Here is a 122,728-nt window from a genome sequence, read left to right as displayed (position 1 = left end):
ATAGCGATATTGCGATAAGGCCAGAAAACGATATAGCGAAAACCCGACACGATATAGCGATATCACGACACGAAATGGCGATACGGCGACACGAAATGGCGATAGCTAGACACGAAATGGCGATAACTAGACACGAAATGGCGACATCCCGACACGAAATGGCGATATCACGACACAAAATGGCGATAAAACTGGGCGACATTGCGATATTGCGATAAAGCGAAAAGGCGACATTGCGATATAGAGACACGATATGGCATTACAGCGACATTGCGATAACGCGAAAAGGCGACATTGCGATATAGAGACACGATATGGCGATACAGTGATATTGCGATAAAGCGATACACCGACATTGCGATATAGCGACACAGCGATATAGCGATACAGCGACATTGCGATATGACGATATTGCTCCCTTTCCATTTGTGAAATGTGGAAAAGTGGATAAGTTTATTCACTTTTGGAATCTAATATGTGAAGTATGGGATTAAACATCTGGCTAATATAAGATAATTTACATGATTAATGTTCATGGGTTTCAGTCTATCTCTACAGATATTTTTAGATTAAGAAAGTCTGGGTTTTGTAGTTGTTATTGCATGATGCCTGTGGAAGACGATTTGGAAACAAACAGTTAAAATCATGTGTGGCCATGGTAATGTGCACAAAAGGATTAATGATTTCCCGTTTTCCGAAAGTCTACGTCTTGCCGTGTCAAGTTAATGTTTAGTACTAATGTCATGATTTTTATCAGTTCATAATGCACAAAGTGCAATTTTGAAATATACTAGTATACCTCAATGTGCTAGGCTCGTTCAGAGCACATTATCCTGCCGCCGACTGGTATATACTGGATGAAGAACGTGCTTTACGTGCGCCTTCTAGTAGCATCTCATGTTTATTTATTTATTTATTTATTTATTTATTTATTTATTTATTTATTTATTTATTTATTTATTTATTTATTTATTTATTTATTTAAAATTAGAACCTTATCTTTTACTTGTTAAAGTTAACACTTTCTCGATTTGGTTGTAGCTTAGAAGTTCGTTTTAAAGTACGACAATGATAAATTTGTGGACGTGGCCGATAATACCGCTTAACCGTTATATTGCCATACGAGCTTCACAGTACTATATTTCACAAACCGGTTCACCCGATACGATCTGCCATTTTTGTGATGTAGCCAAACTACTAATAATATTCGTATTTCCTCTATATCATTATATATTAATACACTCCGTATTGGGTCCTCTTGTGTTCCTTGTTTAGATAAATGGATCACTTATTGGTATCAAGCAACATACTTTTATTTGCTGATGATACCTCCCTTTACATAATCATACGTAACCCCACCGATGCACCAAGAATGTTGAACAGTGATCTTGCTAATCTGTCTGAATGAAGAAATGAATTGCAGGTGTCGTTTAGTCCCCCCAAACCAGTGACAACGTTATTCACTGAAAGGCAATACCTAGAGCGAAAACAGATTTAATGATGGATGACTATCATAAACATTTAGGGCTACGATTTCAAAGCAATGGTATTTAGAATATGCAAATCGAATATCAAGTAAAGAAACTAGTCCTATAATATATTGCTTTTGGAATCTTAAATGTGAACTAATAAACTAAACAGAAAGACTGTATATATCATTCCTCCTTCCTGTCTTTGAATACTGTGACTTCATTTGGGACAACTGATCCCAAGACCAAGGATCAGTACTAGAAAGATTACACCTTGATGCTCATCGTACCTTAAGCGAGGCCACCATGGGTATCAGTCATTAAACAAATGACGAAGAAACATGTATGCCATCTCTCTTTCAAAGGAGAAAGAATCATAAATGGTTTATTTTTTATAAGATGGTACATGTTTAACGCCAGAGCACTTAACAAGATAAGCTCCACAAGAAGTGGGCAAAAATACTCACTATTTCCTTCATAATGCCAAACTGAGACTGGGTGTAGTGTTTTGAACTTACACCATTTCGAAAGACACAAAAAGAAAACAGTTCATACCAATGTGGCTTTTTAACAGAAGATACCCCGTACTTCACTTTGTGCCCTGTATTTCGTCATATCGGACATAATATAACCAGTACTTCTACCGCAATAGATTCTCTGTTGAAGAAATAATCTGTGGCAAAGATAACGTATCCAATATTCATGCAGAAGTACTTCTTACATCCATTTATCATTTCATAATTCAACTCCAAACGTATGGCTAAATAACACATAAACTCGTTTTCTTGGTTTTGAAAATTGCCTCATTGAATTATACATCCTTTTACAATCTCTTAATCGTGTTTAATTCGTTTAAGCTGTTTTCTCTTGGGAGAGGCATCAATACAGGCCTTGTTCGATCTGTTTGCCATTCCTTTTTGTGGGTTCTCTGTTGTCTTTCTGATGTCTTTTCTTTTCTCTTTTTTTGAACAAATACTGTTTAAACCGCATATTTTTAGTTCCGAAAATGCTTATTGGTCATGTGATTGTACTAGCATGAATTTTAAACCATGTGAACTAAAGAAAATAGATTGGTAGAGCACTTGTTGTGGGGATAAACAAACCGAAATGGTGGACCCTGTTGCAGACGCTTTTTCTCGAGTTCCAAACATTAGAGCAAAGCATTCAGAAACATGTTCATTTGATCTCTCCTACAATCACACCTGATTCCTAACTGGCTAGTGGCATTGCTTCAAAAGAAATGAAACAGTAATTTCATGACCTTAAACCATGTGTTCCACTTTCATAATGTATTGCAATACATATTGCAGTACGCTGACGTATATCACAAAACATCGCAATACGAACATTTTGGTAACACCCAACCCTGCTAATGACTATTTAGAAAAAAATCGGTAAATATCTCAAACATTTCTACATTTAGTGTAATATTTTTTGTCCTTATGTATGGAACAATGTGTCGACGTTGTAATAGTATTAACCACCCCCCCCCATTCAAATACAACATTGACATGGTCAGAAAGCAAACAAACAAACAAACAAACATACATGTTTTTATCTGTTTTCAAATCGTTTACCAGAGGGATCATGCTATAACAACTACAAGACCTACACTTTCTTAATCTATAAATATCTGTAGAGATAGATTGAAACCCATGTGCATTAATCATATACATTGTATTTTATTAACTAGATGTTTCACCCCAAAAACATTTACATCCCCGCACATGTACCTTTCCTGTAAAATTCTATTGCTCTAGCCTCAACAAACCTAAAATAAAGTCAATTCCACCCAATTTTGTATCAAATTGTTTAATCTAATCATGTGTAATATTGTATCTCGGACTGTTTAACTGGGCTGTCTCCTCAAACGCTGAAGGTCATCAGTGGGTCCACAATACTGTATTCGGCGTCAAATATATTTTGCTTTAAATTCTTTAAATTCTGAGAGTGACTTACTATACTTACTGAAATTAATTCAGTGTACAATGTAATATTTTCTGATATATAGATACAAGAATAAAAAGTCTTCTACAACTTTTCTTTATGATCATATTATCATTTCGTAAAGAAGAAAAAAAAGGCACAGTATGATGGCAAATCCGTTCTGGTGAAATCCTATAGCCTACAAAGTTAGCATGACCATGGCCTGCACAACTATCACAGTTTGAAATATGTCATCACTCATCGTGCTTTTGGATGAGCTATAGCTATTTCTGTAAACTGGATGGTTTTACAAATGCGTTTATCTCACATACTCCACCTATCAGATTCTAAAACTGAATCAGCTTACCTGCTTTTCCATATTTCATAAATGGAAAGGAAGCAATATCGCAATATCGCAATGTCGCTGTATCGCTATGTCGCAATATCACTGTATCGCCATATCGTGTCTCTATATCGCAATGTCGCCTTTTCGCGTTATCGCCATAACGCAATGTCGCCCAGTTTTATCGCCATTTCGTGTCGGGATATCGCCATTTCGTGTCGTGATATCGCCATTTCGTGTCTAGTTATCGCCATTTCGTGTCTTGTTATCGCCATTTCGTGTCGTGATATCGCTATTTCGTGTCGTGTTATCGCTATTTCGTGTCGTGTTATCGCTATATCGTGTCGGGTTTTCGCTATTTCGTTTTCTGGTCGTATCGCAATATCGCTATATCGTGTCGGCGTATCGCAATGTCGTGTCGTGCTATCGCTTTGTCGCAATGTCGCCTTGATTTTACAGGGCGATAAAGCGATGGCCCGAATCAGCCACCATAATAAATGGAAAGGAAGCAATATCGCAATATCGCAATGTCGCTGTATCGCTATGTCGCAATATCGCTATGTCGCCATATCGTGTCTCTATATCGCAATGTCGCCTTTTCGCGTTATCGCCATATCGCAATGTCGCCCAGTTTTATCGCCATTTCGTGTCGGGATATCGCCATTTCGTGTCGTGATATCGCCATTTCGTGTCTAGTTATCGCCATTTCGTGTCTTGTTATCGCCATTTCGTGTCGTGATATCGCTATTTCGTGTCGTGTTATCGCTATATCGTGTCGGGTTTTCGCTATTTCGTTTTCTGGCCGTATCGCAATATCGCTATATCGTGTCGGCGTATCGCAATGTCGTGTCGTGCTATCGCTTTGTCGCAATGTCGCCTTGATTTTACAGGGCGATAAAGCGATGGCCCGAATCAGCCACCATAGTGTTGTGATATCGTTATTTCGCTTTTGGCCATATCGCCATATCGTTATATCGTGTCGTGTCGTTCCATCGCTTTGTCGCTATGTCGCCAAGATTTTACAGGGCGATAAAGCGATGGCCCGAATCAGCCACCATAGCCCTCCTCTTGCTCGAAAGATTCCCGTACTGATATTCGCTATATCAGAAACTACAACAGATGCTGTTCCTTTTCCTCCAATGGTGCAATACACAGCTCTTTTTCTATAGACACAGTCTTTTCGCAGATGATAGTCAAATACGTATATATCATCCACAAATGTAGGTAGGCCTTCCATTGGTTTGAGGTTTGTTTTGCGGAGATTGCCATCGAGATAGTCTACTTGGGCAATGTCTGGTAGAAGATTGCTTCCAACAGTATTTTCCACTATTAGGTTGTATGCCACTGCTTTTTCAACTCGTAAGCCCATATTTTCGAAAGTTGTTTCGGTTGCCATATTTCTGGAAATATAGATAGGTTGCTGTATACCTACTTGGACACCAAATTTCTAATAAAAAAATCTTGAAACTGTTGGGCTCTTTTTTCCATTGCGTTCGGGTTGCCGAAACTCATACTACCCTACAGATTTTAAGGCTCCATTAAATGGAGACGGGTTGTGTCATTTTTTTCCGTTTGGTGTTTTTGAAAGGGGGTCTAGATCTGTGTAAATTATTTAAGCATGTTTTCTGCATTTGCACATAATCGATATCAAATTTTTTCAGGTTTTGATGTTTAAAAATGTTTGGTTTTTCTTATCTGAATGCTTAAATTAGTGATGACATGAGATGTTTTGCTGTTGTTTCGGTCGAGCAGTCATTAGCATCGTTAGTATGCACATATTTAATCATTCTAGCTGTTTTCAGTTTTGAAACCCTTCTTTTTACTGTTTCATAAAAAAGTCTACTGGAGAGATGGAATGTTCGGGCTTGATGATTTAGTTGATGCATGACATCATGCTGTTTAACTGATTAAGTCCGAGAGCCACTTCACTGCTCAACACCTGGAACCCCGTGCTGCTTGCGTGGCTGGCTGTGGCGAGACTAATTAGGGATATTCACGACGGATATCCCTGGCAGATTTAGGAGATTAAGGGAAACTGTCTCGTCATACGAGCTAGTCCTGATTGTTTAATTGCGTTGTAAAAATATATATGTTGAAAGAAACCAGGTGTGAATACATGTCATATATGTAACGTTTTGTGTAATTTTATTGTATTTTCTCTTGTAGACTTCTAGTGGCGTGTACATATGTATTTTCTCAACACGTGTTTGTATTCTTTGCGTATAAGACATGCCTAAACAAACTGTCCCTCTCATATCATTGTGTGAGGTTAAATTGTTCAAAACATCTATGTCAATGGCAGTAATGAAGAATTTACGCACATGCTTATAATCTCGTATGAAAGAAGCGTTTTCGCTGATACACTGCTAGTGTATACTGAATATTTTAAAGAAAGTACTAATGAACTAAATTTAGTCTGTGTCTTACATGGAGCAGACTCACAGTTTGTCACTTTGATTTAACGCAGAAAATATACGTTATCATACGAACATACGTGCATGCATGTTGAACAATACTATCCCTTGCACATAATAATACACAGGGTCATGGGATGGGGCGTCATCAAAGGTCCCGAATAGGACGCTTTGTGTCTCAACTGTTCAATACAGTAGCTTATTTGTTACCTATGACCAATCGTATCATGAGATACCTGTCACATAGGAAATAACAGGTGATGGGGCGTGGGCTAAATTTCTGAAAGAGCACGTTTGATCACTTGACAGCTTGGATACATATGGATTATTGGCTAGATCGTTGATCAATCGATATGATGGATTTCGGGTTTAGCAACTCTAGCTATCATGAAAAAGTTTGTGTATCGTGAACATTCATAATCGTAAGGATGCACGAAATGTACACACAGGACAAACAAGCGCTTTGGCGAGTTTATGTTTCCTTAAAGCGCTAAAAGCGATACAATCCGATTATTATTACCCCGGTTAACCGATTCCAACTATTGAGTAGAGATAGCATTTATTTGCATGTACATTTTGCGCACACTACTTGTACATCAAACATAATGGGTTGCTGAACATTTCAATATAATCTGCACACTGTTACGAATGAATATCATAATTCAAGTACGTGTATTATAGAATTCAAAAAAGTGACAAGATACTGATTTATTATAATGTATACACTTGCAGTTGAATCCCCCCAAATATTTGCGAAGATCGATGGGCTATATTTGTTTTGAATGCAAAGGTTCAGAAGATTGACATGGGACGTGACTCCATAAAACAGGTTGTCCAATCACATCAGCACATTTGTTTATTTTGCACTTGTCACGAGACAAAACTTTACCTGGACATGCATTAGGTGGACATAGCGGACACCAGGTGGACACAGCGGACACCAGGTGGACATAGCGGACACCAGCGGGACTTTGCGACCAAGCACTATCCGTTACATGTATGTGGATGGTAGTCTCTCAGCTCAGACCGCCATATGGCTGCAATATTGCTGAATGCGGTGTAAAACTAAACTCACACAGCTCAGAAGAACTGCGTGCTGGCATGGTGATACCCCTTCCTTGAAACTGTGAAACTGTTTCACACAGAACGTTTCACACAGTACTTGCACTCATCTGACGTCGTGATATGAAGAATCGAATAAAGTCAGAACACGACGATACGAACACAGATTAACTTATTGTATTATTCTTGTCTCCTTGATTTGTTATACTTTAGCAATGATTTAACCTTTTCTTTCGAGATGACAATACCTAACATTCTTAGCTCTTTATTCAATGTACCTGTTTAAAATCGCGTGAAATAAAAATTTAAACGTTTCTGGCAATTACATTCCGTAGAAAGTATTCAATGAATACAGGCATTTTTAAAATGAAGGTCCTTTAAAGACACCTGTGTTTTTTCCCGTCACAAACAAGCATGCAGAGTGAAGTATCTTCACCTGCCCATAAACGTCCATCTGCATTGGCTCGTCGTCTCATGATGATGTTGAAAGAGGGAACGTGGTTTGATGAAATAAGAGTCTCAGCTACGCTAGGCCAAATCACACACGGTTATTATTGATATATTATTATAAAGGTATTTATATAGCGCTAAAGTCCATCCCATATCCATGCATGATCAAAGTGCTTTCTTTTTGATCGATCATCTGATGTCAGTCTCAACGGAACATAGTATTTTCTCAACTCACTAAGATTAAGTTAACCTTGCTTTCCAAACGTTAACAGGTACTCACTCACGGCTGGGTGGACTCAGACACATAGTCACAGTACGTTGTCCAGGTTTACTGCACGGTGCTGTACCCACAGCTAAGTGCCTAGAGTCCACGCTCGTCTGGTAACGAGTGCATATGGAAATATACTCGTCGTCATAGGTCCTCACTCAGGAGTTATTGTTGAACAGAGTGACCACTGAGGGGGAGACAACTAGTATAACCAACTATTGTGCCACATTACCACTGCAGCAGTGCTTGCTTTTCTCCTTTAATTTTCTCCTTTGAAGTCATTTCCCAAATGAATGTATAGTTGATATGAAATAGAATCAAGCCAGGCCAGTGATACAGCGAAATTGAAATGGCGAGATCGAGCCCACCTGCAGCCGGTGTAAAAACCCTTGAGTCAGCTTTGTGTGCAGACTCTTTCAGTGTTATCACAATCTCTTGTGTACAGTACACAACCCTGTGCATTTAAAAGAACTCACGAATCCGCTGGTACCTGTCACATGGATACCTGTTTACAGCTAGTTACGGGTACAGCAAGTGCAGTAAACTTTGACAAAGGTCTGTGACTATGTATACCCGTCCACCCAGGTGTTGATTGGGTACCTAGTTAGGATGAGCTACAAAAAAGTCTGTGCGCTTGTGCCAGCAAGAATTGTATACTCCCCAAGGAATTGAGGTTGATAATACGATGTGACGTTGCGACGTTGAGGCTGACATCCACTTATGAGTGAAGCAAATACCAGCGCCTTGAGCAAGCACTAGATGCATTGTATATGTGCGCTATATAAACATCCTGTAATAATATACTCAATATAAGCAATGAGCAGAACTACGACATATCTGTTGACCAGCAGTAGTACATATCTTTTTTGACCAGCACTACCAAATACCTGTTGACCAGCACTACCACATACCTGTTGACCAGCACTACCACATATCTGTTGACCACCACTACCACATAGCTGTTGACCAGCACTGCCACATCTCTGTTGACCACCACTACCACATATCTGTTGACCACCACTACCACATATCTGTTGACCAGCAATGCCACATCTCTGTTGACCACCACTACCACATATCTGTTGACCAGCAATGCCACATCTCTGTTGACCAGCACTACCACATATCTGTTGACCACCACTACCACATAGCTGTTGACCAGCACTACCACATATCTGTTGACCACCACTACCACATACCTGTTGACCACCACTGCCACATACCTGTTGACCAGCACTACCACATATCTGTTGACCACCACTACCACATAGCTGTTGACCAGCAATGCCACATCTCTGTTGACCAGCACTACCACATATCTGTTGACCACCACTACCACATAGCTGTTGACCAGCACTACCACATAGCTGTTGACCAGCACTACCACATATCTGTTGACCACCACTACCACATATCTGTTGACCACCACTACCACATATCTGTTGACCAGCACTGCCACATAGCTGTTGACCAGCACTACCACATAGCTGTTGACCACCACTGCCACATATCTGTTGACCACCACTACCACATATATGTGTCCTAATATTTATTCAGTCATCTAATTTGCCACTTCCAACTTGACGTAGATTCACCGTATTTTTATACGGATCCGATAAATTTGATTTCTTAGAAAATGGGTTACAACCTGGATACAACCTGGATACAACCTGGATACATACAACCTGGATACGTGTACCAATTTTTTTGCGGGCACCATGGCTCTGTGGATGGAGTCGTCCCAGTTGTGACGTCACTATATATTGTGAACCGCACAAATTTCCCCGTTGCACGTCTGTAGTATGGGCTTCGTGTAGAAATAAATATCAAGGACATGTTTATGAATTATCATTGATACACATATAAGGGCGAAGAAAATATTTAGGTCAGACGTAGGCTATATATAAAAATGTTCCTTCTCATAACTTAAAGGTTCTAAGTCTTATGTTGACCACTTGAAGGATGGTGCTAATTTATTTACTAATAAAGCTGACATTGCCAATAAACTTGGTGAAACTCGCGCCAAGCATTCATCTTCATCGAATTATACCGCTGAGTTTCAGAAACAACAGAAGAAGAAGAAAATATTAACTTTTAACTCAGTCAACGATGAAAATTATAATGAATTATTTTCACTACATGAGCTCCATATCGCTCATGATACAGCAACAGGGGCTGACGATATCCACTATCAGCACCAAACGCATTTGCTCGAATCATGTCTGGAAACGTTGCTAAATATTTTTGATTCAATGTGGACTTGAGGGAATGTCCCAGATCCCCGGGATAGTGCCACTATAGTCCCCATTCCAAATATGGCCGGGATGATACGGATCCATCAAATTATAGACCAATCTCTTAAACGAGTTGTGTCTGTAAAACCATGGAACGGATGGTCAACGGTAGATTAACACGGTATCTTGAAGTCAGTTGCCTTATAGCAAATATTCAGTGTGGTTTCAGGAAAAAATCGTAGTGCTTTCGATCATCTGGTACGTTTAGAATCCTTTGTCAAAAATGCTTTAGTAAATAAATAGCATGCGTTATCGATCTGTTCCAGTACCTGGAAGCATGGCATTTTAAGGATTTACATGATTTTTTTAAGGGGTCTTTTATAATCTCTTTTATATCACAGTTTTCAACATACAGGCAATAACAAGTCCAAGTGGGCCCCTCAAGGCAGCATTTTGCCTGTCACTTTATTTATTATCACGATCAACAATTTATTCAAGGATCACTTTTTGTGATTTTAATATTTCCGTAGACAATACAAAGAGCATAAAGACCCAGAAGTGTTAAATGACACTCCCATCAAAGTTGTTAAGCTGACCAAGTACTTGGGTCTAATTTCCACTCCCATTTAACTTTTCTTTCCCATATCAAATCCCTGAAAACGCACATGCTTGCAGACACTTGATTTATTAAAAGTCGTTTCTAACTCGAAGTTGGGAGGGGATCAAACAACCGTCCTACACCTATCTATATCAATGGTCCGCTTTTAGCTTAATAATGGCTCCATGGTGGACCCTGCCAAAGCAACCCAAGCTTTCAACAAATCTGTGACACCACTTCTTAGTCCATACACTGATTATACAGCTCTGATTAGATCATTTCCTGTTTGACTGTGTTGAATTCTCCACCATTAGGGATAAATATTTCAATATTAAAACAATAAAGGACCTTTTAAATAATGTTAATCATTATTTAAGCATTGCTTTTTAACAGAAATGATTTGTTAAATGAATTGAAAGGGGGTTGAATTATTGTAAAATTATTGTCCTGAGAGAGTACGTGAGTCCCAATGCGTTTAAAGTATATTTAAACGTGCCCCGTTTATAATCGTAGAATGTGTTTACTTTTAATTTCAGGCCAGAGTTGTCTCCTGTCGCCAATAGCTCAAGGGATGGTGCAAATCCAGCTAGGGTGGCAAATTAAAAGTACTGTAAGTCACCATGGTCCCTAGTATGGTGATCTACCTTCAGTTGTTTTGTGATTTATATTCCGTATTTATTTTGTACTGTTTATAGTGATTTCATTTTACGACAGCGTACTAATTCTAAATTCACATAGCTGTGATACTCTACTATTTTCACTGTCCATTGATGGCAGATTTTTACCTTCTACCTTTAATCATTTTCATATTGATATGCACTGGATTGTCACACAGGCTCGTCATGATATATCAATGGTGGATGGGACGATAATAATGACTCACTCACTCACTTTCTCACTACACCCGTATCCATTTCTTTTCATTCTCTATCGGAGAAAATGTGTAAATTTCTACCTCGAGGGATTTTGGATTTAGAACGAAACATTAAAATGAAATCCGCTCATCGGACCCACAGATTTTGAAGCGATGGGTAACAAGAAATATTTTTACGTTGCCTGACCAGGTTGTGAATATGAGTGTTTCTAGGTTTATCAACACCATATAGCGTTAGTGCTGGTGGCGTGTCGATCCTTTAAACCATAATCAATGAGCCTTGAATCTGACAACAATGACCCTAAATGACATGCCAGATGCATGTAAACCCACTATCTGCCAGCTCAGTCAAAAGGAATTCTTCTCCTCTCCATGTTAACATGTACGAATCAAACGTAAGGCATCCTTGACATATCATCAATAGCTACACCACTACGATGGAATATGTTCCATGTACAACATGTTCCATGGGTATACATTATCAGCAGAATTTCAGATTCAGATTTCACACAGATTTCAGTCTATTATTCACACCAGTGAAAGAATCATTCTCATCCTATATTTGGCAATATTCAATTTCCCTCGGTCACACTGTGCATGAACAAACGGTGACTGTTGTAAGCCTGATTAATGCAGATATGTAATGAAATATTGCTGGAAGCAAATACCAAACAATTTCTGTTGGCAACATTAAGCCGGAACAGTTACAACTCATAAGTTTACTAGTGTAAATGAATAATTGATGATGATATTGTTACGGGCAAAAGACGTGTATTTATTTATTACAGATGATATTCATTATTTTGGTCGAACGCCAAGTAGTTGAGGAGCAGTAGTATATTCTCTATCTACAATGATATACCTGTTGCTTGAGGACCAGGAGGTGGACTACAGAAGTAAGATTATATGATTTTTCCACAGACACTCAACGAATACCATACTAATCAGAATGTGCATTTCAATACTAATATGTGTTTTATACAGGTGCAGCGTAGACGCATTGACTGGGGAAGATGTCTGTAACGGTCGTGCTTTCCGCCCAATACCTTCAACCTTCTGACCACTAGCTGTCCACTAGCTGACCACAAGTAATAAAAATATACAATTCCATCCACGCTGGGGGCTGACAACTGATCGTCAGCTGCCGTGTGTGAGAAAACACAATGAAGCTTACAAAAATTAAAAAACACAGTACTTGAAAACACAGCTGGTATGACGTGAAACTTGTTTCTCCATATATATAAACGTGGGCTGGCAAATGTACAATAACGTTTGAACCGTTGATGGTTGGTTATATTCTATAAACCTGCAGATCAGATATAGTACTCTCGCAAAAGGGTAAGTGCTTTAACTTGACTGTTCTTTTCCAACAGGTCCCATCCATATATCAAAAGATCTAATGTGTATTGTTTGTTACCATAAAATCGTGACGGGTGTAAAATGACATGATACAGTTAAGCTCAGGAAAGTTATAGTGAGCGAATGAGTTCAGTTTTACGCCGCTTTCAGCAATATTCCAGCAAAATCACGGCGAGGACACCCTAAATGGCTTTCACACAATAAACCCATGTGTGGCATCTACCCGGGTTAAACCACCACCCCAGAGAAATTATAACACAACCAACCTTTAATTAACACGTCTACCGGAACTATTGCTGTGCTGTAGTCTTATACTCTGCATATAACTATAAAAATGTATCCAAAACACGTCACATTGGCAAAAGAATTGTTGTCCATCAGCCGGCTAGTTTGGCCAGTTTCCGACGAAGGATTCGTCAAAATTGAACTTGCTGTTATAATGTGAAACTAAACTTATCTAAACCACATGTGATCGGCCAGTTTCTGAAAAAAAGGGGATTTAACACAATTCATGAACTTATTGTCATGGATAATACGACTGTCCCATCTGTAACATATTTACACTTGCTCTATACTCGTGTCTTCTAGGTTACGAATGCATGAAAGTAGGGCTACAGATACCAGGACACGAAGTCTGACTCGCTTCGTCATCGTTCAGTTGCTCTGAATTGTACAAAAGTATATTTGTATTTGTTTTGCATAAGTCTCACTAAACTGCAAAGGCAACGGCTCAAGGTAATGCAATTCATGTACCGCATTTGAGGCGAGACCATAATCAAATACTTGTCTTCTTGTCTTTCTGTCTGCGTAACCAGTTGTACTGTCCCAAACATTCTGGTTTGTGGTCAGTTGTATTGTCCCAAACATTCTGGTTTGTAGCCAGTTGTACTGTCCCAAACATTCAGGTTTGTAGTCAGTTGTACTGTCCCAAACATTCTGGTTTGTAGCCAGTTGTACTGTCCCAAACATTCTGGTTTAAGTCCTGAGTATGAAGCCTATTGCAGGTCTGGCTTTGGGGCAGATTACACTGACTCCTTCTTGAGTTTCCCCGCGAGATGTCACTAGAGTTCACCCAGAGTCTGGCAACCGTGGCCAGCAGCTGGGAGTATTCCTCAGTAAATCTCAGACTTTCACTTACAATAGAAGAGTTCACAATTTTCATGTGGAAAAATCGAAAACTTTGACATATCTCTCAAACCTATCCCCGGGATTAATATTTTTCTCTCACAAGGTTCAATATGGCAGCCTCCACAATCCTCAAACGTATGATCAGAGAAGTAATCATCCCCTCCATAAAAGTGAACCTGTTGAGAATCGAACTTGCGTTAGGCATAGTAAACTTTTCAATCCCTTTGTGTCCCAAGTCACAGGTAGTGAATCTGTCACTATGCGTTTTGTTAAACCTAACGAAGGCGTAAACAAACTGTTAAACATTTACAGTCCTTTCTTTCACTGAAGCTATATTTTGCCTGTGTTTTGTAATCTCTCATTTTGGTCAGTTGATCGGAGTAGTTCCATTTTTGTTGACCTTAATCTTAATTCTTAGAACTTTCATTAAATCCACGCACATTCTGTTTATTCCGGGTCGTGCAAACGACACGAGACCGAGAAGGAATGGCTTCTGAAAAACATGTCCTCATTTCACTCAAGGCACGCTCCCCTGGGTAGAAATTGAAACAGATATACCCAACTGTCCACAAGCTAAAAGACAACCAGGACTTAGTTCTCCTGGTCTCTTCGTTTGATATAGGTGAACCTATACCCATATCACCTTTTCATCACGCCACAACCCGTTAAGATTTAGGTTAGATTTGGCTTTTCAGTAACCCATGCTTGTCGTAAGAGACGACTGTCAGGATCGGATGGTCAGACTTGGTTAACACACGTCACATAACGACAAAGTGTTGGAATTTGTATAAATCTCGCCATTTTTGACTCTTTTATTAATCTAACATTTTGGGTTGGCTGAAATCGATACCATGTTGGTCCTTTTTGCTTTTCGAAATTATTTTTTAAAATTGTTTTGTTATTTGAGGGCCTTTGATGTAAGCATTTATGAAACACAATGTGCAAACGCGGAATCATATCGTTTGTGCATGGCTTCTTTTCAATTAAACGAATACTATAGTCATTTCTTAAAGTAGGCATTTAGTAATTTGAATACGGGTATTGGCCATGTTCTGGATGTAGACCTTGTGGGCATGGCTACCAACACAGCTCAGGGGATATTGTGTGAGACTGTTTGTCCTGGATATAGATCTTGTAAGCATGGCTACCAACACAGCTCAGGGGATATTGTGTGAGACTGTTTGTATTGGATATAGATCTTGTAAGCATGGCTACCAACACAGCTCAGGGGATATTGTGTGAGACTGTTTGTCCTGGATATAGATCTTGTAAGCATGGCTACCAACACAGCTCAGGGGATATTGTGTGAGACTGTTTGTATTGGATATAGATCTTGTAAGCATGGCTACCAACACAGCTCAGGGGATATTGTGTGAGACTGTTTGTATTGGATATAGATCTTGTAAGCATGGCTACCAACACAGCTCAGGGGATATTGTGTGAGACTGTTTGTCCCGGATATAGATCTTGTAAGCATGGCTACCAACACAGCTCAGGGGATATTGTGTGAGACTGTTTGTCCTGGATATAGATCTTGTAAGCATGGCTACCAGCACAGCCCAGGGGATATTGTGTGAGACTGTTTGTCCCGGATATAGATCTTGTAAGCATGGCTATCAACACAGCTCAGGGGATATTGTGTGAGACTGTTTGTCCTGGATATAGATCTTGTAAGCATGGCTATCAACACAACTCAGGGGATATTGTGAGAGACTGTTTGTCCTGGATATAGATCTTGTAAGCATGGCTATCAACACAGCTCAGGGGATATTGTGTGAGACTGTTTGTCCTGGATATAGATCTTGTAAGCATGGCTACCAACACAACCCAGGGGATATTGTCTGAGGCTGTTTGTCCTGGATATAGATAGATAGGATATTTATGTAGCGCACATATCCACACACTAGTGCATGCTCAAGGTGCTGGTATTTTCCCCTCGATCACTGGATGTCAATCTCAACAGCACATCGTATTTCAATCTGAACTCCCTGGGGAGTATACAACTCTTCCTGCCACTAGGCGCACCGAGTTTATTGTGACTCTCTCATCCTAACGAGGTACCCAATTGACAGCTGGGTGGACTGGGACACATAGTCACAGTCCAAGTTTACTGCACGTTGCTGTACCCGCAACTAGGTGTATGCAAGTGTTCATGTGTGCATCTGATCATATACCAACGGATTCGTGGGGTCTTTTAAGTGCACAGGGTTGTGTACTGTATATTAGGGGTTGTGACAACATTGAAAGAGTCTGCACACAAAGGTGACTCCAAGATTTTTACACCGACAAAAACCTCAACCTCACTGGATCACTAGCCTGGCGCCTTAGCCAGCTCGCCTACCACGCCCACCACGCCCCCGTGATATAGATTTTGTAAGCATGGCTACCAACATAGCTCAGGAGATATCCGTGCGAAGCTAGATGTCCTTTGTAGGCATGACTCGTGTGAAGCTAGTTGTTATAACAAGTACACGAGTAATTCTTGAAAAATACACAGTGATGACGAGGATTAACAAGTGAGTTTAGCGAACTACACATGATGGCACAGTGACAGATAAAAAATAACATACTGATCCTCTGAAACCTAAACGTTCTTTCGGACAAAGACTGTATGATTACCACAGGAGTTGTCTGTTTCTGAACAATATTATCGCGGTATTTAAATACGAAAGAGACACGAGTATCCCGGACACCTGATGCCATCACTGTTTTCATTGATTTACTGGTACACCTTATGCAGCTGTTCTTCCTTTATGAATAGTCGAATTGTGGTTGGGGCATTAAATTACGAGAGTTGGCTGAAAAGTTGGCTGGTTGGGTTATTAAATTACGAGAGTTGGCTGAAAAGTTCTCAGCCTGAGTGGTTTTTCCCCAATCATTTAGTGAATCATAGACACAAGAACTACAAACGTACTAATAGTTTTATCTCAACTACAGCTCTTTTGGTAAACTTACCCTCTGAAATCATCGGAAATGGACAAAACTGAATACAGGGCAGTCATCAAGTACTTGCAAAAGAAAGGGATGTCCCCAACACAGATACATGCTGACATGCTCCTTCATTTTCCACAGTAAAGAAGTGGGCTGCAGAAGTTAAGCGTTGCAGACAAAGCCTTGATGATGATCCACGCTCAGGAAGGCCTTCAACAGCAACTACTCCAGAAAACATCACGCGAGTGCTCGACATGTTGATGGATGATCGACGATTGACTACTCGACATATTGCTAGTGTAGTGGGCATCTCTCATGAGAGGGTTGAGCATATTATCACCAACGAATTAGGAATGACGAAAGTTTCTGCAAGATGGGTGCCAAAGCTCTTGACAACAGAACAGAAACGTGTCAGGATCCAGACGTCCCTTGACAATTTGAAGCAGATCCCGTAGATTTTGTGGCACGATTTGTAACCATGGATGAAACCTTGATACATCACTTTCAACCAGAAACAAAACTACAGTCAAAACAGTGGAAGCATCCTGATTCACCAGCTCCGAAGAAAGCCAAGTCTGTTCCTTCAGCTGGAAAGGTGATGGCATCAGGCTTTTGGGATTTCAGGGGTATTCTGCTCATTGATTATCTTGAAAAGGTCAAACTATCAACGGCAGATACTATGCTGATCTACTGAACCAGTTGCGAGAAGCAATCACAGCCAAACGACGAGGGATGATCGCTAAAGGTGTCCTCTTCCACCAAGACAATGCGCCTGTTCACAAATCGGTGGTGGTCATGTCAACATTCCGCGATTGTGGCTTTGAACTCATTGACCATCCTGATGACGTCATTTCCGCTGTGACTGATTTTTTTAGGGTAGCTGAAGAAGATTTCTTCCTGACCGGGATTCGGGCCTTGCAGCATCGCTGACAAACGTGTGTGAACTTGGAAGGGGACTACGTAGAAAAATAAATTACAAACGTGGACTTTGTAACTTTTTTTCACAGTGAGGCTTAGAACTTTTCAAACAACCCTCGTACCTCGGATTTTGCATTTCAGATTGGTTCAGATTAATTTCCTCAGCGAATGTGCGCCGACTGGCGTTTCGTTGTTGATAGGTTAAATCAAAGTGAACTGAGTGTTAAGGTGATAAAACTGCCAAATATGTATTACCTTTCATGTTGTTTGTCGGATGTGTTCAGAAATATATCCAGAATGTATGCACAGTACCAAAGTGTACATGCATGTGTTAAACGTGTTTCAGTTTTATTCAAAGCTGCTGCATCAACTGTCACTTCCCAGGAGATTATTCATTTATTCACCCAAGAGAACTGACACAGCCGCCCACATAGGGCTATCCCATAGGGCTATCCCATAGGGCTATCCCATAGGGCTATCCCATAGGGCTATCACATAGGGCTAACACATAGGGCTAACACATAGGACTATCACATAGGGCTATCACATAGGGCTAACACATAGGGCTATCACATAGGGCTATCACATAGGGCTAACACATAGGCTAACACATAGGACTATCACTAGGGCTATCACATAGGGCTAACACATAGGGCTATCACATAGGGCTATCACATAGGGCTAACACATAGGGCTATCACATAGGGCTATCACATAGGGCTAACACATAGGGCTATCACATAGGGCTATCACATAGGACTATCACATAGGGCTATCACATAGGGCTATCACATAGGGCTATCACATAGGGCTATCACATAGGGCTATCACATAGGGCTATCAATGGTGGGTACATAGTAGCATGATAGTGTCATAGTGTTCTTTTGCTATGTTACACATTTAAATTTTAACTAAAACATTCAAGCACCAGATACACAATACAGTGGTAGATATTAAGTACTGTATTTATCAAAACTATTACACTGTAGGAGGTAATGAAATTCGTCACCTACACCAATTTTATAATACTGTGAACATCTTTTCTGCATCAATTTTACATAGAACCATAGACCAGTTTCCAAGGAAGTTTGCTACAAGATAATATCATGTTTAACACATAATAATATTCTGGGTTTTATTCTATGTGTTATAAAGGCTATTCAAATTTAAAATCACTTTTTACTTTTACTTTTTAATTCTCTGCATATTCGTTTCCAATGAAATGCTTTATTGTAGTTTAAACCACATAGTTGATGTAGAAAGTTATGTGAATACAGTCGATATACAGGGTTCATTATGAACGATAAAGTTTTGTCTAGCAAAACATATAGCCAAGAAACGAAAGTTTAGATTATTTACTAGTGGCGTAAAGCTGAAATCATTTTACATATTTGTGATGTATGAAAGCTTACTTGGTGTTTCTCCTGAAAAAATAAATGGTGATTTGATTTTTTGTCACTGGATTTAGTTTCCTGATAAGATGTGTTTCTTCAAGAGATACACTTTCAAAGACCCATATTTCAACCCCATAAGTTAAAATTTGGACAAGTAGAATATCGAACATAGCCTTGACTTGTAACAGATGGATTAAGAAGTCTTGCTTATAATAATATATAATATAGTTTGTTAGAAGGTTGTTCGCAAAGAGCTTTATTGAGCAACCAAAACTTTTTAATCAAGGATACACGCAGGTGTTATACAAAGGAACAATTTCTAGGCTTATATTCGAGACGAAAATCTTCTCTGCACTCAAATATCTTTACCATTAGCAATACTGAGTTTGTGTTTCCAGTTATTACAACATTCACAAAAAACTGAAGATAAGTGATGCATGTCTGATTGGCTAGCTGTCAAAATCATGGTGTTTATATATTTTCAATCAATTTATAACAATAACAACACTAAACACATTCAAATGTTGATGAACGCCTTTTGTACAACAAAAGCAGATAATTTGATGTATTTATCAATGATAGATGTTATTCTTAGTAATTTGTACAAATTAGTTGACTCCATAATACCGATCTCCAAAGATTGTAAGATTGTGAAAGCCTTTTTCAAATTCAATAAAAGGTTGAACTTTTCTGATTCGTGCTTGGACGTCTATCAGCAGACGAAGGAACGGTAAATGTCCTGTGACCATGATACAACGTATAATCCGAGGACCACACGACCAACTATTGAAATTATTTGATCGCCAAATTTACATAATGTTGCAGGTGCTAAAATGATCCGACATGTGGTAGAATATGGCAATGGTGTGTAAATGGCATCATGTTCATACATACGCATGAAATAATTGTAAATGTTGCGCATCAACGACACAGCTTTAGCGATTCATAAACACAAGTTTTTGTCATCCTGCTGCATGATGTTAATCACGTAGCTGATCCCGACTCGATCGCTTACACACCACAGTTATACAGCTCAGAATTGTTCATAATATGGTACGCCTAAGTGATTTGGAGAATACGGCAAAAGAACAACATTTAAGTCGCTGCCACATGTTGTTCAGGTGGATGAACGACAGACCTTGAGGCTGGTGCATATGTTTGATGTCTTGGAACCTGATTTGTTGAGACATTGCAACTTGCATTTTGTGTTAATGACATGTCTAGATATGGATACTCACCGAAGGTAGTGGTATATCCCAATAGTTAAACGCTTGATGTATTCAGGCAGCAATGGTCCAAGTGTTCTTTGTGTGGGTCAAGGACCAGGGGCCGGCAAACGGCTGGCTTATAACAATGCTGAAGTACACCAAGCATTTGACTACAGTTGTGAGAACTGACTGTCTCAAATAAGCTTTTCTTTATGTACACTATACGCTGATAGAAACATTACCCTCCTTCCTTAATGATGGAAGTACACACCTTGACCTATCGTTGTGATGCATGGACATCCACTTCTCGGTCTGTATCAGGTGACTCTAGTCTCTGTGTAGCCCTGATGTAGTCTCTCTGTAGCTCTGATCTAGTCTCTCTGTAGCCCTGATGTAGTCTGATCTAGTCTCTCTGTAGCCCTGATGTAGTCTCTCTGTAGCTCTGATCTAGTCTCTCTGTAGCCCTGATGTAGTCTCTCTGTAGTCCTGACGTAGTCTCTCTGTAGCCCTGACGTAGTCTCTCTGTAGCCTTGATGTAGTCTCTCTGTAGCCCTGATGTAGTCTCTGTGTAGCCCTGATGTAGTCTCTGTGTAGCCCTGATCTAATCTCTCTGTAGCCCTGATGTAGTCTCTCTGTAGCCCTGATCTAGTCTCTCTGTAGCCCTGACGTAGTCTCTCTGTAGCCCTGACGTAGTCTCTCTGTAGCCCTGACGTAGTCTCTCTGTAGCCCTGACGTAGTCTCTCTGTAGCCCTGATGTAGTCTCTCTGTAGCCCTGATGTAGTCTCTGTGTAGCCCTGATCTAATCTCTCTGTAGCCCTGATGTAGTCTCTGTGTAGCCCTGATGTAGTCTCTGTGTAGCCCTGATCTAGTCTCTCTGTAGCCCTGACGTAGTCTCTCTGTAGCCCTGACGTAGTCTCTCTGTAGTCCTGACGTAGTCTCAATGTATCCCTGATGTAGCCTGATCTAATCTCTCTGTAGCCCTGATGTAGTCTGATCTAGTCTCTCTTTAGCCCTGATGTAGTCTCTCTGTAGCTCTGATCTAGTCTCTCTGTAGCCCTGATGTAATCTCTCTGTAGCCCTGATGTAGTCTCTCTGTAGCCCTAACGTAGTCTCTCTGTAGCTCTCATCTAGTCTCTCTGTAGCCCTGATGTAGTCTCTCTGTAGCCCTAACGTAGTCTCTCTGTAGCTCTGATCTAGTCTATCTGTAACCCTGACGTAGTCTCTCTGTAGCCCTGACGTAGTCTCTCTGTAGCCCTGACGTAGTCTCTCTGTAGCTCTGATCTAGTCTCTCTGTAGCCCTGATGTAATCTCTCTGTAGCCCTGATGTAGTCTCTGTGTAGCCCTCACGTAGTCTCTCTGTAGCCCTCACGTAGTCTCTCTGTAGCCCTGACGTAGTCTCTCTGTAGCCCTGACGTAGTCTCTCTGTAGCCTTGATGTAGTCTCTCTGTAGCCCTGATGTAGTCTCTCTGTAGCCCTGATCTAGTCTCTCTGTAGCCCTGACGTAGTCTCTCTGTAGCCCTGACGTAGTCTCTCTGTAGCCTTGATGTAGTCTCTCTGTAGCCCTGATGTAGTCTCTGTGTAGCCCTGATGTAATCTCTCTGTAGCCCTGACGTAGTCTCTCTGTAGCCCTGATGTAGTCTCTCTGTAGCCCTGATGTAGTCTCTCTGTAGCCCTGATGTAGTCTCTCTGTAGCCCTGACGTAGTCTCAATGTATCCCTGATGTAGCCTGATCTAATCTCTCTGTAGCCCTGATGTAGTCTGATCTAGTCTCTCTGTAGCCCTGATGTAGTCTCTCTCTTACCCTGACGTAGTCTCTCTGTAGCCCTGATGTAGTCTCTCTGTAGCCCTGATGTAGTCTCTCTGTAGCCCTGATGTCGTCTCTCTGTAGCCCTGATGTAGTCTCTCTGTAGCCGTGATCTATTCTCTGTGTAGCCCTGATGTAGTCTCTGTGTAGCCCTGATGTAGTCTCTGTGTAGCCCTGATCTAGTCTCTCTCTCTCTCACTAACCCTGATCTAGTCTCTCTGTAGCCCTGATCTAGTCTCTCTGTAGCCCTGATGTAGTCTCTGTGTAGCCCTGATGTAGTCTCTCTGTAGCCCTGATGTAGTCTCTCTGTAGCCCTGATCTAGTCTCTCTCTCTCACTAACCCTGATCTAGTCTCTCTGTAGCCCTGATCTAGTCTCTCTGTAGCCCTGACGTAGTCTCTGTGTAGCCCTGATGTAGTCTCTCTGTAGCCCTAATGTAGTCTCTCTGTAGCTCTGATGTAGTCTCTCTGAAGCCCTGATGTAGTCTCTCTGTAGCCCTGATGTCGTCTCTCTGTAGCCCTGATGTAGTCTCTCTGTAGCCGTGATCTATTCTCTGTGTAGCCCTGATGTAGTCTCTCTGTAGCCCTGATCTAGTCTCTCTGTAGCCCTGATGTAGTCTCTGTGTAGCCCTGATGTAGTCTCTGTGTAGCCCTGATGTAGTCTCTGTGTAGCCCTGATGTAGTCTCTCTCTCTCACTAACCCTGATCTAGTCTCTCTGTAGCCCTGATCTAGTCTCTGTGTAGCCCTGATCTAGTCTCTCTGTAGCCCTGTGTAAGTCTTGTAGTAGTGTTACGTTGGATGTCGGAGGGCATCCCTGTGTCTCCTTGTAGTTCCTCTCTCTCTATAAAATCAGTCTGCATGTAAAATGGATTCAAATACTGCTTGAATATTGCTTCGTTTTGGTGATTGATATTGTTGTCTGAACACAAACTGAAAAATATTATTTAACTTAATTTTTGATGTTCCTAAACACCCTTTCACATCAAAGGCACGTTGGACTTGTTTTCACTGATGCAAATCAGCAAAAATTTAAGTGCTCACTTTAAATGGTGCATCTTTGTTTTAACACGGAATTGTATTCCAGCCTTCCCTTTGGACATCTAAATCACTCGTATTGGTTTATTCGTAATTCAAATGTATTGCTGCCATTTGGACATATGGGGGATATGTTTGTCATGTTTCATGGGTGTGTAGTGTTTGGAATCTTATTTATTGTTCGTTTAGTAATTCTTTTGTCTCCTGTTAATGTTTTGGAATATTGCTGAGTGCGGCGTTACCAACCAACAACATGTTTGGGTTACGTAGGAACGACATTTCCAACAGCATCCCCTGTCACAGGTTCACCTGTAAGAATGCAAATGTTGGTCACACAAAGGCGTTGCGCTCTGGATCTGTCTCCTCCCTCGTACCAGGTATGGATTTGTCAGTAGCTGGTGACACGTCATGTGTTATGCTGGAACATTCATCATAAATATGACCAAATGTCAGGTCGTTAGATTCAGCAGCCTAAGTTGTACACCCCATTCTACAATAACGACGTGAAATACTCGAATTTGATTGAACCGCTTTACTTTGCACTGAAAACCCTGCCGCAGTAATTCCGTTTGTCCACCAGCATGGTTCATATTAACACTCGTTGCTCGGCAGATTGGGTACATTCACCCACATCAGCACAGACAGGCTGTACGTCAACTAACTTCAGAATGACATGCTTCCTTGGAACACTCATCGTGATATGGGGGATATATCAACAACACTTTCAATTGCATATCGAGCGTGAGAGATTATATTCTGGCAAACTGTCACATGTAAGATAGGTCCTTCCTCGTACCACTCTTCTCCTTTGACAATAATGCCCAGCACAGGTAATCAACGTCTAACTTTGTAACTCCCGCTTACTAATGTCTGGAGACGCTGAAGCAAATCCTACACCAGCTACACTAGATAGTCTAGGACCAATATTTTCAAAGAGTTCAAGGATATGAAAACAAATTCAGTCGGGATATGACAGAGGTGAAAATACCAATAACCCGAACGCATCTGTTGTCGCCATAGGAACAGAACTGCACAGATTGCAGGAAAATCAACATGTACTGCAATGAGAGATTGATACTGTTCATTCTGAAGGTGACGACCACACTGGTGGGGAACTTGGTTACAGGGAGGGAGGAGTATTTGTATGCTTTTTTGCGATGGAACCTTTTGCGATATGTCAGAGTCTTTGATAAATTATTGTAACAAATGATCCCATGAAGAAGTGTAAACATAATACAGTGTTCCAGTGAGGGTTTATCGTTATTCATCGTAAAACACGTGCTGCTCTAACTGCGAAAAGAACCGTCTTAATTTCCATCAATTGTTCAAATGTCACCGAAAGTTTGTGATTACGAAATTGATACAACGGAAAATTTGTCACAGATAATTCCAAATCCCAAAATATAGCTGACGAGGTATGATTCGTCCAGTCTGGTAAGTGAATCGGATTTGGACCTAATAATAGTATATTTTAATTGAACACTCTAGTAATATTGATTGTATGGGTATACAAGCGAATTGTTACTTTACCCCTTTCCTGCTGAAATTACATACAAACATATTGCAAGGTGTCTGTAGGGAACAAAATTACACAGAATCTAACATATTGCAAGGTTTCTGTAGGGAACAAAATTACACAGACTCTAACATATTGCAAGGTTTCTGTAGGGAACAAAATCACACAGACTCTAACATATTGCAAGGTTTCTGTAGGGAACACAATCACACAGACTCTAACATATTGCAAGGTTTCTGTAGGGAACAAAATTACACAGACTCTAACATATTGCAAGGTTTCTGTAGGGAACAAAATCACACAGACTCTAACATATTGCAAGGTTTCTGTAGGGAACAAAATTACACGGACTCTGTAACAAGTCCTCTTATTGCAAGTTCCCTACAAGTGGATCTGGAGTGGCACCTTACTAACACAATAGAAAATACGATGACACAAATCGAAATGGACACTTCACACGAAAAGAATAACACCATATTTATGGAGTTTTTGAAAATGACGTCGAGTGTGTATTTTCCGTATATTTTGTTATTAATTAAGTAATAATTATTATTGGGACACACAGAGTTAAAATGGAGTATACACCATCTGCATCCGCCAACGCCTGATCATTAACCGCTGCTAGACCTCTCGCTGTGTTACATTCCGCACGACTGTTTCTCTCTCGCACTAAGACTTTGGTGAGTTTGCTGTATATGTTGTGACCCATTGCCTTAGATTTTGCCTCATTTGTATTGTATTTAAAACCGGTATTGTGAAATTGACTTGCGATTTTGTATAACTTGCTCTCTTTGCTGAATAATATTCTTTGAATGTTTTAGACTTGTCTTTGTTTTGTTTTACTGTAACAGAGCGTAGGAAGAAGATTGTGGATAATTTAAATTATATCCAGGGAGATCAGGAATGGCTTTTCTTGGATTTGGAGAGAACATTGAGACTAGGCCAATGTTCAGGAGATCGATTTTGACCTCTTCTAGTACGATTAGCCCACAATGACTACAAGCTGAACGACACGAGACAGACTTTGTAATCGCCAATCACCGAGAGAGACCATGCCCACCAGCGACATGTCAAACATCATGTCAAACATCATGTCAAACGTACTTTGACGTATCAAAGTGCTATGAAGGAGACTGGTGATTACGAACATGTTTGCGAAAAGGTTATTTGAAGTGTCTGGAACATTTCCGGTATCGTGCAAAATCTTACAGACGCTTTTAAAAAACGAACAACAATAGAAAATAGCATATCTAACTCCAAACATTACTGTTGAAATGTTTAAGTTAAACGTTTAAGTACAAACAGTTGTTCAGTTTATTCAGTAGTTAAGGCCTAATGTCCCAGAGTACAATCTGACTTACTCATTAACAACTGTCAGTCACGTGACATGGAATTATAGTTTTAATTGTAACATACGGATGGGCATCAAATGTTTTATGAAAATGGCAAGAGATTTTAAATTATCAGCATTATTAGAATTGAGTACATTAATACCATTTTGGGGGCATCACTAGGGCATTTTAGATTCTTCTTACAGGCAGAAAAAGCATCACAGACTAATAGTAAGTGAAGTTCATCTTCGGTTTTACGAGAACAGTAAGAACGTGATAAATCTGCCTGTGTATTATTATATCTTCTAAAACGTTGTATTCTTAAGGCACGCAGAACGATTCTAAATTTAAAAATAATTCTAAAAGATGACATATCATTAAGAACACTGATATATTATTAAGGCCCGAACATCGATTTACATTGTGAATAATGACCAAGAAAACTGGATGAATTTACTGATGCGTACCGAGTCTGAATATATAGTATATATCTTTATGTATATCTTTTATTCGTGTCAAGATCACAGATGATTTCGTTTATATAATTAGTTTATGGTACTGTAAATAGATGTAGTATGGTATTGTTAGAGTGTGTTATATATTGTTGGGAGTTGTTGTTAGATTATGTTCGGTAATACTATGGGAACAGGGTTATGTTCAGGGAAGCGTGACCAGGTATGGCCAGAGAGCTGGGGTGTTAATTTGTAAACAATAGAGAGGTGTTGAGTAGCTTGGGTATGGGAGGTCAATATAAATAGTGAGGAAGGGTAGTAATCTGCACAGTCAGCCAGAATCACCACTGTGTTCACCTGTATGGGTTCAACTTTTGTATGGGATTGCATCTCACGCTGGCTGGCGTAAGTTTTTGTTATCATTATTACTTTTGTATTTATTGATTGAGTAGATGTAGCAAGAAATTGTTTTAATGATGTAGTATTTCTAGATATATGTGCATATTGTAACACTATTTGTTTGAATGTTGACAGTGACAACCATCAGGTAAGTAAGTATTTAGACACTGGATTAATGGTTTAGGCGACTCATTTGTCATGTTCATACTGTAGATCATCACAATGACGTCAGCTGTCATGACAATACAGAGTAGACCAGCCTTCAAAATTCAGAACCTACTGAAACTATACATGATTCACCAATCCCTAGAGAAGAGATTTTTGAAAGTACTGAGAATCTTAAATGAAACAAATCACCAGGATTTTATGGCATGATATAAGATTTGCTTAAACACTCGTCCGACATTATCACTCCATACGAGAACTACTGTATTAATCATATTAAAAAATGTCACTTTCCGACACCGTTGGACGATTGGTATCATTGTTCCAATTCATAAACATGGTGATGCAATTAACCCACGTAACTACAGAGGAGTAACACTACTATATTCAGTACAATATTCACGTTAATAAGAGACTTGTAAGCTGGGGAGAAACAATACATAAGATGAATGAATCGCAAGCTGGATCTATATATCACTGCTGACAACACGTTTATTTTGCAAAATATAATGCAAAGATATTTGAACTAAAAGGGAGGAAAGTTCTATTTTTGCTAAAACGTTTGATTCTGACCACAAACCGTGGTCTCTGTTTCAGTGCCATAGTCTCAGTCTCCGTCTTCTGATGAGATTTCTTGCAAGGATTAAAAAGGCATCGGAACAGAAATCAAATTCCAGTTGTAACTATGCAGCAAAGAGGGTGCACTGTCTCGCAATAAAAATTCAGATAGCTTTCAGAAATTGGTATTCGTTTTGAAGGAGTTTCAAGGTCAGATCACTACGTCACCTCTTGACTCGCGACACGGAATATCGCCATTGAAAGAATACATACTGCAGCTTACCAATCTTCTGTTACTAGTCTGAGCAAGATATCATGGCTTGCAGCTCATTACAACCAAACAGGTATAACAAATGACCTCGAGGTACCGCTGCAGTCCAGGATCAGTACATCCGGGTACTACAGTTGCGTGATTGCACAGCCACAGGTGAGAGCACAGCGGCCAGGGTGCCTGAACTTCAGAGGATATCCGATCAAACTGTACGGAACAGGTTGAAAGAAATTGGTCTGAGAGCCGAAAACCAGACGTCGGGGTCGTGCTGCATCGTCACCATCGCGCTCTCCGTTATCTAAAAGTATCCAGTTGGATGTATAGACATTACCTTCATCTAAACTGGGGTAAAATTTCACGCACTAAAGTTTATTTGTCTACTCAAACTAAGCCTGAACATGAAGTGTTACGTATTTACAGACTTTGCCTCAGTAGTACAGCACAGTCAAGTACAGCACAGTCCAGTACAGCACAGTCCAGTACAGCAAACCAAGTACAGCACGGCCCAGTACAGCACAGCTCAGTACAGCACCGCCAAGTACAGCACAGCCCAGTACTGCACGGGTAGTTCCGTAGTACACATGTACAGTGTTCCTGTAATCAAATTGTCAAATATCGTGCTGTTCACAAATATATAAATGGTCAAACTAATCCTGAGTATGAAATATTACATGTTTAAGACTTTACTTCAGTAGTACAGAAGAGACAGATAGCTCCCTTGAACACAAGAACAGTATTTCCTTGATCGCATTATCAAATATCATGCTGTTCACAAATATGTAAAATGGTCAAATCAGCATGTATATGTAGTGTTACATGTTTACAGACTTTACCTCAGTAGTGCAGTACAGACAGGCAGATTCACACAAGTACGACATTTCCTTGATTACATGGTCGAATATCATGCTATTCACAAATATGTAAAACGGTCAAACTAAGCAGTGGTACATGTTCTACAAATCTCTTGATAAAGTTAATCATTGGCAAATAATGTATGGAAGGAGGACCAGAAGCTGACACATTTCGAATAATTACAATTAAAAAATGCTACCACTTTTGCTGCTACATAATGTTTGATGATTTCAGCTTTGTTATACCTACTATTCAGTTTGCCTTCTTCTGCTGATTCTGTAATTACCTTTTGTAAGTACCAAACTTACAACATTCAATGGATTATTGTGTTTGCCATTAAATCACAAAATAATATTCTCTACTGAAAAATTAACCTCACCCTCTGAATCAGTTTTGATCCATTCTTCAAGTTCCTGCCATATCTTCTTCACACACAATCAGTTGGCGATCTATAGCCTATTGTTTATATTGTGTTGACCATTATAACTAAAATATTTTAGATTTAATTACTAGTTATACAAGTATATCTGTGATATTCGAGTTATTTTACTGTCCTTCGTCGACAGATTTAGAAAACATGCATATATTCCATTTAAATATTAAATGGTCTCGTCACGATACGGCTGAGATATTACCGATGTGACGTTTAATATTAACTCACTCACTCACACACAATCCGTTTCTGATTCTTGTCCATAGAAAGTACATAAGTGTGATTCAGATATTCCTCTCTTGTAAAAAAAGGTATACGTTGCCGACATATTACTCACTATTATTAATTGGAACCATCTCATATTCACACTCTCAGTACATCTACAAGGCATCGGATTAATATTTTCATGTTCTGATCTATCAGTTAATCTATTCAAACTCTTTAGACATTTCTCTTGTGCATCTTTACTTCATTCTGGAGCGAATAAAATCTGATAGTAGTCATTGGTAGTGTACAGAAAGATGATCTGTTTGATGGGCATTTTAGAAGTTTCACAAGAAAGTAAGATTCTTTATGGATAGCAACTTCTTTTGTTGTACTTGATGCGTTGTTTCACTATGGATTCATATACAGTTGTCAAACAAAATCATATACACTAGAAGAAGTTGTTATCCGTAAAAAATGTATATAGAGATGTTAGTTTTTGCAAATACATATTTTTTGAATTTGCGTTCGATCAAATCAAAAATCATCTCAGCAGAGATGGTGATCTACCATCATTCGTCCAAGTAAGAAGCAGGACTTCTTGATACTGACAAGAGTTTGCACCAGTTTCTATCAGATCCAGTCAACCGAGAAAAATGCATGTAGTGTGTTTGCAACCCAGAGGCATAGAAAGATGTCATGTGTACAAGTATCACGCCTGCCTAATTACATAATGTGGCAGCGACAGGACTCGGGTGCAAAAATCATGAATCAATTTATTTTGTTTAGCCTGATAGGTGTTAAGTCAAAATTGCATGTGGTCAATGATGGAAGCTGTGTATTGCATATTGTCTTTAGCAGACAGGCAGACAGACATATAGGTGTCAATAAACCAGACATTGAGCTTTCTCTGCTTCAAGCACACTGTTTCAAGCTCCGTGAACCTATTCACTGAGCATGCGTTATGGGCGCAACGCAGCACAGCACAGCTGTTGAAACCACTTTTTCCCCCAGCGCTGGGGGAAATTTAGTGAATCGTTTGAACTCCGAGTTCGCGGACTTTTTTTTCACCGCGTTGTTTTCAATTTTATATGTTGAATTGGCATTTGTTTCGGTAAGTGCATACCGAAAGGTAATAAATTTCACCATTTTCATCAAACATATACCTAACAAATCATATACCCTTTCCTGTCCAGTACCTATATTCTATATTCATTTGCCCCTATTAGAGATATTACTGTTGTACTGTTGTACTTTAATGACAGAGTCTTTATGCCAGCAATCGTATCAGAACATTTGGATAGATTCAAGGCCCATGCCGATACAACATCCCTCCAAAACTATTTGTAATGTATGGCACTAAAGCAGTGTTTATATTGAAGTCATCCTCCAACCACAGGGTATCTATTCCTGGGAGGAATGTTCCAGCATGTTTGACCTAATATGATTTACTGTACGGTCTTTTTATCCATGAAAGTGTTTGTGATAAGACAGTTAATCTAACATCAGCTAGCTCAATTCCTAAATACTTAGGTGGTTGTGTCATCACACTTCTCTTGGCCCTATCTTTCTTCCCCGCCATATGAAGTTAAAACTTTTCTTCCGAAAACTATTTAGCTGTTCATCTGTAGGGTTAGGTAGAGAGGCAAACAAGTGATTCATTTAAGGTAGAAATAAAGATTTCAAAATAATATTTCTACCAACTGGCGTTAAATGTCTAACTGAACATTGTTTCATTTCCTTTTCAATACTATTAAAGTTCCCTTTATAGTTAAAGTTTATCATTGCTTTTAAATTTGTACTGAAGTTAATCCCCAATAATTTCAAATGTGCCTGTCCCCAGTATGCTAGAAAAGACCTACCCAATGAAATATACTTATCATATGTTACTATAAAGAAATATAGGCTATCACTATTCTGATGCGCATCTCACGATTTATTAATTGAACGCGACAGATATAAATATGTTAGAAAACAAGATTGAATATGTACACTTTGCAATTTAAATGAAACTGAAGATGAATATCACTTTCTCCTCATCTGTCCATCATTTAATTCACTGTGTTGTAAACACATTAAAAGGTATTACTACGTCCATCAAAGTCCATCCAAGTCCATCTAAGTCCATAAGCAGTAAAACTAAAAATATATACTCGTTGAAAAAAGAAAAAGATTGACAAGTTGTTTTGTTGTTTTCTAGTACTTACAGAGGGCATATAATACATTCAAACATGACTTCAAAGCTCAATTTCAGGAAAAGTATCACTTTACAACTTTCCTAAACATGAACATCCAGGAAGAGTTTGGTAAAAGCACAGAGGGCTGTCAAAGCCACATGGTCAGAGTAAAGTGTCAGTATCTGGTGTCGCACCATGAGCATCGATAACAGCTTGACAGCGGTGACCCAAAGAAGATGTCGAAGTCTGCCTCAAGGACTGTTGCATACTCTTGCTGAAGCGCTGTCTGCAGTTCTCGAAGTTTCTGAAGTTTCGACCTGTTATGTCGAATATTATAATTATTCAGTCTATGTATTCGTCTGTCACAGCATGCGTACTGTGTAACGGTTGTTTTACTGAGTGTTTAGTTTGTCCTATCGAACTAGAACAGGTCCGTGCATTGAGCCCAACTGTATTTAGTCTTTTCCCAATGAGCTGGCTGGTTATAATCTTGATACCTGTCGTAGGGGAGCACAATTATACCCTAATTGACGTGAACTGTTTACATTGATGTTTCCAGATGATATCATGTTATTCTCATGTCTGATCGAGTAGGTGGGCTAGAAGAGCAACTGACTTCCACATGATATCATGTTATTCTCATGTCTGATCGAGTAGGTGGGCTAGAAGAGCAACTGACTTCCACATGATATCATGTTATTCTCATGTCTGATCGAGTAGGTGGGCTAGAAGAGCAACTGACTTCCACATGATATCATGTTATTCTCATGTCTGATCGAGTAGGTGGGCTAGAAGAGCAACTGACTTCCACATGAATGCTTTTCAACATGGAAGTTAAATGTCAAGTTTTCAATCACAAAAAATAATATTTCGTAAGGGTGGAAATCCTAAACAATGTGAAACATGGTATTATCGCAATGAAATTGTAGAAGTTGTCTCAGAATATATGTACCTACTGGTGATTCCATCATTAAATTCAACAAGGGAAGTATCCTATTTGGAGTTGAACGGGAAAAAGGCACAAATAATTTTACAATTAGTTTGGATATATGGTAAAGTCCCACTTGGAACACTTTTCAAAACAGAAAACCCATCCTTCTTTACGGGTGCGAAATGTGAGGACATCAAAGAGTAGAGGTGGCAGGGAGGGGCCTGTTTCTCGCAAGTAAAGACTAGTTTGGTACAGGCATTAATGTGATGGCTCTTGTGAATGTGGTCCTTACCCATTGTTTATAAACAGTTCGGTGAGCTGCATCAAATATTGGCCAAAGCTACTACACATGCCAAGTAATCGACTTGGACGCGAGGCGTGCAGAATGGTGGTTAGTATTGATTCAGTCGACCCAATTGGGCAAGAAATGTGAGACATATCATATTTGACTCAGGTGTCGGTTATGCTTAGCTCTATCAAGATGTTGGATGTGTTCCCACATAAAATGTCATAATGAATAGGTCCGTAATTGTAAAATCCATGATAAAGGGTATGGTTACTACATTGAAGAAGCAAAACGTACATCGTCAATAAAAGAAACGTGAGGATGATCTTACATTCAAAAGAATTTATGAGGCTTCTGAACTAGGTATACAAGTATCAGTTTGGATTCCGTAAAGGTGCCTGTGCTGAAACAGCTGCATTAACACTGTTAGAAAGCATAGCTTACTACAAGTAAAGAAATTCACCAGTGTATTGCGTTTTTCTGGACAAAGAAAAAGCTTTTGGTAGAATATGGCTCAATGGATTATTTCATAAACAGCATCGCTTTGGTATAAATGGTAAACTGTGGCGTATCTTACGCATTAAATATACTTCAATGCAGTCTTGTGTTAACACAGGGGGAGTTACATCTTCTCCATTCCCTGTAAAACTAGGTGTTGGCCAGGGTTGTGTTCTGTCCGCATGGTTATTTTCACTGTAATATAAATGACCTGTTATACGCACTGGAAACATTACAACACGGTCTTCCATGGGGCAATGTTATTAGCAGATGACACAACTATTGTAAGTGGATCCATATGTGCCCTACAGTGTGCATTAAATGTGTGCTTTGAGTACTCTTGTAAATGGCATCTTGAATATAATGTCGTCAAAAGTGTATTCTTATTGGTTGGTAATACCCCAAAACATACATGTCCACAATTTTACATTGGGGAGAAAACTGTAACACAAAAAGATCTTGTGGTGTATGCTGGCTTGTACATAAAGACTGAATCTTCAATTTTTGTGCGTACTCAAAAACCGTGTGATAAACTCAGAATGTTAGTGAACACAAACCGTTGCAACGGTTTGCTCTTTGGTGGTCTAAAACCCATATCTGCCTGTGGAGTCTGGAACAGAGTTACGTTGTCATGTGCACTGTTTGCTTGTGAACTGTGGTGTGAACTGACATTTAACGAGTATGAAATACTCGAAAGAGAACAATCGTTCTTCTGTAAAAACATCCAGGGACTCTCTAAATACTCTTCGACAGTTGTGGCACGAGACATACATTGAAAAACGTTGTGTTATGTTCCTTGAAAAACTATGCTGAAGTAATTTAAACTTTGCATTCAAGAATGTATTAAACTATAAACTTAGTCGATTCCTACTTGACTCAAGCTATGAAAGAGAAGCTAAAAGTACAAAATCACCTATCTACCATATGCTGCTATTAACATATAAATACGACCTGAGAGATTATGTAAATGCATACATTGTGTCCACCAGCATTTGTTACAAAAACAATTCATGATGGTGAAAATATCTACCTATGTAAAGAGTTATCGTCAAGAGAGTTTCAACATAGATACTATTCAGTGAGAGGGCCAGAACGTATATAAGCTATGGCAAGTGTCCATCCAACGACCTGATCTATTTCACTGTATTGCAAAGTTAGTTCAAATTAGTACTCCGCGTATCCAATCAGAAGAGTGTATATGTGGCACATTTGGCTACGATATTGTCAAACGTGTTTTTAGCTACTGCGAACTGCCAAAACGCCAGAGAGATCTTCTTATCGAGTCGATTATTCACATGGATAGTAAACAAGTTTTCCGGCCTTTCTGCCTTTGGAGCAATGATGAAGAACTGATTCTATGTTTCTTACTCGGAGGACTGCCAACGGAATATTGTATATCCATAGATAACAATGTATGGCTCGAATGTATGACCAATACATGTGCAACCGTCAGTCACTGGAAACATTTCTGTAAACTGTTTATAACTATCTGTATTTCCATGTTCCTCATCTGAATGTAAATATATCATACCGCATTGTATTTTCATTCGCTGGAGGAAATAAATCTATCTATTATAATATCTAGCACCAGATATGAATGATAACCTCAAATAACATTCGAAGAAGTGCATACGAGGTAAATATTTAAATTGCCCCTCTGTACAACAGTCGGTTCACCTTATGGCAACCACAAACTATCAAGGTATAAAATATGTAGTGTTATATTTCGAATATACATTCAAGAGTAGATACTAAATGTGAATCGTTTTTTTAATTGATTCTTTATTGCGCCATGTACTCGTCATGCATGTGGGCATATTTTCTTCTTCACAATAACATTTGATGAATTGTTAACACAAGGGACGTGATTTAAATATTCCAAATAAACCATTTATTAAAATTCTTTGCCTCGAGAATACACTTATATATGTAAAATGCGCAATGGCATTTAGAAAATGGTCCAATGTAACATACTTTCTCAATAAAGCCAGTGCCTAATATTCATCACACTAACACGAAGTCCGTGGCATATATGGTAGTCAAGACTATCACTTATCTGACTTCCGTTTTCCTGATGAACACCTTCGACGCTTTTATGCGGAATAATGGTCAGGCGAAACCCCAGATTTATGCCACACATATTCCTCGTGCCAAAAGGTACAAGGGCGGAGGGATGGAGGTGGTTAACGTGTTCGCTCGTCACGCTAAGACCCGACCCGATCGATTTCCCACCTTTTTATTGCTAAAGGTACATGTTAACTATAACCACCTCGACCCTGTCTTCTACCAGCTTCCGCACCACACTGTCACTGCTGGTGGTCAAAGTTGGTACATTTGAAAAACGCTTGTCCACGTTCATCTGCCCCAAATCACAATCTAATTTCATCTGCAGAAATCGTTTCGTTAGAGTCATCACTGTTAGCTTAGGCCGGTCAATTCAAGACGAGGTTCATGCTGGACACACAGTACCTTCTGCGGAACGAAGAATTGGTTATGATAGAACTGAGACAAACACCCTGTAAGGTTTGAAATGGTTTATTTAGAGACAATTCGGTCTAACACTAACCTGATTTTCAAGAACATTACGTCTTCTAATTATGTCCAGCACAGTTGCATTTCCGTAAGCATGTACTGACATATATGACATACTGACATATATGGCATACTGACATATATCACATACTGACATATATGATATATTATTTTAAGACATTCGCATGCTTCCGTCCCTATCCAGAAATCTGACATTGAAAATGCAATAATATGTTTCTGTAATAAATAAATACTTGGCCAGTTGATGAATTAAGTGATTTATTTTGTCAATAAGTTTCTTTTTATATTGTCAAATAGAACTGGGAATGGACCCTGTTCAGATTGAGGAAACAACGTCATTCACTGATGAGATCCCCAGTGAACAAGTCAAGCCAGAATCAGAAGTAGACAGGGACTGTAAACCCGACCGAGGCCACTGGGACCGGAAGTTAGACTTTATATTGTCCCTTATTGGCTATTCAGTGGGCGCGTCTAATCTATGGAGGTTTCCCTATCTTTGCCTGCGCAATGGAGGAGGTAAACATCTTGCTGATTTACCTGATTGTCCCTCTTCTTGATTTGTAATTCGCTGTCTGATATTGGTAACTCTTTTCTTCACAAACTTGATAACAACTACTATTTGAAATAACCATGTTTTGCGTGTTGACTCACGCCATGTACTAAATGAAGGAAATGGGGTTCATACGATATTCCTATCTAAGAAAGATGATTACATGACGTCTGACGAACGCAAATTTGCATTTATTGCAGGGGCTTTCCTCGTTCCATTTTTCTTTTTCCTGCTTGTCACTGGAATCCCGATGTTTTACTTGGAGATATGTTTGGGTCAGTTCTCGGGAACCAGTTCGCTGTTTGTGTGGAAACTGTGCCCTCTCTTCAAAGGTTAGTCACCTTTGATGTCTCTGGTGTTCATACGTTTTACAAATAATATCCAAGTCTACATTTATTCCATATAAAATCAAGATTGAGAACAAAGTCATTGTATCTGTCTTTATCATTACACAATACCTGTGCCAGTGAGATTACATTTTTCGAGTAAAGTACAGAGGCTAGCAATTGAGTTGAGTCCCAGGATTAGAACGCACACTCACACAGTGTACACAAAATCCGTGGTCTGCGCAACCAGTTGCCCGACTTCCATTTTTTCTGTGACATATGTCATGTTTGGGACTAGACATTTTCCATTTTTGAGGCTGAGTGGGCGAGACGGCTGACTTTGTGCGCTGGTTATTAGGTGCTTGACTCGGCGAGTGTGGATCCATCAAAAGTACTAGAATGTCTAGTTTACTTAGAAAGTGTAACCCCAAATTTAGCATTTGTTATTTTCGTTATTTGATGTGTGTACAGTACCCAGTCTGTTCCTGACACGTGAAACGTTCACTTGAGAACAGAGTCAGGAATAGTCGTCTGCAGCGAACCTCCTTTCAATAATTGATATATGTTTACATGTGGAATGTCCACAGGCGACTGGTTTGCGCATCAGTGAACTGCGTGGTTATACCCTATTCTACCCTACAATACACAAATGTAGAGAGTTACTATCACTCTTATACTGTGAAACGGATGATACGATTTCTCTGGTCCCACTTTTCTAAGTCAGGTGGCCAAATCATTGGCATGAAGAAGACAACAAATTTACAAAATGTTTCTCATTGACCTTTACAGGATATTTTAAGAAATCTGAACAGTCTTGAATTCAAAGTGAAGCCCTATTTTGCTGAATTCCACTGTCCGTGTGAATTTGTTATTTACTTTTATTAGTTCATGATCACTACCAAGGAACACACCGCCAAGTTTAAATATCTAACAGCAAGCAAGAAAACAAGCCATCCATTGTCAGCCACGCCTCATTACAAAGTATTGCTGATGCTTTATTTGCTAAACTTTCAGGGCTAGGATGGGGATCGTGTATTGTCTCTGGTATCACCAGTATTTACTACGTGGCCGTACTAGCTTGGGTCATGTTTTACTTACTCAACTCCTTCTATCCAACACTTCCCTGGGTCACGTGTGACAACTGGTGGAATACTGACACATGTATCAACCCTGTTCTTCGTAATGACACTGCTTTGAACTCGACACTTCACGTCCCATCCTCGGACATTCGTTATCAATCATTTAATGATACTGTCTCTCTGAAACCTTCCACCGCCAGTCTGTCTTCGAGAAATTTATCCAGGAATGGATTTGATGACAAAACAGCAGCTGAGGAATTTTGGCAGTAAGTACCTCATTCGTTAACTTTCTTGTGATGAGGATACACGCCACGGTGTCCTCCTGAGAATCTTGTTCAAGATATATATGTAATGCTCTCTGTTTGTTGCGATAGCAACTGTGACTCAACTAGAGGTTATAGGTGAAGACTGAAATACTATTAAATTTTATCAGACAGTTCTGTTTATACATTGTTATATATTAGGCATATTGTGTAAATAGGTTATCAGTAGGTAGGCAAGATGGAAAAATATAAACGTTTAAAACTGTCTAAACTATATGAAATGTATGGTACACATGTATATATTTTGAAAAATACCCCCTTACAGAAATAAACTCATTCATTCGGTAAGGAACAAAGAAGGTGAACATCAGAACATACATTCGGTAAGGAACAAAGAAGGTGAACATCAGAACATTCATTCGGTAAGGAACAAAGAAGGTGAACATCAGAACATTCATTCGGTAAGGAACAAAGAAGGTGAACATCAGAACATACATTCGGTAAGGAACAAAGAAGGTGAACATCAGAACATTCATTCGGTAAGGAACAAAGAAGGTGAACATCAGAACATACATTCGGTAAGGAACAAAGAAGGTGAACATCAGAACATTCATTCGGTAAGGAACAAAGAAGGTGAACATCAGAACATACATTCGGTAAGGAACAAAGAAGGTGAACATCAGAACATACATTCGGTAAGGAACAAAGAAGGTGAACATCAGAACATTCATTCGGTAAGGAACAAAGAAGGTGAACATCAGAACATACATTCGGTAAGGAACAAAGAAGGTGAACATCAGAACATACATTCGGTAAGGAACAAAGAAGGTGAACATCAGAACATTCATTCGGTAAGGAACAAAGAAGGTGAACATCAGAACATACATTCGGTAAGGAACAAAGAAGGTGAACATCAGAACATACATTCGGTAAGGAACAAAGAAGGTGAACATCAGAACATTCATTCGGTAAGGAACAAAGAAGGTGAACATCAGAACATTCATTCGGTAAGGAACAAAGAAGGTGAACATCAGAACATACATTCGGTAAGGAACAAAGAAGGTGAACATCAGAACATTCATTCGGTAAGGAACAAAGAAGGTGAACATCAGAACATACATTCAAGCAGAAGCACCCTATGATAAAGAATATTGGTTTCCATCCATTACCTTGACCTTGACTGCAGCCGTTGTATTGTCAGGCCCACTGCGTAACAGGATATTCAGATTATCCAGACATGGTATGCTTTGTCTTATGTACAGTTGAGGTAAATAAACTACTCAGCACACTGCCAGTCATGGCGGTACACATAAGCAGATCTGATCCTCATGTACATGTTATAGATACTACGTGCTTCGCAAGTCCAGTGGTTTGGATGACATGGGAACATTTCAGCCTCATCTTGTAGGATGTCTCTTTGTGTGTTGGCTTATTATCTTCCTGTGTCTCATCAAGGGCGTCAAATCTCTTGGCAAGGTATTGTCATTTTATACGGTAAGGTAAGACAATCATATGCAATACTTCAGAAAGTACCTAAATGAAACGTAAACGCTAAAATTCAACATCCGCCACAATCTGATGGTCCAATACTTGTTGCAGGTTGTGTATGTCACAGCAGTTCTCCCATACATCTTACTGACGGTTCTATTGATTCGAGGTCTGCTTCTACCAGGTGCTTCTGATGGAATCAAGTTTTACATATACCCAGACTTTTCAAAGCTTGCCAATTATTCTGTGAGTAGTTACATAGTTTGTAAAACAATTTTAACACTTAAATTGGAACCCCGGATGGGACTCAGTTCGTACTTTCCTGAGAAACTTGAAACTCATGTATAACATGCATTCGAGATGAAATGGATTTCGATAGATTTCTTAATACGAATTGTTCGGCATGAAGCTCAGTTTGAATGCCAGCCAAGAGAGAGACTTAAAAGGTGTCACTCTTGCTGTTTAATCATGTGTGTTAATTCATACTGACAGTTACAGACAGTCCTTAATCTGACAGTTACAGAAGAGAGGTTCAGTAGAGGGAAAATACCTTATGGGAATAATCGAAAGAATGTGCTCAAATGGCAGTTAGAAGTTAAACACATACAGATGAAAGATTGTCCATTACCTATCAGAGTTTTAACTCCTCGATCAAGTCCTTGCCTCCATTTTGGCCTTTGACAAACAGTCGTATTGACTGTCACAATTGTTGTCTCTTTCGTTGCTTACCATGTACTTTCATAGCTAGCAGCTTTTCAGTTTTCAGGTGATGTTGCCTTGTGGTTAACACGCCGAAAAGCCTGGTTCGATTCCTTACATGGGTACAATGTGTGAAGCCCATCTCTGGTGTCCCGTGCCGCGATGTTGCTGGAATCTTGCTAAAAGCAACGTAAAACCAAACTCACTTATTTTTCATTCACCCGAAACTGCTTGTTCCTATGTCAGGAAAGCTGACATTCATAGAGTTTCACACATCAGCGAGAGACCAGTCGAAACGTAATCAAAATGTCAAATACCGAAACACGGAAATGCCGGTCTCGTTTTACCAGAAATCTCCATTGGTCCATTGATACCAACTGCACCAAATTAAATTGTGTGAAATGTGTGTTTTGTTTATCACAGTTGTAATCCATAAGTACTCTGATGAGCAATCAAGCATTCATGCTGACTTTCCAACACGTTGTTATCCATCACAGTAACAAAGGTATGGTGTGTATACTCACGCTATGTATCATAACTCCATGGATAGCAAACATAAACATCACACGTTTCACACAGGTGGGTGCGCCCTGTGTTGTCTTTCCCGGACTCCATCATCATGACGTCGCCATGTCGCTGGAACGTAGTTGGGTGCCGTGTTTATCAGTAAACGATAAGAACACATGCATCTTGAACGCAACAGAATGTCATATGAGCTATTATCAAACCATAGCGCATACCACGTGCATCATATTTGACATCTGCCACAGGTGTGGATCGAAGCAGCTCTGCAAGTATTATTCTCCCTTGGTGCAACCTGGGGATCAGCCATCACCATGGCCAGTTACAACAAATTCCACAACAACTGCCTCAGGTGACTCACACGTTAACAGTGTCACATGATGTCGCTGCACATACCTCATTGCAACGTCAAGGTTCCAATTTTAAAATGCTGTCGACGGATTTACTTGAAGCGTGTTACACGGATATTATTCATCAAATTCAACATAGGATCTTATGTTTAAATATCAAATATGTCAACAATAAATTAAATCACATCACGTACCTTTCCATAAACATATATCGGGTGGTGTAAATGTGTAAATATGAAATTATCAAACACTGAGAGAGACAGAGAGAGAGGGGGGGAGACGGTAAATGAGCATAACAGATGACAAATAACGTTGTCTAATATAAATCTTCGTAGGGACTGCATCATAGTGAGTCTTGCTGATGGTCTGACCAGCTTCTACAGTGGCTTCGTCATCTTCTCCGTGGTTGGATTCATGGCCAAGAAAACTAACGTTAGCGTCACCGAAGTGGCAACAGAAGGTCTGTAAATGATGCTTAGACATGAAGGTACAACACAAAATATAATATAGGAACGTTTAGTAACATACAAAAGAAAATCTTGACATCACGAATTAATATGTGGCACATCTGCATTATTATTTCAGTGGGGGCAGTAGTAACAATGATGCTTCTCTCACAGCGTGACTATTACACAACGGTGTAAGATGGAGCATCGTTGTCTCGACATTCATGAGACCAAGAGTACATACTGAGGTATCCGTGCTTCGAGACATCCGACCAGGGCATATCATCACAATGAAAGAATACAAAACAAAATGTAGATTTCATGTTTATTTATTCGTATATACATTTCACTCACATTGATCACAATCAGTCTCCACACAGCTTATGTAACTCCATCTTGAATGACACTAAAGTTAGTTTTAATCACCAAACGGAACGAAGAATTCTAGAACTTTACACTGACGGACATTTGTTGGCGACTTGAAAATGACAGTGGTTAACTACTCTCGGAAGTCCAAGGAATAATCGCCAGCGATATCTCTTATAGTTTGTATACTGCCATTTAAAGTTGTGTCCACTAAAACGCAACTTGGCATCATGACAGCTCACTTACTGATATACTACCTTTAAATAATTCATAATAAATTTACATTTCAAGAAAGTATTCCTACGTGTATGCCACCCCAAACACCAAATGTGTAATTGCTTTTGCACGTCAGTCTTGATAGGTCGAAATGTCCTCGTTCTTGTTTTGTCATCCATAACCCCTATCTAATAATGTCGTAATCGCCATCATGAAAAGAATGGCATTAATAAATTTATGTGAGTGCATAAAGCGTCCTGTATTCTGCCTGTGTTGTGAGCACCTACGGCAGGTTTCGGTGGACACGCACTCTGAATGTCTGAGGCGGAGACACCCTGTTGCTATAGAGATGTCAAACATGTATTCTACGTATTATGTGTGTTATCATATATTAGTTTTGTCAATTGAGTGTGTGTGTAGTGTGCATGGTATTTATACTCAGAGTAAAGCAAATGTTTTGTTGAAACCACAGTCATCTGGCCACACCGTCTGTCAAACTAACTGTATTAGAGAACACCTGCATATCATAATGCGACAACACCTTGAAAAAAACTTTTGTTATTTATATTATTCTAAATGTTTCAGGGCCTGGTTTAGCATTAGTGGCCTATCCGGAAGCCATCAGCAACATGCCTGTTCCCCAACTGTGGGCCGTGCTTTTTTTTCTCATGCTCTTCTCTTTAGGTCTGGACAGTCAGGTAAATAGCATGTGAGTCGGTTGTGCTTTATAATCTCATATTTCAGTCATATCGTCACTTAAACGTTATAAGCTGATTATAAATGGAATTAAATTACACAAACGTGTCCACGAAGGACAGTTAGGCAACTAGATTATAAAGTAAAACAGCAATCAAATCTAAAACATTTTAATTATAGAGGACAACAAAACATAGAAGCAGGCTACATGTTGTCCACAAGTGAAGGTAGATCACCACGCTAGGGACCTCTTTCGCTGCATTTAGAACCCTCTCCAAAGGACACTAATTTTACAGTACTCTAACCTCCTTCGATGATAAAGCCATTAACAATATTAGTTACTCATTTAAACTACCAGTCATAAAACATTTACCTGTTTGCATAGCATCAATCAAAATGTATCTAACACCTCTATTCCTTTAAAGAGATCAGTTATCAAACGATATTTCATACTATAGTTTTGACACTGACATATTTATCCTATGTGATGGACAAATCAATCCAGTCGAGCCGTACATGAGATTCTAAAGAGGCATTCAGAAGTTGGTGTTGAAGTGAAAGACTAATAATATGGATGACAGCTTCTTGTTTATTGTATGTCAAAACGTTTCTGGGCTATTCCTTGCCCCTTCATCAGACAAATTTCCCATTCATTAAGTGACCTGATGCAGTAGTCGTTGTCATCCATAGTATTTGTCATGCTTGACCGTGATTCTCTCATAACAAGGGACACAAAACGAAGGATCCTCGCCTTACAATGTGAATGCGTCGCATAATGGCTTTCTGAAATGCGGATTGACTGCCCCAGTCTGTGTAATCCCAAAGTTGGTGTAATTTGGTGTAATTTATTGATACCTACTTCCGTGTGTGTGTGTGTGTGTGTGTGTGTGTGTGTGTGTGTAGATATGTGTCTGTGTCTGTGTGTGTGTGCATATATATATATATACACACACGTGTGTGTGTGTGTGTGTGTATATATATATATATATATATATATATATATATATATATATATATATATATATATATATATATATATACACACACATGTGTGTGTGTGTGTGTATGTGAGTGTGTGTGTGTGTGTGTGTATGTATGTATGTGTGTGTGTATGTATGATACTGTGAAATACAAAATACTAACTTGTGGAACACGCTGATCCTGATTATAATGGTCAGACAGGGTTGAACCCATGTGGATGCATGATGGAAACTGTTATGAAAAGGGGCAAAGCGTCCATTCAAACCAAAATCATGTAAATCTTTTTAAATGCCATGCTTCCAGGTACTATCGCAGACATTTCGATCTCCCAGAAGATCGGTACTGAATGTTGCTTATTTACATTAATGTAGCATTTCAACAAAGGATTCTAATCGTGGCACATTATGAATGGTACTTTTCCTGAAACCACACTGAATATTTGTTATGAGGTTAGTGGTTTCAAAACAACAAGTTCATAATTATTTACCACTATTGCTCCATGGTTTTGCAGATACAACTGGTGAAAGAGATTGGTTGAATAGTACGTAAACATGTCCAGACATCAAGCTTTCAAACACCCGTAATGACTTCCCTTCTTAATCATATATTCTCCCGTTGCTTAAACGTTATCTATGCATTGTTTAAACAAAAGATGTGTGATGCAATAGTAATAATATTCTAGATATTTTACTGTCCGCTTGGTGACTTATGTGACACATGTATTCCAGTGGCGTGGATCGACACTCGTACTGTTGATCACTAGAGTTTCTGGTCCAATCTTAATCATTCCCCTATCCCTGGTATTTAGCATGAATATTGCCGAGTGCGCCTATAAACAACAAACAAGCAAAACACGTCTATAAATTGTATATCACCATTGTGTATCACTCCTCTAAACTACAAGCATCTTGGTAAGTGTATAAAACAACACGGCAGCAACTTCAGTCATCATATTCCATCTCATCTCCTATGTTGTAGGAATGCAACTGTCACACACATGCGTTGTGAAAACTATTAGTGAAAGGTGAGCATATCAAACAAGGTAAATTCAATATTTTCAGTTTGGAATGTTTGAAAACCTTGTGGCGGGGATTATCGACGCCTTCCCAAACAAGTTGCAGCGTTACAGGATGTTTGTAACTGGAGTTGTCACCCTTCTCTACTTCCTCCTGGGTCTGCCACTAACGCTTAATGTATGTCTCAGATATGCACCATTACCGATACATTTCTGAAATGATTTATTGTTGTACATTTAACCCAAAGTTTGAAATTAACACCAATTATACGAGGGTTGGCTGAAAAGTTCTCAGCCTGAGTGGTTTTTCTCCACCAGGTAGAGACAGGTGTTTGCCACCAATGAGGACAATCATTTAGTGAATCATAGACACAAGAACTACAAACGTACTAATAGTTTTATCTCAACTACAGCTCTTTTGGTAAACCTACCCTCTGAAATCATCAGAAATAGACAAAACTGAATACAGGGCAGTCATCAAGTACTTGCAAAAGAAAGTGATGTCCCCAACACAGATACATGCTGACATGGTCTCCACTCTAGGGGATGATGCTCCTTCATTTTCCACAGTAAAGAAGTGGGCTGCAGAATGTAAGCGTGGCAGACAAAGCCTTGATGATGACCCACGCTTAGGAAGGCCTTCAACAGCAACCACTCCAGAAAACATCACGCGAGTGCTCGATATGTTGATGGATGATCGACGATTGACTACTCGACATATTGCTAGTGTAGTGGGCATCTCTCATGAGAGGGTTGAGCATATTATCACCAACGAATTAGGAATGACGAAAGTTTCTGCAAGATGGGTGCCAAAGCTCTTGACAGCAGAACAGAAACGTGTCAGGTTCCAGACGTCCCTTGACAATTTGCGTCGTTTTGAAGCAGATCCCGATGATTTTGTGGCACGATTTGTAACCATGGATGAGACCTGGATACATCACTTTCAAACTACAGTCAAAACAGTGGAAGCATCCTGATTCACCAGCTCCGAAGAAAGCCAAGTCTGTTCCTTCAGCTGGAAAGGTGATGGCATCAGGCTTTTGGGATTCCAGGGGTATTCTGCTCATTGATTATCTTGAAAAAGGTCAAACTATCAACGGCAGATACTATGCTGATCTACTGAACCAGTTGCGAGAAGCAATCAAAGCCAAACGACGAGGGATGATCGCTAAAGGTGTCCTCTTCCACCAAGACAATGCGCCTCAAATCAGTGGTGGTCATGTCAACAATCCGCGATTGTGGCTTTGAACTCATTGACCATCCTCCTTATTCACCTGATTTGGCTCCTTCTGACTTCCACCTGTTCTCCAAAATGAAAAAGGAACTCGCCGGTCGCCATTTTGCAAGTAATGATGACGTTATTTCCGCTGTGACTGATTTTTTTAGGGTAGCTGAAGAAGATTTCTTCCTGACCGGGATTCGGGCCTTGCAGCATCGCTGGCAAAAGTGTGTGAACTTGGAACGTGGACTTTGTAACTTTTTTTCACAGTGAGGCTTAGAACTTTTCAGCAAACCCTCGTACTTGTTCACAGCAATCAGAAATGTGTGATGAATATAAACTTCAGCTTCATGATCCCTAATACCAAACACTGTCCAGTGATGCTTTTACTATTAGTTGTCAGTACAAATACAGATAAGGATTTGAAATCTTTCCTTTCAGTTCCATGATGCATACATAGTTTCCAACTACTTTACAAGCGATGGCAATACATGACAGGATTTCATGTCTATGCGTGTGCGCTGTAAATTTTATTTCTTTCCCTTCTCTATGTAATTGTATCGTAGATTCCATGTAGTATAAACTGTATTATTCTGATTTTGAAATTCTGGCATTGTTGTTTGTGTTTGTCATAAACTGTCGTCATGGTTTTGATCTTGTAGTTTTACACCATTCCAACATCAGTCTGCATATTCTTGAATGTAAGTAATCTATATGCATTTCCAGGGTGGTATCTACATTTTCCAGTTGATGGATTGGTTCACTTCAGCCTTTTGTTTGGTCATTACTGGTCTTCTCGAATCCATAATCATAGGATGGATATATGGTAAGAATCGTCCCCTGCGAATCGATTTCATTTGTTAAAAGCATATCTCATATTTGATGACATATTACGTTTGTAATGAAATGAACCAATAGCTAAGGCACATTTGGCTTGAATAGACAGGGCGGCGAGTGAACCTAGTGGTTGATGTGTTCGCCCGTCACTCCGAAACCCGCTTTCGACTCCCCATTTCATGTGTCCCCCACCATGATGTTGCTGGAATATTGCTGAAAGAGACTCACTCACTCACTCATTCACTCATTCACTCATTCACTCATTCACTCATTCACTCATAGACCTTAGTTCGAAAGACTTACTTCACGCATGCTTAGCATAAATGACAAGTGTCTACACACAATAAACCACACCAACTCAGTGTGTGATGTATTGTTTCCCAGGGGTTCAGCGGTTTGGTCGTGACATAGAGCTGATGCTCGGAAGACAACCGGGCGTCATTATTCGTTTCTGCTGGTGTATCTCGAACCCTGTCATCATGTTGGTAAGACTGGCACTACGCTATTCCTGCTTTAACGATGGAAGGCATTTGCATCAGTCATTCATTTCAGTGTAATAATCCTGATTTCTGATCCACAGATGGTATTTGTTGCGACGCTAACGAGTTACCAGATGCCCACATACGAGGGATACACGTATCCTGCTGCAGCCAAGGGCATAGGTTTCTTGCTTTCAATGCTACCTATTGTCCCGATTCCTGTAATTATGGTATGGGAGTTCAGCAGGACCAAAGGGACATTTTGGCAGGTCAGCATAGCTTGAACCGCAGTCTCATTTGCTCATAGTTATGTGCGGTAATATTTGTGATATAGATGTTTGTTCCTAACCTGACAACACCATGCATTTGTAGCATGAGAATGAATAACACAACTTGTTTAGTCAGTTTGTCTCAACGTCTCACATAATTAAACACCGGCTAGGATTAAAAACTTATATACAAGGGTAATGGTCAGTCTAGAATTTGTGGTAGTAAAGCGTATTTCTAGTGAAAGTACAAGAAGGGCTTTGTCGCGACTGTATCACTCATAATGTAACATACTATCGGCAAGCTATACTACTCAAAACGGAAACGCATAGTGGAAAACTGTTTTTGATTTATACACCTAAGACTCAGTAATACAGGGCAGACATCGGTGTCCCATAGACTGAACCAGATTCCGGGTGAAGTGCCAGTGAATGAGTTGGTACTCTTCCCTCAAGGCCACAAACAGAGCAGGTAACGTCTGTGGCTGAGGGTCACGTCACGTACGACGATCCAATTCGTTCCACAAATGTTCATTAGGGTTAGGATCCGGAGATCGTGAGGGCCAATCAAGAACCTGAACGTTGTTCTGGGCAATCACAATGGATTCAACATCCAATGGGGCAGTGAAATTCCACATGATGCATTACCAGCACGTGATGCACGTGGACACAGAAGCTACCTTCTGTAAACATATTGGGGACCTCACAATCACTATTGCAATAGAGTTGAACGCATGCTGAAAACTGCTCGCTCCGAGACAGTATTTCAATGAACAAACAAAATGGAGAATTGTGTTGATGATGGAGGTGGACATCAATCTATCAAGTTGCCCGAACGTTGGGTAAATCAAAAAGTGTAATGGACAAGTACCATCAAACAGGAGTGCAATGAGACCTGGGCGTGGTAGACCAAAACAACGACACCGCGACAGGATCGTCTCATTACATTATTGACCCTATGCAATAGGTTCAAATCATCACCTGCCATCAATAAGGAATTCCGTACACTCATTGGGTGACGAATTTTACACTCAACCGTTAAAAACCGGATCTATCAAGCCCGTCTGAAGGCAAGACGGCCTCTCAAGATTGTTACCCTTACAACTCACCATAGGCGCCAAAGATAGGTATAGGCTAGGCAGCATCAGAGACGGGCTTTGCGTTACTGGCGTCACACTATGTTCTCAGATGATTTCAAGGTTTTATCTCAGATTCTCAGATGGCAAAAAAACAAAAACAATTTTTTTAAAAAAACAACAAAACAAAACAACGTTTTTGTAGCGGTGATCGGTATGCTAGAGCGGCAGGTATTGACCATGATCGATATGGGGTTGGTAGTGTCATGGTGTGGGGTGGGGTTACACATGCCAGGCGATCCGATCTGGTCATCGTTAACGGATCCTTGACTGATCAGCGATATGTAGACGAAATTTTGCGTCCAGTTGTGGCTCCACTGGTTAAAACCATCGGCAGGAATTTCGAAATCTAAGATAATGCCAGACCACATCGGGCACAAATTGCCACAGCGTATCTCTGACGAGAGGGCATGCACACATTTAACTGGCCCTCTAAGTCCCCAGACCTTTCCCCAAATGAATGTCCATGGGACATTCCGGTCGAAGGGTGTACGCCAGGTACCCCGCACCCGTCAACCTGGCCCAGCTTGTTGCAGCTCTTTAGTGGCAATAGCGGGCAATACCGCGGGCAAACATCCAGAATTTAATCAACACTATGCCGTCAAAGTGTCGTTAATGTGTTGCCCAACATGGTGGACACACGAGCTACTGAACTTCACGCCCAAATTTGATTTAAAGAACATTCAAAGCAGTTTCACATTCACTGTCATTTCATCAGTTCCCTTATTTTTGTCGGTAGCATATACAACGTCATGTACTGTACTTGTGTTTAAGAAAGTTTAAGGGTACCTCTCTGACGATTATTGAGGGATATCGGTAAATATCGAACATCGAATACTGATATTGATGTTCATCAGTTTTACTACACGTTTTCTTTCACAGACATATTATGGGTTATTTCATAACCAACCGAATTTTGAAACTTGTCAGTAGTTATAATGAATACGATATGAGTGGAATATTAATATGAGTGGGTCTCTAACAATCTGGAGGATAGCGACCCACGCAAAGTGCCCACAACATATTACTAACGTGGAGGGAAGCTTTGGAAGCTATAATTTAACTTTGAACTTTTATCCTGCTCCAGACATTATTTTACATCACGGTTATCATACAAAAGCAGAAAGAAAATGGAAATATGTTAATATACTTGTGTAATAAGGTGATGTCAGGAATATAATCTACGAACAAAGAACATGACACAATAGGCTATATAAACAGCGCAAACTTATCTTTGCATGTTCTGTCAATTGCAGAGGTTATCCCAGAAACTGCGACCTTCCAAGGATTGGAAACCTGCACTGAAGGATTACCATGCCGTTTACACTACAGACAATCACGAATTTGTGTTGCCATTGATGTCGTTTAATCGATGTTGAGAGAGTAATTAGAACATTTACGGGATCAAATTGCTTGATTTGTACCCTTGTGTCTCTGCAGGTTTACATGTGTATTGTATCTTAATTATTAGTTGCAAATTATTAAACGGACGTTCATTGGGCCATGTAGCCAGTGGGTCGATTCAGCATGGTGTTTATCAGCCTTACTTAGTTACTTCACGTGTTACCATATATATGACAGCCCGTTGTTATTGATACTAGGCGGTAATATGTATGTATATATACAAGGTGTGTGACAGCCCTCTCTTACCTCAGAATAACAGGCGTTGTGAATGTATGAAATTAATATACAGAAAATAAAGAAAAGTTGTTTGTTTAACGTTTCAGGTGCCATTTATCAGTATTATGGAGAAATTGATATATTAGTATCATTAAAAATATATGCGCAGTGGCATCGCCATATATATCTTAATAAGTAGCAGAGTATCATGACTGTAATAAAAACGTAACTTGCAAATTAGTAGAGACAGTCAACATAACTCTCGTCACAGGTGTTACCGTTGAAAGCACACGTACTGTCGCCATTTAGAGTAAACCCAATTTCGTACAAAACAGATTGCGGTCACACACCAATCTCTATCTGATTAGTTAGTTGTTGCGTGTTGGTTCCCAACACAATTTGAGCAAATTCAAATTAAATTCTAAAAAAGCCACATGAAGAGCCACCTGCTAGTGGTGGTTGATTGTGAATGATACGAGCTCTTCACCCCGTAGTGTGGACTCGGGGGTATCTTTGGTCCACAGCACCCTAATGCAGGTCTTAGTCTGAACTGGACAAACTGTTTGCCGTAGGTTGCACCCTGTGTCGGTGGAGGTAGGGATTCTGGTGGTTGAGGGCATCGGGAGCCTGGAACCGTGTTCTTATTGCCATGACTTCCCCAACACGTGTGGTAGAATTGGCCCGGTGCATGCCCCGTAATAGAACTATTTTTTTGCACATTAAAATTATTGTGTAGTGGTGACTCAAGTATATAGTAAACAAATGATGTTTGAATTAGTCATGATCTGGTAATAATAATGATAATAATGCACATTTATAATGCGCCTTTTCCACGCCCTTAGGTATGCTCAAAGCACTACAGAAAATAAATAAAAATATGTACAAAGATGAAGATGGGTGAAATTATGTGAAGTATACTGAGAAAAGGTGGGTTTTCAGTTTTGCTTTAAAACTATCAAAACTGTCAGAGTCTTTGATGTCACCTGGAAGAGCATTCCAAAGGATTGGTGCTGTGTAGGAGAAGCTGCGGTGTCCGAAAGATTTTAGTTTGTAGGAGGGTATCACAAGACGATTCTGAGAGTTGGAACGGAGACTGCGAGCTGGTACACATGGGTGAAGCAGGTCAGAGAGGTGGGAAGGGGTCAAGCCACGAAGGCATTTGTACGTCAGACAGAGTATTTTGAAATCGATTCTTGCCTTGACTGGAAGCCAATGGAGTTCTTTAAGGACAGGAGTGATGTGGGCACGTTTGGAAGTTCTGCTGATAATGCGAGCAGAGGTGTTTTGTGGTAAGATTGGAGTTGATGCTGGAAACAACACTGTTACAATAGTCGAGCCTGGATGTTACCAGAGCTCGAACAAGGGCTTGAGTTGCTGCAGAAGTCAAGTACTGGCGAATGTTGCTGATCGACATGAGATGGAAGAAGCATGCTTTGCTCACTTGGTTAACATGGGCATTGAACGGCAAAGTAGAATCGATGTGAACGCCAAGATTCCTCACAACATCTGATGGACAGATATCCGCATCTGCAACTTTGAGGGTGACAGCATCCACCTTGCTAAGTTGTTGTCTTGTGCCCACAAGGAGAGCTTCGGTTTTCGTGTCGTTCAGCTTGAACTTATTTGTAGTCATCCACGACTTAATGTCTAGTGTACAGTCAGCGATGCGTTGACTCATTCAACTCTGATGGGTGAAGCGATTCCAGAATCTGAGTGTCGTCAGCATAAACGTGGTGATACATATCGTGGTCCCTGACAATGTTTTCGACATGCCCTGTGTACAGCACAAACAGAACTGGATCAAGAACCGATCCTTGGGGCACTCCACAGGAGACAGCCACAGCTGGAGAGCGCTCTCTGCCCACATGTACCGTCTGATGCCGATCTGTCAGGTACTAGGAAACCCACTGAAGGACAAGGTCACTCAGTCCATAACGATGCTTCAATCTAGTCAGGAGTTTAGAGTGGTCAACGGTGTCGAAAGCCGCGGACAAGTCCAGCATGACCAGAGCTGAAATCTTACCCTCGTCAGTGGCACGTTGAAGTTTGTCAGTTACCTGGAGCAATGCTGTCTCTGTACTGTAGTACTGCCGGTAGGCAGACTGGAAAGAATCAAGGAGATCATGACTTAAGAGATGTTCTTGGAGACAGGAGTGAACTGCTTCCTCAATGATTTTGGATATGAAAGACAAGTTTGAGGCAGGCCGAAAGTTTTTCAGGTCTTGAGGATCTAGGACAGACGTTTTCAATAGTGGTTTGACACCGTCCCTTTGAAACTGTTTGGGAACACACCATTCTGAAGATTTGTATTGACAATCTTAGTGAAGGGCGAAAGCAGCAGGTCCAGGTGCTTTATCAGAAGTTTGTTTGGAATGGGATCAGAGTCACAGGAAGTTGGTTTTGACGAACGAATGAGTTGTTCAATATCCTTGGGACTTAATGTTCTGATATATGACATGGGGTTACCTGTAAACATTGGTTCACTGAAATCACCATCACAGGCAAAGCCATGACGAATATTCTCAATTTTGTAGATAAAGAAGGATGTAAACGAGTTTGCCTGTTCCTTCTGTTCCTCTGCTGGAGACTAAGTATCTTGGTCTCGTCCCTTTCCAAGCAGTTGCCTACATGCAGGTAGCAAAATTAATGTAAGTATCCTAGGTCCCTAGTATGGTAATCTACCTTTAGGTGCTGGTCCATAGTCCATTTTTACTTTTGTCTTGTTCCCTTATAATGATATCTTTGTATGATTACCTGCTAGTTTTACATTCTCTGTGATACTATAGCATTTCCATTCTTCTTCGTTAACAGGTTTTTTTTTAATTTTAAACTTATTTATTGTTCTCGTTACGGTTTTGCTGAAATATTGCCGATGTAACGATAAAAATTACCTCACTCACTCACTAGGGCTGTGGGGTAGCCTAGTGGCTGAAACGATCGCTCGTCACGCATGGGTCCAGAGTGTGAAGTCCAGTTCCGGCGTCGCCAGCCGTCATGTTGCTGGAATATTGCTAACACCGGTGTAAGACCACCAAAATCACTCACTCACTCACTCACTCACTCATAACGTACTCTCAACGTTGTAGGGAGATCGAAGTTTGGTCACGTCATGACACAGCGTTGTCACACCTTTAGTGTTACGTCATTTATAACGTCAAATTTACGTTGAGGAAACGTTATGTGTCGGGGCTCATTACAACGTAATATTATCGTTCCTTATAACGTGGTGTCTCGATAGCGCTTTCTGGAAAATGCTTCACTTTGAGTTCTTTCTTCACTATTCAGCTACAGCTTCAGACAAACACGACCAAAACAACATGCAAATTGACGAATAAACATTGATGTTAATTTATGCTTTGTAAGTATGTACTGGTCACTACTTTAACTTTATCCTTATGACGACATAAAATGACACATAACAACGTTAAGCCACAACGTAGTGAGAACGGAAGAGGGAATCCACAGTATAACGGTGTGAGAACGGAAGAAGGAATCCACAGTATAACGGTGTGAGAACGGAAGAGGAAATCCACAGTATAACGGTGTGACAACAGAGAAAGGAATCCACAGTATAACGATGTGAGAACGGAAGAGGGAATCCACAGTATAACGGTGTGATAACGGAAGAGGGAATCCACAGTATAACGGTGTGAGAACGGAAGAGGGAATCCATAGTATAACGGTGTGATAACGGAAGAGGGAATCCACAGTATAACAGTGTGAGAACGGAAGAAGGAATCCACAGTATAACAGTGTGAGAACGGAAGAGGGAATCCACAGTATAGGGTGTGTGTGAAAACGGAAGAGGGAATCCACAGTATAACGGTGTGAGAACGGAAGAGGGAATCCACAGTATAAGTGTGTGAGAACAGAAGAGGGAATCCACAGAATAGGGTGTGAGAACGGAAGAGGGAATCCACAGTATAATGGTGTGAGAACGGAAGAGGGAATCCACAGTATAACAGTGTGAGAACGGAAGAGGGAATCCACAGTATGACAGTGTGAGAACGGAAGAGCGATTCCACAGTATAACGGTGTGAGAACGGAAGAGGGAATCCACAGTATGACAGTGTGAGAACGGAAGAGGGAATCCACAGTGTAACGGTGTGAGAACGGAAGAGGGAATCCACAGTATAAGTGTGTGAGAACGGAAGAGGGAATCCACAGTTTAAGTGTGTGAGAACGGAAGAGGGAATCCACAGTACAACGGTGTGCGAACGGAAGAGGGAATCCACAGTATAACGGTGTGAGAACGGAAGAGCGAATCCACAGTAAAACAGTGTGAGAACGGAAGAGGGAATCCACAGTATAACAGTGTGAGAACGGAAGAGCGAATCCACAGTATAACGGTGTGAGAACGGAAGAGGGAATCCACAGTATAACGATGTGAGAACGGAAGAGGGAATCCACAGTATAAGTGTGTGAGAACGGAAGAGGGAATCCACAGTATAAGTGTGTGAGAACGGAAGAGGGAATCCACAGTATAAGTGTGTGAGAACGGAAGAGCGAATCCACAGTAAAACAGTGTGAGAACGGAAGAGGGAATCCACAGTATAACGGTGTGAAAACGGAAGAGCGAATCCACAGTATAACGGTGTGAGAACGGAAGAGGGAATCCACAGTATAACGGTGTGAGAACGGAAGAGGGAATCCACAGTATAAGTGTGTGAGAACGGAAGAGGGAATCCACAGTATAACGGTGTGAGAACGGAAGAGGGAATCCACAGTATAAGTGTGTGAGAACGGAAGAGGGAATCCACAGTATAACGGTGTGAGAACGGAAGAGGGAATCCACAGTATAACGGTGTGACAACGGAAGAGGGAATCCACAGTATAACGGTGTGACAACGGAAGAGGGAATCCACAGTATAACGATGTGAGAACGGAAGAGGGAATCCACAGTGTAACGATGTGAGAACGGAAGAGGGAATCCACAGTATAACGGTGTGACGTTGTAAGTTGGGTATGCACACTTTTTTGTGGCAGGAAGAGGGAATCCACAGTATAAGTGTGTGAGAACGGAAGAGGGAATCCACAGTATAACAGCGTCACAACGGAAGAGGGAATCCACAGTACAACGATGTGAGAACGGAAGAGGGAATCCACAGTATAACGGTGTGACGTTGTAAGTTGGGTATGCACACTTTTTTGTGGCAGTGTAATTCATTGTGTAACAATGTTCCTGCTCTACCAAATAGTTTGTGGACAGTCAATGATGGGCAGCACTGCGCTATATTTAGCGTTCTGAATGGTACTACATGGAACTAGAATCTACTAGACCTTTACAATGATAATAATCTTGACAATATTTCAAGGCAAAATATCCTCTCTCAAGGCTAAGAATCTGATTACAATTACCCCGGAAAAGCCAAGCTGCATGTGAGGCGCTAGAAGGTAAAAGCCACTAATTTCACCGGGTAACCATTTTATGCAGGTTGAACAAGGGCAATTTTGAAAGAACTGTGTATAATATGTGCTTACTTGTGGTGTAGGACTGAAGTCTTAGAAACTCTCAGGAGTCAAGCTGCCAAACACGGTCACCCACACAAAGACTCTCCGCTCTTTGCTTAACGTCATCTTTCTGCGACCTAAGCGCTAAGCACCAGGCCACAGGCCTTTCCGCAATATTCTGATTCAAGTAGTTGGGTATTTGGAGACAGTATAATAGAAGGGCTAATGCCACATAACATCTCATGTTACAAGAGGGTCAGAGGTTATGTGGAGGTCATTCTCCGCCTAGATCCAATTTGGGAAACTTAGACCTTGTTGTAGCGAAGCAAACATTACCATTCACAAACATTGCCATGGTGTATCCCTCTTTCCAGGTAACTTTGTTCCAGCGTGGGAATCAACATATACCAACATAAGCGCCATCAGCACTACTAATGGATGTTCAAAATGCTTCAAACAATACAGCAGACATTCACAATGCTGTTTCACGTCGCCTGAAATACGCGTATCTAACCATTTTGATCACTTTGAAACAGTTTGGCGGATTACAAACCATTCACATATTCTCTCATGTTTAAGCACAATGCAAATTCGGGTCTTTGGCTTGACGAGCGACTGGTTTACCCACAAGACTATCCCACCACAGCTTTATTTTACGAGCTAGTGAGTTGTGCCACTTTTAGCAGTAGTCCAGCAATATCATGACAGGGGACACCATACATGGGCGTCACACATTGTACCCATGCGGGCAATGGAACCTGGACCTGCAGCGTGATGAGCGAACGCTTTAACCACTGGGCTACCTCATCACCACTTCATGTTATGAACTCCTGTTATAGACATGTACATTCAGATGTACATGTTAATATCAGGTACTATGGGTATAGAATCCAACAGTTCCAACGACCTTAGACGAATCTACGACATAAATGGTTTGCTGAACTTCTATGATTAATTCAGATGATGTCCAAGTGCGTCCAGTGACGTTCTCTGGGACTTGGCATGTGATTGTTCCCGGGAGGTCAGGAGATGCAGACTGAATTTTCTGGTCTAAGACTTCTTTCTCCACATAGTCGGGATAGTACATACTGCAACGAACGAAATGTCATATGTTTCGGGAATAGTGGAAGGATCGAGTTTAATGCAAAATACATTATTAAGTTCAAGGTTCATGCAAAATACTTTATTCAGTTGAAAACAATCCATGGACGTTTCTCAGATCACAGCGGACACTACTCATCCAGGGGGACCTCACATAAGTAGGCCATTCGTCCCGAACAATATACGTCATCTAGACAGAAGCCCTTATCGTGCCAGAGGCTTACGCAGCCTCTGTGCTCAGGTTGGCCAGGGCACCAGTCAGCGTTCCTGATCTCCCTTCCATCCAACCATGTGTACTTGCCAGTGCCATCTCGAATACCTCCAACGTAGACATCTCTGTTTTGTCCTATTAAAACAGTTGTAGCTCACATCATTCAGAAATCCATCATGACAGCTAAAGCTTATTCAGAAAACAGTACCATTTATCTGTATCACAATCTAAGGACACGCTTAGACATAACATTCATTATTTTCTTAAATGAAGTAAGGCGATTGTATTGAAATCAGTCCATACAAGGTTTGAAGTCAGGCATGTCATTTTACCTTGACTGCGGAGATAGGATCTAGCGAATTCGTGCTTTTCCCAGGTGTCCAGCTGTGCCAGCCTTCCGTCATCTGCCTGTGTCAGACAGTTAATGTTGGCATCTGAACTCGTACTAGGCGCTCTCACGAGCTTCAGACATAATGTGGTCGTTCCATCATACATATAGTCGGATGGGCACCGTACGTCTACAAGAAACAAATCATAGAATGTTAATCACTGGATCGTGTGGCCTAGATTCGAATATTTGAATATGACTTCGAATATGACTGACTGCGGTATAAAACAACATATGCTATAGTTAGGATTTCACTTCCTTGGTCCCAGTACTGCAGCCACCGCGGCTCCCAGGTGGGAGTCAGGGCGATGAGCTAGCTGAGTAGTTAAAGCGTTCTCTCGTCACGCCGTAGACCCTGGTTTGATTCCTCACATGGGTACAGTGTGTGAAGTCCATGGTGCCCACGGTGTCCCTCGCCGTCATATTGTATTGCTGGAATATTGCGTAAAACTAAACTCACTCATTCACTCAGTCACTCAGTCACTCAGTCACTCAGGCAGTCCAAGTGGGAGTCCAGGTTGTCGAGACTTTGTTTTAGTAAGAAGCAGCTGGAACAGTGGGTTAGGCAACTGACATTGTGCGCTCTCGATTTAGATGCCTGACCTCAGGACGTGGGTTCGAATCCCTGATGGACTCAACCCCCAAAAGAATCGGTACTTTAATATGCAATCCTAACTATAACATGTTACTTTTAATCATTTTGTAAATGGCATTATGTATTCATAATAAACAATTAATTGGAACCTTTTTTCCTCGTTTTTCCATGTGGCACATTCCCATCTCATGTGAACGTGAACATTTTGTCGTCTTAAACTATGAGGAGGTCCGTAGAAGACCTTTGTAGTGTAAAAAGTAACATAACTGGTTGGACGGCGCATGAGGCCAGTATGTGTTCGAAGAGGAGAGCGTTCAATGGGAAGTAAAAACTTTACTGTAAACCAGGCTTCTCAGTTTACTGTCGCGAGTCATTTATGTTACATTTTAGGAAATACAGTACACATAATCTGAAATCCTATCATTTATAAAGCATATCTTCAAAAATACTCGATCAAATATGACTGGCAATATTGCATTTGAACAGACCTACCACACTATAATTTATCGAAAAATGTACGTCACATTCTTATTGTCTGTCACTGTAATAGGTTTCCGTGACGCACTATTGCCAGTCCGTGTAACAGCTTTCCGTTACGTGCTAATGTCGGTCCGTGTAACAGCTTTCCCGAAATTGCGTAGATCGATGCTCATGTTGTTGATCATGAAATCGTCTGGTTGAGACTCGAATATTTACAGACCGCCGCCATATAGCTGTAATACTGCTACGTGTGGCGTAAAACTAAACTCGCTCACTCATCTCATACCACTGTTCAATGAGAAAAAATACAAAATCTCTGCATTGTAATGAAGTTGTTTGTACTGTCAGCAACAACAAACCTTCTCTCGACTATTACATGGCAGCTAGAACTTACCATACGCTGGCTAACTGGGCAAGGTTTGACTGACTGGAGAGTCCAGTCTACAGTTAGTTTGACCACCCAGCTAGAACTTACCATACGCTGGCTAACAGGGCAAGGTTTTACTGACTGGAGAGTCCAGTCTACAGTTAGTTTCACCACCCAGCTAGAACTTATCACACGCTGGCTAACAGGGCAAGGTTTTACTGACTGGAGAGTCCAGTCTACAGTTAGTTTCACCACCCAGCTAGAACTTACCACACGCTGGCTAACAGGGCAAGGTTTTACTGACTGGAGAGTCCAGTCTACAGTTAGTTTGACCACCCAGCTAGAACTTACCACACGCTGGCTAACAGGGCAAGGTTTTACTGGAGAGTCCAGTCTACAGTTAGTTTGACCACCCAGCTAGAAACATCGCATTCGGTCACTTTTTTTACCATTATTTATTGGTAAGTGGAAAGTAAGTGGATGGTTTTCTATTTATCAAGATACAAAACTACCACTGATATAAATGTTGATATATAAACGTACACTTCTTTCCAGTTCGTCCAGTACATGTTTCCTGTAGACATATCGCATTTTTAGGGACATTTTTGCACGTCAGTCAGCCGTAATGGGAGTAAAACATTTTTTTCTCTTTTGCAAGTACTCAGATGCCATGCATTTGATTATCACAAAACGACGCTCTTGTAAAATATTTCGACATATGCATATAATCAAAATCTACTGGACTGATCGGGTAGTCATATTCCTTGGGACATGTAGCAAGTTTTGCGTTGAACAACAGACAGTTAAGATAGAAGATACGAACCAGTAATGTCATAAGCAAAATTGCACTTGCAAGTGTGTTCTACGACTTATCCGAAATGAAAGTTTGTCTTTCATGAGCGAGAGCGAGGTCAATACATAACTCTGCACGACTTTCGTATCTGTCCTTTTATCACAAATGCTCGAGTTTACTAACTTCTTTATTATCCATTTTATCCATGTACATGTGTGCTGTAAAACACGGCAACAAGTGTGTATGGTGGCTGATCAGGGCCATCGCTTTCTAACCTTAAATTTTAGAGGCGAGAAAGCGATATCGCGAGACGAGGAAGCGGTAGCACGAGACGAGAAAGCGATAGCACAACATGAGAAAGCGATAACGCGAGACGAGAAAGCAACATCGTAGTGCGAGAAAGCGATAGAGCAGGAAAGCGAGAAAGTGAGAAAGCGATAGAGCGAGAGCGCGAAAGATCGAGAAAGCGATATGGCCCACACTTCAGTCCTGTCTTTGCATGTAATGTTCTTGTCCATGAATGGCATCGTTTGATTTGACGTTGAGAGAATATCTGAGACAGATGTAGACTTTCCTTTGGTGCACTGTTTGAACATATACAATAGTCATATCGTGAAATACCGGACTCTTAGTAATAATCTAACAAACTGGAACCGTTTATGTTTTTGTCACTGCATTGTACTGCATGGTTATCTCATTAACAATGACGCATGGTGAAGTTAAGTGTCCATGTAAATAACAACTCTTTGCTCTGCATCACGTTTATCTCACATCATACATATTGTCACTAAAAGTACGTTATGAATATATTATTGAGACAGTTTAAATGACATTTATATGTGGAAAGTTGATGCCTAACACATTTGTTTGCCATATCTGACCGCCATCGTAACTTATAAATACATTGATTACTTATCTGTGTCTACATGTCCATATCTCAAATGCTACAGCTGCTCGTGCACGCGTAGCATGTGGTAAGTTGATTGGTGACGCGTGTATCCATTTAACCCATTTTTTCAGTCTGTAACATTTTCGTTGTCAGACGAGGACCTCCAAGTCGTTCAATATATGTAATTATCTACCTGTATTATCTACCTGTATTATCTTGTTCATAATTTGGTCAACTCATGTCAAAACTATTGTAATCTAGTAAGAGCAACAGGTGACATTCATTAGGTTGAAGATAAACCCTCCCTCACATCTACAAACACTTACCATGTTTACACACTGAACTGCGTCGCTGCTCTCCTCAATCGCCACCAATTATGATAAACTACAACCTCAACAATATAAATCCCTCAAAACCTTTTCTTTGCCATATTTTCATCTACTGTACATCAGTACACCCCTATCAATATATGCGTTTTACGTTGTACAGGGTTGTATGATATACTTCATTATTCCCAAAGTGATGATTGTATGACGTCTAACACATCTACCACGCACGTGAATTGTGGCACTGTCTCAAGTCTATAGTCTGAAAATGGGGAGAGACAGTTTATTCATTATTCCTAAAGTGATGATTGTATGACGTCTAACACATCTACCACGCACGTGAATTGTGGCACTGTCTCAAGTCTATAGTCTGAAAATGGGGAGAGACAGTTTATTCATTATTCCTAAAGTGATGATTGTATGACGTCTAACACATCTACCACGCACGTGAATTGTGGCACTGTCTCAAGTCTATACTCTGAAAATGGGGAGAGACAGTTTATTCATTATTCCTAAAGTGATGATTGTATGACGTCTAACACATCTACCACGCACGTGAATTGTGGCACTGTCTCAAGTCTATAGTCTGAAAATGGGGAGAGACAGTTTATTCATTATTCCTAAAGTGATGATTGTATGACGTCTAACACATGTGGCACTGTCTCAAGTCTATACTCTGAAAATGGGGAGGAGGGGGAGGGGGGGGACAGTTTTATTCATTATTCCTAAGTTGATGATTGTATGACGTTCCTAACACATCTAACCACGCAGGTGAAATTGTGGCACTGTCTCAAGTCTATACTCTGAAAATGGGGAGAGACAGTTTATTCATTATTCCTAAAGTGATGATTGTATGACGTCTAACACATCTACCACGTACGTGAATTGTGGCACTGTCTCAAGTCTATACTCTGAAAATGGTGGAGAGACAGTTTATTCATTATTCCTAAAGTGATGATTGTATGACGTCTAACACATCTACCACGTCGTGAATTGTGGCACTGTCTCAAGTCTATACTCTGGAAAATGGGGAGAGACAGTTTATTCATTATTCCTAAAGTGATGATTGTATGACGTCTAACACATCTACCACGTACGTGAATTGTGGCACTGTCTCAAGTCTATACTCTGAAAATGGGAGAGACAGTTTATTCATTATTCCTAAAGTGATGATTGTATGACGTCTAACCACATCTACCACGTACGTGAATTGTGGCACTGTCTCAAGTCTATACTCTGAAAATGGGGAGAGACAGTTTATTCATTATTCCTAAAGTGATGATTGTATGACGTCTAACACATCTACCACGTACGTGAATTGTGGCACTGTCTCAAGTCTATACTCTGAAAATGGGAGAGACAGTTTATTCATTATTCCTAAATTGATGATTGTATGACGTCTAACACATCCACGTACGTGAATTGTGGCACTGTCTCAAGTCTATACTCTGAAAATGGGGAGAGACAGTTTATTCATTATTCTAAGTGATGATTGTATGACGTCTAACACATCTACCACGTACGTGAATTGTGGCACTGTGTCTCAAGTCTATAGTCTGAAAATGGGGAGAGGACAGTTTATTCATTATTCCTAAAGTGATGATTGTATGACGTCTAACACATCTACCACGTACGTTGAATTGTGGCACTGTCTCAAGTCTATAGTCTGAAAATGGGGAGAGACAGTTTATTCATTATTCCTAAAGTGATGATTGTATGACGTCTAACACATCTACCACGAAGGTGAATTGTGGCACTGTCTCAAGTCTATAGTCTGAAAATGGGGAGAGACAGTTTATTCATTATCCTACAGTGATGATTGTATGACGTCTAACACATCTACCACGTACGTGAATTGTGGCACTGTCTCAAGTCTATACTCTGAAAATGGGGAGAGACAGTTTATTCATTATTCCTAAAGTGATGATTGTATGACGTCTAACACATCTACCACGTACGTGAATTGTGCACTGTCTCAAGTCTATAGTCTGAAATGGGGAGAGACAGTTTATTCATTATTCCTAAAGTGATGATTGTATGACGTCTAACACATCTACCACGCAGGTGAATTGTGGCACTGTCTCAAGTCTATAGTCTGAAAATGGGGAGAGACAGTTTATTCATTATTCCTAAAGTGATGATTGTATGACGTCTAACACATCTACCACGTTCGTGAATTGTGGCACTGTCTCAAGTCTATACTCTGAAATGGGGGAGAGACAGTTTATCATTATTCCTAAAGTGATGATTGTATGACGTCTAACACATCTACCCGTACGTGAATTGTGGCACTGTCTCAAGTCTATACTCTGAAAATGGGGGAGAGACAGTTTATTCATTATTCCTAAAGTGATGATTGTATGACGTCTAACACATCTACCACGTACGTGAATTGTGGCACTGTCTCAAGTCTATACTCTGAAAATGGGGGAGAGACAGTTTATTCATTATTCCTAAAGTGATGATTGTATGACGTCTAACACATCTACCACGTACGTGAATTGTGGCACTGTCTCAAGTCTATACTCTGAAAATGGGGAGAGACAGTTTATTCATTATCCTAAAGTGATGATTGTATGACTGTCTAACACAATCTACCACGTAGCGTGAATTGTGGGCACTGTACTCAAGTCTATACTCTGAAAATGGGGAGAGACAGTTTATTCATTATTCCTAAAGTGATGAATGTATGACGTCTAACACATCTACCACGCAGGTGATTGTGGCACTGTCTCAAGTCTATAGTCTGAAAATGGGAGAGACAGTTTATTCATTATTCCTAAGTGATGATTGTATGACGTCTAACACATCTACACGCAGGTGAATTGTGGCACTGTCTCAAGTCTATAGTCTGAAATGGGGAGAGACGTTTATTCATTATTCCTAAAGTGATGATTGTATGACGTCTAACACATCTACCACGTACGTGAATTGTGGCACTGTCTCAAGTCTATAGTCTGAAAATGGGGAGAGACAGTTTATTCATTATTCCTAAAGTGATGATTGTATGACGTCCTAACACATCTACCACGTCAGTGAATTGTGGCACTGTCTCAAGTCTATACTCTGAAAATGGGGAGAGACAGTTTATTCATTATCCTAAAGTGATGATTGTATGACGTCTAACACATCTACCACGTACGTGAATTGTGGCACTGTCTCAAGTCTATAGTCTGAAAATGGGGAGAGACAGTTTATTCATTATTCCTAAAGTGATGATTGTATGACGTCTAACACATCTACCACGTACGTGAATTGTGGCACTGTCTCAAGTCTATACTCTGAAAATGGGGAGAGACAGTTTATTCATTATTCCTAAAGTGATGATTGTATGACGTCTAACACATCTACCACGCAGGTGAATTGTGGCACTGTCTCAAGTCTATAGTCTGAAAATTGGGGAGAGACAGTTTATTCATTATTCCTAAAGTGATGATTGTATGACGTCTAACACATCTACCACGTACGTGAATTGTGGCACTGTCTCAAGTCATACTCTGAAAATGGGGAGAGACAGTTTATTCATTATTCCTAAAGTGATGATTGTATGACGTCTAACACATCTACCACGTACGTGAATTGTGGCACTGTCTCAAGTCTTAGCTCTGAAAATGGGGAGAGGACAGTTTATTCATTATTCTAAAGTGATGATTGTATGACGTCTAACACATCTACCACGCAGGTGAATTGTGGCACTGTCTCAAGTCTATAGTCTGAAAATGGGGAGAGACAGTTTATTCATTATTCCTAAAGTGATGATTGTATGACGTCTAACACATCTACCACGTACGTGAATTGTGGCACTGTCTCAAGTCTATACTCTGAAAATGGGGAGAGACAGTTTATTCATTATTCCTAAAGTGATGATTGTATGACGTCTAACACATCTACCACGCAGGTGAATTGTGGCACTGTCTCAAGTCTATAGTCTGAAAATGGGGAGAGACAGTTTATTCATTATTCCTAAAGTGATGATTGTATGACGTCTAACACATCTACCACGTACGTGAATTGTGGCACTGTCTCAAGTCTATACTCTGAAAATGGGGAGAGACAGTTTATTCATTATTCCTAAAGTGATGATTGTATGACGTCTAACACATCTACCACGTACGTGAATTGTGGCACTGTCTCAAGTCTATAGTCTGAAAATGGGGAGAGACAGTTTATTCATTATTCCTAAAGTGATGATTGTATGACGTCTAACACATCTACCACGTACGTGAATTGTGGCACTGTCTCAAGTCTATACTCTGAAAATGGGGAGAGACAGTTTATTCATTATTCCTAAAGTGATGATTGTATGACGTCTAACACATCTACCACGCAGGTGAATTGTGGCACTGTCTCAAGTCTATAGTCTGAAAATGGGGAGAGACAGTTTATTCATTATTCCTAAAGTGATGATTGTATGACGTCTAACACATCTACCACGTACGTGAATTGTGGCACTGTCTCAAGTCTATACTCTGAAAATGGGGAGAGACAGTTTATTCATTATTCCTAAAGTGATGATTGTATGACGTCTAACACATCTACCACGTACGTGAATTGTGGCACTGTCTCAAGTCTATACTCTGAAAATGGGGAGAGACAGTTTATTCATTATTCCTAAAGTGATGATTGTATGACGTCTAACACATCTACCACGCAGGTGAATTGTGGCACTGTCTCAAGTCTATAGTCTGAAAATGGGGAGAGACAGTTTATTCATTATTCCTAAAGTGATGATTGTATGACGTCTAACACATCTACCACGTACGTGAATTGTGGCACTGTCTCAAGTCTATACTCTGAAAATGGGGAGAGACAGTTTATTCATTATTCCTAAAGTGATGATTGTATGACGTCTAACACATCTACCACGCAGGTGAATTGTGGCACTGTCTCAAGTCTATAGTCTGAAAATGGGGAGAGACAGTTTATTCATTATTCCTAAAGTGATGATTGTATGACGTCTAACACATCTACCACGTACGTGAATTGTGGCACTGTCTCAAGTCTATACTCTGAAAATGGGGAGAGACAGTTTATTCATTATTCCTAAAGTGATGATTGTATGACGTCTAACACATCTACCACGTACGTGAATTGTGGCACTGTCTCAAGTCTATAGTCTGAAAATGGGGAGAGACAGTTTATTCATTATTCCTAAAGTGATGATTGTATGACGTCTAACACATCTACCACGTACGTGAATTGTGGCACTGTCTCAAGTCTATACTCTGAAAATGGGGAGAGACAGTTTATTCATTATTCCTAAAGTGATGATTGTATGACGTCTAACACATCTACCACGTACGTGAATTGTGGCACTGTCTCAAGTCTATACTCTGAAAATGGGGAGAGACAGTTTATTCATTATTCCTAAAGTGATGATTGTATGACGTCTAACACATCTACCACGTACGTGAATTGTGGCACTGTCTCAAGTCTATACTCTGAAAATGGGGAGAGACAGTTTATTCATTATTCCTAAAGTGATGATTGTATGACGTCTAACACATCTACCACGTACGTGAATTGTGGCACTGTCTCAAGTCTATACTCTGAAAATGGGGAGAGACAGTTTATTCATTATTCCTAAAGTGATGATTGTATGACGTCTAACACATCTACCACGCAGGTGAATTGTGGCACTGTCTCAAGTCTATAGTCTGAAAATGGGGAGAGACAGTTTATTCATTATTCCTAAAGTGATGATTGTATGACGTCTAACACATCTACCACGTACGTGAATTGTGGCACTGTCTCAAGTCTATAGTCTGAAAATGGGGAGAGACAGTTTATTCATTATTCCTAAAGTGATGATTGTATGACGTCTAACACATCTACCACGCAGGTGAATTGTGGCACTGTCTCAAGTCTATAGTCTGAAAATGGGGAGAGACAGTTTATTCATTATTCCTAAAGTGATGATTGTATGACGTCTAACACATCTACCACGTACGTGAATTGTGGCACTGTCTCAAGTCTATACTCTGAAAATGGGGAGAGACAGTTTATTCATTATTCCTAAAGTGATGATTGTATGACGTCTAACACATCTACCACGTACGTGAATTGTGGCACTGTCTCAAGTCTATACTCTGAAAATGGGGAGAGACAGTTTATTCATTATTCCTAAAGTGATGATTGTATGACGTCTAACACATCTACCACGCAGGTGAATTGTGGCACTGTCTCAAGTCTATAGTCTGAAAATGGGGAGAGACAGTTTATTCATTATTCCTAAAGTGATGATTGTATGACGTCTAACACATCTACCACGTACGTGAATTGTGGCACTGTCTCAAGTCTGTACTCTGAAAATGGGGAGAGACAGTTTATTCATTATTCCTAAAGTGATGATTGTATGACGTCTAACACATCTACCACGCAGGTGAATTGTGGCACTGTCTCAAGTCTATAGTCTGAAAATGGGGAGAGACAGTTTATTCATTATTCCTAAAGTGATGATTGTATGACGTCTAACACATCTACCACGTACGTGAATTGTGGCACTGTCTCAAGTCTATACTCTGAAAATGGGGAGAGACAGTTTATTCATTATTCCTAAAGTGATGATTGTATGACGTCTAACACATCTACCACGTACGTGAATTGTGGCACTGTCTCAAGTCTATAGTCTGAAAATGGGGAGAGACAGTTTATTCATTATTCCTAAAGTGATGATTGTATGACGTCTAACACATCTACCACGTACGTGAATTGTGGCACTGTCTCAAGTCTATACTCTGAAAATGGGGAGAGACAGTTTATTCATTATTCCTAAAGTGATGATTGTATGACGTCTAACACATCTACCACGTACGTGAATTGTGGCACTGTCTCAAGTCTATACTCTGAAAATGGGGAGAGACAGTTTATTCATTATTCCTAAAGTGATGATTGTATGACGTCTAACACATCTACCACGTACGTGAATTGTGGCACTGTCTCAAGTCTATACTCTGAAAATGGGGAGAGACAGTTTATTCATTATTCCTAAAGTGATGATTGTATGACGTCTAACACATCTACCACGTACGTGAATTGTGGCACTGTCTCAAGTCTATACTCTGAAAATGGGGAGAGACAGTTTATTCATTATTCCTAAAGTGATGATTGTATGACGTCTAACACATCTACCACGTACGTGAATTGTGGCACTGTCTCAAGTCTATACTCTGAAAATGGGGAGAGACAGTTTATTCATTATTCCTAAAGTGATGATTGTATGACGTCTAACACATCTACCACGTACGTGAATTGTGGCACTGTCTCAAGTCTATACTCTGAAAATGGGGAGAGACAGTTTATTCATTATTCCTAAAGTGATGATTGTATGACGTCTAACACATCTACCACGTACGTGAATTGTGGCACTGTCTCAAGTCTATACTCTGAAAATGGGGAGAGACAGTTTATTCATTATTCCTAAAGTGATGATTGTATGACGTCTAACACATCTACCACGCAGGTGAATTGTGGCACTGTCTCAAGTCTGTAGTCTGAAAATGGGGAGAGACAGTTTATTCATTATTCCTAAAGTGATGATTGTATGACGTCTAACACATCTACCACGCAGGTGAATTGTGGCACTGTCTCAAGTCTATAGTCTGAAAATGGGGAGAGACAGTTTATTCATTATTCCTAAAGTGATGATTGTATGACGTCTAACACATCTACCACGTACGTGAATTGTGGCACTGTCTCAAGTCTATAGTCTGAAAATGGGGAGAGACAGTTTATTCATTATTCCTAAAGTGATGATTGTATGACGTCTAACACATCTACCACGTACGTGAATTGTGGCACTGTCTCAAGTCTATACTCTGAAAATGGGGAGAGACAGTTTATTCATTATTCCTAAAGTGATGATTGTATGACGTCTAACACATCTACCACGTACGTGAATTGTGGCACTGTCTCAAGTCTATACTCTGAAAATGGGGAGAGACAGTTTATTCATTATTCCTAAAGTGATGATTGTATGACGTCTAACACATCTACCACGCAGGTGAATTGTGGCACTGTCTCAAGTCTATAGTCTGAAAATGGGGAGAGACAGTTTATTCATTATTCCTAAAGTGATGATTGTATGACGTCTAACACATCTACCACGTACGTGAATTGTGGCACTGTCTCAAGTCTATACTCTGAAAATGGGGAGAGACAGTTTATTCATTATTCCTAAAGTGATGATTGTATGACGTCTAACACATCTACCACGCAGGTGAATTGTGGCACTGTCTCAAGTCTATAGTCTGAAAATGGGGAGAGACAGTTTATTCATTATTCCTAAAGTGATGATTGTATGACGTCTAACACATCTACCACGTACGTGAATTGTGGCACTGTCTCAAGTCTATACTCTGAAAATGGGGAGAGACAGTTTATTCATTATTCCTAAAGTGATGATTGTATGACGTCTAACACATCTACCACGTACGTGAATTGTGGCACTGTCTCAAGTCTATACTCTGAAAATGGGGAGAGACAGTTTATTCATTATTCCTAAAGTGATGATTGTATGACGTCTAACACATCTACCACGCAGGTGAATTGTGGCACTGTCTCAAGTCTATAGTCTGAAAATGGGGAGAGACAGTTTATTCATTATTCCTAAAGTGATGATTGTATGACGTCTAACACATCTACCACGTACGTGAATTGTGGCACTGTCTCAAGTCTATACTCTGAAAATGGGGAGAGACAGTTTATTCATTATTCCTAAAGTGATGATTGTATGACGTCTAACACATCTACCACGTACGTGAATTGTGGCACTGTCTCAAGTCTATAGTCTGAAAATGGGGAGAGACAGTTTATTCATTATTCCTAAAGTGATGATTGTATGACGTCTAACACATCTACCACGTACGTGAATTGTGGCACTGTCTCAAGTCTATACTCTGAAAATGGGGAGAGACAGTTTATTCATTATTCCTAAAGTGATGATTGTATGACGTCTAACACATCTACCACGCAGGTGAATTGTGGCACTGTCTCAAGTCTATACTCTGAAAATGGGGAGAGACAGTTTATTTAAGTATCGCCTTATGTACAACAGTATTCTGGACAATAATAGCAATATTATGATACACACATTTGAAACAATACCTTTTTACCACATATTTATAGAAATATATATGTTTGAAATATGAACACTTAAAAGTTCCTGATGTAAGGCACTGGGTGTATGACATTCCATCACTGATGCAATAAAGCCCTACGGCAAGAGAGAACATAATAGAGGATTTTGCCAACGTTGAACCATGTGCATTTTGTTTCTAGGCGACTAAATCAAATGGTGATTCAGATTCCTGTTGGATCAAGTTATACGCAGGCAAAACGACATGTGCAGGCAGGGCAGAATTATGGTAAATACCACTTTCTCGCTCTATTGCTTTCTCGCTTTATTGCCTTGTTATATCGCTTTCTCTCTTTATTGTTCTATCGCGCTACCGCTTTCTCGTCTAGTGTTATCGCTTTCCCGTCTCGTGTTATCACTTTCATGTCTTATGATATCGCTCTCCCGCTTTCTCGCCACCAAATTTTAAGGTTAGGAAGTGATAGCCCAAATAAGCCACCGTAATTGTGACTGCCCTAATCGATTGTTTTGTCACGAGACAAGCCACCGTAATTGTGACTGCCCTAATCGATTGTTTAGTCACGAGACAGACAACGAAATGCAGAAAAAATGATGTATATGACACTGATTTGTTTAAATGTATGAATAATAAAAACTTTTACTTGCCTCGTTGCTGTGGGGCACCACGTGTCTTGTCTCTGCTGTTCAAACCTGCAAACGTATGAGTTATATTAAGTGATACTAGTATTTGTTCATGAAGCCAGAAAGAGCCTGGGAGATTAACTTTGGCTCCGTAGTCATACATTGTTTTCTCTAAAATATACACCGTCTGTGATGGATATTTACAATGTAGATGATCATTTAATGATGCTATATAACTGTACTTGAACATGAAATCAAGTTAATGACAGTAACTACAAATAGAAAATTCAACGCCATTCCTTCGTCGGCAGCGTGGTAGAGAGAGTGGCAGTTCCAGTCTTGCCAGGGAAAACATTTGCACTTCTCAATTTTTCAATTGATTTCAAACAAAGACGAGTGCAGAAAGTGAAACCCGAGGAGAGGTCTTACTAACGGAAAGTAAAACTTGTCCCTGCAAAAACAAAAAACTCAAATGCGGTCATTGTGGTAAACAAGAGATGACCTGATATATAGTGAGAGACAGACTTCAGGTCTGTACGATGATGGCAACTTTAGCGCTGCAATCGTCGTGGTCAAGTTCAGTGGAATAAATATCAAGGTTTGCGCTAAACAATAGATAACTATAACGTACATAACATAGAGACGATAATTTCTTTAAGTCAAAAGTTTTACGTGCCTGGTTGCTCTGGGGCACCACGGGTTCCGTCTCCCCTGTTTAAATCTGCAAACATAAGTCAACTGCATTTAGTGATATTTATTCATGAAGCCACGCAATGCGTGGGATAATACCTTTGCTGATAATTGGTAACGTGGTCTTACATATTGAGGACATGCCATTGTTTTGAATGACTTGTAATGCTTGAAGTGTATCAGTATAGAGTTATCATTGTTAATCACTTTGCATGCTTTCAATATTTTGTATTTGGTACTCAGGTACCCAAATGTGGCATGCCATTTCATTTCTAAATCAATCCATGGCCACTCCAAGTTAGAATTCGACTTCATCAACCAATACTTATCACCAGAGGAAAATAAGGAGTTGGTTGACACACGTCATCCTATCCCAGTTGCGTAGATAGATGCTGATACTGTTGATCACTGAAGTGTCTGGTCCAGGCCGCCAACATGCAGCTGGAATATTGCGGCGTTAAACAGAAAGCAAACAAATCATTTCTAAATCTCACCTGATTTTAGTCTATGAAAGTTCCCTTCCATATTATTGAGTTTCGACTTCATTACTTGGACCTCTGCTTCAATACCAGACACTCTGCCGCGTGCTGCCGCTAACATCTCGACCAGTGACTTCTTGTCCTGTTCATGTTTCTCTGAAGAAGCAGCCACTGCAGCCTGGATTTGGTCAACGTTGTTGGCGACTGCACTGAGAGCTGACAACGTGTCCTGGACGGTCTCCAGCTCCCCCTCCATCTTGTCCATCTTTGTTTCAATCTCCTTGTCATGTGTATCATTACTCTTTGATGCTTCTAGTCGTTGCTCCATGTCATCCAGTCTGCTCTCCATATTGGTCACTGCATCAAAGCGGGCTTCTATGTCGCTCAGACGCTTTCCAAAACCAGACCTTTCCACACCTGAACCATAAGGGTCATCGGGAGAGAAGTTCGTCGGTCCTTTGAAGACTGGAGTAAAATCAAGTCCTCGAAAGGCGGATGTGCCGTCGCTCGGTGTCAGAGCCATTAGCACAGCGTACATGAACACTGTCAGACACATATTCATGGTTCTGTTAAGTATGACCATAGTATTCCTTTATATGTATACTACTTTATATATATGTCTTGTTTGTTAGAGGCAAAAGTGCATTACCATTATTTGGCCTTTCATTAAACCATTACAACCTTCAGAAGTCATTCATTCCAGACTCTTTGACGTTGTCTTACGCTTGATCAGTAGATAAAAATCCCGAATATTTGACAATTGAATTCGTGTTAAACCTTTCAAGCGTTTCCAGTTTGGACAGTCTGCTTTGGATGTATTGTTAAGCATGTATTGAGTACAATAAAAACGCAAACAAATCTGGAGCACCTTTGATCTCGAGATTGTAATTTCGCCTTATCAGATGTGTATAATGTTTATCAACTCAGAATTTGTACAATGTTGATAGGAAAATATGACCAATGAAATAACAGAAATTCCGGGAAGATTATAGAAATCAAATCTATAGAATGAACAATACGGAATTTCAGGTAGTTTCTATAAAATCTATAAAATGAACAATACGGAAGAAATTTTAATTTTCTAGGAAACCTCCGAATTTTGTTATTTTAAAAATTATACTTCATATGATAAATTATTGTTATTAAACAAAAAGGGTCAAATAAACTGGAAATAACAAGTAAATAACAGGAGTAACGTAACCGGTCTTTTAATTAATGCATACTATCCAAAAGCGCATAGACCAGAAATCTGTTCCAAAAATGTATTTTTGTATAACTGGTCCACAAAGAGACTTTAGTATATGAACTTTTACACCAGTTTAAAAGAAGGTAATGTCTATACAACCCAACTGGATGCATTTAGATAACGGAGACTTTGAGCCCGATGGTGACGACGTAGCGCGGGGCCGACGTTTCCTGGCTCTCAGACCAGTCTCTTTCAACCGTGCAGTTTGACCGGATATCCTCCGAAAACAAAGCACCCTATACTAGCTGTTGTGCTCTCACAAGTGGCAGTACAATCACGCAGCTGTAGTACCCGGATGTACCGATCTTCAGCTGCAATGGTGTCTCGAGGTCTGCCCGTAAGGGGACGGTCATTTGTTATACCTGTTTGCTGGCACCGAGCAGCAAACAGTGGTCGCAATAACTGTCTGCCCACTAACAAAATGCTATTGACCTTTGCTCGGCCATGTCAAAAGTTACTGAAGCTGGCCCGCGCGGCTAGTGATAATGGAGGTGCTGATTATGTTTCCTGTCTTCTGCGGAACAGATCTTTAAAATCGTTCAATATTTCTTCACCACACTTGGCACATGGATAGATCTGGTGGTGTTCTGGTGCTTTTGGGTAGTTTTGTAATTCGAAATGAATTAAGTGTGGCGTTTCCATGGCAAATGTTTTGACTTTGACTCAAATTGGTGGTAGTGCTCTTTTCTGGAGCAGGGCTGTAAGCCATACACTGTTTCTTCACCAAATTTAATACATACGCATATCTACTAGTGAACTGGTACCTTTTGAAAGAATTCTGATTAAAATATATTTTGCGATTTCATGGAAACAAGTTTGGTTTCAACTGGATTTGGTGGTAGTCCTCCTTGCTAGAGCAGAACTTAAAAGACCCTTTTTATACTCTCCTTCCACTTTGCAATATACACGCCAGAACATTTGACATAATCATAACTTGCAGACATATCCATGAAGAGTATTTTGCTGGAGATATTGATGCCTTTGTCGTCTTATCTTATATTCTAAAAATTATCATAAATTATTCTGGCAAGTATGGTGTCAATAGGGACAGTCACAATTTGGGTCATTAGCCAATCTGGCTAGTGACAGTTTGATACCTTGCTCAGACTTTCAGACACTCAGACGCCTGGCAACAGAAGATTGGTGATCTCCTGCGTGGATTCTTTCAATGACAGCGTTCTCCTTCAAAACGAATGCCAATTTCCGAATGTATTCCGGATTTTCATTTCCAGACACTGCATGCTCTTTGCTACACATTTTCATGTGGAAGGTGATTCCTGTTGCCCTTTGTCGATGCCTTTTCAATCCTTGCAAGAAATGTCATCAAAATCAACATTTTCAGGTAAAATCCATATTTTACACATGTAATTTTGTAAGGTCATGTTATCATCGCTTTTCTTACATATTTTGACGATTGTTGGCACACAGTAGGTAATGAACAGATTTTTAAAAATACATATCTCCTATGCGTTTCTTTTTGGGGATAGTATATCTTCGTAACATAATGAGCAAATAATCGAAGATCAAAGCAAAAATAGAATTTGAAGAAAATAATCGGAGGAATTGAATTCCTTTCAAAATTTGGTGTTTTAGAAAGAAATTTGAAATTCCAAAATGATAGAAAAGTTTAAAATATTAGCGAGGTCATTGCTATTATTATATTATAAATACGTGAACGTCTCTGCTGATATAAGGTGCTGCTACCCAAGTGACCATTCGGTTTCCATAAGTAGAGGCGTGTGAATTGTAACCGTTGCTTTCTACATTCTGTCGTGGATTACTTATGTGTTTGGTGTTTCAAACTGGCTTGCTTAGTGCGTGGTAGAAATAAGGTTGATTGTTTGTGTCGGGAACATAATTAACGTGTGGTAAACAATGCGTCGGAATGCAATGTGCACTGAACTTCAAAGACGCAAGGGCTTTGATTTTGCCATGGCAAGTGTATTTGATGACTTTTTCCTATACTCAGGATATCAATAGGCTAGCTTCATGACTAGAACACTCTTTCTACATTCCAACATCAATAATGACAATAGATCAGGAACTAGTAGATAAACCTTCCATTCTAGTTTTGTAAAGGCTTACTTGCCAAATGATCCATTATTTTACCATTGTTTTATTCTGGCCACCAAAAAGAATACATCCACTCTGTAATATTTGAATATTTAAGTAACAAATGTGTCGGAGACACATTGGTGGGATTAAAAAGGAATTAAGAAAGGGACTCTCGGAAACAGTGTGTGAAATAGCCACTGGCCCGCTGGCCCACGGCTAGTAGAAATACAGTCTGGCCACTTAATCTACATAGTCACTCGCCCTAATGCAGTCATTTTGAAAATATATCACTCTCTCTTGCTTGCGAAGTTGTGATACACTTTTAAGTCATTTAAGATTGTGTCAAATTCGTTCAGTGTTTCACAGTCTGTGATGAGCAGACTACAGAGAGGTGCCAACAGACTCCAAAAATGCTATTATTCATGGTGCCCTAAGGTCAAGAGTACTTGTCACAAAACGATTTAATTGTTTCGCACTGCAATCCCGATTATTTACGATACATGGTCAAGGGACGTAACCCTAAAAGTGGGAACGTGTTTCGATGTGTTACTCGTAGATGAAGATGAAAAGAAGATTGTTTACATTTTTATTTTTATAAGTTTTTGTAAGTATAATTTCATGTAGTGAGCAACATATGTATATGTTATATAACACCCTTACGCCTGTTATTTACCAAAACATTGGATTAACATTTGCGGTTGGTTGTTGTGTAACGTCCCACTTAGCACTTTACCAGCTGTATGGTCTCTAAATATTGAGTGTGGACCACATAATCCAATGATCAACATCATCAGCATCGATCTATGAAATTAGGGCAAGATGCCATGTGTCAACCAAGTCAGCGAGCCTGACCACTCGGACCCGTTAGTCGCCTCCCACGACAAGTAATGAAGTATGGACTAGTAAAGACAAATTCTATCATGGATCTTAACGCCTTATTAGCCAATGTACAATGGCAAAGTCTCTGTTCCAGAAAATGATCCCATCGGTCTTATTGACTTTTGGAGTTGTGTGTAATCTGGACGTTTCTGGAACTAAATAGTTACCAGAACAATGCATTGTGAACATTTTCACACTTGATATCAGGCCAAGGCCCTTTTTGGAACTTTAATACTAGTGCTGCTTGGTGACTGTTATTATCAGTGACTTTATTGCTAGTGACATTAGTTCACCTGACATTGTAATTGTACTGCCATAACATAATTTTGTAGGACTGCTCTTGTGTGTGTGATGGTCACCTAATAAGTCATTTGTTATGGTGTAGTTATAAAGTTGTAATTATTGGATAACCGGGAGTCTGGTGCCAATATTGCCTCTCTCAAGCGGGGACTTGTCTTACAATGTGTGTTGAAAAATGACTTAATTGTTCGTTGGCTGTAAATTCCTTTATCGGGACTTTTCTTTTTAATGACCAACTTTCAGGAAGAGTGCAAGTGTATATTAAACGTAACAAAGCCGTATTGCACTGAACCGTTTTAATCGAAAATATTCGAATGAGATATGGGTCGGTGCTTTACCATAACGACATCCTTTCACCATATCCTTGTTCAAATGATGAGTTCCTCATTTCATGTCCCATGTATCAATGGAATACATCATAAAATGAAATGTGAAATGAAAATATGAAAGGCTGTAACCTTATCAAGTAACACGATCAACTAACACTACTGAACAAGGAAAACGCTGTTGCAAGCTTACGTTGGCAACGTAAATGGGAAAAAGATCTTCATCACATTTCTCACCTGACTTATGGAATACCTATCACTATAAACCATTTACAGCTTTTCATAAGACTAAAGAAAGATGGTTTCAGTATCGTTTTGTACACATAATTCTCACGTCTAATAAATACCTATATACAGTCGTACCCCGTTTATCCGAATTCTTGTGTTTTCATTTCATTGGCCTGATAAACGAATGTACAAAGAAACGTAGTAAGAAACGAACATAGAAGGCGTCAGACAAAATCTTTATTGATAACACGTAAACAAATAACAGTGCATACATACAATGTCTCCTACCTGTTCATGCAGTTATGCTCGCGTAAAGAAATCCGTCATAGCATTTAAGCACTGGCTGTAATTATAATATATTAGAATCACCACTATGTACTTTTTGCAAGAATAAAACAGATTGTTCATTTGATGTTTGAATGTAGCTGTGTAATTAAGCTGTGGAAGACCTTTTAGATTGAATTGAAAACAAAACTGACACTGTTATAAACCTGGTTCCGAAAACAGTTCTTTTGGGCTTTGATGAAAATCTCAACGATGTTTGAACTTGATATTTATCATCTCAAAAGAATAATTAGACATATTCCAGAAAGCTTGCAAATCAACGTCCAATTCTTGAAGGCCTCAAAGCCAAACTCAACCATAGTTACAATCTCTACAAATGCAAATCTTACTGTGTATGCAATTACAGTAAGTTTATTACCTTTTGGCCATCATGCCACAACCTATTTCATTTACCTATCTGATCTCAAATATCATGTTTTGTTCTCATCGTGCTTCCTATACAGATGTATCCTATACAGATACTGTGTCCTACATCAATAATATACTGTACCAATGAAAAAAAGAAAAAGAAAGAAATAAAGTGGAAGAAACTGATATCGTTTTATCATATCCTTGTTCAGATGTACTATAAATTAGAGCTATTAATCAATACAAATACATGCATGCATTCATCACCCTGCCAAAACAACCCGGATGATGACGCTGAACGGCTCATTTCATGTCCAATGTATCAATGGAATATATCATGAAATGAAATGTATGATTTGCTTTGTCCTGGGTAAAATTGTATGTCCAAACAGCTTCGTGCAAGATAATTGAAAGATATGCATAATACAGAAACTAGTTCTGGCTAGCCGAATCAAGCACACTTTACTCCTAGGGCTGATGACCTGTCCCTGTAACATGTTCCATAACACGACGTAACCACACTGTTCTTGAAAGGAAGGAAAATTCCTCTGTCAGCGTCTAAAATATGAACTAAAAAGTGATGGTACGATATTGGCGGAAAGGTTGGGGCCGAGACATGCTTGTAGGTCTGATCTTGCTTTGTGGAACGGGTTCACTCTTTCACCGGAGAGAGGCACCTTATTTTGCTGTATAAAATTAATGTCGGAGGCCATTTTAATATGTGTTTGTTGCGCCTTAAGCCCTCTTCCGATGAGGTATTAAACATTGCATGATTGTAGTGAAGACGGCCAGTCTGCTACTATGGCGCGAGGCTCCTTAGACATCAGCGTCCACAGCACGTCCTATTTTCTGTTGATTAATGGTCTATGCTTTAAGAGTGTTTTTCGACTCATTTGGAATTTGAACCAGCCCAGAGAGAGATCTGTTATTCAATAGTAACCATAACAGCTGCTGTCTTACACTATAGTCTAGTCTGGGAGCACATGCAACCGCAAGAATCTGATGATTATGCAAGGACATATGGCATCCAGTTAGCATCTAGTTCCCCCAACACATTGATCAAAATGTGTGTTCCAGGATGACAGTGTGTTCTCACTGGCTGAATTTAATAAAGTCATTTTTTTCATACTATATCTGAATACATTAGACGTTTAAATGTTCTCCATATATATATATATATATACACATCTCTGTTATAGTAGCATCAGAGCTGTGGTTCAGCCTTGTGGTTTACTCGACAGCCCGATCCCTGATACGTGGCATTGTTGGGATATTGTCAATACCGACCAGAAAGGGCGTCGGAAAAAAATGTACGTTGTCGTCACTGATGGCGAAAACGTGTTCGTTGTGGCAAGAGAGCCTTCAGTGGCAGTACAAATTCATGATTGTCAGTTTTATAGTCACGATGGTACTGCGGCTTTGATGGTCTCCAGTCCAACGCAGGCCGAAGAGTGGAGAGGAATCTCTGTATTGACAAAACATCAAAACATTTTTCCTAAAATCTTTACAATACCTTAACGATTCCACATTTACAATAGCAAGTAACGAACAGATTAGATGCTGCATTTTAGGGAAGCAAACCTTTACCCACAGTTTGGAATGCCTGCACTGATTTAAATATACCATCAGTTACCATCATCAAATTAGGGAATATTGGATTTACAAGAGTGATTAAATGCAATCGATTAAGCCAAGGAGAACCAAATATGAAGAGAAATTAAGGAAACGTGACAATTTATTCCATTTCTTCGGAAGTGTTCATCTGCATGGATATGTATTACGTTTTGTCATGTGCATTTGCCTTGGCTCGAAAATGGAATATCCTCTACTTTTTATGAATGGTAGATTTCACGAAGCAGATCAATAGGGTTTTTTTCAAGTATGTGTGAAGACGTTAACCACATTTAACTTATCATAAGAAGGACAGGTTACTGACGCAAATTTTAGTCATCCTCGTCCAGAGAGAATGAAATGGAATTTAAATGGACAATTGGGGACATTTTAGCTCACCTCCCACAATGTGCCTTTGGCTTTCATCAGCTCGAGCACCATGAGGATAGGCAAAGGGACGATAGGCAGCATAGCGAACACAAAACCGATAGCACGAGCTATCAGAGGATATGCGTAACCATCATAAGTAGGCATCTGATAGGCACTCAGCGTGACAATGAAGATCGTCTGCAACATGGATAAATAGGAGTTATAAACAGACTGTGTTTAATAATCAGAGGTATATTACGAAATTATAACAGCTCAGGCTATGAGTTCGGATTCAAATTAAGTTTAGAGCTATTTCGTTATATACCTCTGATTTTCAAACACAGTATGTTTATCTTCATCCTACCATAGCCGCGCTATTAAAGTTTTTAAAAAATACATACTGTGTTGAACAATCAGAGGTATACCACTGAATGACTTTGATTAACCAGTCACAATCCAGTATTTACTGAAGTCATGACAGAATGAGCCTGTGGCCTCTTTAATGAAATAAACTAATTCTCATTCACATAAGTCAAGACAGACGTTCCCTTCAGTAACCGTGATCTTCAGTAACCCATGCTTGTCGTTAGAGACAACTAACAATTTCTGGTGGCTCGCTGACTTCATGTCATCGTATACCGAATTGTGTATAGCGATGCCCATGATTTTGGTCACCGGATTGTCTACTCCAAAATCAATTATTTACAGACCGCCGTCATATACGAGGGTTGGCTGAAAAGTTCTAAGCCTCACTGTGACAAAAAGTTACAAAGTCCACGTTTGTAATTTATTTTTCTACATAGTCATCTTCCAAGTTCACACACTTTTGCCAGCGATGCTGCAAGGCCCGAATCCCGGTCAGGAAGAAATCTTCTTCAGCTACCCTAAAAAAATCAGTCACAGCGGAAATGACGTCATCATTACTTGCAAAATGGCGACCGGCGAGTTCCTTTTTCATTTTGGGTAACAGGTGGAAGTCAGAAGAAGCCAAATCAGGTGAATAAGGAGGATGGTCAATGAGTTCTGGTTGAAAGTGATGTATCCAGGTCTCATCCTTGGTTACAAATCGTGCCCCAAAATCATCGGGATCTGCTTCAAAACGACGCAAATTGTCAAGGGACGTCTGGAACCTGACACGTTTCTGTTCTGTTGTCAAGAGCTTTGGCACCCATCTTGCAGAAACTTTAGTCATTCCTAATTCGTTGGTGATAATATGCTCAACCCTCTCATGAGAGATGCCCACTACACGAGCAATATGTCGAGTAGTCAATCGTCGATCATCCATCAACATATCGAGCACTCGCGTGATGTTTTCTGGAGTGGTTGCTGTTGAAGGCCTTCCTGAGCGTGGGTCATCATCAAGGCTTTGTCTGCCACGCTTAACTTCTGCAGCCCACTTCTTTACTGTGGAAGATGAAGGAGCATCATCCCCTAGAGTGGAGACCATGTCAACATGTATCTGTGTTGGGAACATCCCTTTCTTTTGCAAGTACTTGATGACTGCCCTGTATTCAGTTTTGTCCATTTCTGATGATTTCAGAGGGTAGGTTTCCCAAAAGAGCTGTAGTTGAGATAAAACTATCAGTACGTTTGTAGTTCTTGTGTCTATGATTCACTAAATGATTGTCCTCATTGGTGGCAAACACCTGTCTCTACCTGGTGGGGAAAAACCACTCAGGCTGAGAACTTTTCAGCCAACCCTCGTAGCAGTAATATTGTTGAATGTAGCGTTAAACATCAAACTGAGTTACTTCTGGCACAGCCTGTAACTTCCAAGCATCTCTTATCATGATGTATCGGAAAACAGTTTAAAACTTTGTTTCTGTACCTACCAGCAAGATGAGAGGAGTCGATATGCACCAGCAGAACTTCATTAAAATCCCGGGACGTCGTCCTAACATCAGTTCTATGTCACGGCCAAACCTGTCTACACCTGACAACATTTGTTTGGTAAAAATACACTGACGTCTAGTAATACATGTACTGTGTGACACTGTATGAAGCAAATGAAACGAGAAGATACTCTTGCTTGACAATGGTAGAAGACAATACATGTACTGTGTGACAATGGTAGAAGACAATACATGTACTGTGTGACAATGGTAGAAGACAATACATGTACTGTGTGACAATGGTAGAAGACAATACATGTACTGTGTGACAATGGTAGAAGACAATACATGTACTGTGTGACAATGGTAGAAGACAATACATGTACTGTGTGACAATGGTAGAAGACAATACATGTACTGTGTGACAATGGTAGAAGACAATACATGTACTGTGTGACAATGGTAGAAGACAATACCGAGGCATCATAATAGCTGTTACCGAATCAGATCATGTGAACAAAGCAAACTATTTATCAATAACATTTATATGCTGCACTACTGGCAGTGCAGCAAGAGGATTAAAGCATTAGGAATAAAGTGATCTGGGCAATCAGTGAATGAGTATGACTTTACGCCGCAATTAGGAGCAATTCCAACAATATCACGGTGTGGGACACCAGAAATAGACTTCACACAATGAGTCCATTTGGAGAATTTAACCCGGGTCTTCGGTGTGACGAGCGAACGCTTTAACTACCAGTCTACCCCACCGACCTAGCCTTGAGTTACGACCATCTGTCACATCTCGGCACGGCACAAGAAAGGTACAACAGTAATCAGCTATGGGAGATTTGATGTCTTGGTATACCACAGCAATCAGCTATGGATGAGTTAATGTCTTGACACACAGCAGTAATCAGCTATGGAAGAGTTAATGTCTTGACACACAGCAGTAATCAGCTATGGAAGAGTTGATGTATTAATATACAACAGCAGTAATCAGCTATGGGAGATTTGATGTCTTGATATACCACAGCAATCAGCTATGGATGAGTTAATGTCTTGACACACAGCAGTAATCAGCTATGGAAGAGTTGATGTATTAATATACAACAGCAGTAATCAGCTATGGGAGATTTGATGTCTTGATATACCACAGCAATCAGCTATGGATGAGTTAATGTCTTGACACACAGCAGTAATCAGCTATGGAAGAGTTGATGTATTAATCTACAACAGCAGTAATCAGCTATGGAAGAGCTGATGTCTTGATATACCACAGCAATCAGCTATGGATGAGTTAATGTCTTGACACACAGCAGTAATCAGCTATGGAAGAGTTGATGTATTAATCTACAACAGCAGTAATCAGCTATGGAAGAGCTGATGTCTTGATATACCACAGCAATCAGCTATGGATGAGTTAATGTCTTGACACACAGCAGTAATCAGCTATGGAAGAGTTGATGTATTAATATACAACAGCAGTAATCAGCTATGGGAGATTTGATGTCTTGATATACCACAGCAATCAGCTATGGATGAGTTAATGTCTTGACACACAGCAGTAATCAGCTATGGAAGAGTTGATGTATTAATATACAACAGCAGTAATCAGCTATGGGAGATTTGATGTCTTGATATACCACAGCAATCAGCTATGGATGAGTTAATGTCTTGACACACAGCAGTAATCAGCTATGGAAGAGTTGATGTATTAATCTACAACAGCAGTAATCAGCTATGGAAGAGCTGATGTCTTGATATACCACAGCAATCAGCTATGGATGAGTTAATGTCTTGACACACAGCAGTAATCAGCTATGGAAGAGTTGATGTATTAATCTACAACAGCAGTAATCAGCTATGGAAGAGCTGATGTCTTGATATACAATCAGCTATGGAAGAGCTGATGTCTTGATATACAATCAGCTATGGAAATGTTGATATCTTGATGTACATATTTGACATGACTGAAAACCCAAAGATTATATCCATTCTGTTACATTATTGAAGACGAAGTACATGTTTATTTGTCCTGTGCATGAAAATCTAAGAAACAAGTATCTGCCACAACTGCCTCTATCTCAAATTAATACTCAATTATTGTCTTCCTTACTTTCCTGCAAAGAACCGGCAAAATATCACAATGTAGCCCTATTTATTCACAATGCATTTTTGTTAAGAAACGATTTGATTAGTAAGAAAGTTGATCATATATTCCATTGTTAACATGTATCCCTTTTTGTACCTGGGCCTATGGCCTTTCATACAATATGGAATTGAAGTGAACTGACTGAGCAGGCCTTACTATGAATCCTGCAAGTTTCATCCCAGTGAAGGTAACCATGACTCGTATAGCTTCCGTTAAACAGAAAACAAAATAAAATCATTATGCGAGATCCTTAAAGCCCTTTGGTAAATGTTAATACAAAGATACAATACACATAAGCATTAATGAAGCACATCAACTCTTTGAGGCGTGAGGGACCATTCATCACAGTGCATGTCATGTACAAAATCAATGACACCCCCATTAATATTCCAATATACATAATTGCAGACCCTTTAGTAGTTGCGCACAAAAATGCTGACCTCCCTTTCTCCCAAGAACAAGGTGAGTGACCTTTGGTAAATGGCCAAATGTTCAACGGCGAGGCCCAGCGTTGTCACTCATAAATATCAGTACCCGTGAATATCGGTTGACCCTCTGTAACCTATGCTTGTCGTAGATGTGACTAACGGGATAGGGTGGTCAGACTCGGTGACATGGTTGACACACGTCATCGTATCTTAAAGAGAAGTTCGATGTTCATGATATTGATCACTGGATTAATGGTGGTTTATAATCTCAGGTTACACATTGAAGATTACAGAGTGAGAAAATATGCTTTAATGAAGATTGTCTCAGCCACAAAGCTTGAGATAGATGTATAGATACGCATCCTAATTGTGTGTGTGCGTGCGCGCGCGTGTGTGTGTGTATGTGTGTGTGTGTGTGTGCGTGCAGACGTCGCAATGCTTGATATGTGTTTCAAATAAGTAATAAGTGATATTCATCTTGTACATGTGGTAGTTTACAGATATTAAATAACCAGTCATATCAGGCCTCACCGATATACCTGCCAGTTCTATTCGTAGTTATGAGACCCCGATGTAAACTGAACAAGTGCACGTCTATGTTTAAAATGGGTTAGTGTGCAGATGTAGTATTCAAAACCGAACATCGATTTAAACAACGAGTATCCAAATGATTTCGTGCCTTTTATTAGTGCAGAATGTCAGTCTTGTTGATACGAAACACTGATCAAACACTGTATCAGAGATAAACACAACATCATCATCAAATATAAGAAGGAATAGCTGCACATGTTCAGGATAAAGCTGAATTCCTGGTACGCAACATGCTTTGATGTTATTAAATTTGACTCCCGATTTCTACGTGCATAGAAAGCTTGGATTGATTTTAACATTTTACTGCATACTCCCCTTAGGCTGAAAATATTCCAGTTTTGCCCTGTTAACGAGATCAATGGGTTTGGAAAAGAGGAACGTGCATACAATTTACCTCCCTTTTCCGAGACATAGCGTTCAATAACGGACTGTAGATAAACATGTTAACGACAGCACTGTATCCTGTGTTCAATAACGTACTGTGGGATAAACATGATAACGACAGCACTGTAACCTTTGCGAAAACCCGCTTGCGATTCCACGATTTTTTCATGGCAGAAGCACCAAAATGTAAGTGTATTATTCAGAATGTGTATACATAGCTTGTAATTGATGTGCCTCTGTGATCGGTAACTACAATAGTGTCCCCTTTCTTATGTATAGGTACAATAAAACCCTTACACCATGCTTCTGGAAAACATGCTGGATCAAACATAACATCAAACAATAACAACTGATTACAGGGAAATAATATATCCTGTGAGGACGTAAAATTCTGCTTTGATATGAACAGGCCCAGCACTTTTAGTTGATTGTTGTTCTGTTATCGCTGGACAGATCTCATCTGTTGTAGTAGGGGCATCAAATATACTGGGGCTGTCTTAATCTATCTTCTCTTCAATATCATGAGCTAGAGAATGTAATTTGATATTAAATGTATCTGTATGCTGAAATGTGCTTTTGAAATGCGTATGCTTCGAGACCATTGTTATGTTAGGGATAAATTCTTGGATAACGAAAGCCTGCAGTAATTTCAAGTTATTCAAATTCTTAAGTAATGTATCTGTTATAGATTTGTAGTAATTTCTTTCCTTAGATTTCAAAGTACACTTATGCTTGTTTCTAGCATGTATATACTTCATCATTAAAGTTCCTAAAACACCCACATGTCTGTCCATATGTCTTAGAAATATACACACTTCGTCAAAGATTGTGAATTTTGTCTATTTATGCCTGCCATGTTTGCGTTTCATGCGCTATGCACCGTGACCTTTTGCACGTGTGAGAAATGCTACAGCAATATGAATATCTGAAAGAAACTTGTCACAAAAGCATTCAAGCAATCTAGATACACCACTTGAAAGTATATTCTCCCTGAATTTACAGACTTTGCCCACGTCCCACTTATATCTAAACTTCACACACTCACATCGCCACGTGTATCCTTTGTTGCGTTACTATTCTCGTATGGAGTGGCGTATATGCCACGTGACGGGTCAGACTGTGACATCGTAAGGACATGGAATTTGTGACACAATGTGAATAAAGAACTTGATGAGATTATAAAGTCAGTAGTACGTGTACCCACTGCTGAAACAAAGGTATAATCACCTACACCGGCATCCGAACCACATCTTCTATTCATGATAATGAGATTGAGGTAAATACAAAACTGTAGCAATGGACGCTTGTATTTGTTAATCACCAAGTCACGAGACTGTGCTGATATATGATAAATATCTTGATTGGACAACATGATTTGACATATATGTAAAATGTAATCCAACTCTATTATACCTGTTCTTGCATTAAAATCTCCACCCAGAAGTATATCTACATTACCAAGCTCTTTAATTATGTCAAGCAATGATTCATGACAAATACGTAGTGTTCACATACTGGGTTTGTTATTCTACAACGAAGAGTTTTCTGGGTGTATGTACACACAACCCATAATCGTTACCTTATTTGTAGAGAGCATAGCTTTATTAAACACAATATACACTGCCTTCACAGTAGTTTGGTATAACTTAACGAAGTTTTGTACGCTCTTTCTAACACTAGAAAGCCGTCTGATAGTCTTCCTGGATTGGATATTTGAACTTGTGCACGTCCTGGTACACTGTAAAGCACATGCCCAGGTCAATCAATCTTCAAGAGAAGTATGATCATGTCTAGACTTGGATGGAAGTAACACGTGGGCGTCTTGTATTAGGTTATTGCTGAGTATGTATGGTTTTGGATATGCGTGGGTTAGTCAAGATATTGGAGATATCTCATATTTTTGTCGTTATTTCAGCAGAGATTAGAAAATTATGGACATTTTAGAAACATTGATGCTTCATCCAGACTTGTACATTATACGTTTACTGAATCATTGTATACAGCTGAATATCATGTATCAAATATAAACAGTAGGGACGTAAGAAGATACATATGTTTGTCAAGATTAAATGAGCTTCCTTTACGTCGTAAAGTTAGATAAAAAGAACCTCTTACTATGAATAGAATATGTAATAATAATAGCAAAATGAGGTTCACTTCATATTTGAATGCGATTGATATGCTTCGTTAAGAAAGAAATACATGTATATACCAAATTTGGATTCTTTAGTTGTCAAATCTATAAATTATTGACCTCACGTGATATGAGTATTCTCATTAAATGTGCAAAGTATATTAAGAAAGGTCTGAAATGTAAATTGCACCAGTTGAATATTAGCACACGTATACCTGTTATTTGCCACGTATATGTATATATGAATTGTAAATACCTTTGTACACGAGCCGATATGGCCTACAAACGGAAATAAACTCTCTATATGATCCTGCCAGATCCCAGTGAGACCCACCATGTCATGGATTGCTAGGAAGGATATTTAAGAAGACAGAATCACACACGTTAGAATAAAGTCCACTGATGTTCCAAAAAAGGTCGCTTATACAAGATTCCGCCTAGGACCACACCCTTCTGTTATCCTTCTGACCACCCTTCCTGTGTCGGTGAGCTCGTAGTGGAGGGCTCTGTCCGTCCAACTGCCTGACTGGCTGACTTGCAGACAATTCATCAGCGTCCTTGGCGACAAGCTTGCCATTTTTATAGTAAGCGAATTTGGTTTTACTTTTACGTTTCTGTAAAGTTTCTCTCTGTTTCTTAGTAGGGTCGTTAGAAACCCCATACCCTGTACATTTCAGTTCATGTCTCAGACTGACCTCCCATGACTTATCTTCTGGATACATAAACATCTCAATCATGGGTGTGGGTGATCTTTTACCTGTTCAACCCAGCCGATGTCCTGCTACGATAGAGTCAGATGTGAGTGGCAGGTCCTCTTTTCCAGCTGTGCCGTTGAGTATATCGCAAACATACTTCTTACATACGAGGGGAGCATAATTCTCATCCCCTCACATACCGCGTTATTTCTTCTGCCGTACTATTCCTGTCTGTTAATTCCACCCACTAGTAAGCGAGTCAGTCTGCTGTAGTAGGACTGTTCTGTTGTCCGTATAACCACTCGATTACGTCTTCAAAGCGATCTAAGCGGCTAGCAACTTCACCAATGTCACATTGTATTATGTCCTACTGAGGTTGAAGGTCTCTTTGCAATTCAGCAAGGATCTTGTTAATCCTCCGTGTCCCCTTCTTTAGTTCTTTAATTTCTTTCATCGTGTCACATTTATTTTTTTTAATTCTGATACTATTTAGTTTTGAATAACAATCACTCTTTCTTCTCCTGTAGGCCCTGGGTTATGTTTAACATCTCCACATAATGTCACATGACTGGTCTACACTGATGTCTTGTGTCATATTTTCGAGGTTACTACAATGGGCATGTTGAGTGCAAACAAAGTCATTAAAAACGGTGCTTATATTAGCAGAGCATATCTGATAAAATGTTTTTCCAACACACACAATACTGTATCAAAAGAGTCTGTTCCATCGTTCCATTTCCTTGATCCATTGTAATTGCTAATATCTCGTCCCTCGCTGCGTGAGGCCGGTTGAACAAAACATCCATTCCGTAATCTCCAGAAATGCTACGATCCCCAGCTGCTGAAGGGATGGGATAAATCCAGCTAGGGTCCATGCAGGTCCATGCAAGTAGTAAAAGTACTGGTTCCTAGTATGGTGATCTACCTTCAGTTGTTGGCGAACTATAGCCTGTATGTCGTCCGTAGCTGTGATTCTCTAGTTTTTTTACCGTCCATAGTCGACAGGTTTTAATGTTCCAAATGTTTATATTTTTATTGTACAATTGTTTTCGTCACGATGTGACTGAGATACTGCCGATGTGACGTTAAATATAAACTCACTTGTCAATCGCTCACTGTATAGAAATGCTGAGTTTGCGGACTTAGTACGTCTATACCTTATACATACATCTGGCAGGTATACTGACCCTGGTTAATGCAGGAACGTGTTAACATTCTTAAAACCTCTCAGGCAACGTCAATCACAGTCAAACTTTCTCACTCAGAGGAGGTAAGCAGATATAGCATGGATTGTTAGGTCCAGACTCGATCATATACAGACTTCAAACAGGTGGAACATTGATGGTTGCGACGTCGAACAACAAACCATCCAATCATAAATATCAGAAGACTATCAACATGCGAGCCACCAAAAATGGGTGATGAGAGACGAGGTAAAGGGAAATGGCATAAGATATTTACATAAAATAAACAATATATTGTTTATTACAAAATGCATTAAAATGCATATGGTATAAAGAATCTCACCCAAGTGTCAGCTGATATGAAATATATCAATTGATAAAGGTATAAATATCCCAGGCTTGCCGAGGATATTCGTAACTTTATCAACGAGTGCTGGTATAATTGATATGAGATGACACGAGGGAGAGATTCCATTTATCATCACAAATCATTCTTCGTTACTTTTCAATGAAAAATGTACATCTCTCAACACTATACTACCATTAGACGTGCAGTGCAGCGATGTCATAGCATTGTGGCGTCATCAAGCCCATGACGTCATTGCATTGTCAGGGCATTGTACAAAATCTACTGACGGTACTCACAGGAGATATCGTTTGAACTCCTGTGGAACAGTTTTGGATGATAAAATTATATATATGTCGTAAAAAATGAATTGGATGAAAGAATGATAAAAATAATTAACCTGGATACAAGAAATCTTGACAGGGTGTTTTTCTCGGATTTGTTGAACGTACATCTTACATAACGTTCGGTCCCATACTCGCTCTTGAAAATGCAGTTGGTGGGTAGTTTGTTCCTTATGTTTGCTTGTCCTCCTGTAGGCTCACATATCTTTCTTTCCAATTTTCATGGAAAAAAAACTCATTAAAAACCGCTTCCACTATCTAGCCTGAAACGAACCTCCCAAAGTTATCTAGAGTTGTATAGTGCCCCATCTTGGTTTCACCTACGCTTGGTCGCACACTGGTGTGTTCATATGAATATGTGGTGGCTTATCAAGATCATTGCGGAGTTATTTATAGAGGCGCGTACCCAGCCCTTGTCTCCACCCACTGTCTTGTTAGGGACAAAACGCATTGTCCTGTTATGTAAGGCACATTGAAGGTTCCCCAGATGCTTGTGCTGCATGACGACGACGTGTAATAAAGAGACAGACAACACAATTCAAGTAGCCATTCAACTTAACGGCTTATACTTGGAAATCGGCTATGCTAGACCTCTGCTAGCTGAGCTGTCCGCTGCTTTTCGTGAGTGAGTTTAGTTTTACGCCGCAATATTCCAGCTATATGGCAGCGGTCTGTAAATAATCGAGTCTGGACCAGACAATCCAGTGATCAACAACATGAGCATCGATCTGCGAAATTGGGAACCGATGATATGTGTCAACCAAGTCAGAGAGCCTGACCACCGGATCCAGTAAGTCGCCTCTTACGACAAGCATAGTCGAATTTTATGGCAAGCATGGGTTGCTGAAGGCCTATTCTACCCCGGGACCTTCACGGGTCTTTCGTCATTCGATTGTAGTCAAAAGAAATCTAAGGTAGTCATAAAACACAGCAATCTGTCATCGCGCTTGTAAAAGTATCAAGTGTCCAAGGTGGTTGATACCGATCTGAAGCGGGTGGTCTGAGACTGATGCAGACCAGCTTTTGAGACATTCTGTCAATAAATTCAAGTCATTTTCGGATCAGCAGATAGAAACACGTCGTCGGCAAAGGCGAGGGCTCCAAAAGTCTTTATCATTCTGACAACGTCGATAGGATAAATCATCAATGAGGGTTTAAGATCGTAAATATTTAAAACTAATGGTAAAAGTAAATATCCCTGTGCAGTCTGCATTGCACATCACACCATGACGTATAGCTACCGCCCAATCTCCCAAAGTACTCAACAGTTCTGTAAAGATGCCCAATAGCACTAAACATTGCACTGTTTATGTTCGCATCCAGTAACTTTGACCACATAATCGAACGACCAATGCGGCAATATGCCTTGCGTATGTAGCGGCCACAAAATTTCCGAGTCCCGCGCTGGGATTCGAACGACGGACCCTCTGATCCGAAGTCGGACGCCTTGTCAACATTACCAAAGAGGTAACCCCGTCAGCAAGCTGACTAGGTAAGTATGTCATCTGTGGGATGACTCCACTCCCTGCTACACGTAGATCGATGAAAGCTGTAAAGGTTGACTTTTCATATACTGGCGTGTTTCATTAACCAACGTACGTGACGAAATATGTTCAGTGGTTCTTTACACATGCCATCAGCTTCCCACTGCACAGACTGATGCAGACGCTTTTGATCACTGGATTGTCTCGTCCAGACTCGATTATTTACAGACTGCAACTATATAGCTGGAATACTGCTGAGTGCTGCTTAAAACTGAACCCACTCATTATAAAATGAGTCATGGGATACCAGAGGAATGAGGACTAGGCCATTACCAAGTTATATGTCAGTTATTTTCCATGTCTTGGACTAGCAGTTACTTCACTGCTTTGTTCACAAGTCGACCAATACCTGTGCCATGCAGCAAGGTTTGCATACAGGAAGAACATATGGCAAAGCGTGTAATCCTGTGGTTTCTGAAACTTGACATTTTGCCATGTCAAGAATATTTTTTGTTCATAAACCTGTTCATATTGTAATTATGAATTAGCAAATGTGCTTCGAAAACTGTTTTGCAGTACATTGCGTTATGTTTTAAACATTGCTTATGAATTCAGGTGGTGCTTTGTTACGGTTTATGTGCATACTTTTAACAGACGCATTTTCTGGTCATGACACTCCTTTGTGACTCTTCTGGATTTCAAGGAACCACATGTCCATGTGCAAAGCCACCATTACTCTCAATTTATGGAAGTGTAATGTACCCTCCGTGCCAACGGTAGGACTATCTATGTGTTTGCATTGCCAACGACAGGACTATCTATGTGGTTGCCGTGCCAACGACAGGACTATCTATGTGGTTGCCGTGCCAACGACTGGACTATCTATGTGGTTGCCCTGCCAACGACAGGACTATCTATGTGGTTGCCGTGCCAACGACAGGACTATCTATGTGGTTGCCGTGCCAACGACTGGACTATCTATGTGGTTGCCGTGCCAACGACTGGACTATCTATGTGGTTGCCGTGCCAACGACAGGACTATCTATGTGGTTGCCGTGCCAACGACAGGACTATCTATGTGGTTGCCGTGCCAACGACTGGACTATCTATGTGGTTGCCGTGCCAACGACTGGACTATCTATGTGGTTGCCGTGCCAACGACTGGACTATCTATGTGGTTGCCGTGCCAACGACAGGACTATCTATGTGGTTGCCGTGCCAACGACTGGACTATCTATGTGGTTGTAACGATCGACTCTCTTACCGTATATCCAACCAATAACGATACATTCCAGGAAGGAGCAGATACACAAGCAGAAGGCTGAGGTGAACCAGTCCATCAGCTGGAAAATGTAGATGCCTCCCTGGAAGTAAAGGCGTAAAGTTTTGGTGAGACGGACAAATACTCATGAAGGACATTCAATTGCAGATTTTTATACCTTCCGTGTCAAACTTTGAGAACTTACTGCCAGAAGTACAACAATGCACCACGGACAGGTTATCAATTTTCTGGAAGTGTTTATCCAGGGAAGTCTTGACACTTACTATGATGGTGCATTATAAGAAGGAAATGTTTCACAGACAAACCTAAGTGTGTTTATTAGATTAGTTATTTCCATTCTTTGCCTCTCAAACTCAAACATATTTCATGCGTATAGTCATATATCTCCGCTAAAGGCTGCGTGATATGTTGGTATAATTTCCCATTTTGAAACGTGTGTTTTGACCTGTTTAATGGTTACCCTAAGTACGTGTAATTGAGACGGTTACGTGTATTTTGGGATCGTAAATATTATGTGGATCAAGTACTGTGTCTCTTTGAATGAGTTTTCAAATTGTCAATAGAGCCTTTAAGGTAACTGCGTCAGAAAACTTACATTCATTGTGATCGGAAGGCCAAACAGGAACAGGACAATGGACACGCCTGCAGTGACGAATGTCCTGAATTTGCGCAGTCGAGGGACACCATCAGTAATGCCAGCTACCAAGTTTTCAACCATTCCAAACTGCAAACACAAACGCAATCTGTCTGGTGCATTCTCTGTTACAAACAATAGCTTCCTGACTATACGCGAAGAACGTCTGTAATGATGGTGCCAGTAGAACAGTGTTATGTATTCTAAAACTCGTAGGGGTTATTAATCCTTTTAAATACGGACATTTCCTTCGAAGCGGTTGATCGTAGTATGCTATGCCCTAAACAATAACGAGTGTAGCCATTTGCATGGCACATTTTGTTTTTTGGTGTCTTTGTCTCCTACAGTTATGAACATCATCTCTCATCTGGTCTAAATCCATGAAGACACGTGTAACGGGACAAAGTTGTCAGGCTCACTGCCTTTGTTGTCACGTGATGATCTTATCCCAGTTACGTAGAACGGTGCTTATGATTCATTCACTGGACTGTCTGGTCCTGATCGACGCCATATAGCTGGAATATCGCAGCGTGCGGCGCTAAACATCAGACAAAAAAACAAAACATTTGGTTTGAATTTTCATATTCCCGAAATTGACGTAACATGTAGCGATCTGGTGAAGGTGAAATACACTGGTGGGATATTGAAGCCCCGCTTGTTTACTGAACCTGATTTAGAGGGTGTGTTCATGAATGAATTAGTAATAGAATTATGTAATGAACATGAACGTCGCATATTAATTTTACATACTGACGTGCGTGGATGTTTCATTTGCGAGTGCAGGAAACAAGCATCATAATATTGTCAATGACTAAGGTGTATGTGTGTTTAATTGGTTCATGGGTATGCAGATGTCAAAGCGTGTTCAGTGCTGGGTGTTGGAATTAGTTATGTTGTTACGCATAGCATGAGCGTGTTTTGTGTTTACGGTTTCTCAACCACATTTGCAGTTTTGTATATTTTGTTCCTGTTGCTGCTCTCTGCAGTATATCCGCTATGGCACTGGTATATTAATAAGCGAATCTGTACCAGAAAATCCAGTCATACAAGCTACTTGGGATACAATGGCAAGCCTGACCACAGGATCCCTGTGTGGCGTCAAACAAGCGTGGTTACTGAAGACTAGTTGTAACACATATAACCACAAGACAAGCAGGGCCGGTTGTCCGTTAGTCTGTTCTTTTGGCAATATCTTTCTGTTTGTGTCAGCCTGACTACCTGCTGGATTTGATCTAAGTTTTATTGTTAGACCGCACCTGGGTGTCCAGTCCAAGCATGATTAACATGAGGAAGAACAGCACCGCCCACAGCTGGGGAAGAGGCAACCTGCTGATCGCTTCAGGGTAGGCTACCATTGCTAGACCGGGGCCTGAAACGATGACACAAATCCATAACTCAATACCAAACTCTACGACGGCTGTCTCAGCGACCTTACCCATCACTGAAATACTGATTCTAATCTGTCAGAGATATGTGTGTGTTTGGTGACCTTTCGTTTCTCGTATGTTTGCAAGCTTGTATTGTAAAGTGGTGACTTACCTTGAGTAGCTAGTTCAGTGACGCTCGTGTTGGTTTCTTTGGCCATGAATCCAACCACGGAGAAGATGACGAAGCCACTGTAGAAGCTGGTCAGACCATCAGCAAGACTCACTATGATGGAGTCCCTTGGTTGAAGATTATGTTTACATACAACAATCAGCTTACGTAAAGAAATAGATGTATTCTAGCAGATTCAGTTGTCCTGCAGTGACCTTCGTTTGTCCATTGTAAAAGCTTAAAACATTAAAAGCTAGGGCCCTTATTCTCGAAACGTTCGTAGCCCTAAGAATTCTTATCTTTGATCGTAGCCAATGTCTGAAGAATGGACTTAAGAAGTTCGTAGGCCTCCGAACGTTTCGAGAATAGCTGACCTGGGTCGAATCCAGCAGCAGGAAGGTGCACATAATAATGAAGATATAATATACCTTGAAGGCCAAAGGTTAAGGGAAGTGCTCCTCAGGGACATTTCCGGGGGAGAGGGAGTAGGGGTACGCCCCTGGAAGTCTCTGTACTCGAGACGTAATTATAAGTCAATCTTATTAAATTATTATACAAGGGGGTGACATCGACCTGTTTAAGTCAATATATTTGATCCGGGCAAGCCGTTCTCGAAACGGTCGTAGGCCTACGCACTTCTTAAGCCATTCTTAACACATTCTTTACGATAAGGTAAGAATTTTTAGGGCTACGAATATTTTTAGAACCAGTTCTCGAAACGTTCGTCACTCTAAGAATTCTTAACTTTGATCGTAGCCAATGTGTTAAGAATGGGCTTAAGTAGATCGTGGGGCTACGAACATTTCGCGAATAGATGGCCTGAGCCCTGGTAGTCTAGGAAAGAAGACACATCATCAACAAACTCGCCAAGTTTGACCACCCGATCACCTCTTTCGGCAACCAAATGGGAGATGTGGAAATCTATTAAAAGCAGAATCACCACTGTGCAATATCCAGATTAAATAAATATATTCTCATATTACACATCGAATGATACTCGTGAGTAAGAGTCTTGAAAATGATTGCGTAGAGAAACGAATATATGTTACACCCATACTGGTATGCATACTGACCGACAGCGCCATGCTTACCTAAAGCAGTTGTTGTTGAAGTCATTGAAGCTGGACATAGTTATTATGGAGCCCCATGCTGGTCCAAGGGAGAAAAACACCTGTATAGCTGCTTCGATCCACACCTGTATACAATGCAGCATATCATTGTGCTTTAAACTATTTAGCACACCTCTGTGTATATACAGCCTGTACAACTTTGAAGAAACACGTGCATTCATGCTGTCAGGTCACGTCGGCTCAAATACCACATATGTCATACAAATTACACAATGCCAATAAAGCAGGAACGTGATCTGGGTCTAGATCCACACAGCGTTCGTACAGCTACGTCACTAGTAAACCTATGATAAACTATTCAGTTACGACTGGTCCACACAGGGTTCGTAGAGCTACGGCAATAGTAAACCTATGATAAACTATTCAGTTACGACTGGTCCACACAGGGTTCGTAGAGCTACGGCAATAGTAAACCTATGATAAACTATTCAGTTACGACTGGTCCACACAGGGTTCGTAGAGCTACGGCAATAGTAAACCTATGATAAACTATTCAGTTACGACTGGTCCACACAGGGTTCGTAGAGCTACGGCAATAGTAAACCTACACAGTTGACTAGTCGTAACGTTACGAAGTCTGTGGATATGGGTCCTGGGGTGCATGGTTCAAGGTGGGCTACGTGTGATTTTGAACTTTGTTCACGGGTTTCAAAATGCTTTAAAAGTGCAAAGCATAATTATTATTGAATTATTGAAATATTTGCAGATAATCATTAACACTTCGATATTTTGAATCATAGCTCACACTGAAGGTTGCTAGCCTGGAGAAATCAGGGTAGACAAAGAACTTGATTCCCTCCATAGCCCCGGGGAGCAGTACTCCTCTGATCAGCAGGATGGTGAGGAGCAGGTAGGGGAAGAGAGCTGTCACATACACCACCTACAACCATATACCGCACGTGCAATACAGCATCATAGAACGCAAAGCGCGGTATACACCAGTTTCAGTCATGCGTAATTACCTTTCATATTTGTATACAAGTGTAAGGAGATCAAATGTAACGGTTACCATAACTGCAACATGTACGTCCCAGTACATTGGGACTAATATTGCAGTTAAATTTGAACAGGTTAATCAAGAGCGATTTAATTCAACCTTATACGTAAAACCGATAACTTTAAGGAAGATGATTTATAAACACTGTCAAAAAAGAAACGCAACCCCTGAATTTCAGAGACTTTAATCTGTAGTTTTAGGACGACACAGTATTTTTATTATTTAAGACAGAAGTCCGAAGTTTGGCAGAATAATAACCAAGATGGTCATGATATGTTAGGCTGGATCCGCCAAATCTGTCCTCCTGTCGGACGCAGATTGGCCCAAAACGTTCACGACGTCTCCTATACACCCGTGATTCATCAGAAACCCAGAAGCGCCTCCAGTTTTGTAAAGTTCCCAATCCTTACGTTGTTGCACCTCCTGGGTCGTCGTCGTCCATGTAGGGGACGTAGTAAGGTCCAACAACTGGTCTACAGGCTGTTCCTAATCCTTACGTTGTTGCACCTCCTGGGTCGTCGTCGTCCATGTAGGGGACGTAGTAAGGTCCAACAACTGGTCTACAGGCGGTTCCTAATCCTTACGTTGTTGCACCTCCTGGGTCGTCGTCGTCCATGTAGGGGACGTAGTAAGGTCCAACAACTGGTCTACAGGCGGTTCCTAATCCTTACGTTGTTGCACCTCCTGGGTCGTCGTCGTCCATGTAGGGGACGTAGTAAGGTCCAACAACTGGTCTACAGGCTGTTCCTAATCCTTACGTTGTTGCACCTCCTGGGTCGTCGTCGTCCATGTAGGGGACGTAGTAAGGTCCAACAACTGGTCTACAGGCTGTTCCTAATCCTTACGTTGTTGCACCTCCTGGGTCGTCGTCGTCCATGTAGGGGACGTAGTAAGGTCCAACAACTGGTCTACAGGCGGTTCCTAATCCTTACGTTGTTGCACCTCCTGGGTCGTCGTCGTCCATGTAGGGGACGTAGTAAGGTCCAACAACTGGTCTACAGGCGGTTCCTAATCCTTACGTTGTTGCACATCCTGGGTCGTCGTCGTCCATGTAGGGGACGTAGTAAGGTCCAACAACTGGTCTACAGGCGGTTCCTAATCCTTACGTTGTTGCACCTCCTGGGTCGTCGTCGTCCATGTAGGGGACGTAGTAAGGTCCAACAACTGGTCTACAGGCGGTTCCTAATCCTTACGTTGTTGCACCTCCTGGGTCGTCGTCGTCCATGTAGGGGACGTAGTAAGGTCCAACAACTGGTCTACAGGCTGTTCCTAATCCTTACGTTGTTGCACCTCCTGGGTCGTCGTCGTCCATGTAGGGGACGTAGTAAGGTCCAACAACTGGTCTACAGGCTGTTCCTAATCCTTACGTTGTTGCACCTCCTGGGTCGTCGTCGTCCATGTAGGGGACGTAGTAAGGTCCAACAACTGGTCTACAGGCTGTTCCTAATCCTTACGTTGTTGCACCTCCTGGGTCGTCGTCGTCCATGTAGGGGACGTAGTAAGGTCCAACAACTGGTCTACAGGCTGTTCCTAATCCTTACGTTGTTGCACCTCCTGAGCTGAGACTCTCCTCAAACCTGGTATTTGTTGTGGTTGTGTGATTCTTCGCCTTCCTTCTCGGGCGATTTGAAGTTGTTGTAACGGCTCCAAAGTCAGGATATCGTTGTTTTGTGACCACTCAGGTGCCATGCAACAGTTCCAAAACTTTCTCCGGCTTGAAGACCACCAATGGCGATATTTCGGCCTTGGCGTGTTCAAAACTGCTTTTCGGCGACAAATGAATGAATAAAATACGAAAGCACATAGGTATTATGCATGATTTGCACGTGCATTTGTTTTTCGAAGTCACCAGGGTCATTTCATGCGTTGTGACGGAATAAGCAATGAAATACACTCATGCGTGGAAATGCAGTTGTTCGGATGGTAATCTTCATTAAGTATGTGCATAACTTCATTACATTTGAATAAAATTTAGTTTAGAAGCAATAACTTTATCTGAGGACAGGGGTTGCGTTTCATTTTTGACAGAGTTTATTTATATTTTATTAATGTATGAGCACACACATTTAAAGGAACTGCTTTGTTCACTAGATTTGTTTGGTTCGTTTCTTACACAAAATATTTATGTATATTGATTGGATAGGTGAGCGTTTGTCACAAACGTTTTTCATAAGTGCACGGTGAAAAGCGAAGAAATTGTCTGTTCTTCAGTGCGTAACGAAGTCTTGATCGACATTTATCAGTGTCTTCGATGTTCGATGTTTGGCCATAAACATGAGATGCAAGTAATCAAAATGATTCTGTTTATCGGTATATTTTATGTTTCAACGTTTTCATTGTAAGTAAGAGGAGAAGCCAGAACTGCTGATGATTGCCGTTATCGTTCTGCGTGATTTTGCGTCAGTGACTGATATTGTGACGTTGGGACTAATATTGCAATTTCATATGAATATGTTAATGAATGGCGATTGAATTCAACCTTATAAGTAAAAGTGATAACATTAATGAAAATGATTTATACAATTTATTAAATGTACAGACACACATATTAAAGGAGTAGTCTTATTCATTGAATGTACTTGTGTCCTTTTACAGACAAAACAATTATTGATATTGATTGGCCCGGTGCCAAAGGCACGTTTGTCAGGACGTTTTCAGCGTTATGATGTACATATGATGTACATATGATGTACATATGATGTATATTTTGCGTATTGCTCTGATATTTTTTCATGAAACTTATTTCACTATCTGCATGTAGCCTTGTTCAACATTATAACATAGGTGGATATAGCACTATTTGAAATTGTTTTACTGTTTGAATAATATTTACATGGGAAATTGAAACGTTTACCACATTTTAAGACTTTACACAAGTGTTAGAAGGTCATATTACTGCCACATTTGCTTTAGTTCCTGTGATGTACAATATTCAATACGTTGGGAGTAATATTTCATCTTCATGAACAGGTCTATTAACAGTGAATTGATTCAACCTTATGAGTAAAACTGATAATATTATTGAAAATAATTTATACATTTAATGTAATGTATTGGCACACACATTTAAGGGAACTGTCTTGATCATTGGATTAATTTGTTTGTGTCATTTTATAGACAAAACAATCATAAATATCGACTGACTAGGTCCGAGTTCGTCAAAAACGTTTTATGATTAATTATCAGTTCTTACGATGTTACAATTAATTCAAATTCAAGTAAAATGTGTTGTGGTGACAAGATATCTAACTCAAACAATATTTATACGGAAATTGATTACAGATATATAAACCAGGTCATATCTTAATTTGGACAATCCTTACGTTCATATGCTAAGAGTTCCATAGTATAAAAAATGATCTTTTGTACTTTTCATTGCATACTTTTATAAATTAAGATGAATAGTTATATAATCAATAGAACAAATATACACTAAATGAATATTTAATGAATATTCAGGTACTGTGAAATAATATTTTTTATTTACGTCCAGTTTATACCAGACAAGGTGCTCACAATAACATAATCAGTTAAATTGTTGATATATTCAGGACACTATTTTGATGGTAAAACCGATACTTTTATGTTTCATCAAAAGAGCGTTGATTTCTGCCATAGCAGCCGAGACTCTTATCATGCTTATACAATTAATAGGAATTATATATTAATAGGATATATATACTAATCAGCAAACAAATGTTGTCACTAAATGCCATGACGTCAACTAAAATGTTGCATTGTTTTCAGTCATTTCATTACATTTGAAGTTGTGTCTGTTACTCCGTTAATAATGATGCAAAATTAGTCAAAATACATCTAGACAAAAAGGAGAATGTGGGAATCTAAGAACTAAATGATGTATTGGGTAGCCTCATTCAAATCGCCATTACCTGCTTTCTCATGTAGTACATTGGCATATTTTCTTACAAATTGTGAAACTTCCAAACGGTATCCCCCTACATTAGGGAACTTTGTACTGAAATAGTTAGGTTCACCCTGAACAAAACTTAACGAAGATATCGTGTCCGAATCAACAACAAAGTCTCTTCATGTGATCTGAGTTACATTGGCCTAATGCTAAGCACAGCGGAGTTATGTCCCCTGATCTTTATACGTGCATGACGTCTCTGTCGATGGTTGAGTTCATAGCGGAAATCCATGTCTGACATTTCTTGCGGGCCATTTTTAATGTTGTGCGTATAACGTTGTGCATAAGCAGATAAATTCATCTGATGTACAGTTTTGTCGTTCACATATCAAGCTGTATTTTCTTCGCTCACACTTTCCGTAAAAATGCCACATTTAAAATATTCGTAGCAGAGTGCTTTTATCGGTGCTCGATAAAAAATTGGAAAAAATTACTTTTTTTTCGCACATAAAAGTTTTGAAAAACATTTAGCACTATCTATTTCTCAAACCGCTGAGGAAGTCGCACGTACATATATACCAACGGATAGGAAATTAAATATTCTCCATTTCCGTGTAAGTTTATAACCGTACGCAGATTCTGGACCACGCGAGCGCAATTCTCGCACAATGTTCACTTTCTAAACCTTGGGGAAATGTTCGCCTGAAACTCGGCATCCAGGGGGATAACGTTACCAGAAAAGCAATTGATACGCAGTGTGGGTACTTTTTCAGTTCGGATTAAATATCTTCTCTAAATTATTTTAGCCATATCTGTGATTAACGTAAAAGATATGGAGCAATGTAAACGTCGTTACCAGCGTCAGTTTAGATCAGCACATCCTGGTGAAGCCAGCTAGTCGAGCGATTCCACGATTGCATCGTGCGAATGTGAACATTGCGAACGTTATCGTGTCCCTATAAGATTGTGAGTCGAAGTGTCAGAAATTTTATCTTTCCGAAAACGTAAGCCAGAGATGTTAGCTGGGTGATGCAGCTGCAAACCAAGAATCGGGATGCAACGGAGTAGTGTGCTGCTGGAGGCTGTACGAGGCGATGGCAACTGACATGCATCGTGACGTCGGCTACATTGTGACGTAATGCAATAGTGCTCCATTACGAGGGGGCAGACTAGAATGGCACAGTGACACCAAGGCGTTGTGACGTAATGGAAAATACACTCACGTCCAAAAGAAACTTGACCCCTGACATTGTTGATTAAAATTAAAAGTTTAAATTTGAATAAAGCAAAATACGACGTTATAACATTTCCTTTCTTGACAGACACTAAAAACATAGTGCAGAAACGCAAGATTTCAAAATCATGCTTTACAAGCGAAGTTTTCCAAAAATTGGTTTCCTTGCTTGTGCACGAAACCCACGTGCATTTTTTAGTATAAAGAGAGAGTGCAGACTTCACTGTCATCTCAGTAACCAGAAAACCACCGAAAGAATGCCAAGACTTGCAGCGGTGCAACGTGAAAGTGCTATCGGTATGATCCAAATGGGGGCTTCTCGAGGCCATGTCACAAGAACCTTCGGCTGCTCGACCACAGCGGTATCTATCCAACCCGATCCAGCGGTACCAACAGACTGGCCAAACAAGGGACCGTCCCAGATCAGGGAGACCACGAATCACAAACGCACAGGAAGACCGATACATCCGTATTCTTCATTTACGTAACCGCTTCCTGACGGCAACGTCAACAGCAGCAACAGCGTTAGGTCGCCGCCTCAGTCGACAGACCGTGGCTAGACGTCTTCGTTCCTTTGGCATCAGGAACTACAGACCCTACAGAGGAACGTTGCTAACCCTTGAACATCGGCAGCAGAGACAACGTTGGGCACGTCAAGTACGACGCTGGTAGATTCGTGACTGGCGGAGGGCACTCTTCTCGGAGCAGGTTCAATCTGTTCCTGAACGATGGCAGGAGACGCAGAGCGGGTGAAAGAATGGCTCCTTGGTGCATTCAGGAGACTGAACCTTTCGGCGGAGGAAGTGTTATGACCCGGGGAGGCATAATGGGAGATCAGACAACTAGGCTCGTTGTTTTTTATCAGAACCTGACTGGACAACGCTACATTGACCAGGTTTTGAGGCCAGCTACTCTTCCTTCCCTCCGTCAACAGCAGAGAGGCACTCTACTTCAACATGACAACGCCAGGCCCCATGTTGCTCGAGTTGTTCAGGACTTCCTAAATCGCAATAACGTCAACGTTCTGCCTTGGCCTCCACGTTCTCCTGACATGTCTCCGATCGAGCACCTGTGGGACCACGTGGATCGTCGTATCAAACAGCGTCAAGCACCTCCACAAATCCGTCAACAGCTGATTCAAACGCAGAGAATCCCTAACAACGTCATCAGACGGCTGACGTCATCAATGCGCAGGCGTGTGTTTGCGTGCATCCAGGCACAGGGATTACACACCCGTTACTGACATTCACTTAAACCAGTCTGAGAGCTTTTGTGTGATTGAAGTCTGTGTCCATTTTACCATGTAGATTTCGATTTTCATCCTCTCTTTAAAGATTACGTCACATCATCATTAACTTTCGTTGTAACGCCATAAGAGTTTATAATTTTTTGGTCAATAGATGCCGGTTCATGATACATAAGGTTTCAGTGGCATTGTGCCAATAATGCGCACACCATCAATATTTTAGCGGGTATCAAGTTTTTTTGGACGTGAGTATGTGCAAATAGTATCTGTCAGCGCCTTTGATCTTTCGCCCTTTTGGTACGTGAATGAGAAGAAGGATAGTGCCCTTTGGATCATTGATTAAAGGTAAGAGATTGTCGAGAAGTTGTACTTCCACGAATATGAAAAACTCTTGACAAAGTTGAAGTTGGTTCTCTTCCGAAGTTCTAAGAATCCTCGCAACATTTCTTCTGTGAAATGTTGCAATAAATAAGAAAGTTCTGACTGGGATATAGAGGTATTTTTGAAGTTATGAAATCCAGAACCAACAAGGAATGTAGTTGTAGAACCTTCTATGTGGAACACTTGTGTCTACCACATATACTACAGCATCATTCAAACTAAAGCAAACGCCCAAAACTCTAATATTAACCACACGAATATCGGCTAAACCGTTCACTTTACGATTCAATATTGAAAAAGCATATATTATGTTTATGAATCACAAACTCTGAAGATATGAAAGCTGGGAAATATTTTTGACATAGAGGGACATGTTGGGGATAGAATCGATGTGTTAGTGAGTCAGAATAAGGAAATTAGCCTTTGGGTCATTGTTGAAAGGTATCAGATAGTTGAGATGCTGGACTACAGATCTGAAATACGCTTGACCAATTTGTTTGAAAGCTGGTGTTAGGAATCAACGTGGTATACGTAATTTTGCGAATTCCGCGAGTACAAAGAAAACATTCCTTGATTAGTTAAATATTCCAAGATAAGCATGTTTACGGTCACAGAGCCGTACTTGTGGAAATATCAAGCAGTGTGGTGCAGCCCAGATTTGATGTTTGTGTTGTTTAATACTTAATAAATGGAAACAACATTTCTTTTAGGTCAGGCAGATGAGAACTGTCTGTGAAAAACTCTAATTCATTTCTGTTTCCTTAGATTCTCTTTGTGCAGTCTACCACTGGCGTAAGACATACAACAGGTTTATATTCTATTTGTAAACATTTTCCAACAAACGTTTCGATAACATGGATACTTGTGATTTCAAAGACATGGTGTTAATATAGGAAAATTTGTGGACTGATTTTAGTCTTTTGGTGTCATATGCTCAGGATGTCACATGCTCAGGATGTCACATGCTCAGGATGTCACATGCTCAGGATGTCACATGCGGTAACACGTTGATATCTCTAGATGTAATGATGCTAGATGTTCCCGAATCTTGGGCCTAACGAAATTGCAGATGCTATTTCAGTTCTTACAGAGACAGAGTGGAGTTTCTGATCAGGTTTTAAAGTGTTTTATACCGACATGAAACGCCCCTCGAAACTTTGTTTTGCAAGATTTCAGACTGAAAAGGTTACCGACACATCGTTATGCTAATGAACCCAAGATTGGTCATGCAAATAATAGTTGTATTATATGATTAATTAGGTTTAGAAGAATCAATGTTAATTACTGCAAATGGGACCGTACATTACAATATCTGTGGTAATAACAAAGGGGCTTATACATGTTCAGTATAATACTGAACAGAAATAGAACCGCAAGTTTCGAAAAATGAAATCACATAAAAATAAGCGTTCATATCTGTCTTCGGAGTTCTATTTAAAAACTTGACAAAACATCAGTTGCATTTCTTTTACTGTTTAGTACATATTTGGTCAAGCCTAGGTATGATATTCCGAGATAAACAATGGCCTTTGCACAATGGCTGGATTTGATGTGGGAGATGACAGGAGTGTAGGTGTGTCTTACCTTATATAGTGTTTGAAAACTTTCCAATAGTTAATTTACTGAGCTGTATTATTTCACTATGGTCAAGACGATTCCAAACCATTCTCAACCCGACAGCATCCGAATCAACAGCTCTCACTGTCTCACATCTTTGCCCTCCACGGAACAGTAAACAATCAGAAACAATACAACACAACACAATGTTTCACAATGAGTGAGTGTTTGACATTTCACGGCGTTTCACGTCACTGTGGGAGAGAAACCCGAAGTAACCCGTAAACACAGCATTTTGCTCCGAAGTTGTAGCCTTGGTTTAACGTAATTCGACCTCACACTCATTGGCATCTGGTAGTGTAAGACGTAAGCCCCATTTATAATTTACGATTGAAAAACAAATGGGAGATTATATAGCAGTCAATAATGTTTTGAGAGTGCCCTTTGTCACCTCATTATGACCATAGTTGTTCCTGGAACATGATCAGTGCGATTCTTACCTTAATGGTTTGTGTAATTTATTCATTTCAAACTTTTTTCCGTATAAAAGCCATAGGTCCAAGTACAAAACTCACAAAATAATAACGACAGTGACAAAATGGTTAGATATTACTTTTCAACAATTCCTAACTTTAAAGCTTCTTTTACCAATTATGCCAAGTTAATCAGGACATTCACTTTATCACAGCTGAACAGCATATTACATTTACAAATGGAACATTGTTTCCAGAAATATTCAGGAATATATTTATGTCTTAAAATGGAATAAACTTTACGTATTAACAGGAAATGGCATTCATCTCCTATGCAACCATTCATACATTACTTACAAAATCGTTCATCGCGAACAGTACCACAACGTCTACCAACGTTTATCATTAAAGGTTATTCTCCAAATCTTAGCAAAAATAAAAGCCTTCTATATTCGCGATCCTTTAGAATGGATAGATAATAGTCATCTGTAATTGGAGATTTATATTTGTTATATTTGATTCACAAACAGAAAACCAATTTTGCTGGTGGCAATCGTTAACTCTTTGCACAAGCTTACTAAGAAATTAAAAACAATTACCAGCCTCCTGAGAGATCCAAACAAATCCAAAATCATAAGAGAAAAAGTAACAGTTTACGTTTTGAAGCCCATGTCACACAATGACAGTCATCTAAAGATTTACAGAAACGACAGCTTGGAATATGATATCTATGATTAGGCATTACACTGAAAACATCTTTTAAGACCACCAACAAGTAAACCAAGTCTACCTCATTCGCCAAGTGCAGCAACATTCAAAACATAACTACCTGCACCAATAACATATTTACATAATTTAATGTGAAAACGCTCCATGCATTTAATTTTACAGTGACTCAATCCTGCTCTAGGACAGAGTAAGATTGGTTTAATCTGAGCATCGAATATTCTTATATATCGAATTAAACTAAAGAAGAAATATTTTGAAACCTACACTGTTATTGTTAAACGGAAACTAAGGCTTTTGCTGCTTTTCAGAAAAGCCTAACGGTCCACCATTTCTAAAAACTAAACTTTCTGTCTTAAATAACTTGAGTTTTAAAGCCCATTTGATACTAAACTGCTCCAATAATCTATCTTTCTCTTGAGACCAGTTGCAGTACCATGAAAGCATAAGCATAGAATAAAGGTAAAATGTCAAGAACCTATTGACCAGCAAATATACCTCTGAGAGATTTATCGACCTTCTTGAAAACCGTCCAAATCCAGAATGCCACCCAACGCATGGGTATGGGACTACGCCATTGTGCACGTGCATACTAATCGTTGAGTTTAGGTTTGCTGATAAAGAGAAACAGTGGTGTGCTGATAACATGTCTGTGTTTAAAACGTTTGTAAACCTTACACTACCTATCCAAAGTGATGTTCAGGTTCTCCGACATTTTAAGAGTATACATCTTAAAGCATAGACGTACCTTGCCCAGCGATTTGACACCTTTGATGAGACACAGGAAGACCAACAGCCACGAAACAAACATACATCCCACCAGGTGAGGCTGAAAACTTCCCATATCATCCAAGCCATCAGATTTGCGTAATACATAGTACCTTAAACAGAAGCGACAAAACCCGTGCAACGTGACAGAGCAAGTTATTATGAATCATTAGGAAGCAGTAATGACACCATGAAAAGGTGAGCGTATCCTGCGTACCTATCACAGACATATGCAATTTCTAACCGGTTGTTCACCTGAAATAATTCGGGAACGTACGGTACAATTCAAAATTCGAAATGGCATTGGACATCAATTGCAGTTTTGTCATTGATGCCTCAAATGTCGAAATTCCCTCATCAAATCATGCAACTTTACTAAGGCCATGAATGCTGTCAAATAACACAAATAACACACGAGTCCGGTCTGCGAAGCGCATTTCTCATGTCCGGCGTGATATTGCTCGACTAATCCTAACCGGTGTAAAACTCTGGTGAGTAATTTTTCTAGTTGGAGTACAGCGGATATTCAGTCAGTATGTTCCAGATACAGGTTTTACTACTCAGGTTAACTGTCGAAGGTATTGAGAAGTGAAACTTTCATCACGATCAGTTTGAAACAGATCAATGGACATATGGAATTGTACTTACTGCCAGAATTCCTGTGTGGCTGTTTTGGCCTCTTCAGATGTATTTGCTACAAAATAGTTCCTGGAGTTTGTGCTGTTTACATGGGTAAATTCTGGCAGCACAAATGGTGTACTGTTGAGCGAAGCGGCAACTATGCTGGAGTTCAAGGAGCTGGCATCACCATGTACAGAACCAATGCAAGAGTCCGTGTTCCACCAGTTGTCACACGCAGTCCAAGGCAGTGATGGATAAAAGGCATTTACGAGGTAAAACATATTCCATGCTATCACAGCGACATAGTAGATTGATGTAAGTCCTGACACTATGCACGCTCCCCATCCTATACCTGAAATATAGAATACGTCATGGGTTAATAACATATAAGACTGTATTATTCAAACATAAATGTGCACAATCTACATGTGCAAGCCGGGCAAAAGAGGGTGAGTGTGCTTAGTTGTACTCCACCTTTAGCAATATTCCAGCGATATGATGGCGAGGAACACCAGATATAAATGCGCTTCACACTGTGTGTACACTCATGTGGGGAATCGATACGGATTCTACAAACGAAGTCTATGGCCATTAGGTTCCTGCACCGCCAGTGGTGTAAACTCAGCAGCGATGATTGACAGGTCTTCCAAATAAGCAGAAAATGTGCACGAAATATGATATTCTGATTCAATATGTTCCAAAAATTGATTATTGGATGATTCGGTTATGAATAAAAATAGGTCATATAAATCTCACCTTTGAAAAGAGGACACACCTTCCAAACGAAAAGTGGACTTGTTGCTGAAAACTGCCCCAAACAGACTTCCATGTAAAACAACGGAACTCCGGTCACAAAAAGGAAGAAGAAGAATGGGATGAGGAAAGCACCTTGAGACAAATAGAGAAAGCATTTACATTTATAAGACATTTTTATATCGGATATCAAAAGTTCCTCACCCGTTGAACTAAGCCTGTATGAATCTTGTTTGTAATTTTGATGCGTTCAAATGCTGTATTCCGGTCAATCTGCGTACAAACAATGAAGAGAACATGACCCATTATTAATGCCTGAGTGTAGCAAGCGATGTTGTTCACTCCAGAAACACTACACACCGGATTTCTACACTTAACTTTTCTGAATACAAAGCACAATGGTATAACGTCTACTGAAGCTTTACAATATATTAAACTGTGACATCAGCAGTTACCTCCACCATTTCGTAAACATAGATATGGGAATCTCCATAGATTAGACACTCCAACTGAGTACCCAACTAGGGACAAGATGAAGTCCAACTTCCGGTCCCATTTGCCACGTGGTGGGACTGAACTGTCAGGGTCGGGGGTTTTATTTCCAACAATGTTTTCCTTGTTGATGAAAATCGTCGTTTCTTCTTTTGCGTCATGATCCATCCTGTGTGGAAAAACAAATGTTACACATATGTTACATATATACAGAAATAAGATGTGAAGCTGTGGAAATGCTAGGCTGAAGTAACTGGGAAGACCGATCCATATTTAGAGAAGGTTCATCTGGTAACTGATTTTGGGATGTCATAATCATTTGTATTTAAAATTAAAGGAAATACTGTTACCGATATGATGACAGTGCTTTCTAAAAATACATGCTTTCCAAAAGCGCATGCTCTTGAAAGTGAAAGATCATTTCCATTATGATTTTGTTTTTAAACTAAAAGTACTAAACCAAATTATGTTGGCTCGTTTTTTTTTTCAGAAAGATTTCATAAGTGCCAACCTGTATATTTATTCACGGTACAGATTATGTTACGGTGACTAATGTGCCGTAACAAAAGCTATAAGGAATCCCCATCAAAATTTTTGACTGAGAATTTTTCAATATTTCTGCATTAAACAGAAAGCAAGATATAGAGATTCACAATAGAGGTTTCATGTACAATACAACTAAAAACAACTCAAAACTAAAGTAATGGGTCACAAATATAATATCTACTCAACAAAGTCTTAATTTGAGAGTGAGAAACAGTTATACTGAATGTAACACGGCGAGCGGTCAGGCAGCGGTTATATAGATCAAATGTTGACGATGGCAGGGAGTTTAATGTACTCATGTTAATCGCGTGTGTATATCCCGTGTCGTCAGCACGACAACCAGCCTTTATATACACTGATTCCTAAACAGCTCAATACGACCATCGCCATTAATGTAGATTTATTTCGTAGTCTCCCGGAAGTACGCACAGCTCATCAACACACATACTCAAAGGGAGGTAACTCTAAAGCGCTACCTTAAAGCCTGCTGCCAAAGTACGAAAATCACTGAACATTTGTGATACGAAATGTGACCCATAATAATTATCACTCAAAACTTTAAGCATTGTGACCCAAATACCAATCATCACCTAATCAATGATACAATGTACAGAAAATACACTCTCGTAACAGTTAAAACAGAAAGATATGTCATGTGGGCTGCATCACAAGTATACTGGGCTACGAACCACCGTTGTTGATTTATAGAATCAACAGGCAATAAATACTTCTGATGAGAGATCTGTCGTGAGAAAAAAGTAAAACTGAGTGAGTAAAACTGCATCTTCAAACTCATAACAAATGGTGTTTAGAAAAGCACATTAGACTGTTTATGTGGCCTCGGGCGAGCGTTCAGTCTGAAAATCGACAGCATAAGACCGAATTTGAGCACAACCTGAGGGTTTAATTGTACGAAACTAACGTTCACTAAAAAATCACAGTAAAATAATGTGAAATAGGTATGGCTGCCGGGTTCGTTACAGCAGCCACAAATCATTAATGTCGAACACACTAGTATCTTGTGTTACTGCTTCGCACTTGTATAACATTGTCTACACGCCAGCGGTCAGTTTCTCTGTTGGGGGATATGCTGCCACTCATCATTCTATGCATGGTTCAACCTCAAGGTTCTGAAACTGGGAGATCCCCTGATCTAACTCTACGTCCCAAAATGTCCCACACATGCTCAACAGAATTCATGTCTGGATTCTGGCCGGTCATGGTAGTGTCTCAAAGGCGTTGTGTTGGAGACGCTGAACATTATCGTCCATGAAAACTGGACGTGTGGCGAGAGCATGGCTGTCGAAAAGAGGCACAACAGCATCTGTGTCCATTCAGAAACTGTCATGAGGTCACTTTTACATTCACAGAAACAACATCCCCACACCAGGACGGATCATACATTCACAGAAACAACACCCCCACACCAGGACGGATCATACATTCACAGAAACAACACCCCCACACCAGGACGGATCACACATTCACAGAAACAACACCATCCCGAAACGTCAGCTTCAATGTTCCTCTGATCGTTTGCTGTTTCACTTTGCCTGTGAACTCCTGTCCTCCCTCCTGTATGATGTAGCACAAATCTGCTTTCATCGTACCATTGGATCTTTCCCCATGTCTTAAGGTTCCAGCGAGGACGTGCTTGGCACCAGGCTAACTGTGTCTCTCAAACCTACAAGATTTAGGCGTCGTCTGATGGTGCGGATGCACACTCTGTTGTATGAATTCCATCCATATCTCAGCTGTGTATAAGCAGACTTCGTCTGGCGTGGCGTACGAGAGCACGATCTCCCCTGCCGTTGGTCTTTATGAGACGTCCAGACCTCCGTCCCTTCACTGGAAGCAGTATGAGTACGCTTGGATCTGCTGATAACAGTTGGGTTAATGTTCAGTTGTGCTCCAGTACTACGTCATGACATACCAGTCTGGTGCATGCCAATAATATGCACCACCTATCCTTCAGAGGCACTAGAGGCTTGGGTAGTTCACAGGGTGATCAAAATAAAGAATAATTTATGCCTAGAATTTAGCTATGTCCGCCATAACATTCGGCAAAAGAGGTTATGTGCATACTGCACCTTTAGCACACCGACCACCAGGAACGTGCATGCTGAACGCAAGGATGCACACGCAGCTCAGAATCGGGTGCGTTTGCGACGTGATGTTCACAGATGCTATAGTATATTAAATATGTATAGTTTAAAATACAGAACGTTATATTTCGAATTTGACTTTAAAATGAGTGGTGCAATACTTTTCACGATGTGTATAATACAATTTGGACATTGTTTAACGATAGTCAAGGTTTTACGATTTCCGATCCTCCTGAATGTTCCATCACAGATGACGACATTGGAAGACGACATTGGATGAAGTTATTCATTGATTACTCACATGCTCAAATTCGACGGTGTATAACCACCTCTTTGGCCTATGAATACAGAATTCTGACGTGATGAACCGATGACAGACTGTATACTCAAAGTGCTAACTGATGTGGCAATCACGTGCCCAGGTTTTGTCACGAATAACAATATGAATGCTGTCGATCATGTCATTAAACAAGTAATATGAGGGTTTTCTATCTTATTGAGCTGATTTATACTTTGTTTCCCCAAAGCAAAATTAATTCGAAAATATTAGGATTTTTATCATACGGCATTCAAGAAAAAAATGTTGTGGAAAATATACACACTGAGCACTTAGTGTGGGAAGCCGAATCACTGAAAAGTTGGTTCGTCTGTTGTTTAACACTGCAAGTGATCAACACCATGAGCATCGATCTACGCAGGTGCGATACGATGACATGTGTCAATAAAGTCAGCGAGCCTGACCATCTTATCAAGTTAGTCGCCTATACCAATACCAACACACTGTGAGTACTTAAATACCACATATTGTTGTGAAACAAGCAGCAAGCTCTCCAAAATAGCACAGAGGATCAGATGAGACATCGGAGCTACCGCAGAGGCAGCAAGTTGATTGACATAGCCCTATATAGAGCTAGGATTGGGATGTTTTTGCCACCAATCGGGGACACGACATTGCTTGCTTCCAACGGCATGGTCAGTTGCACCACACTTACATGCTGAGTTGTCTCCATCAAAGATTAGAGGGCGACCGTCGTTAAGACTGAAACATTTATTCTCAGGCTCCAATCAGTTTGAGAGTATAACTCGCAGTTTTCCATTAACTGTGTGAAATTTGTCTTGGTTGGTAGAGGTGAACGAAATCAATGTGGATGTACCCTGGATTTCCCCGCAAAATTGCAGACGATTTTGCTCTGCGAGTTAGCACCCCCATTACCTATACTCCTAAGGGTAAACAGCTACAAATATCCAGGTTTTGTGTTCACATGTAATTGTAGTCTCAGGCAAGCGGTCTCAGAACTTGCATCCCGTAATAAAAATGCTTTAATGGAATCAACTACAAACTTAATTACATTAGGAACAATACCTTTGAAAGTACTTTTTAAAGTATTTGACAGCCAAATTCAGTCAATATACTTGTATGGGTCAGGGGTATGAGGATTGATTTAAAAGATACGACAGCATTGAAAAGGTTCACTTACAAGCATGTAAAATATTGTTAAATGACGGTCCACAGACACCAAATGTAATAGAAAATGGAGAATATGTGCGGTTTCCAGTTTATATTAATTCCTATGTTCGAATGATGAAATACTGGCTTAAGTTAATGACAGTGCATGATAGACGTATCCTGAAAAAGGCATATAATATGTTATACTACCTAGACATGGCTGGGTACCACACGTGGGCGTCTGAGATCCGCCATATACTTTGCTCGCACCGTTTTTAATTTGTCTGGTATTCACAAGCAGTCGGTGATCCATGTGCTTTTAGTCACATTTTTAGAGAACACTTGATAAATATGTTTTATCAAAATTGGACATCTACACTTGCGAAAAGCTCACGTTACAGGTTATATGCACAATATAAGAGTCTTCTTGAGCCTGAGGGATATCTGTCTTTAAAGTTCGACTATAAATTCCGTAAAGCATTGGTCAAATTCAGAACTGATGTACGTTTACATAATAACGTAGGTAGGTGGCAAAATGTTCATGAGGTTCTTGAGAGGCATTTAGAAGTCGGTTTTCTAATATACGGCAAAATGTTATGGATGTCAACTTCTTCTTTATTGTTTTCACGACCACAAGCAATAGCCCAGAAACGCTGTGAAAACAATACAGAAGAAGTTGACATCCATAACATTTTGTCGTATATTAAAATATTGATGTATCACAAAGAAATTGTCCCGCGTGTAAAGTAGACTTAGAAGATGAATATCACTTTTTGTTAAATATCCAGCTTATAGAGATCACGTGGTGAGAGTTTTGCCGGATAACTTACAAGTAGTGAGTGAGTGAGTGAGTTTGGTTTTACGCCGCTTTTAGCACTATTCCAGCGAAATCACGGCGGGGGACACCATGTGGGGAATTGAACCCAGGTCTTCGGCGTGACGAGCGAACGCTTTAACCACTAGGCTACCCCACCGCCCCTAACTTACAAGTAAATATAAAACAATAAAAGTATATTACTGTGTATATGGGCCTGTGGCCTTCATACGTAATGAAGACTCTGATGATGATGATGATGATGATGATGATGATGATGATGATGATGATGATGGGTTGCCGAAAAACAATTCTAACCCTGATCTTTAAATATATAATTACGGGACTATCCATGTCTCACCTTAAGCTTATGTTATTGGAGGATGGAGAATCTGCCTCAAACCCTGCTGACATGGCGGGTAAGTCAACGAGGAGTGGTGGAATGGAAAGTTAACACAGTGCTCATATGTAAGTATATTCTGATCCAAAACAACGTGTGACGTCGGCGCCATATGGCGACAGTTAATAATGGTAGCAGAACTAGGACGTTCATACAAATTACATTACGATTCAGTGTTCTTGCATGTGAACACCTGGACACGTACATCATTCAGATGTGTGTGGTAATTTCATTTGTAATCAGTTTAACTTTAGCTGGCCCACTGTTGGCGTCCCGTTATGCATGACGAAAATGGTGTGCAATGGCATTATAAAGGTCCAGGTGGAGTATTGCTGGCGCGTTGTATACGTCTAGTGTTCGGCATGGTACGTCTAGTGTTCGGCATGGTACGTCTAGTGTTCGGCATGGTACGTCTAGTGTTCGGCATGGTACGCACGATACGCATTATTCCGGCGTTTGTATTGCCACAACATCTTTGCGTATGTATGAAGCCGTTGAGGTATTGTTTGTGAATAGTAATAGAAAAATAGTAGGCATCAGTTCGAGCTTCATGCACTGCTGTGCGCCTACAGGATGTTGAACACCAGAGACCAAGCGGTCAATACAGAAAAGAAAATGTGTCTATCCACAAGATAGGACAGGATTTAGGATAATATTTATTTAGCGCAGATATCCGCGCACTAGTTCATGCTCACGGCACTGGTATTTGTTCCTCGATCACTGAATGTCATTCTCAACAGCACATCTTGTTATCAATCTCAACTCCCTGGGGAGTATACAACTCTTGCAGCCACTTGGCCCAAAGAGCTGCTGTGGCTTTCTCATACTAACGAGGTACCCATTAACAGCTGGGTGGAGTGTGACACATACAGTTACAGTAGAGGCTGCAGACATTACCTTAGAATGCCCCCCGACTTCTTCCAAGAGATTGTGGAGAAGTTAACTCCTCACCAATGCGTAATCGAGTTCAAACTGTGTGCAAACTGTGTGGAGACTCGTCAGCCATGACCACGTTAACATACACAAGTCCCACCCACTTCACTACACGTTAGAATGGGTTAAGTTTGCACAATCTGCCGCAACCATGTCGTACACGGTTTGTTATCAAAGCAGGCCTGTGCGTGAAACTACGCCCGTCGTGTTTGCGAGTAGGTTGCGCAATGTCCACGACTAGTGCACGTAAGTGGCACAACGATTATGCGTACCAGAATATTTGAACATTTCCATCTTTGCCCAATGGTACACAACCCCGCTAAGTTTGTACACACTCCACAACAGTTTACGCAGAATTTACTCACTGGCACGCAAATTAGCTAAGAGGGGACAAAATTTCGGGGTGCACGTTTCGGGGTGGTTTTACAGACCCTAACCTCAAAGGACTACCCAGGAACGGGACCCCAGGAGATGATCGTCTCATCGATTCATGTCGCCTTCGCTTTACTAGAAGTCAGCAGATGGTAATTCTGTTTTAAAATTTGTTTCAACTGTTCAATTTAGGGAGCACGAAGAGTTTACAACACCTGACTGAATAGCTCCATGTAAGCACAAGTGACACGACTTGATTCAAGGGGCGCTGCTACCATTTGTCACGCAAGTTTTTACATCACTCACTTTGTTCTTGCTGAAATCCTTTCATCCGTCCTCCTAAAACCCAAATGCATACAGACACAACGGTTTGGGTGTTGTGATGATGTTTTGTTGTATATTCAGTGTTACATGAAATTCTTTGAACCCGTTTGTAATGACTGACCTTTAAGAGGTACGTGTATATGCTGTTTCAACTGTATTTATTCCCTTGTTCTGCGAAAGATCAAAGGCAAGCGTAAGTACTGACGGTCATGACAAGGCAACTAATACATACTGAAGATAAGGTTCTAAAATGTATGTAAAGTGTGTGTTCGCATTTCTAGTGTTTGTGAAGGAATAGATTTGACGTTGCAGAGTAACTGTTGTCGTTGCTCATTGCCCCATACACAAATAAACAGTCCTGTCTGCACATATCACAACAGAGTAGAAATCTCTGCTAAAAGCCGATTGTACAGTTGTACAATAATATGAAACAGTAATGATACAGGTGTTCTCGAAAAGTCTCGAGTATCCAGTTCCACATGTGTTGAAGGGGTACAGGTGAGTAATCACTTCACTGGGGTAACGATTACTTCCACCTCCGACCATAGACGGTTCCTCCTATGATTACTGTATACTGAACCGCCGTAGAAACGCACGCTGATAGAGCTTTCTTAAACCACTTCTTAATCTGCTCTTATTAACAATCAAAAGGAAGTATTACGTCCAAACTTGACAGCTACGGGTAACAAATTCTCGGGAATTACATTTCGAGTTCACAAATTCACCAAAAGTGGTACCACTAAGATGGCTCAAAGTCAGTATCGTGTTGGCATCCATGGGCATCGATGACGAAGTGGCGCCATCTTACATGCAATGAATTAGCCGGCTGATGAATCCACAGCCACTTGGGTCCGTACTCTGTGGTCGAGTCCAGTCGGAGTCGTTGGCATTCGCTGGAGGTCATTCAGTCTTCTTTGAATCTCGTCCCAAAGGTGTACTTAAATTGAATGTCATTTAAATCCGGTCGCAGGCGTTTGGGGTGTCCAAGGGCTAAGGATCTAGAAGGGGGGTGGCCAGGGGCTAAGGATACAGCAGCGCGCTCATAAGCAAGTGCTCAGGAGTACCAGGGTAGCGCGCCCGGTAAACGGCACACTAACCGAAATATAACACGACGTAGCCATCTTATGCTTCTAAAGTTTTCAAAATAAGTGCTAGGAAAACAAACTTGTCACATACAGTTTGTTCTTACCGGCCAAACAAGAAAGCGTCTCGCCAACAGTCGCGGGAAATACACTGTTGTGTTATTGTGGGTTTTTAAAATATAAATCTAACTTGATAATTTGACAGTAGATTTCCTCGTTTTAGAAGAAAACAGGAAGGTACACGCAGTTGTGAGTTGTTTTTGGAACAATTTTGATAGTCTCGCGTGGACGTGATCCTGTCGCCATTTCTTTATTTGTTTACATTCCCGACATCAAAGGGGAGAGTGAAAAGTGGAATTCAGCGGACTGAATGTAAGTACTCAAAGTGACATACTGGGCAGTTATGGTCTTAGCGGTCTTTACAACAATTGGTATGGATTTACAACTTCTGTAATGTCAACAACACGACGTTTCTGGGCCACTTCTTGCCCCTTCATCAGGGGAATGACATAGTATGGTAATGAGCAAGAAAATATAGTATGCACAGGAAGCCAGGGAGATAGTATTTACAGATGAGATGTACAGAGATCAAGAGGATTAACTGAAGTGTTGATATACAGGATGTACACCTACCAAATGCGTGATGCACAGAATATAGCCATCAATGAACATGCATCTCTTTGTTTTTCCACTATGACTGTACATGCCTTCATGTGTTTTCCTAATATTGTTTACATAAGTGGCCTCTCTCCCATCATGTACTTTCCTATCATTGTTTTCATAACTGGCTTCCAATCATCCTATCATGTGAATCCTATCCTTCTAGTTGTATAAACACTCAGTACATCCCGTTTATAACAACATTATTCATATAACCTTTATAATGACGTAAACACTATGTAGATACATAGAATAAACCTTTTTCACCTCACTCAAAACGTAATTGTGCATGGATAATACATAATCAAGCATAATATATATTCATATATATTAAATTCCAGGAGAAAGACAGAAAGAAAGAGCTTTTGTGTCCTCACTGCCAGACGTTTGTTTCAAGAAAAACACGTTATCTCCATCTCTGTACCGACAAGATAGACGTTTATCCGTCTGCAAAGAGGTCTCCAAAGAGGATGACAATTTTTCATCAGGTTACTTAAATATTTCACTAAAAACGAGTTTGCACTGTCACTTTGCTCTCCATGATTAATATATTTAATGTATGTATCATACATGTAACTGTAGCTGAAAGTGAGCAAGTGGTAATATGTATTTGATATTTTTAAATACATATTGTCTACGTTATCATATATATTGCTGTGGATTATGTTTCATTAATTGGGCATATTAGATTTAAAAAACTTTTCTTCAGTGATTTTTTTCTCAGTTGACTTGATGATTCAAACTGAATTTCCTGTTCTTCTCTAGACACTGACAGTGACCTAGATGTAAGCAGCACATTCAGAGCCGGGTTCAGATGTTCCACCAGATATCAACCAGGACTCGCATACACCAGCAGACATGTACAGAAGAACAAAGAACTTTGTGCAGTGGCTCGCTGCAAAAATCGGCCGTCTCCATTCAGTGTGCCTACCTCTCGAGCAATGCTTGTGTGGAAAGAATCCTGTTACTCTTCTCTCAGCGCATCGGTTTCTTAAAACAATACAGCGAATTATGTACCACTGCAGTTGCCCTGTAACATTTCCAGAGTTCGTTGTTTTCTTCAAATAAATATCTAATAACTACAATAGATAATACAACATATTTCAGTTTTCTAAACTAAGCGGAACTCTGATTGTCATTGCCATCTCCACTGTACAGAAACCTAGCGGAAACCTACATTACCCAGGATCCACAAGGTTTCCTCAAGAGTAGAAACTTACTTATTCTAGCTATAAATGGAAACTCCCAAGTACAGTTTCAGTTGACAGAAACATGACGGAAACCAAGACTTGTTATTTTCAGTTGTGAAAAATATGCGGAAACTCTCATTGTGCGTTTCCTGAATTTGAAACCTAGCGGAAACCTACATTATCCAGTATCCATCAGGTTTCCGCAAAAACGGAAACCAAGTTATATTTGCTGTGCGTACAGTCAGTAGGTCTTGGTCAGTATAGCGAGCTGCTGTCACGCCATTTCCTCGTCCGGGATCGTGATTTCGGGACACCACCGGGCCAACTCTCTGATTGCATCCTACACCATGATGCTGTCAACAATACACGCATTGAAAACCCGGTCCCCGTGCTTTCGCAATTCTCTCACTCTGCCATCGACTGGAGAAACACAATATCGGTTTTCATCAGAAACAAGGTATAGATCACCATTGTCGATAACGTCCATTTTAATGGCGAGTTGCCCATTGTAGTCGCTTTGGGTGGTAACGAGCGGTTACAGGACTACGGGACTACGATATGGTCTGTGACAGCAGAGGTTTCTTTCGCGCACTGTGTGGGCACTAATGGGTCTCCTGTGAGTCCTGGTGGTCTGGCGAGTTATTTCTGTGCCTCTGGTGAAGTAATCCTGCTGATGGTTGGTCTTGACGTCGACAATATGTCGGTCTTGGCGTTGTGATCTTACTGCAGGTCACGCACTACATGGATGGTCTTGACGTCGACAATGTGTCGGTCTTGGCGTTGTGATGTTACTGCAGGTCGCGCACTACATGGATGGTCTTGACGTCGACAATCTTTCGGTCTTGGCGTTGTGATGTTACTGCAGGTCACGCACTACATGGATGGTCTTGACGTCGACAATATGTCGGTCTTGGCGTTGTGATGTTACTGCAGGTCACGCACTACATGGATGGTCTTGACGTCGACAATCTTTCGGTCTTGGCGTTGTGATGTTACTGCAGGTCACGCACTACATGGATGGTCTTGACGTCGACAATATGTCGGTCTTGGCGTTGTGATGTTACTGCAGGTCACGCACTACATGGATGGTCTTGACGTCGACAATATGTCGGTCTTGGCGTTGTGATGTTACTGCAGGTCGCGCACTACATGGATGGTCTTGACGTCGACAATCTTTCGGTCTTGGCGTTGTGATGTTACTGCAGGTCACGCACTACATGGATGGTCTTGACGTCGACAATATGTCGGTCTTGGCGTTGTGATCTTACTGCAGGTCACGCACTACATGGATGGTCTTGACGTCGACAATGTGTCGGTCTTGGCGTTGTGATGTTACTGCAGGTCGCGCACTACATGGATGGTCTTGACGTCGACAATCTTTCGGTCTTGGCGTTGTGATGTTACTGCAGGTCACGCACTACATGGATGGTCTTGACGTCGACAATATGTCGGTCTTGGCGTTGTGATGTTACTGCAGGTCACGCACTACATGGATGGTCTTGACGTCGACAATCTTTCGGTCTTGGCGTTGTGATGTTACTGCAGGTCACGCACTACATGGATGGTCTTGACGTCGACAATATGTCGGTCTTGGCGTTGTGATGTTACTGCAGGTCACGCACTACATGGATGGTCTTGACGTCGACAATATGTCGGTCTTGGCGTTGTGATGTTACTGCAGGTCGCGCACTACATGGATGGTCTTGACGTCGACAATCTTTCGGTCTTGGCGTTGTGATGTTACTGCAGGTCACGCACTACAAGGATGGTCTTGACGTCGACAATATGTCGGTCTTGGCGTTGTGATGTTACTGCAGGTCGCGCACTACATGGATGGTCTTGACGTCGACAATATGTCGGTCTTGGCGTTGTGATGTTACTGCAGGTCGCGCACTACATGGATGGTCTTGACGTCGACAATATGTCGGTCTTGGCGTTGTGATGTTACTGCAGGTCGCGCACTACATGGATGGTCTTGACGTCGACAATCTTTCGGTCTTGGCGTTGTGATGTTACTGCAGGTCGCGCACTACATGGATGGTCTTGACGTCGACAATATGTCGGTCTTGGCGTTGTGATGTTACTGCAGGTCGCGCACTACAAGGATGGTCTTGACGTCGACAATCTTTTGGTCTTGGCGTTGTGATGTTACTGCAGGTCACGCACTACATGGATGGTCTTGACGTCGACAATCTTTCGGTCTTGGCGTTGTGATGTTACTGCAGGTCACGCACTACATGGATGGTCTTGACGTCGACAATATGTCGGTCTTGGCGTTGTGATGTTACTGCAGGTCGCGCACTACATGGATGGTCTTGACGTCGACAATCTTTCGGTCTTGGCGTTGTGATGTTACTGCAGGTCACGCACTACATGGATGGTCTTGACGTCGACAATATGTCGGTCTTGGCGTTGTGATGTTACTGCAGGTTGCGCACTACATGGATGGTCTTGACGTCGACAATATGTCGGTCTTGGCGTTGTGATGTTACTGCAGGTCACGCACTACAAGGATGGTCTTGACGTCGACAATCTTTCGGTCTTGGCGTTGTGATGTTACTGCAGGTCACGCACTACATGGATGGTCTTGACGTCGACAATCTTTCGGTCTTGGCGTTGTGATGTTACTGCAGGTCACGCACTACATGGATGGTCTTGACGTCGACAATATGTCGGTCTTGGCGTTGTGATGTTACTGCAGGTCACACACTACATGGATGGTCTTGACGTCGACAATATGTCGGTCTTGGCGTTGTGATGTTACTGCAGGTCGCGCACTACATGGATGGTCTTGACGTCGACAATATGTCAGTCTTGGCGTTGTGATGTTACTGCAGGTCACGCACTACATGGATGGTCTTGACGTCGACAATATGTCGGTCTTGGCGTTGTGATGTTACTGCAGGTCACGCACTACATGGATGGTCTTGACGTCGACAATATGTCGGTCTTGGCGTTGTGATGTTACTGCAGGTCACGCACTACATGGATGGTCTTGACGTCGACAATCTTTCGGTCTTGGCGTTGTGATGTTACTGCAGGTCACGCACTACATGGATGGTCTTGACGTCGACAATATGTCGGTCTTGGCGTTGTGATGTTACTGCAGGTCACGCACTACAAGGATGGTCTTGACGTCGACAATCTTTCGGTCTTGGCGTTGTGATGTTACTGCAGGTCACGCACTACATGGATGGTCTTGACGTCGACAATCTTTCGGTCTTGGCGTTGTGATGTTACTGCAGGTCGCGCACTACAAGGATGGTCTTGACGTCGACAATATGTCGGTCTTGGCGTTGTGATGTTACTGCAGGTCGCGCACTACATGGATGGTCTTGGATGTTGTTAGCAGCCGATCCTGCAGTCGGTAGATTGTCCTAACATGAACATCAACATTATAGGCTTTCCGTCGTGCAGCCTGACCAACATGCAGCTTAAGAACGTACCACATTTTCTCTTTATCGCCACCCGTTAGAACAACTCACGGGATGCACGTCTGTAGGCCCGGACACGTCCAAAAGTAATACAGTGAATTGTGCCCAGTGCGTGATTATTTCGCCAAAACAAGGAATTTGAATTCAGATTGTACTATAAGAGCTTCGTCTGGTCAGTATGTATGTTAATAACTAGTTTTCTAATGCAGCCTATGTAATTCGTTACTTTCGCTAGAAATACGTCGTAATGTTGCTGAAAAGGATATAATTTAACATGTCTTCTTAGGGTCACCAATCTGTAAACGTGTGTATCCAGAATATATTTTGAACGGTTTACAAATAAAACGTTTTATAGCA

At 40.4% G+C, this 122,728-nt stretch overlaps 5 protein-coding genes across 5 annotated transcripts; 1 reads left to right on the top strand and 4 right to left on the bottom strand.

The window, feature by feature from the left end:
* Positions 1–8,758: 8,758 nt before the first annotated feature.
* Positions 8,759–14,159, bottom strand: LOC137258636 (uncharacterized). Its single transcript, XM_067796334.1, has 2 exons — positions 14,030–14,159; positions 8,759–9,456 (listed from the first exon to the last, which is right to left on the bottom strand). Exons 1-2 carry the CDS (start codon positions 14,157–14,159, stop codon positions 8,759–8,761), a joined length of 828 nt encoding a protein of 275 aa, XP_067652435.1.
* A 6,788-nt stretch (positions 14,160–20,947) lies between these two features.
* Positions 20,948–35,900, bottom strand: LOC137258635 (repetitive organellar protein-like). Its single transcript, XM_067796333.1, has 5 exons — positions 35,775–35,900; positions 34,045–34,097; positions 31,967–32,089; positions 21,814–22,270; positions 20,948–21,502 (listed from the first exon to the last, which is right to left on the bottom strand). The coding sequence occupies exons 1-5, from the start codon at positions 35,898–35,900 to the stop codon at positions 20,948–20,950; spliced, it is 1,314 nt and encodes a 437-aa protein (XP_067652434.1).
* Positions 35,901–36,345: 445 nt separating this feature from the next.
* On the top strand, positions 36,346–50,690 carry LOC137258634 (sodium- and chloride-dependent glycine transporter 1-like). The gene is made up of 13 exons (XM_067796332.1): positions 36,346–36,556; positions 36,791–36,922; positions 37,931–38,261; positions 39,602–39,734; positions 39,858–39,992; positions 41,216–41,319; positions 41,653–41,777; positions 42,931–43,043; positions 45,084–45,215; positions 46,983–47,082; positions 47,478–47,578; positions 47,674–47,841; positions 50,231–50,690. Exons 1-13 carry the CDS (start codon positions 36,346–36,348, stop codon positions 50,351–50,353), a joined length of 1,908 nt encoding a protein of 635 aa, XP_067652433.1. The 3' UTR covers positions 50,354–50,690.
* A 6,587-nt stretch (positions 50,691–57,277) lies between these two features.
* Positions 57,278–72,644, bottom strand: LOC137258633 (uncharacterized). Its single transcript, XM_067796331.1, has 3 exons — positions 72,098–72,644; positions 57,690–57,875; positions 57,278–57,492 (listed from the first exon to the last, which is right to left on the bottom strand). Exons 1-3 carry the CDS (start codon positions 72,642–72,644, stop codon positions 57,278–57,280), a joined length of 948 nt encoding a protein of 315 aa, XP_067652432.1.
* Positions 72,645–77,337: 4,693 nt separating this feature from the next.
* LOC137258154 (sodium- and chloride-dependent glycine transporter 1-like) lies at positions 77,338–109,232 on the bottom strand. The gene is made up of 13 exons (XM_067795722.1): positions 109,028–109,232; positions 108,576–108,707; positions 107,847–108,171; positions 107,179–107,311; positions 96,694–96,828; positions 95,910–96,013; positions 94,822–94,946; positions 94,539–94,651; positions 93,244–93,372; positions 92,631–92,730; positions 81,622–81,722; positions 79,820–79,987; positions 77,338–79,274 (listed from the first exon to the last, which is right to left on the bottom strand). Exons 1-13 carry the CDS (start codon positions 109,230–109,232, stop codon positions 79,131–79,133), a joined length of 1,914 nt encoding a protein of 637 aa, XP_067651823.1. The 3' UTR covers positions 77,338–79,130.
* Between the last annotated feature and the right edge of the window lie 13,496 nt (positions 109,233–122,728).

The sequence above is a fragment of the Haliotis asinina genome, chromosome 12 (genome assembly GCF_037392515.1).
Source record: "Haliotis asinina isolate JCU_RB_2024 chromosome 12, JCU_Hal_asi_v2, whole genome shotgun sequence".
Lineage (NCBI taxonomy): Eukaryota > Metazoa > Mollusca > Gastropoda > Lepetellida > Haliotidae > Haliotis > Haliotis asinina.
This window is presented reverse-complemented; position numbering and strand designations above follow the sequence as displayed.

What these genes read in the sequence shown, in the direction of transcription:
- LOC137258636 (XM_067796334.1), bottom strand. Translation starts at nt 14,159, where the DNA reads ATGAAAATTGTGAACTCTTCTATTGTAAGTGAAAGTCTGAGATTTACT. An exon ending in GCGGGGAAACTCAAGAAGGA is followed by an intron (nt 9,457 to 14,029) that starts GTCAGTGTAATC and finishes TATATGTGGTAG; the next exon opens with TGGTGGTCAACAGATATGTG.
- LOC137258634 (XM_067796332.1), top strand. Translation starts at nt 36,346, where the DNA reads ATGGACCCTGTTCAGATTGAGGAAACAACGTCATTCACTGATGAGATC. An exon ending in GTCTGCCACTAACGCTTAAT is followed by an intron (nt 45,216 to 46,982) that starts GTATGTCTCAGA and finishes ATGCATTTCCAG; the next exon opens with GGTGGTATCTACATTTTCCA. An exon ending in CGAACCCTGTCATCATGTTG is followed by an intron (nt 47,579 to 47,673) that starts GTAAGACTGGCA and finishes TCTGATCCACAG; the next exon opens with ATGGTATTTGTTGCGACGCT.
- LOC137258635 (XM_067796333.1), bottom strand. Translation starts at nt 35,900, where the DNA reads ATGACTCTAACGAAACGATTTCTGCAGATGAAATTAGATTGTGATTTG. An exon ending in AAGAGCAAACCGTTGCAACG is followed by an intron (nt 32,090 to 34,044) that starts GTTTGTGTTCAC and finishes TCGACATAACAG; the next exon opens with GTCGAAACTTCAGAAACTTC. An exon ending in CAGGGCTACAGAGAGACTAC is followed by an intron (nt 21,503 to 21,813) that starts GTCAGGGCTACA and finishes AGACTACGTCAG; the next exon opens with GACTACAGAGAGACTACGTC.
- LOC137258154 (XM_067795722.1), bottom strand. Translation starts at nt 109,232, where the DNA reads ATGGATCATGACGCAAAAGAAGAAACGACGATTTTCATCAACAAGGAA. An exon ending in ATGTTTACGAAATGGTGGAG is followed by an intron (nt 108,708 to 109,027) that starts GTAACTGCTGAT and finishes ATTTGTCTCAAG; the next exon opens with GTGCTTTCCTCATCCCATTC. An exon ending in TTCAACAACAACTGCTTTAG is followed by an intron (nt 94,947 to 95,909) that starts GTAAGCATGGCG and finishes TCTTCAACCAAG; the next exon opens with GGACTCCATCATAGTGAGTC.
- LOC137258633 (XM_067796331.1), bottom strand. Translation starts at nt 72,644, where the DNA reads ATGAATATGTGTCTGACAGTGTTCATGTACGCTGTGCTAATGGCTCTG. An exon ending in CTTTCATAGACTAAAATCAG is followed by an intron (nt 57,876 to 72,097) that starts GTGAGATTTAGA and finishes TGTTTCTTGTAG; the next exon opens with ACGTACGGTGCCCATCCGAC. An exon ending in ATCCTATCTCCGCAGTCAAG is followed by an intron (nt 57,493 to 57,689) that starts GTAAAATGACAT and finishes CTGTTTTAATAG; the next exon opens with GACAAAACAGAGATGTCTAC.